The sequence below is a fragment of the Thalassophryne amazonica genome, chromosome 18 (genome assembly GCF_902500255.1).
Source record: "Thalassophryne amazonica chromosome 18, fThaAma1.1, whole genome shotgun sequence".
NCBI lineage: Eukaryota > Metazoa > Chordata > Actinopteri > Batrachoidiformes > Batrachoididae > Thalassophryne > Thalassophryne amazonica.
In genome coordinates, this window is record NC_047120.1 from 10,892,208 (window position 1) to 11,036,386 (window position 144,179).

The window sequence follows — 144,179 nt, forward strand, 5'->3', positions numbered from 1 at the left end:
GTCCAGCAGTTAAAGAACAATGTTTATCAATGTTCAATTGCAAGGAATTTAGGGATTCCATCATCTACAGTCCATAATATAATCATAAAATTCTGGAAATCTGGAGAACTTTCTACATGTAAGCGGTAAGGCTGAAAATCATCATCATGAAAATCATTGAATGCCCGTGAACTTCGATCCCTCAGGCGGCACTGCATTAAAAACCGACATTGTGTAAAGGATTCAATTTCAGTTTCAATTTATTTTCATTTATATAGCGCCAAATCACAACAGTTGCCTCAAAGCGCTTCACACAAGTAAGGTCTAACCGTACCAACCCCCAGAGCAACAGTGGTAAGGAAAAACTCCCTCTGAGGAAGAAACCTCAAGCAGACCAGACTCAAAGGGGTGACCCTCTGCTTGGGCCATGCTACAAACATAAATTACAGAACAATTCACAGAACAATTCACGGACGAATATACAAGAAATGCTATTGGCGCACAGGACAGGAGGGTCGCCAACACAAATACAGCTCCCATCTTTGGATGGAGCTGCACCTTAAACAGAGAGAAAAAACAGAATCAAGCATCAGAAAGACAAAGTACTGTATAATTTGCCAGAATTAAAGTAGACCTGCATTGAAATAAATGTGGTCAGATTTCAGAAAGAAATAGCTGATATGTATTTATAAGACCCTTGTGAATGCAGTAAAGTAAATCTGTAAGCCCAAATTTGTAATTCAGCGGAGAAATCTTCGTTTAAAAATGACAAATTTGCAGCTAAAATTTAGCCCTCTGTGAAAACAGTTTGTACAGCCGTATCATTTCCATGACGTCAGGGACAAGACGACGCGCTCCCGCCTTCAGTCCGATCCCGCATTGAAATTGATTTTATCTGTTAGTAATGTTACTTATATACGTCCTGGTTTCAACATCCAAAAGTAAGCTGCAATGAATGTGAGATACAGATCTGTGGGCGCCGTTCTTCCTCTCCCGCTCTCTGCCTCCACTGCGCTTATTACGTCTGCGGGCTCGTTAATGAGCTCGTTAACCGCCGATGCGGGCCACTCACACTGCCCGTGTCTGCTTTGCAGCCTTTGCAGCATCTTTCTGTCTACTGAATGGAGCTGCAGCACACTTGGCACAAGTCCTGAGATTACGCTCGCTGTTTTAATGCGAAGCGGCTGGTACACCTGTTGCTGCAAGGACAGACTTCTTGTGGCAAAATCCACAGCACCGCACATCTCGGCAATCGGAGCCCCAGAGCTCCATGGACGCTGAGAGAGGTTTATATATTTTTAATGACTGGGATTCTTTGCGGGTCTCGCCTCCATATCCCGCGATGGTACCGCAGGTGAAAGACAGTAGATTTTCATTGCGACACCACTCAATCAAACGGGTGCATGAAAAAGTCCCCCAAAATAATTTTCAAGCACAAATAAAAGAAATGTGTACTCACCAAATGTGCCGCAAGACAATGTGAAGTTTTAAAAAAGTAGATCCTTCCGTATAAGACAAGAAAAAGGTGCAGATGCAAACTGACGTAAATCCACAAATTACAATTGGCGCAATGCATGCTGGGAGAGGGTCTTGTCCGTGACGTCTCGGCAGCGTCCATGATGAGAGGGACAATTTGCGGAGGGCTAAATGTTAGCTGTAAATTTGTCATTTTCAAATGAAGACTTCTCCGTTGAATGACAGATCTGGGCTTGCAGATTTACTTTACTACATTCAGAAGGATCTCATGTGCAGTGGTGGGCACACTTCCGATAATCCGATAACAGATAATTATCAAAGATAATGGTTTTTTTATCGGATTATCTTTTTAGATAACTTTAAAAACCATTATCGGTCCAATTATCTTCCCATTAATCTTTGTCCGATAAACAAAATAAACAAAGCTGAACAGCGACATGCATTTTTAAAATTAGTTTAGCACTCACCTGTTAATTTTGTAACCGACGCACAGCTATAACCTTTGCAAACAGAAGAGAGCCGCTTGTATAAAATGCAGACAAAGGAGAAACAGCCCCAAAAGAAAAAAAACATTTTCTTTAACAACATGCCAATAGGCTGGCGATATCACCTAAGTCATCCAGAGGCATACATTTTTAACTTATGGTTCAAATTTTAACCAAACAAATTTTGGACAACTTATTTAAAATTACTGTCATGTCTGAAGTTTTATTAAGTGAAAATATCAGATATATGTTTTAGTTTTAAAGTAATATGCTAATTTTTAAGGTTTTGTGAGCACATCCTGTGACCCGCAATGCATTTTGGGTAGGATGAAGTAATCTCAGTACATCACGGCAGGACAAATTCATTTCAGACACTCTGTTCAGGCTCCATGGACAACAGCATTAAACTCTAGTGCAGGGGTAGGCAACCTGTTCCAGAAAGAGCCATGAGGGTGCAGGTTTTCTTTGCAGCCGCTGACTCCACCAGGTGATTTTACTGATTAATATCACTTTGAGCAGATGGAATCAGTTAATCAATGAAATCACCTGGTGGAGTCAGTGGCTGCAAAGAAAACCTGCACCCTCATGGCTCTTTCTGGAACAGGTTGCCTACCCCTGCTCTAGTGCCTAAAACTCTCTTGAATATATTCTCTGCGTTTATAGATGTTGGTTTTATTTGCGTTTGTTAAATTCCACGCATTTAAATTGTAGCAGACAGGGATTACTGTATCTGGAATTTTGTTTTCAAGGCCTCTGCTGCCATCTACTGTTCAGTAGTGTTCACTAAGCGTGTGTGAACCAGTAGATAGCAGTGTTCTATTTATTTTGACCCCGGTTATGTCAGATGATTGTCAAATCAACTTTTTGGCTTTGCAAATGGCTTTTTTTGTGTGCAATGAATGTATACATTATACAAGTTTCACTTTTTCAATGGAATTACAACCTTATTTCTTTTTCAAATTCTCCCATTTTTTGCATCCAGCCTTATTTCCTTTAGAAATTTCCTTGAGAAATAATATCAGTCTATTAGGATGTCAGGTTATGTGTTACACATATACATGTATGTGTATATATTTTCCAACTTATTCCCATTGATGAAACTTTTCATTTTCTGCCTGAAAGCTTATTAGACGAGTGTGTTCAGGGCTCCGTTTGTTTACAAAATACACACACGTTACAGACCTTGAAATCCAACAGCAGGGATTGATATTATCCAAAGATTTATGAACATACAAATTAACGTGCTTACACTTTATCATGATTTTCTCCATTGTGAGATATAAAAGTGTTATGTGGGCCGCTGAAGAGGAGGTACTGCTGGCCCACCACCACCAGAGGGCGCCCTGCTTGGAGTGCGGGCTCCAAGCACGAGAGGGCGCCGGACCCTGAAGAAGTGACAGCTGTCATTCATCCCCTGCACCAGCTGTCACTCGTTCATCATCAGCATCACCATCTTAAAAGCCGGATCGGAACTCCACCTCCTCGCCGAGAAATCGACTACCGTGAGGTAATTTTCTCTGCTGACTGTAACACAGTGTTTAGGATTCTGACCTTTTGTTGCAGCCGGTATCCTGTGGTGTTCACCCTTATCTGGAAGTGGCGTGGAGCGTGACGACGACAACCGCGCTACAGATAAGTGGTCACACTAGGAGCTGCACGAGTGTGTGATTCGGAGGTGGAGGTTCTCCTCCTAACTGTGCACAGACTGTAGACCACTGAGTGTAAGGATTTACACTCACTCATCTTTTTCTGCTTTCTGCCAGCAGTACCAGGGTCGACAGCCGAAGACAGAGGTCACCTGGGGATTCGGGACTTGGCGGCTCCGGTGTTCTTCAGACCGTTGGTGGTGGAGGCCGTGTGGGACGCGGTCTCTCTCTCGTCGGGGTCTTCTATCTTCGAGCCTGCCCACACGTCACCTGGTGTTCATTGACTTTGCAATTTCTGTACATTTAGTTGTGTATTGTCACAACAGTAAATTGTTACCTTTTGGCTTACTCATTGTCCGTTCATTTGCGCCCCCTGTTGTGGGTCCGTGCTACGACACCTTCCCAACATAAAAGTGTCTTATCGTAGCGTTCGTGTGTATGTGCATTATAACGCAGCACACGAGCGACGTTACGATATTCTTCAGAACAACATACGCAACATGCATCCAGCAGCATACACGTTGCTGTCATAGACAACTGCCTGTAAAGTTTTTTGGCAAGTTATAACTTTCTAAACAGTGTCATTTGTAATGAAATCCGCTTCATTTATGCGGCTCTTTCAGCACCATGTTTGTTTTTTCAGAGACAGCAGTAAGCTCCTCCTATATTTTGCAGGTGGAAGAAAGCAATCCTAGTAATATTTCTAATGTGGAGGCCAAAGGACAACGAAAGATCAAAAATTACCCCAAGGTTCCTCACTTTGTCAGTGTGATATATGACACACGAACCGAGGCTGAGCATTAACTGCTCAAATTGATGCCGATGTCTCACTGGACCAAGAACCATCATTTCAGTCTTATCAGAGTTTAAAAGTAGGACGTTTCTAGACATCCAACTTCTCACTGCTGCAAGGCAATCTTCTAAGGATTTTATGTGAAGGAGATTACCAGCAGTTATCGGCATGTATAACTGAGTATCATCTGCGTAGCAGTGAAAGGTAATCCCAAAATGCTGCAATATGTGCCCAAGGGGTGCTATATAAAGGGAGAAAAGCAGGGGGCCTAAGACAGACCCCTGTGGAACCCCAAATTTCATGTCACTAAGGTTAGAGGTAGTGTTACTGTACAAAACACAGAACGACTGGTCAAGTATGACGTCAGCCATGCAAGGGCACTCCCAGTAATCTCAAAATGACTTTCCAGCCTATCAAGTGAAATATGATGATCCACTGTATCAAATGCAGCACTGAGATCTAACAGCAACAGAACCGTAGTGTTGTCCAAATCCATTGTAAGCAGAAGATCATTCACTTTAGTGAGAGCCGTCTCTGTGGAATGATATTTTCTAAAAGCAGACTGCAGTGGCTCAAAGAGATTATTCTCAGTAAGATAGTCTACGAGCTGCTGTGACACCACTTTTTCCAGAATTTTAGAAAAAATGATAGACTTGATATCGGCCGATAGTTTTTCAATACACTAGGGTCAAGATTAGGTTTCTTAAGTAATGGTTTAATCACTGCAGATTTGAAACTTTTAGGAACAGATCCAGAAGTTAAAGAAAGATTAATAATTTCCAGTGTAGTCAGCCCAAGAGTGGTCCACAGGTCCTTAAACAGTTTTGTTGGTATAGGATCAAATAAACAGGTTGTGCTTTTTGTTGACATTACGAGTTTTGTCAGCATGCCTAGTGAGATACTATCAAATTCTGTAAATCTAGGTAATACCTCAGTAGTGGCGCCCACCTCAATAGCAGGGTCTAGTGGCTGGATTAAGGCATGCTGGGATATGTTTAACCTGATGTCTTCTATTTTCTCCCCAAAGTAATCCAGGAAATCTTGTGCTGTAAAAGGAGAGCGAACTACCAGTGGTTGTCCATGCATAAGTGTTGTCACCATGTCGAACAAGAACTTTGAGTTATGCTTGTTTTTGTTGATCAAATCAGAGTAGTAAGTCTGCTTTGTAGCCAATAATGCATGCTTATAGTCTAAGATAGCATCACGCCACGCAAGGTGAAATACTTCTTAGTCATGTCGAGTGTAGTTTTGAGCACTGAGTTTAAACTATCCACAAGTCTGTCTACTGACTGGGTATTTGTCAAGACATCAGGCAGTCTAGCTTCGAGTTCAGTCTTAGTTGAGGAGTTGATGCATTGCTGTAATGATATATAAGGTTGTTGTTCCACTAAACACGGCAGCGAAACTGTAAGCTTAATAAGTGAGTGATCAGACACCACTGATGTAAGAGGCATGATGTCAGTATTTGTGACAGCAATACCACGTGCGAGAACCAGATCCAGGGTATTTCCACTAATGTGCGTCGAATCCCGAATGCATTGCCGAAATCCTAATGCATCCACAATTTCCATAAATGATTTGCAGAGGGGATCAGAAGGCTTATTTATATGAATGTTAAGGTCACCAATGATCAGAATGTTATCTACACTAGTTGACAAGTTAGAGATGAACACACCAAATTCATCTATGAATTCAGAATATGGGCTGGGAGGCCTATATACAGTGACAGAGTAATACGACTGATTTTTATTCTTCTGACCTTGGCAATGTGTAATATCCTGAGCAGAGCGGAGAATCAGATGCTCAAACGAGTGATATTTGTAACCCCCAACAGCTAATAAGCTAAACCTAGATTTATAAATAAGAGCAACACCCCCGCCTTGCTTCGCATCACGAGGGACGTGACTAAATGTATATGCTGGTGGGAAGGACAGCTGTAGATTTAAGCCAGGTTTCACAAAGCCCAATCATATCTGGGTGATTCTTAGACTACGGGCACTTATGTCCTTTGATCATATTGTATGAAAAACAGAAAAAGGGGGAAATTTCACACTTTTATAGTTATCTTTGCAATGAAAGTGTTTTAAGAAATTTGTTCTAGTAGTCTATGATGACTTTTTCACCTTTTATCAGCATCATTATTTGCAAATATTGCCTTTTTGTGCTTGTCCCACACCCAGACTTTTGATCTTCAGTGATAAAAATGAATGGTAAAAAACATTTTTTTTTCTAATGTTTTAAAATATCTCTGAATAAAATATCAGTAAAATAATCAAAACATAATTGGGGTATTCAGTGTCATACAACTGTTATTTTTTTTAAACAAAATGTAGTTGTCCCACACTATTGCCGTAATTTCCACCACAACACTGTAATGTCCCTTTAAACAGTTTGTATGAAAGTTTGTTTGGGTAGTTTCTATGGAGCTAAACAATGACATCAGAGCACATGTATATAGCGCCAAATCACAACAAACAGTTGCCCCAAGGCACTTTATATTTTAAGGCAATGGTGTGGTGGAAATTACATTTACAAGGCCAATAGTGCCCGTAGTTAAAGAATCACCCATCTAAGTGATGATCAATAATTAGATCATTGATCAACAATGATCTAATTAAGGATCTTACCATGTTGGCTCAGGAGCACTTCAGAAAACCACTGTCAGTTAACACAGTTTGTTGCTACATCTACAAGTGCAAGTTAAAACCCTACCATGCAAAGCGAAAGCCATACGTCAACAACATCCAGAAATGCCGCTACCTTCTCTGGGCCTGAGCTCATTTGAAATGGACAGACACAAAGTGGAAAAGTGTGCTGTGGTCTGATGAGTCCACATTTCAAATTGTTCTTGGAAATCATGGACATTGTGTCCTCTGGACAAAAGAGGAAAAAGACCATCCAGATTGTTACCAGCACAACGTTTAAAAGCCAGCATCTGTGATGGTATGGGGCTGTGTTCGTGGCCATTGCATGGGCAACTTACACATCTGTGATGGCACCATCAATGCTGAAAGGTACATCCAGGTTTTGGAGCAACACATGCTGTCATCCAAGCAACATCTTTTTCAGGGACGTCCCTGCTTATTTCAGCAAGACAATGCCAAGCCACATTCTGCACGTGTTACAACAGCGTGGCTTCGTAGTAAAAGAGCGCGGGTACTAGACTGGCTTGCCTGCAGTCCAGACCTGTCGCCCATTTAAAATGTGTGGCGCATTATGAAGTGCAAAATACAACAACAGAGACCCCAGACTGTTGAACAACTGAAGTCGTACATCAAGCAAGAATGGGAAAGAATTCCACCTACAAAGCTTCAACAATTAGTGTCTTCAGTTCCCAAACGCTTATTGAGTGTTGTTAGAAGGAAAGATGATGTAACACAGTGGTAAACATACCACTGTCCCAGCTTTTTTTGAAACGTGTTGCAGGCATCCATTTCAAAATGAGCAAATATTTGCACAAAAAACAATAATGTTTATCAGTTTGAACATTAAATATCTTGTCTTTGTGGTGTATTCAATTGAATATAGGTTGAATAGGATTTGCAAATCATTGGATTCTGTTTTTTTTTTTACATTTTACACAATGTCCTAACTTAATTGGAATTGGGGTTGTATTTGAACATTCAGGTTTACAATGTACAGGACAAATTGTACGGTATATTCCCTCTCACACAACCTATTGCACAACCTAGAAATGACTCTCCTCAGCAAACACGTATCCAGCAAAGAACACCAGAACAAGTCAGCCTCTCATGCAAAAGGAGATGTAGGAGTCAAACACCACCCCCAACAAAGTAGGAGTCACATGTCACACCAACAAATTGGGTGTCATTCACAACACCAATGAAAAGGGAGACATTCAACCCCCCCCCCCCAAAAAAAAAAAAAAAAAAAAAACTGAGTCATTCATTACCCCAACAAGCTGGGAGCATGGAGCTGTATATGAGAACTAGAGCGCAGTCCCAATGTTGTGCACTAAACGAAAACGTCCCTTCATGGACAGCGACATGACGTCTCCTAACCGGGCAAAATATTGATGAAGTACCCAGATGTTAATGCATTTTCAATGGAGATTCACGACTGAACACACTCAGAAAAACGCTTGCAAAATACGTGTTAAAATGCCATTTTGACCTGTATATCGAGCCAGTAAAATTAAATTACATTAAATTATGTCAGGAAAGTATTAATCTTACTCTGGCACACACATTCCCAAATATTAGTGTTGAAAGTTACACAGATCTGTGCTGTTCAAGCTGCTGAGCTGAGGCCTCCTGCTGCAGCAGCTGCTGTGCTCAACACAGCGTGGCTCCTAAAACCATTACAATACATTTATATATATGTATTATATTTGTACACAATTTTCCTTTATTGACCGAATTTCATTCATGAAGTCAGTGGTGTGGGTACACATCTCTGTGTGGGTGTGACTGTGAGCTGCACAGTGCGGGTCATTATAATCTCATTATTTTAAGGTGCAAATTTAAAAAAAAATCCCCAGTCTTGTCGAACAATTTTAATCACTAACGACAAGTATTTTAACTAGACATTGGTCTAGTAGTGGAAAATATCAACTAGACATAAGTGGAAAGATAATGGTCCATGTCATCGGGCGACACAGGTACGGCAGGAGACATACAGCTGTTTATCATCCAAATATCACGAACAAAGTGACAAGAATAACCAAAACCACTAACTTATGGAAGGAAACATTGTCTCCGTTGTTCCTCCATTTGTGGCTTTGCCAACATGAGCAGCTTTCCAGCATATTCCATCAGTTTCTTGAACTTTTATATGCACACAAACCAGTAACATGCCCAGAATTAAAATGGCGATCACGCCTCCTTGTCAGCACACGGCTCAGCGCTACTGCGCTCTCTAGTTCTTATATACAGCTCCATGGCTGGGAGCTATTCACCGCCTTCACCACAAAACAAAAACATGATAATTCATACAGGACCAAAAAGAAATCAAAGATAAATGGGGAAAAAAAGACAAAAACAATCTGGCTGTTCTGAATGTGGTTGAAGATTTGTAATCACTGAAGAGGAGATCAGAAAGAAAATGAGTGAATACAGTAACTTCAAGGCACCTGGCATTGGTAAAATCCAAACTTTTTCTTTGAAAGGACTGACAGCATTGCACCACCATTATGCTGTGGCTTTCACAAAAATATTGAATGAAGAGGAGGACACATCAGACTGGCTAATGACTGGGAACACAAGCCTACTTCCAAAGACCAAGGAAATACAGCTTCCCAACAAGTACAGACCCATCTGCTGCCTAACAACAACATACAAATGGCTGACAGGAATCATAGCTGATGCCCTTTATGAATATCTGGACACTGGTGGCTACCTGGAAAATGAACAGAAAGGTTGTTTCAGAAAAAGATTAGGACCTAAAGACCAGTTACTGATAAATAAAGCTATCCTGGAGGACTACAAAAAGGAGAAACCTCAGCATGACTTGGATTGGTTACAACCCAAGTGGTTAATGCACTTGGTTTCAGTGCAGAAGGTTCCCGGTTCAAATCCCACCCCTGCCACCTTTCTCCATGTAATGTGGAGTTGCGTCAGGAAGGGCATCCGGTGTAAAACTTGTCCCAGTTCAACATGCAGATTCACCTTGGATTTGCTGTGATGACCCAAAGTGCAAAACAAGGGAGCAGCTGAAGGTACTTACTTGCCACACTCCTGGATCATGAGGTGCTTAGAACTTAATTTCAATTTATTTTCATTTACATAGCGCCAAATCACAACAGAGTTGCCTCAAGGCACTTCACACAAGTAACGTACAACCTTACTAACCCCCAGAGCATCAGTGGTAAGGAAATACTCCCTCTGAGGAAGAAACTCTACAACATTAATGAGGAAACAAGATCTTTACTGAGGAGACAAATGAATAAGTGGAACACCACTATCACCGTAAATCATACAGAGAGACAGATTATAAGTGAAGGCATACAAGTGCAGAGAGGCATATTCCAGGGAGACAGCCACTAGCTCAGGGGTATTCAACTCTAGTCCTTGAGGGCTGGTGTCCTGCAACTTTTAGATGTCTCTGCTTCAACGCACCGGAGTCAGTCAATGAGATCATTAGCAGCACTCTGGACAACGTGACTGCATACTGAGGAGGCAATTCGGCCATTTGATTTAGGTGTGTTGAACTAGGGACACATCTAAAAGTTGCATGACACCAGCCCTCAAGGACTGGAGTTGAATACCCCTGCTCCTGCCACTTTTATTCTGTCTCAGCATAGACCACTGAGCAAGATGTTGAAGGAGTATGACATTGAGTATGATTTGGGTGGAGGCAAAGGAAGGAAACATCGGGAAGTGGTGAACCATCTCCTATTTATGTATGACTTGAAGATCTTTGCCGACTCGGAGCAGGAACGCAGTCAGCTAGTGGAGGCAGTCATGACTTCTCCAAGGACATTGGTATGGAATTTGGACTGGATAAATGCTCTAAATGTCCAATTAAACGAGGTCAAAGGGAAGCAACAGTCAACATACAGTTGGTTGAAAGGAGCTACATTAAAGATTTGGCTGAGGATTCCACATACAAATATTTGGGTATTGAAGAAAACACTACAATAAAGCATAAGAAAATGAGACAGACAGAGAGAGAGTGTAATTGTTATGGCATATATTGTCGCCACGCCGATATATGCCATGTTCAAAGTCACCGGCACATATTGTCCCAATCAACGATATATGCTGACAGTCAAGGCACATATTGTCACTGGTGATCAGAGCTAGAAGTAAAACCTTATGTTTAACTGATTTTTTTTTCTCCCCATCTCTCTCTCTCTCTCTCTCTCTCTCTCTCTCTCTCTCTCTCTCTCTCTCTCTCTCTCTCTCTCTCTCTCTCTCTCTCTCTCACACACACACTCACTTGCTCTCATTGTGTCTCCCAAGAACGTAATAAAATCATTGGCATTTATTTATTTATTTATTTATTATGCTGCTTAAATTCAGCGAGTGCTGTTGACTGTTCTGAGGTCGTAGCCGAAAGCAGCAGCTTTGAGCATGGGAGGCTGCAAGGAACACCATCGCCGGAGACTGTCGCATGTCGACCACTAACCCATGCTGTGGGCAGCTGGCGCCCGAAGGTCTAAAAAGTAGGCTTCCCATGGATGCGCACCGGACCGGGTTTGGTTCTGGTGTTTTATCGCTGTGAGTGCATGAAAATTCACATTTATTTTCTTGCAAGCCTTCTCGACAGCTCCGTAACTTTTCGCAACCAGTGTGCACAGGACCGAGGAAGATGGTTTGATCCATCCTGTACTGGTGTCACATAATGCAGAGATGCTTTTGCGCAGCAGGCTTCAAAGCACCACATTGTTTCAGCGTGACTTTTAGCACTCAGGTGTTGGTGAATTACTCTAAGCGCTCGAGTGATATTGGCTCAGTAATAACAAAAATGCCGGGGCTGCTGCTGCTTCTGGTGGCGGTGACAGAACGGGCGTGTGCCGTAGACCTTGAACCCTCACACTGTGCATAAGCATGGTGACAATTTCAGATGAAATATTGGTTGCTGAGTTCTCTCGCGTCCCTCCTTTACTCACCATGGGTTTGCCAAAGTGTGCAGTTGAACAGAAAATGACTGTTGTGTGGTGATGTGAGACTTAAGTACATTTAAACAGGTCCTTTTTGCTGTGAAGTTCTATTAAGCTTGCATGATAATATATAGTTGTGTACATGCAGACGAGAATGAGTCGGCCTGCTGCCGGTGGAACAATCATACGTTGCGGCCACAATTCTTGTGCTGATCCACAGATTTACCCGTGAATCCAGCCAGCTTTTACCCACGAGGTGGGCGGATCCAATTGGAGCAAGTCTCTCTTGCTCTCTTCGATTGATTGATTTGGCAAAATATGTGATATGAAATAACAATGACAATATACATATATATACTTGCCGAGGATGGCACGAAAAAGCACAGACTAATTTCTGTCATGGTCCCCATGGCAACACAGGAAAAAAACAAAGACCAAAAAACACAAATACTTAAAAATGGCTACAAAGCCATCTATGTACACAATTAGTAAAATACAAAATTCTTATGACTTCTCTCTCACACACACACCTGTTGTGGCATATCATGACAGTATGTACCAATGCTAACATCACATATTGTCGCTGGTGCAGTGGATTGTATGTAGTGAAATACCGGACACATATTGTCCCTGGCGCAATATATGTCGCAATGGGGCCATGAATGTCGACATATATCGTGGTGACAATATATGCTGTTACAGCTGTCCCCTTAAAATGTGTTTATCTTGCAGGATTAAGATAATGTGGAGGTTAAAGTCTTTCTATAATATGATGCTGCATTAGAAAAGAGCAGCAATGGTTAGTGAGTGAAATATAATCTTGTTCAGCCAGTAGAACAATTTGCTGGTTTCTCAACTGTTTCCACCTTGGTTTAAAATTATCTGCAGTATCCATATTGGGACCAACACACACTTCTTGCCTTTTCATCTTTTAGTCTGCGGACAGTTCTTGGGCTGCACGCTATGACCGTTTATGCACAGCGGGCTACTGCAGGCAGGTATAGCCAGGTAGCGTTAATGTAAATCTATGCTACCAGCGCAGCAACGCCTCAGTAAGTGATAATACACCCTGATGTGAGGGTGCTGCCATACAAGCCACTCACTACACACCAGGAGCAATAGTAATCCATATAGATGTGATCCTAGTTGTTGGGGTGACGGGCCTTATGAAGAAAAACCTGAAACAATACCTTGAGACAATCCCTGGTCACCCAAGTGCCCACAAGGTGCAGTTATCATCAATTAAGGCAGAAGTCTCAAACTCGTTCCAGAAAGCACCCTCTCTGCCCTTTCTGGAATGATTTTGAGACCTCTGAATTAAGGGAACAGTCTCCATTTTGAAGAGAGCCCTCAGATACAATGCCAGCAATGTTTAGCATGCAACTACTCATATAGACCCCATGTCTGGGGCCCGTTGAATTCTATTAAAAAGAAATCCATCAGAATTAAAAAAAGAAACATAAAGTGTCCATCAGTGTGTCAGAAGATTTGGACTAAAAGGTGGTGTGAAGTAGTGATGTGTTTGGATGTTTATGATGTTTAACCTGTCAGCGAGGTGCTGCAGTAGTCGAGGTGTGAGATGGCGTCAGTGTCAGGAGTCCTGCTGCATACTGGGATTCTTTCTGATTCTCTGAATGTTGTAATGTCTTAATGTTCAAATGTTAATTTTGGGGAAATATGGACTTGATTGGGGTGAAAACTGACATTCACCCAAATGTTTTTTTGTTCCCTTTTTCACTTCTCAATTGATTTTGAGTGTCAGGGTTTGTTGTTGTTGTTTTTTTGTTTGTTTTTTCTTGATCTAAACACTGTTCACAATTAATCCTTGTGGAAATATGAAATTATAAATTTGAAAAGAAAATATGGACTTCTTTGGGTGAAATTCACACAAAATGTTTCTTCTTTCATTTGTGATGACTTTTGATTCAGAATAGTAATTTTTTTTGTTTTGTTTTGTTTTTAATGAATACTGTTCACAATTCTTCCTCTCAAAATTTGGAATTTTGTTGTAAACAAAAACAGATTTTTGGGGAAACAATAAAATTCACCCAAAATACTTCTTTCCCTCCAGTTTCTGATAAATTTTAATTCCATTGGTTTTGTTTGATTCATCAAAGCTCTGTTCTTCATTGCAGAATTTTGAAATTTGTATTTTGGGAAAATACCAAATTCTTCTCTACAAGAGTCAAGACAGAAGTCAGACTACCAGAGCAAGAATTTTAGCTGAGGAAGCTTCTGTGATTTGAAGCGAAACGTCCTCACGTCAAGCAACCCGGTCCAGTCGAAGATTCAAGCTTCTCTACTATGGAAACCACCTGGACAACTGAGAGCCTACACAGAAACAACTGTTGTTCCTGAAAAACATGAAATTCATCCAAAGTTCCTGAATTGCATGGTTTCTGAGAGTAAAATAATTCACCAAAACAAGATGAATTCAAAAAAATGTGCACATTGTCATTAAAACTTTGGAGGACTTATTTGTTGGGAGGTTCCATGATTTTCCTTTATAAATCATTGCTTGTTTCCTTTGTTATTCTTTTTGCTTAATGCTGACAAAGTATACTGTATTTGTTGTCTTTCTGATGCCTGATTGTTTTTCCCCCTTTGAGGTGCTCCATCCAGAGATGGGAGTGATGTCTGTTTTTGTAACCCTCCTGTCCTGCGGACCAGCAACATTACCTATACATTCGTTGTATGAATTTTTCTGTACGTTTTGTCAGTGGCATGGCCCAGGCCCTTTCAGTCTGGTCTGCTTGAGGTTTCTTCCTTGGATGTCGCCTTATCTCGCCGTTTCCTCATTAATTTAATCTAACACACGTCAGACTCCATTCAAGCTCCACTCCCTAACATTTGGTGGCGGTAATACACTGAGTTGCAAACCTCCAAAATAACTCGACAGAAGAAGATCCACCGAAGAAGAATGTTCCTGTTGTCGTCTGTGGCTAAAGCTAGTTAGCTGGAGACGCTGGAAACTCTTCTCAGATCAAACTTCACTCTGTGATCCTCGAATGTGTTTTTTGAAGAGCTCCAGAAACACAAAAGTCGACAGTAAACCGGAAGAAGAAGAAGAAAAGGCGAAGTTAGCCCGAAAAGGTGGAACAGCTGAGCTAACTTGCTAATGCCGAGATATTTGAGTTGGTAGAAACAAAAAAACATCGCAGAGCAGCAAGAAGAAACGAGTGGAATTAAAGAAGAGAATAAACTAGTCATCGTGCTGGATGCTGTTTTCAAGCCTGAAGTTCGCGGATCCAGAGCAGGTTTGTCCACTAAACTTTATCTTTGGCGCAAGGGGCCACTAAACTTTTTGGCGCAAGGCTGACACGCAAATTCGTGAAGCGTTCCATATTTTATTTTTTCCAGTTCATTTTCATCATGAATTATGTCTTATTTCATTATATTTTTTATTTAGTTTCCTTTTTGTCAAACAATTGGACTCTTTTTTACAGATTTCACATTGGATGAAAATGCATCACAGTTCGTGGCAGTCCGTACTGTAGCTCACAACACAACTGCTGGCTCACTGTTTTGTTTGCCAACTTTTATTTTCATTAAAACGACAAAAACTGACAACCAGTCATATTTTACATGACTCACTCAAACCCATCAGCTGTCATAATGCTGATTTTTGCAAAGAAAGCAGCTTCACACCATTTTACATTTTATATATATATATATATATAAAGCGTGTTGCTGTTAGGTTTGCATGTCGGAACCGGTTCTTTTCGGGTATCGTTAAGAAATGATTCGATCCATCGACATCAATAGCCTTTTTGCTTAACGATTCTTATCGGTCCTGAGTGGTCATTGTTTTTGGGGGTGGTTGTAAGGAAAATGATCATTTCTCTACATTGATTACAAACCCTGCGTTGGGTCTCTAATCAACCATTTCTGCAGCATGGCTTTGCTTTGAACCTAAATAAATAATCACTGAACTTAAGTAAAACTAATACATGTTATTTGGTAATTGTAGTAGTAGTACCCAAGTGCAGATACAGGTAGATGGTGGCCCCATCGAAAGAGTTAATAGGTTTCTTGGGGTGATAACAGATGATAAAATAAGTTGGAAATCTCACATAAAACATGAAAATTCAGTAAGGTGTATCTTATATATTCCAAGTCTAAGGTGGAACTATGCCAGTATACAAAGTAAATGTATAAATTGCTCATCCGAACGTAGTAATGTATAAAATCTACTCACTATAAAACGATAAGTATTTTTAAGCTGGAGTTAGCTTATTTTGACAGGCAGAATATACATATATTTATGTATGCTATATGCTATATATATTTATGTATACATATTTATGCTCCCTAACGTAAAATACAGAAAATGTTATACTTACTAGGCTATAAATACACTGAATACAATTAAAAAAAAAAAAAAACTTTGACGAAAAAAACAAAATGCGCAGTTGCGCGTCAGGCGAGTTACATCATCTCCCCATGTGCAGTTGCGCGAGGCACCTCATCTCGACGGGTGACGTCTTCAAGTCCGGGGTAGAGCAATGTGCGCATGCACACGCATGTGCAGTAGCGTGACACACCTCATCTCGATGGGACACCGTAGCTACACTGAGGGTTGGAATATGGTTTCCTTGAGGTTTTTGGTTGTAGCTACATCCAAAGGGCAGTTCATTCTAAAAGTATATGTGCAACTCTATGTTCAGAGGAGACTCATAGCCAAGGCAGAGGTTGAAGCAGTAGGTATTACATGTGCTGCAATTTGAAACAAATAAATATATTTATTAATTAAAAGGTAGAAATGGGTGTGGCACATTATAGAACATTCAGTACACTGAGAAGAATGTGGGACGTTTGATTGGTTGAATGTTGACTGCAATGCGTATTTCAGGTCAAAATGCATTTTCCTTTAATGCATCGCCACCTGCAGGTGAGTAAATGTAATTCGTTGTATATGAGTACGTCAACAGATCCATAAACTTTTCAGCTTGATAAGTTGTACAGTGTGACCCACGCCCCCTTTAAAATTATAACTCATATGTAAAAAGAAATAAAAAAAAAAATACAGTAAAGTTGGACTTAATTTAAACTTAATTTCTGCACAAAAGAGAAATTTCTTTCAACTTTGGTGGTATTTGATGGAATATATGGAAAGATATTAATTTTAATGATTAACTATATGATATGAAGTTTCAGCTCTGAAGGACAAACATTTGAGTTTTGGTGAAATTTTGAATAGCAGAGAAAGAGATATTTTCAAGGTCAATTTGCATAATGAGGCACACCCACTTAGGGTTCAACTCGGGCCTGGTTCCCAATCATACCAGGTGAATTTTGTGTAGTTTTGTGCCTGTTTTTTCAGATGATCTTTTTGCATTTGTGGCGCCCCCTGGTGACAAACCTTTACAAAATGTAGCATTTGTCCGGAGGCAGGATACTGAACTTAGTGTTGTCCTACGGTTGTCCTAGTAGTTTTGTCAAACATCACTTAGGATGTTTTTAAATTTATTTAATAATAATAATAATAAGCTTATATCCTTTTAATAGCAAAAACACTTCTGTTAATGTTTAAAGTTAATTATCTCATATGTAAATCAGCCTTTTTATTGAAAAATTATAATAATGCACAACTCTTTACATGCCATAATTATAGTACATTTTATAGTATATCTTTCTTTTGAAGTGGAAACACAATTTTTATTTTTATTTCATTCTTTTATTCCTGTATTCCTTTGTTTTATATCACACTTGCTTTGCCAATGTAAACGTGTGTTTCCTGTAGCAATAAAGCCCCTTTGAATTGAACTGAACTGAATTAGACTCATACTGCTGCTGGCTTTGGTTGGGGACAGAAAATGGATGGATGGATGAGAATCACACTGATTTCTGATCGTTTTGTTTGTTTTTTTTAGGTGGAGCTGTCCGTGGTGCTGACCTGCTGTTTCAGCACCAGACAGAGGTCCTGATTTACTGAGATCTCAGTATTTATTTTCAAAGCGTAAATGTGCAGTTGACTGTGGTAGAAATGAGAATTTTGCACGTGTTAATGAACACGAAAGTATTTTAATTGAGCACATAAGTAAACCTATAATTGTAAACAAAGGTTTCTGTACCAAATATTAAGGTCTGTTTTTCTATTGTATCAAATACTTATTTTATGCAGTAAAATTCTAATTAATTGTTTAAAAATTATACAATGTGATTTTCTGATTTATTTATTTATTTATTTTTAAGATTCTCTCTCTCTCAGTTGAAGTGTATAAAAATTACAGACTTCTCCATTCTTTGTAGGTGGGAAAACGTGCAAAATTGACAGTGGTTCAAATACTTATTTACCTCACTGTATCCGGCTGCACCTCCCTCAAATACTTCTCTACTACTCATATAAAATCACAACTCTTCTCTTGCCACTGGCATTAGCTTTCTTTAAGCCCACAATTAATCAGTGAACTTGAACTTATTCTTTGATCTTTGCTGGTTTTTGATGGATAAGTTGTTGAGATGTGAATTTCATGCTTTTTCTATGCGTTTTGTTAATTTTTCTGTGTCATTGGACCATGTTTCATTTTACTGGACTTACGTTTTGAAGATATCCGAGACTTCCTGTTTTTTGACAACCTGCAGTGGATTTTCTTGTATAACTTTGGCAGCTTTTGAGTGATCAAACTCATCTTTAAAACATAAGGCCTTGAGTGCCCATCAAATGTATGTGCAACTCCAAGTGCAGCGGATGAAACAGTAGGTGTTACATTTGCTGCAATTTAAAATAAAGTTATTTATTAAAACATTTTTCTTGAAATCCAAAAACAAAACTTTTTAAGAAAAAAGGGAATCGGTTTATTTTGAGGAGCTGGTGGTTATCAAACTGATACAAGAATTGGGGGGGGTGATAAAAAAAAAAAAAATCTGTGTCCGATCCCTACAATTCACAGATGAATTTATTAGAAAATATCTTTTTATCCATCCATCCATCCATCTGTTTTTTTTTTAAACCTGCTTATTCCAGTTCTCATCCACAGGCCAAGCAGGGTTTTGGTCCCACTTAAAGTACATATCTCTGGTAAATTGACTATTCTAAATACAAGAATTAAGAAAATGATGTATTGTTTTATTTATGGTGCAATTAAGTCAATGTGCAATGGAGAAATTAAGTCATAAACAGGGTCAAAAGTTAAAGTTACTCAAATTTTGATAAAAAGTGATGGAAATTACTGGTTGAGCAAAAAAAAAAAAAATAAATAAATAAATAAATGGAGTTGTTTTGACTGTGCTGAATGTTTGGTTCTAAACTAAAGGTCAAACATGGTCAGCATCCATTGGATTCTATGACATGTGACCCTGTGACATGATAACTGAGCATGACAGATGGTGCAAAATATTCATTTGTAAAACTGTTAAACAATATGCATCACCTTTTTACCAAAATTGGAGCAACTTTAACTTTAGACCCCTGTACAAACTGAAATGGAACTTTGTCACTATTTTTGCAGTTTTTACACCATAACGTTCACTCACAGATCATCCAAACTGTACCTTTTTGGAATATTTATCATCAAACAAATATTGCCCCAACATGGGTGTTTTATGTTACATGAACATAAGTGCAACATGTAGCTTCTACAACCCCAATTCCAATGAAGTTGGGACGTTGTGTGAAATGTAAATAAAAACAGAATACAATGATTCGCAAATCCTTTTCAACATATATTCAATTGAATACACCACAAAGACAAGATATTTAATGTTCAAACTGATAAACTTTATTGTTTTTGTGCAAATATTTGCTCATTTTTGAAATTGATGTCTGCAACATGTTTCAAAAAAGCTGGGACAGTGGTATGTTTACCACTGTGTTACATCACCTTTCCTTCTAACAACACTCAATAAGCGTTTTGAGCCTTTTGGGGATGTTCGTTTAATACGTAATCATGACACTCACAATTTGTGTCCTCACACTTATATAAAATCAAATTTTATGAGTGAACATATTCAAATCATGCAGTTTTAACTTAACATGCAAGAACTTAAAATCTAACTTGCTCAGTGAACACAATAAAATTATAGAAAGTATTTCCACCAAAGTATAATGTGTTAACGTAGCCAGAACTAATTCTGCTAAGTGACCTAAATGTAAATTTGTTGGGTCAACATGATGAATTTGTGTTACTGTTACTCAATTACCATGGTTCAGGCCAACTAGATTTGTAAGGGCAAATGTAACAAAAAAAAAAAAAGGAAAGAAAAGTAAGTCCCTTCCGCTTCTCCCTTGTTTGTGCTCGGGGTTGTCACAGCAAATCTGAGGTGGATCTGTATTTTGAATTGGCACAGGTTTTATGCCGAATGCCGTTTCTGACGCATACATAATTTTATTATGTTCCCTGAGCAAGTTATTTTTTGAGTGTACATTTTAATATGATTGAAAGATGCTGCTGCTTCTGGATCTTCAAGTGTCGTAGAGCTCGGGGTGGGAGTCTTCCTCCAGGCTTGCCATCATTCTATATGGCACCTGCTTCTCCGTTGTCAAAGCGTGTCACTGCAAACAGACAAAAACACACCGTCAGCACACACAAGGCTCTTCAGTGATGAAGCTGTGAATGTCTCACACATCAACACTCACTTTATCTCCCAGAATCCTGTTCACAATGGCACCGTTGGTGATGTTGTATTCCATCTCGACGGCTCTCCGCTGCTCCCGGGCAAAAAAGTGAAAGGCGTTAGGAGGCCCTTTTTTTTTGCCTGTTTCTTGGAAAGCTGGGTCTTTGCCTTTCTCTTCTTGGTCTCTCTGTTGGAATACAAAAACAAACAAAAAAAGGATACATTTTCAGGTCTTCACATGAAGTATTTTGTGATTAATGTTGGTGCCAGTGGAATTCCCCAGAAAAGTTTGAAAAACTATTTTAAAATGAAACTGTTTCCTGCATTCTGGCCTCTAAATGCCACCTGAAGATGGACGTAATTTTTAGTAATATTAGCTTTACTAATCCTTCACTTTTGTGTCCTGCAACCAGCCACAGGATCACAGACTTTACATTTTCCATATTCTGATGCAGATCTGGTGCTTTGACTGTTGAGCACAATTAGTTCACTCACGTTTAATTTAGTCTTTTCTGCTTCTTATTTTAATGAGCCCAATAAAACAATAAAGTCAATTCTTGTCTGTGGCATGTTGTTAAAATTGAACACCTCATTCCTGAATTATCTAAAACAAAAAAGAGGTGACGTGAAGAGGAGATTCCAACATAAGATGAAGTGTTGAAAAGCGATGTGTCATTGTGTTTCTCTTTAATGTGTGTGTGACTTACAACTGTCCAACAGGCTGCTGGCTCCCAGCTGAGGTTCCAGGTGTAGGTGTGGAAACATCTGCCTGGTCCATGGAGGGAAACCACATCTGTACAGGCTGCAACATACAAAAAGAGAGAATTAGCTGCAGGAGTTTTTCAGTGAAGACCTGTAGGTCATCCAGGTCCTGTGGAGAGTGAGGGAAGCTTCAACAGAACACAGACAGGGACTGGGTCATCATGTCCTTCCATGGCCTCATTTATAAACCTCTGCATACAAAAACTACATGCACGTACACAGGCAGAAATGAGCATGCACAGTCCATGAAGTTCTACAGCTTCATGGGGGGGGGCAGAGAAGGATTTTCTTAAAGAAGATGTCAGATTTCAGTTAGTTTGCCAGAAAGCACATGAGAGACTTAAGCTTAAATGTGATCTGTCTACTTGTATGAAAATTATTCTGTCAGATGATATTCCTACTGAGGGTGAGTGCTTTTATCACTGTATGCATTATAAGCTAGTCATTAGCTGTTATTGATGTCATGGAAACAAATCCAAAGAGGACCACTTTTTATTTTGAAGAACACTGAGACAAGGCTTTGGGATGAAGGACTTCTCAGAAGTTTTCTGCCAGAAAAAAAAAGTTTAATATGGATATGAGACCAGAGCACCAGATAAAAATAACAGTGCACTGTTTCTCCAATCACAGCTACAGAAGCCTTTTTGCAGCATGTTTCCTCAACCTGTTTGTGTTATCAGTTTTTTGCAGTGATGTATATACACATACACCATCATTAAGGCTACCTGTGGTTCTTCTGCAGGGGGAAGTAGAAGGGCAGAGAGGCTGTCAACTGGCTCTTCTGTCAACAACGCCTCTGCCGCTGCTGCTGCTGCTGCTGCTGCCTCTGCCTTTTCCATCTCCTCGATGGTCACCTCTACTTCATCCCACCTCATCTGGGAAAGGGTGTCCTCAAATGTCGTCAGCAGATCAGCCCCATGAAATGGCTCCATGGGGAAGCCTGTGGGTCAGCTGTCTGGAAGTTCTGCTTCATTCAATAAGCTGACTGGTTTCCTGTGACACACATCAATGAAAGTCATCAGTTCTTTACTTGGACCTCTGGGAACCATCAGGAACCCATGTCTGTGATGATCAAAATCAGACTGATCAAGGCATTTACCTGATTGATCAGAATCAGTTAAATTAAAATTGAATCATCAAGTAAGTGCACGAGCCTTTAAAGCATTTTAACACTTTGCTCTAATGAGGTTATTGACACAGAACATCAGTCTTCCTGTTTGATAAACTTGGAGCGGTAAGAGGTGCCGCTCACAGTTGACACAGTGCGAGTTCTCTTTTCCACAGCCCAGTGTTGGTAGGTGCGCCCCCTACAGTTCATAATATTGTTACACAATTCAAGCAATCTGGAGGAACTTCAGTGCATAAAGGGAGCAAACTGAAGCGGAAGCTGGGGGTGATGGCCAACCCCACCACCAGGGGGCTGTGGCCCACACTTTGGGTATCACTGCCAAAATTGTTGAATGTGCCAGCATTAAAAGCAGTTTTCCAAAATCAGTTCATTCACCTACAGGTTCAAAAAATGGTCTTGTGTAATTGCATACAATATATTATTATAAATTAAATGCAGGTTGCCTGGACAACAAGAAGGTTTTCTTTATAATTTGGACAAATTTACTGTCATTAAAAAAAAACCAAAAAAACATTTCTACTCATCAATTTCCTTCACTTTCTTTCCTCACAAACAAATCCAGATGAAGCAGGATGTGTATTTTTTTTATTTTAAAAAATTATTTGGGCACCTTTCAATTATCCAGTTATAAAAGGGACCATTCCAGATTCTTTCTTTTCTTTTAATTTTTTTGAACAATTACAGGTGAGTAGTTGACCAATAATAATTGATGAATAGAAACTAAATTGAATCCAAGTGTGTTTTTCTGTCTATAACCACTGGTATACAATTTTTAGAAGTCTGCTTCAGAAATAAAATGTGCTATTTATTATAGATTTTGGCAGGCTGAATATGACCCTGAAAATGGCTGATTGGCTGCTGTTTCCAAGATGTTTAAGTTGTTTTATTTTAACACAATTCAAGCAATTTGAAATAATTTCAGTGCAAAGACAAAGGGAGCAAACAAGCTGAACACCGGTGATCTCCAATTCCAACCCCATCAGGAGCTGCGGCCCTTTTACCTGTTGCCTAGACCAGTGATTCGTACCGCACGTGTTGCTAACGCACCGTGTAGAGACAGTCGAGTTAGTGGTGCGTGACACGTGACACATGACAGTGGTGTGCCGCAGGATTTTGTAAATATAAAAAGGGTGCCGCGGCTCAAAAAAGGTTGAAAATCACTGGCCTAGACAACATGAATGTTCTCTTTAATTCATACAAATTTACTAATGCAAAAAGTTATTTCTACTTAGATCTCAGATTTTTTTTATACATGCATAAAAAGCAATTTTCCAAACACTGCTTTCACCTACAGGTTCAAAAATGACGTGTAAATATAAATAAAATCTAGGTGCGACAAACAATCTAACCTGTTTTTGTTTACTTCCATCTGTTGCTTAGACAACACGAACGTTCTCCTTTTAATACAAATTTGCTAATGCAAAAAGTTATTTCTACTCAGATCATGTTTCTTCACTATATTTTCCTCGCAAACAGCAAATTCAGATGAAACAGGATGTGCATCTTTTATAAAATTAGCGTTATTTGCGACCTTATCCTCTTTACACTAACGGTTATGATCATAATTTGTTTTATATTTTTTAAAAATCATCTCAGTTTACCTGTTTTACTTGTAATCCCACAAACAATTGCTGAAGAAGTTGCTTCTTGTGGAAAAAACTCAGACAAAAGTTATTTTTTTGATCGGAGCTGACAGCTGCGTGAACCTCCGTCTGGTTTCACCAACTCACTTTGCGGACTGACACATTTGTATTAACGCGCGCGCTATTTAAAGGTACGTGTGACGTCATATTTGTGTCCCTGAACAATTTTAGTGAAAATGCAACTTTTGTTTTAAAATCACACACATACACACAAAAAAATCAAGTTTGAAATTAAATTAACTCGTGATTTCTGTTGTTAAATCTACTTAATTTTAAATTATTTCAGGTTTAAATCAGGGAAACCCAAATAAACACAAAGTACAGTTTGTTTTTTATACATGCATAAAAAGCAATTTTCCAAACACTGCTTTCACCTACAGGTTAAAAAATGGCATGTGTAATTACATTTAACATATTATAAATAAAATCTAGGTGTAACAATCTGTTTTTGTTTACTTCCTACATGTTGCCTAGACAACACGAACATTCTCTTTTTTAATACAAATTTACTAATGCAAAAAGTTATTTCTACTCAGATCATGGTCCTTCACTATATTTTCTCACAAACACTAAATTCAGATGAAACAGGATGTATATCTTTTATAAAATTATCGTTATTTGCGCACCTTATCCTGTTTAATTACACTAACGGTTATCCTAACGGTTATGGTCGTAATTTGTTTTATATTTATTAAAAAAAATCATCTCAGTTTACCTGTTTTACTTTTGCAATTCCACAAACAACTGCTGAAGAAGTTGCTTCTTGTGGGAAAAAACTCAGACAAAAGTTATTTTTTGATCAGAGCGGACAACTGCGTGAACCTCCGTCTGGTTTCACCAACTCACTTTGCGGACTGACACATTTGTATTAACGCGCGCGCTATTTAAAGGTACGTGTGACGTCATATTTGTGTCCCTGAACAATTTTAGTAAAATTGCAACCTTTCATGGTTTTAAAACACACACACAAATCAAGTTTGAAATTAAATTAACTCGTGATTTCTGTTTTTAAATCCACCTCATTTTAAATGATTTCAGGTCTTCAGACAGAATTTAAATCAGGGAAACCCAAATAAACACAAAATACAGTTTGATTTTTTTTTTTTTTTTTTTTTTTTTAGATGCATCAAAAGCAATTTTCCAAACACTGCTTTCATATACAGGTTCACAAAATGGTACGTGTAATTCCATGTGACATATAAATAAAATCTAGGTGTGAAAAACAATCTAACCTGTTTTTGTTTACAGCTTGCGATATTTTAAAGATGTGACGTCATATATGTCCCTTAACAGTTCTTGTAAAATTGCAACCCATTTTCTATTTTGTGTATATTGTCTGCATTTATATATATGTTCATTTTTGTATTTTGAAATGCCAAATAAAAAAAAGTCAAATTGCAAAATCAATTTTGAAATTAACTCATAACTTCTGTATTTTTAATTCACCTCATTTTAAATGATTTCAGGTCTTCAAAAATAATTTAAACCAGCAAAACCCAAATAAAAGTTATAAAAGGGACCATTCCAGATTCTTTTTTTATGACATGATGAAAAATTATATGCGTTATTTACTTTAGATGTTGGCATGTTGAATTCAAATGGTCAGAATGGCTAATTGCTGTTTTGAAGATATTCAAGGGTGATTAACTATGGGCACTATTGGCCTTGTAAATGTAATTTCCACCACACCATTGCCTTAGAATATAAAGCACCTTGGGGCAACTGTTTGTTGTGATTTGGCGCTATATACATGTGCTCTGATGTCACTGTTTATCTCCATAGAAACTACCCAAACAATCTTTCAAACTGTTTAAAGGGACATTACAGTGTTGTGGAAATTACGGCAACAGTGTGGGACAACTACATTTTGTTTAAAAAAATCACAACAGTTGTATGACACTGAATACCCCAATTATGTTTTGATTATTTTACTGATATTTTATTCAGAGATATTTTAAAACATTAGAAAAAAAACGTTTCTTTGCCATTCATTTTTATCATTGAAGATCAAAAGTCTGGGTGTGGGACAAGCACAAAATGGCAATATTTGCATATAATGATGCTGAAAAAAGGTGAAAAAGTCATCATAGACTACTAGAACAAATTTCTTAACACACTTTCATTGTAAAGATAACTATAAAAGTGTGAAATGTCCCCTTTTTTCTGTTTTTCATACAATATGATCAAAGGACATAAGTGCCCATAGTCTAAGAATCACCCTCAAGTTTTTTTAAACATCTACATAATTATGTGTCAATAGTAGTTTTCTTGATAAATCATTTGTGTTTTTATGTTTCTCTGATTGTTTATTGTAGTATTTCACCAGTGGCCCATTGCATAAAAGTAGGTATTAAGTAAGGGTATCGTGGTTATCCTGGCTTAATTTATCCGCGATCTGGTTTCACAAAAGTGGGATACGTTATGGCATAAGTCACCATGGACATTTATTCTGTGGAGCTAGCCTGCTCAAGACCAGGCTAAATTCCAGGATCTCAATCAATCAATCAATCAACTTACTGAGCTGGACTGGAACTTCTATGTAAACCACAGTGATGCAGTAATTCAAGGCAGATTTTTGTTGTAAAACAAGATTTTGTTGCATTCGTAAATTCTTGCAAAACTGTAAATTTTTGGTTTTCGTGTGCAACAATGTAATTTTATGTCCTCCTACAGATGAAAAGTAGACAAAGAATATGGGATAATTCTTGCACTAAAAAGAACCGTTTCCTATTTGTCAATCCAGCCTCCAGCCACACAGTCTTTTGTATCACCAGTTTTGTGTATACTAGCACAGTGCCCTGAGGAAGTTTGCAGAGGTGGACAAAGTCACCATTAAGTCATGAATCAGCAAGTCCCAAGTCAAATCTCAAGTCAGCTTGCAAACAATTGGTGGTCGGGTTCATAAATTTGTTTCCTAAGTCATTTCTCACCCACTACAGTACTATCCCCCCGATCCTGTACTATTCCAGTTTATTGATTAATGTGTCACGAGTGATTGTATCAAAAGCTTTTTTGAAATCAATGAATAATCCAACTGCATATTGTTTGTGATCCAGACATTTAAACTTAGTGGGGTGGGGGTAGATTGGTAAAATAAAGATATTAATTTCTGAATTCAAACAATCAGCAATAAATAATAAATAACATGTAACTGGTCTATTTTTGTTGAACATGATGTTTGGATTTGTTGCGTCAGCTCCCAGAGAAAGCCTGGGTTTCTTGAGCTCGTGTCACAGTGCAGAGCTCTGGACAGGTGAAGAAAGATCACACACAAAAACAAAACACACATTAACATTGAAAACTTTATGTGAAAAAAAAACAAACAGCAACAAAAGACTGCTGAAAACAAATCGGCAACAAATGTGATGGATCCAAATGTGATGGATCCAAACATCTCATGTCTTCAGTCACATGTTCTTCACAGTCATTTGGAAACGTTCGAGCTACAGAGATTATAATAAAGGACTTTATTTTAAAAAAAAAAGTTGAGTTAAGGTGGTGAAGATGAATAAAAGAGCCACGTTATCACTAGAGCAAATATTAGCTTAGCGTACAGGGCACTGGGTGCAAAAACGCACTATGAAACTCAATTCTAAATCCAGAGCTTCAATAAGTTCTTAAAACATGAATCCAATCAAATCTCAGAGCTGCAGCGGTTTCTCTGTGGCTCCGCCCATTTCTTCATGGCGAGCGTCAGCAGCTGCACGTTGGTGAGCCGAACCAAAGTCAGGCAGAAATGTCATCCAACACAAAATAACTCGGAACCACCCACCTCAAAAAGACACGTGAATCACTCAGGTGACTGTGACGCTCTGTAACCCGGGACTACAGTCAGACGTTCCTTCTAATTTGTAGGGACATTTTTAGAGGACAGATAATCATCGTGGCAGTCCCTCAGCGGTGAGGAAGACGCATGGATTGATCTAGAGACGCCTGTGCGTGGGTTTGTTTCATGTGGGAATGTCACTGCACGCCGACAAACGCATGATCCTCAACACATCCTTAACCCGGTCAAATGGCTGGAAAATCCCAGACGATTGCAGTCTGAGGACCTGCTGCAGCCTTCACATGCATTGGGTGATCCACTGCTGAGGACTTCTTGTTTCACCAGAACCCTGTTAACAGTTTCATGTTGGGGGTTCCTGTTGGTCCTTCATGATTAGCACAGCAGCCACGGGGCACACATGGTCCCCACTGTATTTCACCCCAACAGGCCACCCGTTACCCAGGTGCCACAACGTGATTGAGGGGACAGATTTCAACACTCACAGGACAGTTACTGACAAAAATTAAAACTTTATTTTGAACTTTGTGTGCACTTTATTATAGAACAAGCAGTAAATACTGTCTTTACAGTTTAATGGGGCTGTTCCACAAAGTATTGTTCCTTCCCGTTTCATCCCGAATAGTAAATTGGGGCACGTTTTGAAGCATCACAGTAACTTCCTGATCCATCTTTGTAAATCTTGAACAAACTTGGTATTTGCAGTAATTACGCTCAGCATAGGCACCAGATTTGAAATAGAGTTCCAATTTTTGAACAGTTTAAAAATTTCATCCCGATTCTTGAAATGGTTGTATGTGTATTGTATGTCGTAACCTCCAGGTATTCATAGTCCTAACGGCTTCAATCATGTTCAAACGTCTTTAAACAAAGTGTTCATAGTGACTACGGCTTAGAACGTGGTGGCGTGTGCTCCATCGGGGTAAAAATTGGAAGCAGAAGCAGTGTTTGTTGTGGTTTTTGATCATTTCTGGCTGAGGGCACAGCTCCTTTTTAATTTTTGGTTGGGTTGCCAGGTCTGCCAGGTTTTATCAGCCAGCCAGATAGAAGGCAAGCTGGATTCAGATGGTCATCCCTTTTTTTTTTTACACTCTTTTGGACCATGGGTGGTCATAGTAGAATGGCGCCCTGTGGAACAGCCCTGTTATATATATTACAGGCGCAGGAGCACCTTGGGTGGGCAGACATTCAATCATCTTAACACCTGTATTTAATGCCCCTTTTGACAGATATGTGTTAGAAATCATGACATATGGATCAGTCACATAGTACAGCAATGAAGTTGGCACCATACCCGCATCCATGTGACAGTGGGGGCCTCCAGCGCTATGTACAGGCAACCGGTGACGACATGGACTCCTGTCACTCCAGCTGGGATCACAGCTGGAGTGACAGATTAAGAAGAGTGTCTTGGAGCAGGGACACAGATCACCGAAGCAACCAGTCAGTCCCGCTTTACGACAACTTTCGCAACATCCACACTTTGACTGAGGCATTTTTTTCGACGGAGTTCTGTGGATCTGAGGACACTGATTTGTATATGTTATACAGATCAGTGTCCGCGGGCTTATAAAACTTGCACGATGTTGTAAAAAAAACAAACAAAAAAAAAAACGCTTTGCGATAGGCATTTTAAAAACTCAGTGACGATCACAGAGTAAAACACCAACACCCACCCCCTTCTCCCCATGATGAAATCCCTGGAATTCCTTGGATCTACTGAGTTTTCACAGTCCTGCATATATACTGGTCCATGAAACCCAAACCATACTGAACTGCAAAAAGCAGACAAAGAATAACTTCACCACATGACACCTTTAAATGTGTGTTTTGTAAAAGATGAAAACCTACATGAACAGAGTTTTGCCGAGTTACAGGATTTCTAAACTCCGGTACAGTCGAGTTCAGCCAGGCCGCTCTTCACCAGAGGCAAATGGATCAACTCGCCATCTTTGTACAGCAACACCTTCAGCTCTGGTTCCTGAGCCTGAAGGGACGACAAAAAATAAAAAAAATATATATATATATATATATATATATATATACATACACACACACACACAAATTCATTAAAAAAGTAAATAAAGTAAAGCTGCACAATAAAATACATTTAGTCTCTACAGACTCAATAAAAACCACAGAGTACTTTGACTTGACCTGGGCCTCTGTCATTATGTCTCCACAAAGAAATTTGTCCTCTGCTTTTAATCCATCCTAATTACAGTTAGACACAATCCGACCATGAGCAGCAGCGGCCAGCCACAGTTTGGCACCTGGGAACAAACTCCAGATGTAGAGATGCTGCCTCGTCAGGGGCAGAGAAAGAAGAAGACCTGAATGTGCATGTTTTATTGGAGAGAGGAAACCGGAGTGCCAAGAGAAACCCACACAGACACAGGGAGAATATGCAAACTCCACACCGAAAAGAACCGGACAGGAGGTGAACCCTAGAGAGTGCTGTGAGGCTGAGTGCTGTCCACCGAGCCACCATGATCTCCATGTTTGATGTTTGTTCAGTGATGGTTTGCTTGTTGTGACACAGGATAAAACTGGAAGCAAAGCAAAAACAAAAACAGAACAATGTGCAAATTGTCAATACTGTGAAGAAGGTAAGGTGACCCTCAGGGGCGCCTTACATTGTTCCCTTACTAACCTTACCTCGCTCAGCGGGTTAGTAAGGTTAGAACTTACAGTGCCCTTCAAAAGTACTCAACTTCATATTTCACACATTTTAATTTGTTTATGCCATTTGAAATAGAAAATATACAAAAAATATCTTCCTTAAACTTATACCAAAACGTTCTATTACTTATGCAGGCTTTTACATTTTTAATAAATTTATATCAAGTTGTAGAGATATGCTTTCAGTTTGAGTTTAAGGAAGATAATTTAAATTTGTTTTTTATGTTTTGTATTTGCAATGGCATAAACAAAATATGTGAAATACCAAGTGCTCCAATATTTTTGGAGGGCACTGTACTCATGTGAAGTACTTTGTGGCAGCTTTGTTGTGGTTTGGCACTATACAAATAAAATAAATTGAATTATTCCACCCTTACAGGTGGCCCTTATTTAAGGATGAAAGCAGCAAATGCTGTTCCTGCTGGTTGTAGTACATTGCTGTCTGAAAATCTGAGTAAAATGAGTGTTCCAGATGTTGTTAAGAAGAACTGTGTACTTTAATTAAAAGACTGACTGAAGAGGGGAAAACACATAAGGAAGGGCAGACAATGAAAACAACAGAAGAATCTCAAATGCTTTAAAATAGCAACTAAAACCAGAAAGACATGGAAGAAAATGTAAAACCGCCATTCAAATAGATCGAAGAATAGCCAGAATGGCAAAGACTTAGCCAATAATCAGCTCCAGGGTGATCAAAGAAGAACTAAAGTTACCTGTGAGTACTGTAACAATTACAAGATGCCTGTATGAAAACAATGTTATGGAAAAGAAGAACCGCAAAGTCCAATTGTTGAAAAAAGGACATACGCCGAAGAGGTTACAATTTGCAGAAGAATACACTGACCAACCTGAAGAGAAATGGTGCAAAATTTTGTGGACTGATTAAAGCAAGATTGTTGTTTTTGGGTCGAGGGGCCACAGTTTGTCAGCTGTTCCCCAAAAAATTGAATTCAAGCTACAGTCCACTGTGATGACAGTGAAGCACGCATCATGATATGGGGATGTTTCTCATTCTATGGTGTCGGGTCCTGTTTATCACATACCAGGCATCATGGTTCAGTTTCAATACATAAATATATATGAAGAGGTCATGTTGCCTTATGCTGAAGAGGAAATTCCCTTGAAATACGTGTTTCAGCAAGACAACAACCCAAACACTCCAGCAAGTGAGCAGCATTTTGGTTCCAGACGAAGAAGATTAATGTTCTGGAGTGGCCAGCCCAATCCCAGGACCTCAATCCAACAGAAAACTTGTGCGGTGGCATCAAAATGCTGTTACTGAGGCAAAACCAAGAAATGCAGGGGGAGTATAGAATGTAGTCCAATGGTCCTGAGCTGGAATACCTGTTCACAGGTGCCAGAAGTTGGTCGACTCCATGCAGCACAGACGTGAAGTAGATCTCAGAAACAGTGGTTATACAACTATTAGTTCAGTGATTCACAGGAAAGATAAATCTTTAAGTATTTTTCAGTTTATACTAAACATCGAATGAGGCCGAGTGAGAATCTGCGATATTCTTTAAATCACAGGCAGACTATTCCTCAGAAGCTGAAGGACTTTAGCCATGCTAATGCTCTCCAGAACTATTTTACTGAACAAAAAGTGTGAAAGACCTAAATGACATGGTGAGATGGTGAGGGACTTTGCTCATTAATGTCAGCAACATAGACATAGTATTTACTGTTGTAAATTACATTGATCATTTCTTCACTTTCTGTAAATTAATAAATATGATACTTTTTTATTGTTTTGATTTGAAATAGAATGTACAGTGTTCCCAATGCATTTATGTGTATGGAAATAGAAGCTATTATAAGGATTTGAGCTTTACGCACTTTTTTAAACACACTGCTATTAATTTGAACACAACTGTATATAGACCTGGACGCCCACTGGATGAGTTCTTATCTGAGGATTCCATAAGGTGAAACAGATGAGGATCTGTGACTTAACAGGGATGACATGTTGGCCCAATGCAGGCTACTTTCTCAGCCAAGGGTGGTACTCATTTACAGATGGGTGGACTAACTCCTTATCTGCTGAGCTACTATAATAACACTGAATCAAATCATACTATAACCAAGTGATCAAAATAAAAATCAGTTGTGCTATTATAATCACACATTCTATATGTTAGTCTATACATGTTTCGTACCACGACTGAGGCTGTGATTGTGCCGTGGAGCAGGTCGACTGTGTCTATTACAGCCTTCATGCTCCACCTGGGGCTGTAGGGCAGCACATCCTCCTGCGGTCTGACGGCGGGGGGTTTGAAGCCCATGAGGTGGACTCTGAGCGCCTGAACTGGAAAGCGAAGCAGCTCAGCTGGCATCTGGCGGAGCCTAACAAGAAGAAGAGCAGAAGGACAGCATCAGTGTAACATCTGCAGGTCTGTGACAGCCAAGATGATCCAATGGCTCTCAACACACACAAGGAGTGAATCCATTCACAGTCTGAAAGTATTAGAACAACGCCAGGTCTTTTGTTGCTACACACTGAAGACAGCTGGGTTCAGGGCTGCTGTGATGATGGATCACTCATTCACATGCATCACAGTCACTCGTGGTCTGGGTACCTGGCAGCTGGACTTCTCAAATGAGAGAAAAAAGAACCATTAACTAACTGGTGAGTAAATACCTGTGTGGAAATCAGTTCCCTTAATTCTGTGTTTCTTGTGAACAGAAGTTAAGGGTCTTTCACACAGAGCGCTGGATTGCTCTAAAACCCATTATTTTCAATAAAAAGCATCGAAGCGTACCACCGAGACCTGAAGGCAGAGAGCGAGAAGCACCGCGACCGGGCCCCCGCTGGGAGAAGGTGAAAAGCGGCCAGCGTGGAACCGGAGGTGAATACCAGCAAAGGGTCCGAGACAAGCTCCGGGGATTTAACCGACAGATCGGCGCAGACAACGAGGAGTGTTAAGTTATTCTTTTTCCTATTTGGTAACCTGAAACAGGACAGTGAGCAGATTTTTTTTTCTCTTTCCCTTTTTTTCCTCCCCCATCTTTAAAGTGTCTATATTGATCACGATCAACATACAGAGGAGATTAACTGATTTAATCCTGCCTATTTTTATTTAAGAACTAGGTAGTCAGTCTACAGAGTCTGAGTGACAGCCACCCACATAAATGACTTGAGGGGGCCCTGCCACCTAGTGGTCAAAACATCCCCCTACACAAGAGGTCCACGGACAGCCTCTTTGATGGAAGCCCAGTTTTTATTATTTACTGTATTTCTTTATTGTTGCAGCCGTTCTGTGCTCATTGTTCATAGAAACTTCTTTGTTTGGGTTTGGGAGCATACGTTTGAGAGGACTCTGGTACACACATGCATAACAAGGAATTTAAGGTTGTCTCTCTCAATGTAAATGGCCTGACTAGTCCTATAAAAAGGAGTAAAATAATATCTATGGTAAAGAGGGAGAAGACACAAATTATATTTTGGCAAGAGACCCACCTAACAAGCCAGGAGCATGACAAAATAAAGAAAATGGGTTTTAGACATACCTATTTATCATCGTTTAAAACAGGGCGCAAAAGGGGTGTAGCTATCCTGATACCAAATTCTGTTCATTTTGAGCCTCTGTCAGAAACCAAAGACAAAGAAGGCAGGTTCATAATGGTGAAAGGTAAGTTAGATGATAAAGAGGTGACTTTGCTAAATGTTTATGCACCTCCAGCTAGTAATAAGGTGTTCTTTAAAAAAATATTTGAACTAATTGCACTCCAGACTGGAGTTCTGATTTGTGCAGGTGACTTCAACATGGTTTTAAACCCAAAGATGGACACATCTAACAAAAAAAGGAAAACCACCAATATTGAAAAATGGTTTAAAAGAAGAGTTCTGTTGTGTGGGCCGCTGAAGAGGAGGTACTGCTGGCCCACCACCACCAGATGGCGCCCTGCTTGGAGTGCGGGCTTCAAGCACGAGAGGGTGCCGGAGCCACTGGGAGTGACAGCTGTCACTCATCATCAGCACCAGCTGTCACTCATTCATCTCATCACCATCACCATAAAGGCCGGACTGCAACTCCACCTCCTCGCCGAGAAATCAGCTACCATTCAGGTAATTCTCTGCTGAACCTTAATTCGAGTATTAGTCTGATCTCTTTTTGCAGCCGTTTTCCTGGGACGGATACCCTGTCTGCTGAGTTGGCGTTTGGTGTGGACTGCGACGGCTTCGCCTCCCACCCCACCCAGATAAGTGGTTATCTCAGGAGCTGCACGAGTGTGTGATTGGAGGTGCTCCCTCCTAACTGTATACAGACTGTGGGATTACTGAGTGTGCGAACTCACACTCATCAGGACTGTCTCTGTTCTCTGCCAGCAGTACCGGGTCTGACTGCTGAAGACAGCGGCCACCTGGGGCGCAGGGCTTGGCGGCTTCGGTGTTCTTCAGCTCCGTTGGTGGTGGAAGCTGTGTGGGATCCGGCTCTTCTCTCGCCAGGCGTCTTCTATCGTCGAGCCTGCCCACACGTCACTTTGTGTATAATTGACAGTCCACCATATTGTTATTGTCTGTACGTCGTTGTGCGATTCACAACATTAAATTGTTACTTTTTGGCTTATCCATTGTCCGTTCATTACCGCCCCCTGTTGTGGGTCCGTGTCACGACACTTTCACAACAGGATTTCTCGGCCAGCGTCATGGATCCTGAGGGGCGTCAACCATCGCTTGAACAGCCAATGGAAGAGCGAGGTGCACAGGCGCCAGCAGGAGGCATGTTGGGTGAGCTGCAGCACATCTTAACCGCCTTTACCGCTCGGTTAGACTTAGTTACCGAGCAGAGCATTGTTCTCAATCGTAGGATGGAGGCTCTCACGGCCCAGGTGGAAGCGCATGCTCAGGGCGCTGCTGCAGCACCTCCTCCTGCTGACCGTGTGCCAGAGACAGACATTCCGCTGGTCGTTCAACGAACCCCCCCACCTTCCCCTGAAGCATACATAAGCCCTCCGGAGCCGTATGGAGGCTGTGTGGAGACGTGCGCGGACTTCTTGATGCAGTGCTCGCTCGTCTTTTCACAGCATCCCGTCATGTACGCGTCAGACGCTAGCCGGGTGGCTTACGTTATACATTTGCTTCGAGGAGAGGCACACGCCTGGGCTACGGCGCTCTGGGAGCAGAATTCACGGCTCCTAATGGTTTACACTGAGTTTGTGAGGGAGTTCCGACAGGTGTTCGACCACCCTCATAGAGGCGAGACCGCTTCAAGCGTGCTGCTGTCGATACGGCAGGGGCATCGGAGTGCAGCGAAGTATGCAGTCGACTTCCGCATCGCGGCAGCGCGAGCCGGCTGGAATGCTGTTGCGCTCCGCGCCGCCTTTGTAAACGGACTGTCTCTGGTCCTTAAGGAGCACCTGGTGACGAAGGACGAGCCGCGGGATTTAGATGGGCTTATCGACCTGGTTATACGGTTGGACAACCGATTAACAGAACACCGACGGGAGCGAGACGAAGGGCGTGGTCAGGCACAAGCCGTCCCTCTTCCTCCTGGGTCCAAAAGGGAGCCGACTTCCCCACGCTCCACTGCCAGGGCTCTCCACGTGACAACAGCTCCCCCTGCTGACGTTACTATGGAAACGAGCAGGGCCAAAAAGCGATCAGATCAGATACAAAGGAGGCTGATCCGTGGAGAGTGTTTTCTCTGCAGCTCAACCGAGCACACACAGAGAGAATGCCCCAAACGGTCAAAACAGCAGCACTCGTCCTTAGAGACTGGGCTAAGGGTGGGTCACAACACCCATGCGGGGAAACCCCGAAGATCTGCACGAATCCCAGTCACGATCCTGAGCGGGGATCTAACCCTTCACGCCCCAGCACTGGTGGACACGGGGTCGGAGGGGAATCTGCTGGATAGCAGATGGGCAAAGGAGGTTGGGCTCCCTCTAGTGGCCTTACCGTCAGCATTGTCGGTGCGGGCACTAGATGGCACCCTTCTTCCACTAATCACACACCAGATACAGCCAGTGACATTGGTGGTGTCTGGGAATCACAGGGAGGAGATTGTGTTTTATGTAACACCTTCTACCTCCCGAGTGATTTGGGGTTTTCCATGGGTGTTGAAACACAATCCCCGGATTGATTGGCCGTCTGGGGTTGTGGTTCAGTGGAGCGAAACCTGCCACCGGGAGTGTTTAGGATCCTTGGTTCCACCCGGTGTGACAGCTAAGGAGGAGGTATTAGTCCCCCCCAATCTGGCGGCGGTGCCAGCCGAGTACCATGACCTTGCTGACGTCTTCAGCAAGGATCTGGCACTCACGCTGCCCCCACACCGTCCGTACGATTGTGCCATTGATTTGATACCGGGCGCTGAGTACCCGTCCAGCAGGCTGTACAACCTCTCACGTCCGGAATGTGAATCAATGGAGACCTACATCCGGGACTCGTTAGCTGCCGGGTTGATCCGGAACTCCACCTCCCCGATGGGTGCTGGTTTCGTTTTTGTAGGCAAGAAGGACGGCGGACTCCATCCATGCATTGATTACAGAGGGCTGAACGAGATCACAGTTCGCAACCGATACCCGTTACCCCTGTTGGATTCAGTGTTCACGCCCCTGCATGGAGCCCAAATATTCACGAAATTGGACCTTAGGAATGCTTATCACCTGGTTCGGATCCAGGAGGGAGACGAGTGGAAGACGGCATTTAACACCCCGTTAGGTCACTTTGAGTACCTGGTCATGCCGTTCGGCCTCACCAATGCGCCCGCGACGTTCCAAGCGTTGGTTAATGACGTCTTGCGGGACTTCCTGCATCGGTTTGTCTTCGTATATCTAGACGATATACTCATCTTTTCTCTGGATCCTGAGACCCATGTCAAGCATGTACGTCAGGTCCTATAGTGGTTGTTGGAGAACCGGCTGTTTGTGAAGGGCGAGAAGTGCGAATTCCACCGCACTTCTTTGTCCTTCCTGGGGTTCATAATCTCCTCCAACTCCGTCGCCCCTGATCCGGCCAAGGTTGCGGCGGTGAGAGAGTGGCCCCAACCAACAAACCGTAGGAAACTGCAACAGTTCCTCGGTTTTGCAAATTTCTACCGGAGGTTCATTAAGGGCTACAGTCAGGTAGTTAGCCCCCTGACAGCCCTGACCTCCACAAAAGTCCCCTTCACCTGGTCGGATTGGTGCGAAGCCGCGTTTAGGGAGTTGAAACGCCGGTTCTCGACTGCACCAGTTCTGGTGCAGCCCGATCCTAATCGCCAGTTCATAGTTGAAGTGGACGCCTCTGACTCAGGGATAGGAGCCATGCTATCCCAGAGCGGGGAGTCCGACAAGGTTCTCCATCCATGAGCCTACTTTTCCCGCAGGTTGACCCCGGCTGAAAGGAACTATGACGTCGGCAACCTGGAACTTCTTGCGGTGAAGGAGGCTCTTGAGGAGTGGAGACATCTGTTGGAGGGAGCATCGGTACCATTTACGGTTTTCACGGACCATCTGAACCTGGAGTACATTCGGACCGCCAGGCGTCTGAACCCCAGGCAAGCCCGCTGGTCGCTGTTCTTCGGGCGTTTTGACTTCCGGATCACCTACCGCCCCGGGACAAAAAACCAACGATCTGACGCCCTGTCCCGGGTGCATGAAGAGGAGGTCAAGACCGAGCTGTGAGACCCCCCTGAAACCATTATCCCCGAGTCCACTGTCGTGGCCACCCTTACCTGGGACGTGGAGAAGACCGTCCGGGAGGCCCTGACACGGAGCCCGGACCCGGGGACAGGTCCGAAGAACAAATTGTACGTCCCACCAGAGGCGAGGGCTGCGGTCCTTGACTTCTGTCATGGTTCCAAGCTCTCCTGTCATCCAGGGGTGCGAAGGACCGTGGCAGTGGTCCGGCAGCGCTTCTGGTGGGCGTCTATGGAAGCCGACGTCCGGGAGTATGTCCAGGCCTGCACCACCTGTGCCAGGGGCAAAGCCGACCACCACAAGGCCCAAGGCCTCCTCCAGCCTCTGCCCGTGCCTCATCGCCCCTGGTCTCACATCGGCCTGGACTTTGTCACGGGCCTCCCGCCGTCCCAGGGCATGACTGCCATCCTCACGATAGTGGACCGGTTCTCCAAGGCGGCCCACTTCGTGGCCCTCCCGAAGCTCCCGACGGCCCAGGAGACTGCAGACCTCCTGGTCCACCATGTCGTGCGTCTGCATGGGATTCCATCGGACATTGTCTCGGATCATGGTCCTCAGTTCTCCTCCCAGGTCTGGAGGAGTTTCTGCAGGGAACTGGGGGCCACCGTCAGTCTCTCGTCTGGGTACCACCCTCAGACGAACGGGCAGGCAGAGCGGACGAACCAGGAACTGGAGCAGGCCCTCCGCTGCGTGACCTCCGCGCACCCGACGGCCTGGAGTAATCATCTGGCCTGGATCGAGTACGCTCATAATAGCCAAGTTTTATCTGCCACCGGCCTCTCCCCGTTTGAGGTGTGTTTGGGGTACCAGCCCCCATTGTTTCCGCTAGTGGAGGGAGAGGTCGGGGTGCCCTCGGTCCAGGCCCATCTGAGGAAGTGCCGTCGGGTGTGGCGTACCGCCCTCTCTGCCCTGCTCAGACCCCGGACGAGGGCTAAGGCCCATGCAGACCGCCGGCGTTCCCCGGCCCCTGCATACCAGCCCAGGCAGGCGGTCTGGTTATCCACAAAGGACATACCTCTACAAACGGAATCCCAGAAGCTGAAGGACAGATTTATAGGACCCTTCACCATCGTGAAGGTCCTCAGTCCAGCCGCAGTGAAGCTGAAGCTGCCAGCTTCACTGCGGATACATCCAGTATTCCACGTCTCCAGACTCAAACCCTGCCACACCTCTCCCCTCTGTGCCCCTGGACCGGCGCTGCCGCCTGCCCGGATCATCGACGGGGAGCCAGCTTGGACTGTGCGCCGACTCCTGGACGTTCGTCGAAAGGGCCGGGGGTTCCAGTATTTGGTGGACTGGGAAGGATATGGACCCAAAGAACGCTCCTGGGTGAAGAGGAGCTTCATCCTGGACCCGGTCCTCCTGGCCGATTTCTGCACCCGGACAAGCCTGGTCGGGCGCCAGGAGGCACCCGTTGAGGGGGGGGTCCTGTTGTGTGGGCCGCTGAAGAGGAGGTACTGCTGGCCCACCACCACCAGATGGCGCCCTGCTTGGAGTGCGGGCTTCAAGCACGAGAGGGCGCCGGAGCCACTGGGAGTGACAGCTGTCACTCATCATCAGCACCAGCTGTCACTCATTCATCTCATCACCATCACCATAAAGACCGGACTGCAACTCCACCTCCTCGCCGAGAAATCAGCTACCATTCAGGTAATTCTCTGCTGAATCTTAATTCAAGTATTAGTCTGATCTCTTTTTGCAGCTGTTTTCCTGGGACGGATACCCTGTCTGCTGAGTTGGCGTTTGGTGTGGACTGCGACGGCTTCGCCTCCCACCCCACCCAGATAAGTGGTTATCTCAGGAGCTGTACGAGTGTGTTATTGGAGGTGCTCCCTCCTAACTGTATACAGACTGTGGGATTACTGAGTGTGCGAACTCACACTCATCAGGACTGTCTCTGTTCTCTGCCAGCAGTACCGGGTCTGACTGCTGAAGACAGCGGCCACCTGGGGCGCAGGGCTTGGCGGCTCCGGTGTTCTTCAGCTCCGTTGGTGGTGGAAGCTGTGTGGGATCCGGCTCTTCTCTCGCCAGGCGTCTTCTATCGTCGAGCCTGCCCACACGTCACTGTGTGTATAATTGACAGTCCACCATATTGTTATTGTCTGTACGTCGTTGTGCGATTCACAACATTAAATTGTTAGTTTTTGGCTTATCCATTGACCGTTCATTACCGCCCCCTGTTGTGGGTCCGTGTCACGACACTTTCACAACAAGTTCAGGACCTTGGTTTGATAGATGTCTGGAGAGATTTTCATAACCAGGTTCGACAGTATACATTTTACTCAAATCGACATAATGCCTACTCAAGGATTGATTATTTATTCATGCATAACTCTGAAAGGCACAGGTTAAAAGAATGTGAAATAAGTCAGAGGGACATATCAGATCACTCTGCTATCTACTTAAAATTGCACTTAGTGTAAATAAAACAACAACATGGAGATTAAATATTAGTATGCTAAATAACTCTGGGTTCAGGGAAAAAATTAACAATGAACTTAAAATGTACTCGGAGGATAATGACAATGGAAATGTGAACCCGGTCATACTATGGGATGCTTCAAAGGCAGTTTTGAGGGGGAAAATTATATCAGAAACTGCTTTTGTTAAAAAGATCAAAACTCAAAGACTCCTAGAACTGCAAAAAATACTTTTAGAGCTCGAACAACAGCACAGCAAAAATAAGGATCCACAATTACTTCAGCAAATGAGACCAATTAAACAAGAAATTGGTAAGTTATACTGTGACGAAGTAGAGAAAAAGTTAAGATTTACAAAACAGACATATTATGAATCAGGCTCTAAAGCCTCAAAGATACTAGCGTGGAGGCTGAGAAAACAGCAAACACAAAATACAATCTATAAAATTAAAGATCCCATTACTAAAAAGTTAAAATATAAATTAGAGGAAATACAAACAGTATTTGAGAAATATTACCAGGCTTTATACACCCAACCAACAACATTTAATGCCTGCAAGGTTGAAGAATTCCTGAACCAGCTGGACCTGCCCTCTCTTGGCAAAATGCAAAATGATAAATTAAAGAAATATCTGGCAAAGTCCCTAGAGTGAGATACAGAACTCTGCAGCTGCCGAAACATAGCGGAGGGATGGGCTTACCAAACCTTAAAGATTATTATTTAGCAGCTCAGATAAGACCTTTGATGCTTTGGTGTAATCAAGAATATGTTTCAAAATGGAAAGCCATGGAGCTGTCACTGTTAGATAGGCCTCTGCAGAGCCTACTAGGATGTCCGCTGACTGCCAAACAGTATGATATCCAGAATCAGTGGGTAAGGTGTTCTTTGGAAATTTAGTCTACAATAGTAAAACACCTCAACATTCAGAAAGAAATCAGAATCTTAACGTGGCCAATATATGACCCAGACTTTAAGCCTGCTGTAGAGGGTGGAGGTCTCACAGCACTGTGCCTCATACTCAATAATGGGGAACTTCTAGATTTTAAAACCATGTCAGACAGATATGGCTTTGCACGACAAGATTTTTACAGGTACCTCCAACTACGTCATTACTTTGAAAATAACATTAAAAGACTCTTACCAAGAAACCCATCAGGTGTAACACAAATGTTTATTAGGGCTTACAATACAAAATTGTTTAGAAAGATTATTGGAGAGTTATACAGATGCATAGTTGAATTAAGAGGCCACTCAACAGATTATGTAAAGGCAAAATGGGAAAAAGAGTTAGGGATTGTAATTACCCCTGAAAAATGGATAAACATAATTAACACACAAATCACAACTACCGCTTCACAAACATGGAGGGACTTCTCATGGAAAAATTCTATTAGATATTTCATAACTCCAAAGCAAAAGTCCAAACAGACTGGGACAGAAGCTAAATGCTGGAGGGGATGTGGCTGTTGTGAAGCCTATCACACACACATATTTTGGGAATGTCCTGTTCTTAAACCTTTCTGGGACAGTGTTCGTGGTGCTGTCAGAGAAGTCTTGTGTTATGATACTGAATTCACGTTTGTCTTTTTATTTGGGGGATATGGACTTAAGTTTACCCAAAGGTGATCGATACCTCTTAAAAATATTTATGGCAGCAAGTAAAAAGGCTGTAACAAGGCGATGGCTATGTGGGGAACCTCCGACTATTGACCAATGGGTAACAATTATCTCAAACATCCAGTGCATGGAACGCATGACTTTCAGTTTAAGACTCCAAAATGACAAATACGATGCTCTCTGGGAAAAATGGGACATGTATCTCAAAACACAAGGTGACAACCTGTTTCATTCTTGATGTATGGTTTGTAAGAATAATTATATATATTGATCTCATTACCTCTATTACTGAACTTATACGCTCTCAACCTTTGTTGCTTTTAATAGTGTTTTATACGTGTTATTGTGTTTAGCTTAGCTACTGTTTGTAATTTGCTGCCTTTTTTTTCTGAAAAAAAAAAGCTAAATAAAAATAAAATTAAAAAAAAAAAAGCATCGACGCGCAACATGCAAAAGCAGAGCTTGCACGACACTCCTTTGGGTGCACGCACCGCCACTTGACATCAAACTGACCGAGGTGAAAGTTCAACTCAATGACGGGAGAGGAAGGAGTGAAGTGACCAATTACAGCCCTTGCGGTCTCTGTCATTTGGGAGGTGCATGTCAGGCTATGGAGAGGGTTCGCAGCCAGGCAAAGGGCTGATCTGAAGCGGTTTGGTTCGCCACACCCAGGGATATGAGTGAAACTTAACACCATATTACAGTGCAGGCAACAAGCAGCATTCTGTTAATAACTGCCAGCCTTGAATTAGGCCCTGCCTTGTTTAGGTGCCTGAGCACAGTGTGGAAAAATAAATGGCCGGGCTTTTAACGGTAGTTAAGAAAATTAAAATAAAAAAATGATTTAAAGTTGAGGCTGTTTGTGTAACCAGAGCAGTAACAATTAAAAAAAAACTATTGTGTGTATTTATTTGGCAAAAATAAAAACACATAAAACAATAAAACATTCAGTCACCTTGACTGAATGACTGATTCTGCATACTGCAGCTAAAGGCTAAGCTAATGTTGCCAATGAAACGTCAGCATTCAGTGGTGCCCTAATGTCACGTTTTATTTTCAGATTACTCACACATATTTGCTGAAGTGCTGTTGTTCAAACTGGGTGTGTACACATATCCAAAAGTGAAGAATTTCAGACTGATTGTGTCTGCTCAGTCACACTGGCTGCTATCTGTCTCTCCCTGTGACCGGCTGCTGTGGGTCTATGACTGGCTGCTTTAGTTCCGCCTGGCCTCAAACCGAACAGGTACATAAGTATTCACACCCTTTGCTCAATACTTTCAAGATGCATCTTTGGCAGCAATTACAGCCTCAACTCTTCTTGAATATGATGCCACAAGCTTGGTGCACCTACCGTATTTACTCTATTAAACACCTCGGGGTTGTGCAATTTACGTGAAGGGAGGCATTTATTGACGACTGTTTACATGTGCATGCATGCTATACACGGTACACCCTTACAGTACGTATGGACATGCATACTGCATGTAAGAGAAGCAGTACAGACTCAAATGTTTTTCTGCATATAGTAGCTGCTACACAATTACATAAAATGGCTCCGTGCAAACGTTGTTACTCTGCAGCGTTCAAGCTAAATGTTGTGAAAGAAGCTGAAAAGAAGGAGAAGCACCATGCTGCTTGATTTTCCTAGTCAATAGGAAACACATCTGGGAGTAGTGTAGGAACAAAGGTAAGCTTGCAACCTTTGCAAAAACAGCAAAATGGCTACCTGGTGGGAAAAGTGCATTATCAGGACACTGAAGAGGAGCTGATAAAATGGTTCCAGAAAAGGAGAACAGCAGGTGTTCATGGGACAGGGAAGGGGCTGAAATATGAGGCACTGCAGCTGCATAAGCAAAACATGGAAACCAGAACAGAGCTGATGAGATTTCATGTCAATGAGGTAAGACTATTTCCGTTCTCTCAGGAATTCACAATTTCACTACATGCAATGTGCTGGAAAAAAATTTATAAAAAAATCAAGGGGTCCTCTACTGAAGACGAAGCCTTTAATGGAGTAAATATGGTATCTTTTGGCAGTTTGGTTCATTCCTCTTTGCAGCGTCTCTCAAGCTCCATCAGGTTGGATGGGGAGCGTCGGTGCACAGACATTTTCAGATCTCTCCAGAGATGTTCAATCAGATTCAGGTCTGTCTGGCTAGACCACTCAAAACATTCACAGAGTTGTCCTGAAGCCACTCCTATCCTATCACTCATATCTTGGCTGTGTGCTTAGGGTCATTTTCCTGCTAAAAGATGCACCAGTCTGAGGTCCACCAGGGGCACTCTGAATCACCGAATAGGTGTACTGTGCATAACAGAGTATTTTCATGTTAACCCTGCAGGGTATAAGGCTCATACTTGCTGGTGGGCAGAGTGTCATCAGATCCAAAATCAACATGTTGGACCAGGAGTGTGACCAGTTCCATGCTTGTGAATTTCATCAGCTTTGCTCGATAGTAGATCCCATCACTGTACTCTGCCAGACATGGACCACCTGAGACCCCACAGAAGAAAGCCAAGTTAGTAAGCGAGTTTCCAGCCCAACTATAAATCCAGAAGAACAGCAACTGAACATTTGAAAAAAATAAAAAATACAAACAATCCCGTACAGTTTAATATTGAACTATTCAAACTTGCTGTGTACACACATATACAGACACACAGTGTGTAGCTTTCTTTCATTGTTCTTGGCAAACTAAGGGCAAACTAAGTTCCCTGAGTGACTGTGAGAACATTCAGAAGTACACAGTGTGAAAAGAACTGTCAAAACCTCACCAAAAAAAGAAGGAATTTTACCAGGAGGGAAGTTTGTGAGTCGAGGCAGACTGCTGATGTCTCTGTTGATTCTGCTGAGAGCTTCATTTATGTCAGGGCTTTGGCAGGGTCAGGGCACTGAGCCCTTGTTTTCCTCCTTTCTGTTGCTTCTGGTCTGCTTCAGCTTTGATTTATTAATATTTGTTTTCTTTGGGATTTATTCGGTTATATTTTTCTTGTTACTTTGTTTCTTGTTATTCTGTTGCCATCATCCAGTTCCGTTCTAGTTGTGTTCTGTCAGATTATGTTTGCATTACTGATCATTAGATCATCATCTGTGTATTTTTTCATTTGTGTTGTCAGTTACATTGGGTTTTGCATCTGTATCATGTAGTCTCTGTTTTCCTTGTTTGTTCCTGTTCTTGCCCAGTTCTGTTATATGCTATTCTGTCTCACGTCTAGCCTGTTCATCATTCTCTGCTATTCCTCACTTCCAGTTAATCATGTTCACTTCTCTGCACCTGCCTCATGTCTGTCTTTCTCTTTGGTTCTGTCTGCTTTGTTTCCTTTCAGTCACGCTCTTTGCACCTGGCCCATGTCTCTCACCTTGTTTCTGTGTGTGTTGTTCATCTCACTCACACTCCCTACACCAGCCCAAGTATGTTTGCTCCTTACATCACTCTCTTGCACAGTGTTTGATCTTTGTCTACTAGCCACGCCCCCTCTCTTGAATCTTCACTGCACACCTGCACCTTATTACCTAATCAGTCTGCACATGCACATTGTTCACAGCACCTGTTATTTAAGCCCTCACAGTCTTACTGCTCACTGCCAGATTGTTGTCTTAGTACACTCTCCAGCCTTTGTTCACAGCCTTGTTTCTGTCCAGCCGTGTACCGTATTTTTGCCCTGATTTTTTGACTGCGTATTTGCCTAATCTCTGATGTCTGAGTTTGCCTGTGCCACTGGACCCTGCTTGTCTATGACTACGTTTTTGCCTGGTCCTGCTTGTACCTCTGCTCCGCAATATGACCACCTGTGTACCGAACCTCTGCCTGCAATAAACATAACGACTTCTGATACCTCAAAGCCTGATTTGGGAGTTTGTACCATGGGTCCACCCGCTCCTGGTGTCGGGCAGCGGCCGTCATGACAGTTTAAAGTTTCTCCATTTATCTCCATGTTATATGATCCCACCAACGGCCAGAGGTACAACTGCAGGACATAAACATACAGTATGTGACTGCATCTCACATAACCCACAGCAATAGTTTTTCCATCTTCTTTCTCTCCAATGTTTTTTCCAAGGTTCAAGTTCACACATTAACATAACGCACTCTGTTCTGTAACAACAGGAGCATGGGTTTGAGAGTGGCAATCATATGATTAACAGATCACATCTCAACAAAAATATCACAGCCTACAGAATTTTAAAAAGCCTCCTATCAGCTCCTCAACTTCATAATGGTTGACCACATAACACACCAGAGATCTGTACTTTCTATTTAAAATCTAAGTCATTTTATTTTGCAAATCCTTTTTTGAAGTACTTATAAACCTAATATATAAATATTACCTCATTGGGGGGACCTTGACCGGGAGCTCCTCTCCCTTTGAGGGAAGCTGTGGCTTGATGAAGGGTCCCAGGGTCGGCTCCTCGAGATTCCACAAATCCTGGAGACAAATAGCAGCACAGAAAACAATAAAAACACAGTGCTGGTGATCATTAAATAACATCTACTCAAGGCTGATGATCTTTCTTTACTTAGTGATAATTTTCCATGTTTGGACTGTGACAATGTGGAAAATTTAAATTTTGTCTGAGCTTTAAACCTGTGACCCTCATATTATGGAAAGAATGCTCTGCCACACAGTGTTATCAAATCACACTGCACAGTTAGACATAAAAGTCTTCTACATGTAAAGTGTCCTGAGCAAGAGTTCAACTTAAATTTTTCATGCACTTTAAAAAAATTTTTTTTTCCACTGTCTATTTGTACATTAATGAGCTATTACACTGTTTATGACACAAATGTATATTAGTAGTTTTTAAATTATATTAATTAGTCCCTCCAGGATTTCACTTTATTTGTGCATAGCTAAAACATCTACCTCTTGCTTTGGCAAGTACTGAATAATAAAACCATTACTGGCTCCCCCTGGAACATGTAGTACTTAATAAAACTACAAATCATCCTCATTGTGTTATGTTAATAGGCAACTTTATTTTTTATTTTCACCAATATACATGTAAATCATGTATTAATTGTCTGACATTTCACACTGATTTTTATGTTATACTTACTTTTAAAAAAAGAAAATCTCTGTCAAACATGGGTTACACGTTTGACAGAGGCCTTACTCCCAGTACCTTAGTATCGAGGTCCCATTCATCCAAGAAGCCGTCAGCAGGCATCAGAGTGTCTTTCTACAAAGAAACAGAAATTAAACAAACTCTGGTCACCCTCTCTATGACTGAGACAGTGTCAATGATATTATTTCAGTCAGGCAACTCATACTTAAGTATGATTTAATACAGTGCTACAGCACTATTTGAGTTTTGCCTCTTGACTCCAACCTGATTATCAGGGGGAAGCTAGAGTCGAGGCAGGACTGAGAACAGGCAGTGGCACTTTTTTTTCCTGAACCTTTAAGGCAGCATAGTAGACTCGTGTCCAATCAGAGTTCGACGCATGAACATGACGTCATCCTTTTCGCTTATTGACCTTTGTCAAAACATGAAAAATAGCACTATGGACAGAGATCGATGTTGAATGATGTCACCAAGGTTAAACATTACACACGTGGTTGACTTAGAATTATTAACACATGCATTTGTTTACATTTTTGGACTTAGTTCTTTTTCATGGTTGCATAAGCCCAATTTAATTGTTTGAATTTGAGATCCATTAACATGGATCAAAATAATATTCAGAAATTCCAATCAAGTAAGTGTTTTTTTTTTTCTATTTCAGCTGCATTCGCTCAACTGAAGAGTTTTTAAAATTTCAAATGAGTTTTTTTCACCCCAATCAACCCACCTTATACACCCCTCATCAAGGGTTTTACTGATTACGCAGAAATCGTTCAGCCACTGTTACGATCAAAATGGATCTATTGTGTTCGTCAACCAAATATAAGTATTATTAACAATTTGTATGTTATACCGCTCTACTCAAGGGTTTTTTACAGATTAGAGGAAATTTGTGTTTAGTTCCCAGTCTGGTTGAATAAACATTCATCAAATCGGCATCGACCCCTTGAGGAGGGGTAGTTAAGATAGAGTGATATTTGCAAAAGATTATGTCCAACATCAATGGAAAGAGGGTCAACTATTAGTATACTGTTGTCCTAGGTCAGGAAAAATTAATTAAGAATAGTTCAAGCAATCAAGGTTTATTGTTTATTGTGCTCATCCCAAAAAAATATTACATCATCAAAAAAATATTACATCAAGAATATATTACCCAAGTATATCCAACTTCAGAAAGGGCCAAAATAGTGCTATTTTTCATGTTTTGACAAAGGTGGCAATAAACAAAAAGAATGACGTCATGTTCGTGCGCTGATATTTTAATATATGCAAGACGTCATGTGTGTGTGCCGACCTCTGACTGGACAAGAGTTTATCATGCTGTCTGAAAGGTTCAGGGGGAAAAAATAATAATAATAATAATTTGCTGACAGGCCAGGAGTGAAGCTAGGAAAACAGAAGGTCCAATGTGGAGCGTGTGTTTGGGAGATGATGGGGGAGAGTGAGCCATGTCAAGTGTATCCTCATATGTAGCAGAGCAGCTGGAGGTGCCTGCCTGAGTTTGCTCACAAGCCTCTTTCCATTATGAATTACATCAAAATGTTATTGTCAACACTTCCAGTGCTGTATGGAGGAATATGGTATTGGCGCTTCACAAATTTGCTTTAGAATTATTCAGAGGACTGGTTGACCAGGTCTCCGACACACAGCATCGGATCCTCCCCAAGGCTGTGTTCTTCCTCCTCTACTCTTCTCCCTGTACATCAACAGCTGCACCTCCAGCCACCAGTCTGTAAAGCTCTTGAAGTTTGCAGACAATACAACTCTCATCGGACTCATCTCTGATGGGGACGCGTTTGCCTACAGAGGGGAGATCGATCACCTGGTGCCCTGGTGCAGACAGAACAATCTGGAGCTGAACACCCTCAAGACAGTGGAGATGGATATTGACTTTAGAAAGAACCCAGTCCCAGTGTAACAGTTTATCTTCCCCCCTGGATATCTTACCCCCCCGGGGTAAAGATATCCTAGGATATCTTACCCCTGTATATCTTGCCAAAATGAAGTTTTGCAAGATATGTTTGTCAATATGTATGGGTTTTTTGTTTGTTTGTTTGTAATCATTGCATTTTTCACCTTTAATTTGCTGTGCAGCACACAGTTTACATCGCAGACTTTTGCAAGTTCACATATAAGCAGTCCTAGTAAGGTACCATTCAGTACACAAAAGGATCAAGGTCACAGGAAGGTCAAACACTAAATTTGATGAAACATCTGTCCTGGTAGTCCATGGACCAAGCAGGTTGTCGGTACCACTGATGGTGACCAAATGACACTTAGAATCCAGCCTCAGTGGATTCTAAGTGTCGTTTGGATTGTTTGGGTTGATAGGGTTCTAATAAGGAATAGTTTGCACCATCTGTCATGCTTAGTTATCGTGTTACAGGGTAACATACGTCACCTGTCATAGTATCCAATGGACATCAACCTTGTTTGACCTTGACTTTGGAGACCAAATATTCACCACAGTCAAAACTATTCCATTTATTAATCCTTTGAGCTATCCGGGGGGGGAAGCTATACCATTACACCAGCCAACCCTATCAGTGACTCTTCAGTCGCCATTGTGGAGTCCTTCCATTACCTGGGGCTCTCCATCACCCAGGACCTAAAGCGTGAGCTGAACGTCAGCTCTCTCATCAAGAGAGCACAACAAAGGATTCACTTTCTGCAGCAGCTCAGGAAGTTCAACCTGCCAAAAACAATGATGGCTGAACTTCTACACTACCATCATTGAGTCCATCATGTCCTCCTCCATCACAGTCTGGTATGCTGCTGCCACTGCTAAGGACAGGAGCAGACTGCAGCATACCATCCATGCAGCAAAGAAGGTGATCAAAGGTCATCTGCCATCCCTACAGGACCTGTACACCTCCAGGGCCCTGAGGCGAGCAAGAAAGACAGTGGCCGATCCCTCTCATCCAGGACACAAACTTTTTGTCACCCTCCCCTCTGGCAGACGGCTGACGTCCATCAGGACTAAAACCTCAAGACACAAAAATAGCTTTGTTCCATCCACAGCTGGACTTATAAATAATTCCATAAACTCCATTTGCCCTGCCCCCTCCCCACTTCCACAAAGTACAGATTGGTCGTTCCTGCACTGAAAGGTCCTGTACATCTGCACATCAATCACATGCTTTTGCACAGTCCCATCCCACGTTAATAGCTATTTAACAGTGAATATAGTTTTGCCTATTTACAGAAGTAATTTTTCCTTTTCCGTTTTATTGTTTATGCACCAATAACAACAGATCAAATTCCTTGAATGTGACAACTTACTTGGCAATAAATTAAATTCTGATTCTTCAACACACTGCTATTATTTTGAACACAACTGTATTTGTGATTTTTTTTTAAAAATTTGTGTTGAAATTAGAAATTTTATTGACATTGTCGATGTGACAAATTTAATATTGGCCATGTTACCCACCATCAGGGCTGTGAAATGAAAATTGTGAAATCCGAGGAAAATTCACACCCCCGAGGAGCCGGGGTCTAGGGCCTTGTGGGGCCCCAGAAACCAATTTAAGACTTTAAATTAAGACTAAATTAAAACTTTGCGATGTCTGCATGCTACATTTAGCTAAGCTTCGCACAGGAGCCACACAGTATCACCGCAGCAACCAACCAGTTCCGCTTTACGACAACTGTCGTAACAGCCAGGCTTTGAGTAGCATTTATTCTCCTCGAAACTCCGCGGATCCGAGGAAACTGATTTGTATCTGTAACACACAGATCAGTGTCCGCGGACTTATAAAACTAGCATGATGTCGTAAAAAAACAACGCTTTACGATAAGCATTTTAAAAAACTCAGTAATGATCACGATTAAAAAGTACAACACTAACACCCCGCCCCCCTCCCCATGATGAAATCCGCGGAATCCCGCAGAGTTTTCACAGCCCTGCCCACCATGCATGAACACGTGGCACGCCCTGGGCAAGCCAACATGCAAATATGGTAATACAGGTTAGAGAGTAAGTTGATGAATATCTAACTTTTGAAGTGGGATTCCAAAATATTCACAAAGAAATACAAAATAAAAAAAGACATTCCTCTGTTTTAAATTTCATCAGCATCTTCTCGACAGCTAATTTATGTTCACTGCGGACTTCCTTTCATAATTAATTCAAATTTGGTTGTTTTTTTGCTATATACTCGTAGATGTTTTAATTTTGCATTTACATTTGCCAGCACCAGTATGTATTGTTTTGCATATTCACTAAGTAGCAAACTATAAGAAAACAGAAAAGTACTGCATACAACTCTGACAAAGAAATCAATACATACCTGTTTTGCTGAGGCAGTCTGGTCCATGGAGACGTGTTCTTGCTGATGCAAGATCCTACTTAGGCTCATATCATCGAGGAAAATCTCAACCTTCAGTGATCCCCTCAAGTCAGTGGGCAGCTCCTAACATACAATACTATCAAAGACACACATACACACACACACAGAAATTTACACCTTTCAAGAACGCGTTAATGCCTTCAAATTTGGCAATTTCTGTTTTTACAGTTTCTAGCTGTGATAAATGTGTAATATTTGCCATTTTTAAAAGAAAAGCATGCCTTTCAAACCCACTTATTGGTTGTGGGGCTTAGAGAGATAAATGGATTAGCCATGGAGAGAGAATGTGCACATCAACACTGAAATAGTGTCCACAGAAGTGAAATACCATTAATACAGTGTGCTGAGGTATTATTGTATTAACATCACACACACACCATTTGTCAGAGAGGTGTCATTCTCAAATTATGACTCCCACTTCAAAAACTTAGACAACACCACTGGAGTCACTTTACCTTTACCACCATGTCAACATAGCGGCCCAACAACAGCTCTTTCAGCAGGGCCATTCCATCTCCATGCCACTTGCCACCAACCTGAACAGAGATATGAGAGAAAGAAAGAGCGCGCGAGAGATTGTAAGAGAGAAAATTTGGAAGACAGGAAAATACAACAAAGATTTAGATTTTCAAATTCTACACCAAGTGATTTCTAGTGGAAAAACTTTAAGAAATAAAACAAACACACTTTTAACATTAGTCTTCTGAAGCATTGATGCAACAACAAAACTACAGTGGCTGTAAACAAGAGTCCAAACTGTGTGAGTCTTAGCCAGTGTCCCAATTCAAAGGCTACATCCTTTCAGGGGTTGCACATAGGCTCCCTCACCGGTGTGTAACAGTCACACATGTGTAGGGATGGGTACTGATAAGATTTTATCAATATCAATGCCATTATCGATTCTGCTTACTGATCCGATTCCTTATCGATTCCCTTATCGATACCTCTTGTGAACTTTGGACTAAAGGTAGGCTTTACAGGTTTTCTATGTATTTCATTGAGTCTTAAAGTAAATAAATATTAAATTGGTCACTGTATCCTTGATCTCTGGACATAAATAAAAATAAACAAAACAGTGTTTCTCTTTGAAGTTATTAATTCCGACTGGATTCTATTGTTCTAACTTGACTCGGCAGAGAGCCGCGCAGCGTTTGGAGCTGTGTGAACAGAACGGAGGACGATTCTTGTTTCTTTCTCGCAACAAGACAGGAGTCCCAGTTAGTGACTTTAATCTGCACAAAAAGGACTCATGATTTCACATATTCAGAGATGAAAGTGGTGAAAAACAAAAAGAGCTGAAACCCAAAATCACCCCCAATACCACCAGCACGAAAATGCTTGAATTCTAGAAGCTCTGAAATGCAATCTGGGACTATTCCAGACAATAAACTGCAGTGAGTGCAGCATCCATTTAGGTGAGAAAAAAACAACTTTCCTTATTCAAATTCATTCCAGTAGTATTCTGCTCTTACTAGGATGCAGCAGTTTTCTAGTTTGGCAGATAGTTCTTCACTGAAGAAATTAACACATTGAAAATATGGTTTGACCAAAACAAACTGTCATTAAACTTAAATAAGACAGGGATGAAATGGAGGTGCAAGAGTCACTAGGTGTTCACAGGAAACATTTATTTCTGTATTTCAGAGCCTTCAGCTTTCAGGCTCCTCTCCTGTGGAACCAGCTCCCAATTCAGATCAGGGAGACAGACACCCTCTCTACTTTTAAGATTAGGCTTAAAACTTTCCTTTTTGCTAAAGCTTATAGTTAGGGCTGGATCAGGTGACCCTGAACCATCCCTTAGTTATGCTGCTATAGACGTAGACTGCTGGGGGGTTCCCATGATGCACTGTTTCTTTCTCTTTTTGCTCTGTATGCACCACTCTGCATTTAATCATTAGTGATCGATCTCTGCTCCCCTCCACAGCATGTCTTTTTCCTGGTTCTCTCCCTCAGCCCCAACCAGTCCCAGCAGAAGACTGCCCCTCCCTGAGCCTGGTTCTGCTGGAGGTTTCTTCCTGTTAAAAGGGAGTTTTTCCTTCCCACTGTAGCCAAGTGCTTGCTCACAGGGGGTCGTTTTGACCGTTGGGGTTTTACATAATTATTGTATGGCCTTGCCTTACAATATAAAGCGCCTTGGGGCAACTGCTTGTTGTGATTTGGCGCTATATAAAAAAATTGATTGATTGATTGTATGTATGTATGTATGTATGTATTTATTTATTTATGTATGTTCATTGTTAGTTGGTTTTATATTTTCTGTTGTGTTTTTATTCAGGTTCTTTTTATCTCTTTCTGTAAAATTGTATATACGAGGTCTGTTAGAAAAGTATCGTACCTTTTTATTTTTTTGAAAAACTATATGGATTTGATTCATATGTTTTTACATCAGCCAAGCTTGAACCTTCGTGCGCATGCGTGAGTTTTTCCACGCCTGTCGGTAGCGTCATTCGCCTGTGGGCAGGCTTTGAGTGAGCACTGGTCCACCCCTCTCGTTGTTGTTTCATTGCGAGGAAATGGCGGAATGATTTGGGCTTTTTTTCCATCAGAATTTTTTCAGAAACTGTTAGAGACAGGCAGCTGGAAACCATTCGAAAAATTTATCTGGCTTTCGGTGAAAATTTTACGGGCTTCACAGAGAATAAGGAGTGTTACTACAGCTTTAAGGACGGCCCACAATGGCGCACAGTGCGCTGCGCTCCGAGCCGCCATCGAGAGGCAGAAACCACCACATCATTTCTAAATGGATGGCTGTGTGGAGCCGGGACCGTCGTGTGCAATTTCTCTGGTTATCACAAGAGCTGGACATCAGCCATTTTCCGGCAGATTTCACTTTTAACAAGAGATTTTGTCATGGAAAGCCGCGCTGAGGCTTCGCGCGTCACGACCGATTCGCTGATGAAGCGAGACAAAGGAACACCTCCGTTTCGGAGTGCCAGAGGACAAGTTGGGACACGTTTCTCCAGATAGGGGTTTACAGAAACGTGAAACGTTTGAAACCCAGCCTTAACCGGGGAGGGGGTCTGAGACACACTTTATTCCCTGTTTACAATGAGGTACTCAAGTCAAAGCAGTTTCAGTCTTTTGTTCATGGTAATGAGTCATTCACGTCATCAGCAGAGTCGTCAAGGGAGCCATCAGGAGAGGGACAGCTGCCCTGTCATTAGGAGGGTGCTAACTACAGCACAATAGGTGCTAATTAGAGGTATTGTTTAGTCACCAGCCTATAGAAGTCTGCCTCTCGGTAGGAGGGGTCTGGTTAGGTTTAAAACTCCAGCTTTTATGACTTCTTGATTATTCTTCTCTACAAGAGTCAAGACAGAAGTCAGACCACCAGAGCAAGAATTTTAGCTGAGGAAGCTTCTGCGATTTGAAGCGAAACGTCCTGGCGTCAAGCAACCCAGTCCAGTCGAAGATTCAAGCTTCTCTACTATGGAAACCATCTGGACAACTGAGAGCCTACACAGAAACAACACTGACTTCCACGTGTAGGGCCTCTGATTGGGCAGCATTTTCATGTTCTGCTGAATTCGCTCCCTCAGATGCTCCAACTGACAATCTAAAAACACACACACACACGTTTTTAACTAAACCTATATCAGAGCTGAGATCATTAAAACTGCTGTGTTCCAAAGCAACATTAAGGAAGATACAATGGGACACAAGTCTGTGGTCTCACCTCCAAAGGCTTGGTGACCACATCAACATATCCACTAAATGTGACACTGGTGATTTTCTAGGCATAATATCACTGTTGCACATCCTGCTCCTGATCTGCACCCAAATCACCCAGCAGCCATACAGAGCTTTCTGCCATGGAATGACACCACGCTGCAGTGAGTGAGTTAAAACACAGACGGCTCCATACAGAAGCAGAGCAGAATGTTACTGAGCAACTTTTTACCCATTTCACCCAAATTTCTCCCTCTTTATCTGCTGTCCATGAAACTTTCCTGATTGAAATCTCAAGGTCGTAATACTACTGCATAATGCAAAGTGGGGTACAGCTGTCCTTCTGAGGGTCTGAGAAACAATTTGTTTTAGAGACAATTCCAACATTTTAACTCCCATATTGTATCATTTCTATAACAGATAGTTTTTAAAATGGAATCTTGCTTTCCAAAACGGATATTTATTGCTAAGTATACAAATCAATCAATCAATCAACTTTTTTCTTATATAGCGCCAAATCACAACAAACAGTTGCCCCAAGGCGCTCCATATTGTAAGGCAAGGCCATACAATAATTATGAAAAACCCCAACGGTCAAAACGACCCCCTATGAGCAAGCACTTGGCCACAGTGGGAAGGAAAAACTCCCTTTTAACAGGAAGAAACCTCCAGCAGAACCAGGCTCAGGGAGGGGCAGTCTTCTGCTGAGACTGGTTGGGGCTGAGGGAAAAAAACAGGAAAAAGACATGCCGTGAAGGGGGGCAGAGATCGATCACTAATGATTAAATGCAGAGTGATGCATACGGAGCAAAAAGAGAAAGAAACAGTGCATCATGGGAACCCCCCCACAATCTACGTCTAAAGCAGCATAACCAAGGGATGGTCCAGGGTCACCCGATCCAGCCCTAACTATAAGCCTTAGCGAAAAGGAAAGTTTTAAGCCTAATCTTAAAAGTAGAGAGGGTATCTGTCTCCCTGATCTGAATTGGGAGCTGGTTCCACAGGAGAGGAGCCTGAAAGCTGAAGGCTCTGCCTCCCATTCTACTCTTACAAACCCTAGGAACTACAAGTAATCCCGCAGTCTGAGAGCGAAGCGCTCTAATGGGGTAATATGGTACTACGAGGTCCCTAAGATAAGATGGGACCTGATTATTCAAAACCTTATAAGTAAGAAGAAGAATTTTAAATTCTATTCTAGAATTAACAGGAAGCCAATGAAGAGAGGCCAACACGGGTGAGATATGCTCTTTCCTGCTAGTCCCCGTCAGTACTCTAGCTGCAGCATTCTGAACCAACTGAAGGCTTTTTAGGGAACTTTTAGGACAACCTGATAATAATGAATTACAATAGTCCAGCCTAGAGGAAATAAATGCATGAATTAGTTTTTCAGCATCACTCTGAGACAAGACCTTTCTGATTTTAGAGATATTGCGTAAATGCAAAAAGGCAGTCCTACATATTTGTTTAATATGCGCTTTGAATGACATATCCTGATCAAAAATGACTCCAAGATTTCTCACAGTATTACTAGAGATCAGGGAAATGCCATCCAGAGTAACGATCTGGTTAGACACCATGTTTCTAAGATTTGTGGGGCCAAGTACAATAACTTCAGTTTTATCTGAGTTTAAAAGCAGGAAATTAGAGGTCGTCCATGTCTTTATGTCTGTAAGACAATCCTGCAGTTTAGCTAATTGGTGTGTATCCTCTGGCTTCATGGATAGATAAAGCTGGGTATCATCTGCGTAACAATGAAAATTTAAGCAATACCGTCTAATAATACTGCCTAAGGGAAGCATGTATAAAGTGAATAAAATTGGTCCTAGCACAGAACCTTGTGGAACTCCATAATTAACTTTAGTCTGTGAAGAAGATTCCCCATTTACATGAACAAACTGTAATCTATTAGACAAATATGATTCAAACCACCGCAGCGCAGTGCCTTTAATACCTATGACATGCTCTAATCTCTGTAATAAAATTTTATGGTCAACAGTATCAAAAGCAGCACTGAGGTCCAACAGAACAAGCACAGAGATAAGTCCACTGTCCGAAGCCATAAGAAGATCATTTGTAACCTTCACTAATGCTGTTTCTGTACTATGATGAATTCTAAAACCTGACTGAAACTCTTCAAATAGACCATTCCTCTGCAGGTGATCAGTTAGCTGTTTTACAACTACCCTCTCAAGAATCTTTGAGAGAAAAGGAAGGTTGGAGATTGGCCTATAATTAGCTAAGATAGCTGGGTCAAGTGATGGCTTTTTAAGCAATGGTTTAATTACTGCCACCTTAAAGGCCTGTGGTACATAACCAACTAACAAAGATAGATTGATCATATTTAAGATCGAAGCATTAAATAATGGTAGGGCTTCCTTGAGCAGCCTGGCAGGAATGGGGTCTAATAAACATGTTGATGGTTTGGATGAAGTAACTAATGAAAATAACTCAGACAGAACAATCGGAGAGAAAGAGTCTAACCAAATACCGGCATCACTGAAAGCAGCCAAAGATAACGATACATCTTTGGGATGGTTATGAGTAATTTTTTCTCTAATAGTCAAAATTTTGTTAGCAAAGAAAGTCATGAAGTCATTACTAGTTAAAGTTAATGGAATACTCAGCTCAATAGAGCTCTGACTCTTTGTCAGCCTGGCTACAGTGCTGAAAAGAAACCTGGGGTTATTCTTATTTTCTTCAATTAGTGATGAGTAGAAAGATGTCCTAGCTTTACGAAGGGCTTTTTTATAGAGCAACAAACTCTTTATGTCTAAAGGAGGCTGGACAAACAGGTCAGAAAGGCCAGTTCAGTCCTGGGGTGCCCCCTGGACTCAGTGCAGGTGCTGAGTATGAGGAGGAAAGCGTTTTACCCGAAGTGTCAGAATGAGGGGCATCTTAAGTCCTTCCTTCCTGCTGCTGGTAGACTGTACAATCTGCAGTTGTTTACTTATGTACAGCAGGTGAAATAAGTATTAAACACGTCACCATTAGTATCAATAAATATATTTGTAACAGTGCTATTTGCAGAAAGTTTTCACCAGATGTTGGTAACAACCCAAGTAATTCCCACATACAAAGAAACCAAACCATAGATGTCCATAAATTATGTGTAATAACGTGTCTAGATTTGTTAATCAACAGGCGTAACTCTGGTCAAATGGGTCCAACTCAAACAATAAGATAATATGGTATTACCAACCTATAACAAGGACTTGTACCAAGAAGAAGTGGTTCAGTCAGTATAACGGCCTAATGATCATCAACAATATTTATGGCTATTCATTCTGATTTCAATTTCTTACTTCAAATTAAGTGACAGAAGAAGGTGTGGACACTGCAGAATAACTTTGTGCCAAGTGGTAAAAAGGAATAATCATCAAAATGAAAATAAGCACCTGTATGCTGTGTCCTGGTGTAAATGAGGCCATTGTTTCCAACAGCAGTAACAGTCATCTGGATATGACTGAGACAGGGCAGCTCTGGGGGTTGGTACAACTTTGTCTTGACCTAGATGCACACACACACACACACACACACACACACACACACACACACACACACACACACACACACACACACACACACACACACACACACACACACACACACACACACACACACACACACACACACACACACATGCACACACTGTTTGCATATTTTCTAACAGGGTTCAGCAAAATCTCACACACTTTTCTGCTTTCCATTTGTGTTTTCCTTAAACATCAGTGTCTGATCAAGTATTGTAGGATGGAGACATGCTGGGTGCAGAAGAATGCCAGGAGAATCACAGGTGAGTACAAAGTGTTGTATCACAATGTGGATGAGAAGAGAAGCTGCAAGTGTATTGGAGTGTGAAGCTAGGCATGGATGCAATGATTATGAATGTCATCAGTGCATATGCCCTGCAAGTGGGGTGTAACATGGAGGACAAAGAAGATTTGTGGAGTGAGCCATATGAGGTGGTAGAGCGTGTACCCAAGTACAAAAGACTGGTGACTGGAGGGATTGCACTGGACATGGTGATGGAGGAAACGGAGATGAAACGGTACAACCACAAATCAGAAAAAGTTGGGACAGTATGTAAAATTCAAATAAATAAATTCTTAAATAAATAGAAACTGCAGTGATTCTTACATTTACTTTTTCACTGCAGGCAGTATGAACCAAAAATCTTTCATGTTTTGGGTGGTCAACTTCATTTCATTTGTAAATATATACCAAATCCTGCATTTAACACCTGTGTGCAGGCGTGGTGGCCAAGTAGTTAGTGCACTTAGTTTCAGTGCGGAAGGTTCCCAGTTCAAACCCCACTCCTGTCACATTTTTTTATGTCATGTGGCGCTGTATCGGGAAGGGCATATGGCATAAAACCTGTGACAAATCAACATGCAGACCAAAGTAGGAGCTGTGTGGTCTACTTGGATCTGCTGTGGTGATCCTGAGTGAAAACAGAGCAGCTGAAGGGACTTACTTTACTGCATTTAAGGTCTGCAACACATTAAAAAAAGTCTGACTGCAAAAACATTTACCACTTTGTAATGTTGTCATTCCTTGTTACAAAACGTGTTCTGACTTTGAGAATAAGAGGCGATGAAGCCTTGAAGGTGATTTTTCCCCCCTGTTCTTCCTGTAAACGCGTCTTAATGCTGCATTAATGTTTGCAGTAAGTGGTAGATGGTAAACCTGATGCTCTGCTGTTTCAATGACATGCTGACAAAATTTCCACCATTTCTGGCTGTGAGCGCAGAAACCACATTTATCATTATAATGCGACAGCAGAAAATGTTAACGTTTTAAGCTTCCATCAGAGCCAGAGTTTACAGCTTTAATATAATGCTGTGCAAAATGCTAAAACTGTGTTGTATCTTTCAATGAAGTAAATTATTGTTAACTTCACTGCAATACTTTCCATTTACAGTCACGATTACAGAGTTGGGCAGTGATGATGATTTGTCTTGATGTTGTGAAGGGGATTTTCTTCAGCATGAAATGAGTTTGATATAATCCGTGCTAGTTGTCTTCTGTGGCTGTCCAGTTCTTTTGGTGTTGCATCGCTCACCACGGCATCCTTTGTCAATATGTGCCAAATAGTTGATGTGGCACCTCTAAAGTTTCAGTAATCTGTGTTGGAGAATTTTTTTCCTGTCCCAATTGTTGTGTGGGCCGCCAGAAGAGGAGGTACTGCTGGCCCACCACCAGAGGGCGCCCTGCCTGAAGTGCGGGCTTCAGGCACGAGAGGGCACTGCCGCCACGGACACAGCCGGGGGTGACAGCTGTCACTCATTATCTCTTGACAGCTGTCACCCATTCATGCTTCATCATCTCACTCCATAAAACCCGGACGTCATCTCCACCTCATTGCCGAGATATCGTCGAACCGTTCAGGTACTATTCTCAGCCTTAAAGTAAACTGTGTGTCAGTCTGAACTCTTTTTTGCAGCCGCTTACCTGTGGTGTTCCTTATCTGAGAGACCGGCGTTTGGTGTGATCAGCGACGGCTTCGCTTCACACCTCTACCAGATAAGTGGGTAGACAGGAGCTACACAAGTGTGTGTTAGAGGTGGAGGTGGAATTCCCACCGTTGTTGTTACTGGGTGTGCACACACCCATATCTTATTGTCTCTGCTCCCTGCCAGCAGTACCAGATCTGACCTTCGAAGACGGTGGCCACCTGGGGACTCGGGACTTGGCGGCTCCAGTATTCTCCGGGTTCGGTGGCGGAGGAAATCGTGTGGTTCCGGTTCATCTCAGGACAGACGTCTTCTATCCTCGAGCCTGCCCACACGTCACCCTTGTGATTGACTGTCTGCAAAATTTCACATTCCTCTGTGTTGTGCTCATTCACAACAGTAAAGTGTTCATATTCAACTCTTTCATTGTCCGTTCATTTACGCCCCCCGGTCCGTGTCACTATACTTTCACAACAGGATATCTCGGCCATCGTCATGGATCCCGAGGGGCGTCAGCCATCTGTTGGACAGCCAATGGAAGAGCAGGGTGCACAGGCGTCTGCAGGAGGCGTGCTCGGTGAGTTGCAGCAAATCCTCACCGCCTTTACCGCTCAGCTGGATTTGATGACCGAGCAAAACGTCATCCTTAATCGCAGGATGGAGGCTCTCACCGCACAGGTGGAAGCGCGCGATCAGAGCGCTGCTGCAACTCCTCCTCCTGCCGACCCGGTGCCGGATATTAACGTTCCACTGGTCGTTCAACGAACCCCCCCACCATCCCCTGAAGCATACATAAGTTCCCCAGAGCCGTACGGGGGTTGTGTGGAGACGTGCGCGGACTTTCTGATGCAGTGTTCGCTCGTCTTTGCACAACGACCTGTGATGTACGCGTCTGATGCCAGCAAGGTGGCTTATGTTATTAACTTGCTTCGTGGTGAGGCACGCGCTTGGGCTACAGCGCTTTGGGAGCAAAACTCAAGGCTCCTTACCTCTTATACTGGGTTTGTGAGGGAGTTCAGAACAGTGTTTGATCACCCTAACAGAGGAGAGACCGCTTCAACAGTGCTGCTGTCAATGCGACAGGGGCGCCGGAGCGCTGCCGAATATGCAGTCGACTTCCGCATCGCGGCTGCGAGGTCCGGCTGGAATAACGTTGCGCTCCGCGCCGCCTTCATAAACGGACTGTCGTCGGTCCTGAAGGAGCACCTGCTAGCTAAGGAAGAACCGCGGGATTTAGATGGGCTTATCGATCTCGTTATACCGTTAGACAATCGGTTGGAGGAACGCCGTTGGGAGCGAGACGAAGGACGTGGCCGGGCACGCGCCGTCCCTCTCCCTTCCAGGTTCGAAAAGGTTCCGCCCTCCCCACGCTCCACAGCCTCAACGCTCCATGTGGCTACAGCTCCCCCTGCTGACAAAGCTATGGACACGAGCAGGGCCACATTTAGACCACCTATCAGACAGCGGAAGCTGGCCCGCAGGGAGTGTTTTGTCTGCGGTTCAAATGAGCACATGCAGAGAGACTGCCCCAAGCGGTTAAACACCAACGCCCGCCCCTAGAAACTGGGCTAAGGGTGGGCCAAGACATTCACGTGGGACATACACATATTTCCACACGACTCCCAGTTACAATCCTAAGCGGGGATTTAACCCTTCAAGCCCCAGCACTGGTGGACACGGGGTCAGAAGGGAATCTGCTGGACAGCAGATGGGCAAGGGAGGTAGGGCTCCCTCTGGTGGCGCTCCCTTCACCATTGCAGGTGCGGGCACTAGATGGCACCCTTCTCCCTTTAATCACGCACAAGACACAACCTGTAACTCTGGTGGTGTCTGGAAATCATCGGGAGGAGATCGAGTTTTTTGTGACTCCTTCTACCTCCCGCGTGATTTTGGGCTTCCCATGGATGTTGAAACACAATCCCCGGATTGATTGGCCGTCTGGGGTGGTGGTTCAGTGGAGCGAAACCTGCCATCGGGTGTGTTTAGGATCCTCGGTTCCTCCCGGTTTACATGCTAAGGAGGAGGTCAAAGTCCCTCCCAATCTGACGGCGGTGCCGGTTGAGTACCACAATCTTACTGACATCTTCAGCAAGGATCTGGCACTCGCCCTTCCTCCGCACCATCCGTACGATTGTGCCATTGATCTGATTCCAGGCGTTGAGTTCCCGTCCAGCAGGCTGTACAACCTCTCACGACCTGAGCGCGAATCAATGGAGACCTACATCCAGGACTTATTAGCTGCCGGGCTGATCCGGCACTCCACCTCCCCGGTGGGTGCAGGTTTCTTTTTTGTGGGCAAGAAAGATGGTGGACTCCGTCCATGCATTGATTACAGGGGGCTGAACGAGATTACGGTTCGCAACCGATACCCGTTGCCGTCGTTAGATTCCGTGTTCACCCCCCTGCATGGAGCCAAAATCTTTACTAAGCTGGATCTTAGGAATGCGTATCACCTGGTTCGGATCCGGAAAGGAGACGAGTGGAAGACGACATTTAACACCCCGTTAGGTCACTTTGAGTACCTGGTCATGCCGTTGGCCTCACCAACGCCCCCGCGATGTTCCAAGCCTTGGTTAACGACGTCTTGCGGGACTTCCTGCACGGATTCGTCTTCGTATATCTGGACGATATTCTCATCTTTTCTCCGGATCCTGAGACTCATGTCCAGCATGTACGTCAGGTCCTGCAGCGGTTGTTAGGGAACCGACCTCCTGGTCCACCATGTCGTCCGTCTGTATGGGATACCTACTGACGTTGTCTCGGATCGTGGTCCCCAGTTTTCCTCTCAAGTCTGGAGGAGTTTCTGCAGGGAACTGGGGGCCACCGTGAGCCTCTCGTCCGGGTACCACCCACAGACGAACGGACAGGCAGAACGGGCCAACCAGGAGTTGAAACAGACCCTCCGCTGTGTGACATCCACGCACCCGACGGCCTGGAGCAACCACCTGGCCTGGATCAAGTATGCACATAACAGCCAGGTGTCTTCTGCCACCGGCCTCTCCCCGTTTGAGGTGTGTTTGGGGTACCAGCCCCCATTATTTCCCGTGGTTAAGGAAGAGGTTGGTGTGCCCTCGGTCCGGGCCCACCTTCGGAGGTGCCGTCGGGTGTGGCGCACCGCCCGTTCTGCCTTGTTGAAGGCCCGGAAGAGGGCCAAGACCCATGCAGACCGCCGGCGGTCCCCGGCCCCTGCATACCAGCCCAGACAGGAGGTGTGGCTATCGACGAAGGACATCCCGCTTCAGGTGGAATCACCGAAACTGATGGACAGGTTCATCGGACCCTTCAGAATCCTCAAGGTCCTCAGCCCTGCCGCAGTGAAGCTGGGAGTTGGAGCTTCACTGCGGATCCACCTGGTATTCCACATCTCCAGGATCAACCACACCACACCTCACCCCTCTGTGCTCCCGGTCCGGCGCCGCCTCCTGCCCGGATCATTGACGGGGAGCCGGCCTGGACAGTGCGCCGGCTCCTGGAAGTCCGTCGAATGGGCCGGGGGTTCCAATATCTGGTGGACTGGGAGGGGTATGGACCCGAAGAACGCTCCTGGGTGAAGAGGAGCTTCATCCTGGATCCGGCCCTCCTGGCCGATTTCTACCGTCGACACCCAGATAAACCTGGTCGGGCGCCAGGAGGCGCCCATTGAGGGGGGGGTCCTGTTGTGTGGGCCGCCAGCAGAGGAGGTACTGCTGGCCCACCACCAGAGGGCGCCCTGCCTGAAGTGCGGGCTTCAGGCACGAGAGGGCGCTGCCGCCACGGACACAGCCGGGGGTGACAGCTGTCACTCATTATCTCTTGACAGCTGTCACCCATTCATGCTTCATCATCTCACTCCATAAAACCCGGACGTCATCTCCACCTCATTGCCGAGATATCGTCAAACCGTTCAGGTACTATTCTCAGCCTTAAAGTAAACTGTGTCAGTCTGAACTGTTTTTTGCAGCCGCTTACCTGTGGTGTTCCTTATCTGAGAGACCGGCGTTTGGTGTGATCAGCGATGGCTTCGCTTCACACCTCTACCAGATAAGTGGGTAGACAGGAGCTGCACGAGTGTGTGTTAGAGGTGGAGGTGGAATTCCCACCGTTGTTGTTACTGGGTGTGCACACACCCATATCTTATTGTCTCTGCTCCCTTTGCATTTTGTATCGCATTTTGTATTTCTCTTAGCTTCATAGTGGAGTAGAGCAGAAAAGGATTTTCTTTCACCAAAACAGATCAAATCCAGGCTTGCATCTCAGGTGTACCTTCTGGCAATTTGTAGCTAAACATTCAGGTCTTCTTTTCAAGAAAATCCTCCTCTATACCACTTCATCATGAAGATGGATAATTGGTGATACAAAATGCAAGGCTTGCACTGTGCATAATTTCTCCAAATCACAGCCACATAAGCCTATAACTTCTTCTGGGTTGTCTGGGTGTCTTGGTGGCTTTCCTCACTCTTCTCCTTCTTGCACAGTCACTCAGTTTTTGAAAACTGTCTACTCCATGCAGATTTACCATAGAGTGCCAAATTGTTTGTATTTCTTTGTAATTGATGTAAATGAAATAAATGTAAATGTAAATGATGATGGTCAAGATGGCAGCACGCATAGACGCAGCGGCTCACGGCTCTCCACTCTTCGTGTTTTATTTAGTATGTTTGCATGTGTGTTGCTGGACGAAGCCTACATTCAGTCGCCAGGATCTGCTGAGTCTGGGATTCCGCTGTGGAATGACAATCTCGATCACGTCGGACTACCAACGCTTTCACGACATACCGGAGGACATAGCCAGGACTCCGGGGTCTCCATGGGTGGTCCTACCAGGCGGCAAGCCCAAGAGGAGGCGTAAACAAAGGAAGCCAAAGCGAGGCTGCAGGGCCAGCCCGCTAGCACGGCTTAAGAGACAACCACTGAAGCCGCCGCTCCGCAGCCTCTTCCTATCCAACGCCAGATCCATTGTGAATAAGATCGATGAGCTGAGATTGCAGACTGCGGCAAACAAGTGTTTCCGGGACTGTTGTGTCACAATAATAACAGACACCTGGCTGCAATCATCTGTACCAGACTCGGCTATTGAGTTAGCCAACCGCACGGCTCACCGCTATGATAGGAACAGCGACTGCGGTAAGAGCAGAGGAGGGGAACTGTGCATCTATACCAATAGCAGCTGGTGCAGAAATGCAGAGACTGTGTAGACAGCCATTGTTCCCCGGACTTGGAATATTTGACTGTGCGATGCAGACCCGTTTATCTTCCTCGCGAGTTTACCGTCGTCATAGTGACAGCCATATACATTCCACCTGATGCTAATGCTAACTTAGCCGTGGAGGAGCTACACAGAGCGGTTAGCAGCCAGCAGAGTGCTTACCCTGAAGCCGTGCACATCATAGCAGGGGACTTTAACCATGGTGAACTTAAGTCAGTACTCCCTAGATAAAATTCTTCTTCTTACTTATAAGGTTTTGAATAATCAGGTCCCATCTTATCTTAGGGACCTCGTAGTATCATATTACCCCATTAGAGCGCTTCGCTCTCAGACTGCGGGCTTACTTGTAGTTCCTAGGGTTTGTAAGAGTAGAATGGGAGGCAGAGCCTTCAGCTTTCAGGCTCCTCTCCTGTGGAACCAGCTCCCAATTCAGATCAGGGAGACAGATACCCTCTCTACTTTTAAGATTAGGCTTAAAACTTTCCTTTTCGCTAAGGCTTATAGTTAGGGCTGGATCGGGTGACCCTGGACCATCCCTTGGTTATGTTGCTTTAGACGTAGACTGTGGGGGGGTTCCCATGATGCACTGTTTCTTTCTCTTTTTGCTCCGTATGCATCACTCTGCATTTAATCATTAGTGATCGATCTCTGCCCCCCTTCTCGGCATGTCTTTTTCCTGGTTCTTTCCCTCAGCCCCAACCAGTCTCAGCAGAAGACTGCCCCTCCCTGAGCCTGGTTCTGCTGGAGGTTTCTTCCTGTTAAAAGGGAGTTTTTCCTTCCCACTGTGGCCAAGTGCTTGCTCATAGGGGGTCGTTTTGACCGTTGGGGTTTTTCATAATTATTGTATGGCCTTGCCTTACAATATGGAGCGCCTTGGGGCAACTGTTTGTTGTGATTTGGCGCTATATAAGAAAAAAGTTGATTGATTGATTGATAGATTCCATCAGCATGTTAAATGTGCAACTAGGGGTGTAAAAACGTTGGACAAAGTATATAGCAACATAAAGAAAGGCTATAGAGCAACACCATTATCACATCTGGGACTGTCAGATCACTTGTCCAGGCTGTTGATTCCTGCATACACCCCCCTCAGGAGGAGAGCTCCCCCAACCATAAGGACTATAAAAACTTGACCAGAGGGGGCATTACATCAGCTGCAGGACTGTTTCGAGGGCACAGATTGGAGCGTGTTTGAACACCAGGACCTGGAGGAGTACACCACATCTGTGCTCTCTTACATCAGTTTTTGTTTTGACAATGTCACTGTTGACAAACGTTTCTGGATATAGGCTAACCAGAAACCCTGGATGACTAAAGAGGTCAAGGTACTGCTGAGGCAATGTGATGTCGCTTTCAGGTCTGGGGGTGGGTTGCAGTACAGCACAGCCAGAGCCGACCTGAAGAGAGGCATCAGAGCGGCCAGAACAACATACAAGATGAAGGTTGAGGACCACTTCAGCAATAACAACACGCGCCAGGTATGGCAGGGACTCCATCACCTCACCCACTTTAATTCCAGCACTGTAATGGCGGAGGGTGGCGCTGCGATAGCAGAGGAGCTGAAACACTTCTTCACACGCTTTGAGGTGGAAAGACCTGAGGCAGCCGCAGATCGACCACTGAACAACAACAACAGCATCAGCCTCTCAGTGCAGGAACATGAGGTGAGGTGCACACTGAGAGCAGTGAACCCCAGGAAGGCCGCTGGACCAGATGGGGTGACCGGGAGGGTCCTCAGGGAGTGTGCAGATCAACTGGCTGGGGTCTTTACCAAGATCTTCAATGAATCATTGTCTCAGTCTGTCATCCCACCATGCCTGAAGTCGGCCACAATCGTCCCACTGCCTAAAAAGACCACCATCAGCAGTCTAAATGATTACAGACCAGTTGCTCTGACACCTGTGGTCATGAAGTGTTTTGAGAAACTGGTCCAACGCCACATCATGTCCTGTCTTCCACCTACATTCGATCAATATCAGTTTGCATACAGAGCTAACAGATCGACAGAGGACGCCATCTGCACAGCACTCCATGCCACCATCTTCCATCTGGAATAGCAGGGGCGCTATGCTTTGTTGACTTTAGCTCTGCCTTTAACACCATACTCCCGGACAGACTGATAATTAAACTCATGGACATCGGGCTCCCTAACACCATCTGCTGCTGGATCAGGGACTTCCTCTCTGACCATGTGCAGAGAGTCAGAGTCGGTAACCATCTCTCCACAGCCCTCAGCCTCAACATCGGCTCTCCACAGGGTTGTGTACTGAGTCCCCTGCTTTACACACTGTACACCTACGACTGCATTAGCACCCACCCAGACAACGTCGTTAAATTTGCGGATGATACCACCTTAGTGGGACTCATCTCGGGAGGAGACAAGACAGCGTACAGGGTGGGGGTTCAGAGAACAACTTGGTCCTCAACACCTCCAAGACAAAGGAGGTGATTGTGGACTTCAGGAGGAGAAAGAATGATCTGCAGCCCATCTGCATAAATGGAGAGTATGTGGAGAGGGTGCCCAGTTTCAAGTTCCTGGGTGTGCAGGTAGATGCAGACCCCCAATGGAGATCTAACACCTCGGCGGTTGTGAAGAAGGCTCAACAGCGGCTCCACTTCCTGAGGATCCTCAAGAGGGTCAACTTGAAGGAGGAGCTGCTGACCGTCTTTTACCGCTGCTCCATTGAGAGTGTGCTGACGTACTGCATCTCTGTGTGGTTCTCCAGCTGCACCATGGCACACAGGAAAGCACTACAGAGGGTCATTAACACCACGCAGAAGATTATTGGCCATCTCCTCCCCTCCCTACAAGATCTATACAGCACCCGCTGTCTCAGGAGAGCATGCAGCATTCTGGGAGATAACACACACCCAGGGCACGGGCTCTTTCAGCTGCTGCCCTCAGGCAGATGGGTCGGGATGCTGAGGGCAAGGACAAACAGACTGAGGGACAGTTTCTTTAACAGGGCCATCGCCCTGTTAAACAGAAATATCTGACATTGACATTATGTCACTCAATTACGGGCCAGGTGCAATTACAACCACACGTGCAATACATTTTTTTTTTCGAGTGCATTATTAGAATTTTATATAATATTAATTAATATATAGTATTAATATACAGTTTTGTTTTGTTTTTTAATGTATGTTGCACTGAGGAGAGGGCCGTGCCCCAATTTCGTTGTGCTGGTGTACACTGTATAACTGCAATGACAATAAAAACTTTAAACTTTATTTAAGTTTAAAAACTTAAACTTAAATGAAGTCCGGTACATATTCAGTGGCAGCTTTACCATCAGAGAGCCTCGTCCACAACTACCATAAAAGACTCCAAGCTGTCATTGATGTTAAAGGGGTCAGTCAATACACAGTATTAAGAACAGAGGTATGTAAACTTTGGATCAGGGTCATTTGGGTAGTTCTCTTGTCATTTTTATTTAAAAAGAGGAAACACAGTTGTTTGACAATAAATGGTTTCACCCAACCACTAACCATGAGTGGAAAAAAGATTTTGTGTTGTCATTTATATTCTCTTAAAAATAGCCAAAAAAGCAAAAATTCTGCCCAGGTATGTAAACTTTTGAGCACAGCTGTATGTACTTAAACGGAAAATTCAGTTGAAAGGCAGAGTACATGAGTGCAAATGAGGAGTGTGGCTGGATGTGCAGAGATGAAGGTCTCTACCTTCCAGCCCCGTTTAAATACTTGAGATCAGCTGTACAAAGTCATGGAAAGTGTGGCAGAAAGGTGAATAACAGATTGAGACTGAAGTCTAGCAGGGACGATTTTGACAGACAACTTCTGTCCTATTTCAACCGACAGTGCAAAAAAAGTCAATTTTAGTGATGAATGGTATTAAGGAAAAGTCTGACATTGTTCATTTATTGATAGATTTCATGTTAAAACATGTCTAGATAAAGGTCTGTCCTTGCTGGAGAATGTTTTGTGTGTCTGTAGTCTCCACTCCAGTCATCATCTATCGGTAGTTGGGGATGTGATGGTCTAGTGGTTAAAGCGTTGGGCTTGAGACCAGGGGATCCTCGGTTCAAACCCCAGCCTGACCAGAGAGTCACTAAGGGCCCTTGGGCAAGGGCTTTAATCCCCAAGTTGCTCCCGGTGTGTAGTGAGCTCCATGCATGGCAGCACCCTGACATCGGTGTGTGTGTGTGTGTGTGTGTGTGTGTGTGTGTGTGTGTGTGTGTGTGTGTGTGTGTGTGTGTGTGTGTGTGTGTGTGTGTGTGTGTGTGTGTGTGTGTGTGTGTGTGTGTGTGTGTGTGTGTGTGTGTGTGTGTGAATGGGTGAATGTGAAGCATAATTGTAAAGCGCTTTGAGCATCTGATGTGCTATATAAATGCAGTTTGCAATAAATGCAATTTACCATTTAAACACATCATTCTTATTCTGTGTTTTTCTTGAGGTAAATGTGTGTTTAAGATTGTTTTTCATGAGTGCCTCTTCATTTGTACATATTTTTATGCTGGGAATTTTTTGTCTGTAAAATACATTTTTTAAAGTGAGAAAATACTTTAATATAAGGTTGACAATGTTATGGTAGAAAGTATGGGTATTGTAAGTTAAGGTTAATCAAGTTAGCAGAAAATAATCAATAGATCAACTGGCAAATTAATCACTGAATGATTAATAGATAAAATAATTGATATATTATTTATAAAGATGATCATTACTTGACCTGCAAACACGCAACTTTATTATTTGTGTTCCTTGTGTAAATCTGAACAAACAAAACAAGGACTAAAATATATTTGACAAATTTACCATCTCAGCAGACAAAATGCTGCGAGGAGCTGGTTTTGGGTGGGTGGAAGTAGAGGAAAGAATGGACTCCGTGTCGACTGGAGAGGGTACCGGCGTGGCAGCACAGGATGGCTGTTGAGAGGAAGGATTATTGTTGACATCAGTTCTTTGCGTTTGTTCCTTGGAGGTTCTGCAGTGGTTTCCTCAGGTTTTGCATTGACAACATCTCTGCAAAACACACACTAAAATGAAGAGATGGCCACCAAGATTACATGTTCAAGTAAAAGACATCTCTCTCTCTCTCTCTCTCTCTCTCTCTATCAATCTATCTATCGCTGTGGACTTCAGCTTGACATCAAAAGTTTTGAAAAATCAGACCACCCAAGTGGTAGCCCCTTTCACAGCAGGCTAGTGTAAAGTTGCATTGTGCTGCATATCTGGCACACAGGAATGGATGCATAAGTTGCGCGCAGCGAGAGAGAGAGAGAGAGAGAGAGAGAGAAAAAAACAACCTTGCGCGCAGGGGGGAGAAGCTTGGCTCCATGTCGCATTACCTGAACACGAAGATGGATTTGTTACACTGGAAAAAGTCAGAATACATTATTTCCAGGAGTTAATAAGACTTTATTTAACGTGCCACAATCGTGAGAAAAGAATGTGAAAGCACCACGGAGCTGCAGCCGGTGGTCGTGTCTATCTGATATACCGTGGCTTCCTTTCCTTGAGGGCAAGTCCTTCACTGGCCAAGCAGTCTGCAATGCTGACTAACTGTCCCATCTTGGTGCACTGCAAAGTAACAGGTACTGGTTGCTCATAGGGACATCCAAAAACTGAAAAAGGACAAAAGCTTAATGAACTGTGTTGACACAAAGACAGAAAGGATAAGAGAAGGAATCAAGGGTAGGAAAATATAAATAAGCAACATTCAGGGGATGAGTGGAACAAAACACAGAGGAAATGAACAAAGGCAGACCTTGATGGTCATTACAGCAGAGGCTCCAATCAGGTAGTAGCAGATGAAGTCACAGGCTGTGGCCGTCCAGGTTAACAGGCCTCCTGCTGGTCTGATGGAACAAGAGAAATGGAATAAACCAATGTGAGGAAGGAGAGATATGTTAAAGATAATTATTGTGAGACTTGTCACGTTTGAGATCATCATGTCTCAGAATGTATCACAAAGTACATCTTGCCAATAATTTAACTCAGAATGTTAGACCAGATTTTAAAGTAATACTTCACTGATAACTACATATATCTGGGTCCCTCGAGGTGTCCTGTGGGGGAGCGCTGGGGGAGTATGGGGTACCGGAATTGCTGCCAACATGCAAGCTGGTCTCTATATGACCAAAGTAGTAGCTATGTGCTCATGACTTGATCTTGTTTGCTAAGGTCGACAACCTGGCCTCTGAATTTCTCAGATAGTTATTGCTTTTTTTTTCTCTGCAGCCTGCTGAATCTTCTGCTGCTCCTCTCACAGAGCAGTTGACACCTTCCTTTGACTATAGTGAGGAGGGGCTGACTTCTCCCCCCCACTGCCAGCCATCCTGATGATGATGAGATGTCAATTGCGACATCGGAGTCATTATTTTGCGGGAACCTGCCGGGTCAGATTGGATCTCAAGGATAGAGGGAGCGTTCCCCCTATCCTTCAACTACGAATTCCCACACTTTAGACAGTGACGCTCCTTAGACGTCCGAGTCTGGCCTGTTCATTGTTACACGGGCCATTCAGTTGGCCTTCTTACGGCTTGGGGTGGATGCTCCTACCATGGAGACTGCCTCTTCTAGGAAGCCAGCTTTCAGGGTCCCACCCTCATTGCCAAATACTGAAGGGCTGCAAAGGTGCTGGTCTGACCCTAAATCCTGCCACAGGATTTCAGGGTGCTGTGTGCAATTGGTGCACCTCAGTATGGCTGATGCTGCCTGGCCAGAGGCCCGTTGCCTGCGACCTCAATGTAGGGTCAAAGATGACCTCCTTACCAAGAGCTATGACACTGCAGCTCGAATTGGTTGTCTGTGAAATTCCCTGCCTTACCTTGCCCTTACACTTTCCAGGTCTCTCCAGGATAATGGAGCTGACACTGACACATGGAACCTGAGTGATGCTTCGCTCCAGGCTTTCGCCTACATGTCACGGGAGCATGGCAGACTGATGTCCACTCTGACCATAGCCCAGCACCAGGTGTGGTTGGCTCAACCTCCTCTGTCTGAGGGTTGCAGGAGATCACTACACACTCTGCCTGTTATCCCAGGTCAGATTTTCGGCCTGGCAGACCCTGGAGCATGCTGTTCAGGATGACGGGTCTCGGCAGCAATTTGCCGAATTACAGTGCACTCCCAGACACCAACCTAAGCACACAGGTGGCTTCCTCCCAGCTAATTGGACGTACTCCCTGGAATCGGGGTCTACTGCGTCAGCCCTCCCAGCAGTCTACCTTTCGGCCACCCATGGTGGCAGGAATTGGTCTTGGATTCATGGGTGATTTCCACATTGGTCAGGGGCTACAATATTCAGTTCAATCCCCCCCCCCCAAGTTCAATGATGTAAAGTCACAGTTGTTACAGACCAAGAGAGGTCTCTTGTTCTCAGACAGGAGATTCTTGAGCTCCTGAAGAAAGGAGTCATAGAGCAGGTCCACAGTTCAGATCACCTAAGGGGGTGCTATTCTACTTCTTTTGTAGTTCCAAAAAAGGATGGTGGCTTTCGCCCTATGCTTGACCTCAGGAAGTTAAATCAGTATGTGAAAGTGCTGCGTTTTCGCATCCTCCGCACAACAGAAGCTCTCCAGGCAATTTGGCTGGGGGAATGGTTTGCCCGCTTCTACAGAGTTAATGCAGCTGCTCCTCACCCTGTGGCGACAGCTGTATTATCAGCCCCCTTGAGCTGCAGCTGAGGTTTGTAAGTGCACATTTGAGGTTTGGTAAGTGCACGTGACCTTGTTGGTATGAGGTAATCCAGGTGCTAAAGCACTGCCCTCTGGCGGTCAGGAGGAATGAAACAGAAAGAGAGTTACATATGTAACTACGGTTCTATGAATTCCGGATGACTGCCAGAGTTGGTTGTCACTCGGAGTCTAGGTGAAAGATTCCAAAAGTACTGAATGCTGGATAATGTGCGCTCATATACTGTTGCTGACGTCACCCGGGTCACACCTGCTGGCGTAACATTGTTGGTATAAGACTCGACCTCTGCGCACACAGGCATGGAATAATCCAGGTGCTAAAGCACCGCTCTCTGGCGGTCATCTGGAATTTTCTTCTTCTTCAGTGTACACAACAAAACATCTGAGATTGGTGCCATTTGGTGGCGCTCTTTATGAGTTGCAAAGAAATGACTCAGTCTGTGGAAATCTGTGGAACATGTCTGGACATAAAACAAGTCCTGAGCAGGCACACCGAATCAACACCAAGGGGCACTGTTTTCTAAACTGGAGCTAAACACACAGTGCGTGAGAGAGAGAAAGAGAGAGAGAGAGAGAGAGAGAGAGAGAGAGAGAGAGAGAGAGAGAGAGAGAGAGAGAGAGAGAGAGTTTAAATTATTTTTTTATAGATAGAGAGGAGGTTTTTCTTAAAAAGAAGACCTGAAAGTTCAGCTACAATTTGCCAGAAGGAAAATAATTTTAGAAATCTTAATTTTTTTGTATTTGAAATGGCATAAACTAATTAAAACATGTTAAATATCAAGTGTTCCAATACAGTGGGGAAAATAAGTATTTGACCCCCTGTCAGTTTTGCAGGTTTTCCCACCTACAAAGAATGGAGAGGTCTGTAATTTTTATCGTAGGTACACTTCAACTGTGAGAGACAGAATCTAAAAAAAAAAAAAAAATCCAGTAAATCACATTGTCAATCAATCAATCAATTTTATTTATATAGCACCAAATCACAACAAACAGTTGCCCCAAGGCACTTTATATTGTAAGGCAAGGCCATAAAATAATTACATAAAAACCCCAACAGTCAAAACGACGCCCTGTGAGCAAGCACTTGGCGACAGTGGGAAGGAAAAACTCCCTTTTAAGAGGAAGAAACCTCCAGCAGAACCAGGCTCAGGGAGGGGCAGTCTTCTGCTGGGACTGGTTGGGGCTGAGGGAGAGAACCAGGAAAAAGCCATGCTGTGGAGGGGAGCAGAGATCAATCACTAATGATTAAATGCAGAGTGGTGCATACAGAGCAAAAGGAGAAAGAAACACTCAGTGCATCATGGGAACCCCCCAGCAGTCTACGTCTATAGCAGCATAACTAAGGGATGGTTCAGGGTCACCTGATCCAGCCCTAACTATAAGCTTTAGCAAAAAGGAAAGTTTTAAGCCTAATCTTAAAAGTAGAGAGGGTGTCTGTCTCCCTGATCTGAATTGGGAGCTGGTTCCACAGGAGAGGAGCCTGAAAGCTGAAGGCTCTGCCTCCCATTCTACTCTTACAAACCCTAGGAACTACAAGTAAGCCTGCAGTCTGAGAGCGAAGCGCTCTATTGGGGTGATATGGTACTATGAGGTCCCTAAGATAAGATGGGACCTGATTATTCAAAACCTTATAAGTAAGAAGAATTTTAAATTCTATTCTAGAATTAACAGGAAGCCAATGAAGAGAGGCCAGTATGGGTGAGATATGCTCTCTCCTTCTGGTCCCTGTTAGTACTCTAGCTGCAGCATTTTGAATTAACTGAAGGCTTTTCAGGGAACTTTTAGGACAACCTGATAATAATGAATTACAATAGTCCAGCCTAGAGGAAATAAATGCATGAATTAGTTTTTCAGTATCACTCTGAGACTTGTATGATTTTTAAATAATTAATTTGCATTTTATTGCATAAAATAAGTATTTGATCCCCTAGAAAAACAGAGCTTAAGAATTCGTACAGAAACGTTTGTCTGCCATTACAGAGGTCAGACGTTTCCTGTAGTTTTTCACCAAGGTTTCACACACTGCAACAGGGATTTTGGTCCACTCCTCCATACAGATCTTCTCCAAATCTTTCAGGTTTGGAGTTTCAGCTCCCTCCAAAGATTTTCTATTTAGTTCAGGTCTGGAGACTGGCCAGGCCACTCCAGGAGCTTGAAATGTTTCTTACGGAGCCCCTCCTTAGTCGCCCTGGCTGTGTGTTTGGGGTCATTGTCATGCTGGAAGACCCAGCCATGACCCATCTTCAATGCTCTTACTGAGGGAAGGAGGTTGTTTGCCAAAATATCGCAATACATGACCCCGTCCATCCTCCCTTCAATACGGTGCAGTCGTCCTGTCCCCTCTTCATTGGCTCCCTGTTAATTCCAGAATAGAATTTAAAATTATTCTTCTTACTTATAAGGTTTTGAATAATCAGGTCCCATCTTATCTTAGGGACCTCATAGTACCATATCACCCCAATACAGCGCTTCGCTCTCAGACTGCAGGCTTACTTGTAGTTCCTGGGGTTTGTAAGAGTAGAATGGGAGGCAGAGCCTTCAGCTTTCAGGCTCCTCTCCTGTGGAACCAGCTCCCAATTCAGATTAGGGAGACAGACACCCTCTCTACTTTTAAGATTAAGCTGATCAGGTGACCCTGAACCATCCCTTAGTTATGCTGCTATAGACTTAGACTGCTGGGGGGTTTCCCATGATGCACCCAGTGTTTCTTTTTATTCACCTCTTTTTGCTCTGTATGCACCACTCTGCTTTTAAAGTAGACCTGCATTGAAATAAATGTGGTCAGATTTCAGAAAGAAATAGCTGATATGTATTTATAAGACCCTTGTGAATGCAGTAAAGTAAATCTGTAAGTCCAAATTTGTAATTCAGCGGAGAAATCTTTGTTTAAAAATTACAAATTTGCAGCTAAAATTTAGCCCTCTGTGAAAACAGTTTGTACAGCCGTATCATTTCCATGATGTCAGGGACAAGATGACGTGCTCCCGCCTTCAGTCCGATCCCGCATTGAAATTGATTTTATCTGTTAGTAATGTTACTTATACACGTCCTGGTTTCAACATCCAAAAGTAAGCTGCAATGAATGTGAGATACAGATCTGTGTGCTCAGATCAGCAACGACATCGACAGCGGGCGCCGTTCTTCCTCTCCCGCTCTCTGCCTCCGCTGTGCTTATTAAGCCTGCGGGCTCGTTAACGAGCTCATTAACCGTGGACGCGGGCCACTCACACCGCCCGTGTCTGCTTTGCAGCCGGTGTTGTGCCAGATTCAGCGCACAACACCGGCATCACCTCTCTGTCTACTGAATGGAGCTGCAGCACACTTGGCACAAGTCCTGAGATTACGCTCGCTGTTTTAATGCGAAGTGGCCGGTACACCTGTTGCTGCAAGGACAGACTTCTTGCGGCAAAATCCACAGCACCGCGCGTCTCAGCAATCGGAGCCCCAGAACTCCATGGACGCTGAGAGAGGTTTATATATTTTTAATGACTGGGATTCTTTGCGGGTCTCGCCTCCATATCCCGCGATGGTACCGGAGGCAAAAGACAGTAGATTTTCATTGCAACACCACTCAATCAAACGGGCGTATGAAAAAGTCCCCCAAAATTATTTTTAGGCACAAATAAAAGAAATGTGTACTCACCAAACGTGCCGCAAGACAATATGAAGTTTTAAAAACAGCAGATCCTTCCGTATAAGACAAGAAAAAGGTGCAGATGCAAACTGACGTAAATCCACAAATTACAGCTGGCGCAATGCATGCTGGGAGAGGGTCTTGTCCGTGACGTCTCAGCAGCATCCATGATGAGAGGGACAATTTGCGGAGGGCTAAATGTTAGCTGTAAATTTGTCATTTTCAAATGAAGATTTCTCCGTTGAATGACAGATCTGGGCTTGCAGATTTACTTTACTACATTCAGAAGGATCTCATGTGTAAATGTAAGTCATTTTTGTTAAAAAAAATCTGACTGCATTTTTTCAATGCAGGTCTCCTTTAATCATTGGTGATTGACCTCTGCTCTCTTCCACAGCATGTCTTTTTCCTGATTCTCTCCCCTCAGCCCCAACCAGTCCCAGCAGAAGACTGCCTCTCCCTGAGCCTGGTTCTGCTGGAGGTTTCTTCCTGTTAAAAGGGAGTTTTTCCTCCCACTGTCGCCAAGTGCTTGCTCATAGGGGGTCATTTTGACCGTTGGGGTTTTTACGTAATTATTGTATGGCTTTTGCCTTACAATATAAAGTGCCTTGGGGCAACTGTCTGTTGTGATTTGGTGCTATATAAATAAAATTGATTTGATTTGATTTGAAGTGTACCTACAATAAAAATTACAGACCTCTCCATTCTTTGTAGGTGGGAAAACCTGCAAAACTGACAGGGGGTCAAATACTTATTTTCCCCACTGTACTTTTGGAGGGCAATGTAAATGGTTTTCATGAACTCCAGTTCACCCTACTTGAATGCAAACACTCAAAATTAAAGCGGAGTTAGAGATAGGCGGTATCAATGGTAAACTTTATAAAATATATGATTTTGCTCAACAGTAAAAATGTTTTTTTTATACTGGCCAAGTGCGATAACTGGTGTTGGAAATGTGTCCAGTTAGCCTCGCTCAAATGGTCAGCAGTTCTTTCCAGCCAATTCAAGCAATGAATGTACATACGGTGGACAACCTGACAATGACGACTGTGTACAGATCATTTCAATCTGTCTGGCTGTGTACTGTGCAAGAAGCACACGTATCTGGTTACTCAAACATTTTGATGCAGCTACAGTTTAAGCTAAAATTAAAATACAATGCAGGTGTTTTCTTTATTGAAAATATACCAGAGCAGTGTGGATAATTAGCAAAACTATAGCTGTGGGTGGGGCAGTGGAATTTCTGTGCTTTACAGATAATCTTGCTATGTTGTGATGGAGAAAGATCTGTTACACTGCTTGGAAGTTACTTGAAAGGTTTTGTACATTTTTCTATAACCAGATTTGGAATTTCTTAGTTGAGAATACAGATTCCTGCAACTAAGCATATGCTATGAGAATGTTACTGTTTTAGAAATGGTTATATTGACATTTCTATGCTGAAGGATATATTACAATATGCAGTGTTATATGCAACATCTACACTTCAAATTTTGCCACAAGCTGACTGTGCACAGAGTTCAGATTTAATTTCTCTTGTATTTTGTTGTTCACAGCAAAATACATGCCTGTCGAAGGACCCAGGGCCAAGTATAAGCCCACCCCCTTTTTGGAAGAAAGTTAGTTTAATGCCCAAATTAAACTGAATTACATGAAATATATTCAATGAATGAGGAAATGAGGAAAGGACAAAAATGCACAAAGTCAGGTGTTATTTGTGATATTTTTTATGTGTGATGAAATAAGATATTTTATTGAAACTGGCATTTGATGTACATGATACTGGCCAAGTTCTTGCATTGACCCCCCCCCCCCCCCCCCCCCCCCCTTCAGGCAGCCCTGAGCCCTCTGATGGGAGAACAGGGTCTCTTTATTAAAAACTCAACACACAGTATCTGAACATGAAGTCTCTTATCTTCAGTAGGATCACGGTGCCAGTGCAGTGTCGTGGTTCGTCTTTAGTCTTCTCGGGATGTCGTCTTTTAGATAACACAAACTAATTGCAAGTGATATGCTAGAAAAGGACACAACACTTTAGAATAATTCAGCCTTAAGCAAGATAAAATGCAGAGTTTTTAAGTTTATTTAAGCCTTCGACACAGAGCTTAGACAAACTGAGTCCTCTAGAGAGACTAAATATGTGACAACCGCGCTCATCTATTTATTGGAGACCCGCGGGCATCGCTCCTCCTTCGACTTTTTTATTTATTTCATTCCCAAGACATGGTTTTCTATTGGAAGCGTCCTCTAGTGAACCCTAAGCAGGTGTTAGGCCATTATTTCAATGTGACAAACGCTCCCATTAAAACGTGAAGGATTTACAACTGATTTTTTTAAAAGACCTTCAGCCACAGGTGCAGCTGGCCTGAGGCCCCCCGCACGTGGCCTCAGCCACAGGTGCAGCTGGCCCGAGGCCCCTCGCACGTGGCCTGCGGGAAAGCACCTAAAAGGCCTTGGAAAGCCCCTGACAGACTGAATGACTAATAGAGCCCTTTTTTTTGGGTTGAACACCTGCTAGTTCAACCAGAGGACATACAGTTCGGATCAGGGCACTTGATAGTTCATCATAGTTCAAATAAGGACCTAAAAATTCTTCTACAGTCCCTCCTCTGGGACTCGAAAGAGTCCTATTACATCAACTATACTCTTGGGTTGTTTACTGACAAGACATCCTCATTTGTGCATTGCAATAAAAAAGAAAAACACATCACTCGAATTACTGATAACTCTGGTGCGGATATGAATATAAGTGATACTTCACACGGCAAATATATTGAAGTGCAGGTGAACCTACATACTAAGGCAAAAGGTGATCAATTAGCTGGATTATATCAACGCAAGGTGACATTCAAACATTGAGATTTGGTGTAATTCAAGGCACTTAAAATGGCCACATAAAACAAGTTACAGCAACCTCTTAATCATGGCAAAGTAAAGGCTTTACATTGACATCAGTGCAACCAATCATCTTCTGGCATCTATTGTCTCACTCAACCAGAGGCTCCAACCCATTATACTTGGTTCTACATATTATTTTGCTAAAGCGTCACACATTTATTATTTAAATGCATCAAATAACCCCTACGTTACTGTTATGTGTCGACGCGGGTTGAGGAGCGGACCTGCGTCAGACGGAACCCAGCGCTAAAAATAACCAGAAAAGCGGTTCCAAAAACAATATATTTATTACACCCGCTGTGCATAAAAAGTGTAAAAACAAAAACAGCGTCCCTCTGGTGGAGTGACTGTTGGCACGCTCTCCAGCGCCCGCAAGGATCAAAGCCCGGCGCTCCTGGACCCACTACCACCGCCAAACACCCCCCAGGTGGACACAACAAACTGACTCTCTGTGAAGCAAAGAAGAGGTGAGGTAAGTCAGCAGTTACAATATCTTTCAAAAGACACACGCTATCAGCAACACATTCAGGTCTGTATCTTTTTTAACTTTATGCAAATGAGCAGCTTCTCATAACAGGTGGAGGATCACTTATCCGCACGCCACAGCAGTGAGAAGCAAGCTGCACAATTCTCATCACAATTCAAGTATACTGTGTAACAAAACACCAAGTTACTATCAACAATTAGTCAAACACTTAATCACCTTTGATGTGTGCTGACAGCATGTGTCCTCACCCTTCCTTGCTTCACGGGCTCGATGTGTCAAACACAGGCGCGGTCCTCAGCGTCTCACAAACGAACATCACAAGGTCGAGTTCCCGGCAGTTCTGCTTGAATCACACATGACTTAAATGCAGAACACCATCCAATTATCTGCTTCAGCTGAAAGTCTTTAAGGTTGCATGTGAGCACCCGTCACAGGTGCTACACATGATGTTGATGAGGGTGAGGACTCTTCAGCCAGCACCTTCTCCACAGACAAATCAGTTTCCATGCCACCTGAAGAGCAAAGAAAAGAAGAGACCACCAAAATATCCAGCCACACCCCCCAACACACAACAGTACCCCCCCATCAACGGGAAGCCTCCCGGCGACCGAACAGACCAGGCCCGAGAACAGCACCTCCCTCCGGGGTCCACGTCAGGAAGCAGACAGCACCACAGACAGCAGGACAGGCACCGCAGCTGGAAGGCCGGCTGGCATCAACAAAAGCCCCAAAACATTCCCCAGTACAATTCAACACAAAAAAAAACATAAAACCCACCCAAAACCTCCCCAGGGGACCGTCTCATCAAACCCCGGGAAGAAAAGAAAAACTCCCAAACGCAAAAATCCAACACAGCCCCACAAACACAATACAAACGTAAATGCATAAAAGAAAAACAACAACCCCCCCAGAATGACCTGCAGAGCCCAACCCCCCCCAGAAGGCCTTCATCGCCAGTTCCAGGAGGAACAGCCAGAACCATAATCCCACAAAGGTCCCCAGGTGTACATGGAGCAAACGGTGCCCCCCAGAGGACCGTACCATCAACCCCAGGAGGTACCCTCCCCACAACCCCGGAACCCCAGACCCGGTCACACTTGGCTAGTTGGCCCCAAGCCAATTCCCCCCCAGAGGACCGTCCCATCAACCCTGGAGGTGGAACCCGGAAGGAAACAGAACAAAATCAAAAATCAACCCCCGGAGGACTACCAAAAACAACCCCGGGGGGATATAAAATGACCGTAAACCCTGTTACCCTCCCCGGCACCCCGAAAGACCCCGGGTCCCTCCCAGAGCCCCTCGGCGGCTCAACTTTGGCGAACGGCTCAAAACATTAAGCCGGAGAAGGGAACAGGAAAAAACTAACCCAGCTCCAACCCCAAGGCGCAGCGGAGAACCGGAAATACGTCCGGTGCCCCAACTCGACCATACCCCAGCCTCTCGGGAGGGGTGGAACTACCGAAATGGCGAATGGCAACAGATCGGCCCACCCCTCCGACTGAGGTAAGTCTCCGCTGCACCACACCCCGGCAACACCAATGACGAACGGTACAAAGGCTCACCGAGGCTGGAGTGGAACCGGGCCCTAACCAAACCAAGAAAAACGCCTCTAACACCCCCCCCTAGGTGCAGAGGTCTTCTGAGAATACTCAGCGTGACCAACCTGCACCACCCCACAACCCACAAGACAAACAGTCTTGGGGCAAGTGAGGTTGGGGTTAGGGATGTAGAGAAATAAAACAAAATAAAACGACCCAACAACCCAAACAGAAAATACCTAAAAACACATAGAAATTAACAATGACGTGAGCCCAGGCGGACTTCTAACCGCCTAACAGTCACTCCAACAGACACGCCTCTGACTCCCCAAACAAATTATAACCCCTATTTAAAGAAAACAAAACATTAACCCATACTAGATTTTTTTTTTTTTTTTTTTAAATGTGTGTTATATTGCCTGTCCCAGAACACCTGGAGATACGTCACCATTATTTTTCTTGACGTTTATATGTCGGGGCAATACAGTAATCTCTGCTCGTCCGAGCTGCATGGGCTCGTCAACAGGAGGAGCCAGAGGTCCCGTCGGAGGAGCCTCAGTGGAGCGAAGAAGAGGCGGCCCAGATCTGTGTCGGGGAAAGCCCCAAGACGAAAAAACCCGCTCTGACGGGCGTCCTCTCTCGCGTCCACGCTCCTTCATCCGATCATCTAGACGAATCACCAACGATATTAGCTCATCTAAATCGTTTGGCCCGTCACGGACTGCCGGCTCGTCTTTTAATGACTCATTTAACCCATCTACAAACATTCCTCGTAAAGCTGCGGCGCTCCAACCTGACTGAGCAGAAACCAGAGAACATTGCATCACCACACAAGGCTCTGGACAACAAACAATCGGTTCGGACGCCGAATCTCTGGGTGACGGAGTTATCTGCACTAGTATCGATGATGCCGCAGCTGGAGCAGCAGGAAGCGGAGCGGCTTGCGCTGCAAGCTCCGTAACACGGGCGTCTGTCTGTTTAATTTGGTTTGCGAGATGCTGTAATTGCTCCCATATTTTCTCCAAGTGTTCTTGAACTTTTTCGGCAAAAGGAACCGCTTCTGCCGCTGGGTCCATTATGGAATGGTCGGGAACTACTGTTATGTGTCGACGCGGGTTGAGGAGCGGACCTGCGTCAGACGGAACCCAGCGCTAAAAATAACCAGAAAAGCGGTTCCAAAAACAATATATTTATTACACCCGCTGTGCATAAAAAGTGTAAAAACAAAAACAGCGTCCCTCTGGTGGAGTGACTGTTGGCACGCTCTCCAGCGCCCGCAAGGATCAAAGCCCGGCGCTCCTGGACCCACTACCACCGCCAAACACCCCCCAGGTGGACACAACAAACTGACTCTCTGTGAAGCAAAGAAGAGGTGAGGTAAGTCAGCAGTTACAATATCTTTCAAAAGACACACGCTATCAGCAACACATTCAGGTCTGTATCTTTTTTAACTTTATGCAAATGAGCAGCTTCTCATAACAGGTGGAGGATCACTTATCCGCACGCCACAGCAGTGAGAAGCAAGCTGCACAATTCTCATCACAATTCAAGTATACTGTGTAACAAAACACCAAGTTACTATCAACAATTAGTCAAACACTTAATCACCTTTGATGTGTGCTGACAGCATGTGTCCTCACCCTTCCTTGCTTCACGGGCTCGATGTGTCAAACACAGGCGCGGTCCTCAGCGTCTCACAAACGAACATCACAAGGTCGAGTTCCCGGCAGTTCTGCTTGAATCACACATGACTTAAATGCAGAACACCATCCAATTATCTGCTTCAGCTGAAAGTCTTTAAGGTTGCATGTGAGCACCCGTCACAGGTGCTACACATGATGTTGATGAGGGTGAGGACTCTTCAGCCAGCACCTTCTCCACAGACAAATCAGTTTCCATGCCACCTGAAGAGCAAAGAAAAGAAGAGACCACCAAAATATCCAGCCACACCCCCCAACACACAACACGTTACCACTATTTAGTCAACCAATCAAGAAACCATTCTAAGGTTAGCGCAGCTATGTCTAGTTAAATGATAAACACCATAAATGGTTTCCCTTCATGTCCGTCCTTAAGTCATTTGCCTTAGTCAATCATATAATGGTTTTCATTATAGGCCATTTCTCAACATTCTCCACTTTGTTTTTCTTCTTTTTCAGCTTGTTTTCTATTGCCCTTTTTGGCCAGACGCCAAATTTAGGCGATGCATGTCTCTTGAGGCATGCTATAATTTAAGAAAAAGGGGTCCCTATGGTGCATCTTTACTACTAAATCTACAAACACGCCGTGTAAGGGTCCCCTTTTTATAACTTTGCAATGTGATATCTATGTGTATGCATTTAGCTTTATCTGTGTTACGCAGATGATGGTAAGGACAGACATTTACCCGACCTTCGTTACTAACATATATCCTTCTTTGTTTTTATTTACACTCAGATTTCTGAAACCAGTCCGCAATTCAAACTCAAGAACCAAGATCATAGTCCGTGTTCAGTGCCATTACGTCAGTCCGCGCTCCTCAGCATTTACTCAGCGTCTGAAGTTTTGGGAGAAGTTGGGGAATATGGGGAGGTTGGCCTTTCAGGGGTAGTGGGGGAAGGATCAGGAATTCTGGCTTTCAGACAGTCGTGCAGTTCTCTGATGGATCTTTCCAGCTCCTTGTGCTGCTTGGCCAGGTTGTACAGGGCCCCCAGAGAATTCTTGCCCACATTCAGGGTGGTGGTGGCCAGCCCTAGCTGTTCCCTTTCCATATGCTCCATCATGCTGGCTAGCATGTCCATACTAGACTGAAGACCACACAGTTGAGTATGGAGGCCCTCCTGAGCACAAGAGATGTTGGCATTGTCACGGTGTATCCTTAACAGGTATGCAGCTGTCTGACTCAGTTGTGGCATGATTTCCTCAAATAGCCCATGGGGAATGTGATTTGTGAGGGGCAGGAGCTGCTCCAAGGTTTTTGGAACAGACTCTTGTGGAAGACGAAGCTCTCGAACCAAGATTGCCATGTCCAGTGGGGTGACCATGACCAGATTAAGGTTGTGCAGTCCAGGGGACAGGAAGTACAAGGGGGAAGGCATTTCGTGTGTGGGGGGAGTATTGTTGATGTCGCACAGGCAAGTGGTTGGGACACTCTGGGCATTTAGCAGCCTGTACAAAGCTCCCCTCTGTCCTGGTGGGTGAGTTCGACTAAGGTCCACCCCTGCTGATCCTCCTCCAGAGGTACTGGGCTGATCGGAATATCTCTCCTGCCTTGGGGGTGGAAAGCTGGGGACAGGTCCTAGCAGTGAATTGGGTCTAGGATGCACTCGGGCAGTTGCTGCATATGGCCGACCTTGGCTGCCTCCCCTGGAGGGTATCGTTGCCACTGGCACATGTGACTGTCTCCATGGCATCTGCGGAAGGGGTGTGTTCCTGAGTCCAAAGGGTCCTTCAGGTGATGGTGGAGTCCTCGGGCCGACTCTTGCTGCAGGCAGATTCTGTGAAGCCGTCATCGCCAGGTGCTGGAACGATGAAGATCCTTCTGTTGCCAACTGGTTTAGCTGCTGGATGGATGTCGGCTGTGGCGACCAATCATGGCTCGACCATCCCTCCTGTATATCCTCTTCTCCAAACAGTTCTGAGAGTCCAATCAGACTTGATAGAGGCAGATCAGGCATAGGTCCCTGATCAGGGGAGTCTGGTCTCTCAGCCATACTCCTGTGTCCTAGTAATATACATATACGTTCATTATTACAGCTCCATGTCATTCTTTCAGATATTGTCTATCCTATCCCTCATTTTTGTGGGTGCATGTGTGTGAATGTAAATGTGCGTGCATGTCAAGCACGGTCCATCCCAGTCCTCCCTATCTGGGGTATACGCCACAATATTAGAGAGCTGGGGGCTGTCGGGGAGGATAATTGGTATTTCATCCATTTCCATATATTCTGGTTCTCTGTCTGTTTCGTTTGTGCTTTCTTCCAGGGCTCGGATGGCTAACAGTGGGAGCTGTCCTACTGTGGATGAAATCAATTTATTGACCAGAAATTTTATCAAGGGAATACCACAACATATTACCAGCAAGACCGCCACCCCTGTTAGTGCCAAGACTACACCTATCTGGTATAACCAGTCTTTCCATGATATCCACCCTCTCCTTAGAGTCCCAAACAGTGAAAATAGTGGGCCAATATTCATTCCATTCCCTACAATGTATCCAGAATCGTCAGTTTCATTTCTCCCTCCTATGGAGTTACTTAACAGTTCCTGTTGCATCTCTTCAAGTGTGATTAAGAGCTCTGTCAAATTTCCGTCTTCCCCTGTACGCATGGGAATAGCTGTGCAACATTCGGTGGCTTTGATCATAATACAAACTCCTTGTTCATCAGCCATCATCATCTCGATAGCTAATCTATTTTGCATTGTCATTAGCGAGGTGGCGTGCAGTTGTTCGGTTAAGGCTCCTACTGCTGCCAATGTCCAGTTCAGGTATCTTTGCTGATTATACCACAAGTAATTAATCTACTGCACCTCCTGGAACCTAGAACGGATTTTTGGAGTAACCCCGAACAGAGCCAATGCCCATCCCCATTTATCCGCGTCTTCATCTGCTTTAACTCTGCTACTGTCTATGGCTTCTAATTGTCGGGGTATCCCTTCTGGTATCCCGTTTCTTACTGTGATGATGTAGTCTGTTTTAAACGTCATTATTCCTCTTTTCTTACGAAGTTTCTGTGGCATGGGTTGTATTGAATTTGGCATTTCAATTACTGTTATAGCTCCTGTGAGCATCACAGGAGCACAAAGGCCTTTCCAATTAGGGGACAGCGATGACAGGAGTTTCCTTCTTTGTCCGCATATCCAAAAGATGTCAGCTAAGGGTACCGTTCCCTTAGCTAAATTTGGAGTAGATACCCATGAAGCATGGGTGAGATTCAGTCCAATTACAGACCCCCCTGTGGCCGGTACTATTTGTTCACACTGTATGCCTGCTGCTGGCAGGGTGTGACAGACGGTAATGTTCCATGCTGTTTTGGCCGGTTTGTATTCTTGCTGCTTTTGCATACACTGTATGTGGTGTTTTGACTGGGTCGTCCCTACCTGCCAATCGCTTATGTATTGTGCTACTAAGCCTTTAGCTATACAGAATGGGTGTATCATTCCTTTCTCTATTTTAATCATAGGTGGAACGGTTCCTTCTGTACTTAGGGGCACTGGACAAAGTTTACTGTCGGCAGCATATTTTTCATCACCTACTGCCATTTTCATAACACATTGTGTATAGCACTCTGCTTGGTCTGAGTTATGTTGGGGGCTCCTATAACAGCTGTTGATATCAGGTAGGGGTTTAGCCTGAGGTATCACACCTTTCCGGTGACAGGCTATGCAAGGCTTTTCACTGATCTGCCTAGCCGAAAATTTCAACCATTGGTAAAATAAATTGGTCTTCAACCCTTGTGTGCGGGCTAGGTCTGTACTGGGATCCCATCTCCCTAAGTGACTGCTTGTTTCTAGGCTTCTAATTGTCCTCTTTTTCCTTGGTTTGATTTTTACCCATTTTGTGGCTTCATGTACTGTAACAGTTACGTCTTGCTTGGTTTCCCTGCATCCTCCTTTATCACAAATGACCTCTATGTTGAGTGTTCCCTCCTCTTCACATTTGATGCTAATGGCTTCGCCTAATATGTAATCCCCCAGCTTTCCCTGTATTCCTATGTTCTTGTAGGCTTTTGATTTAATGTATACCAAATTATATGTTTTTCCTGTGTTTAGAATGCCTTGTTTAGTTGCTATTGCGGCCATGGCCACGGCACAGTCCGTTGTATGTTTTGGATGTCTATTTTCTCCCATACTGACCACCAGTAGTATTGTCAATCCCTTGAATAATTCCTTAATCATTGCTCTGATGACTGTTGAGATGTGCTACTAGATGTGCTACTGAGTGAGCCGTCACTAGATGAGCTGTCACTAGGGATGTGTGGTGTATCTGTGCTTTGTCTGGGTTGTACTTCCTGTGGTTCTTCTGTCGGTAAATCTACTAAGTTGCTGTCCGAGTCTGATGTCTCCTGTGGCCTGTCTATCTGTCGGTCTGTATTTCTGTCTGTCTGTTGGCCTGCGTCTCCAGTTGTTTCTGAGTCTGCATCTGAGTCTGTCGCTGCTCTATCTGGCAGGGATCCACTACTCTCTGAAGCTGTGCGTCGTCTTTGTTCAATCAGTCTCTGTGAGCGCCTTGGCCGGTGTTCGCCTGGCTGCAGGGAGGCGTGGCCGTCCCTCGGTGCTGCTGTAGGGTCTCTGGCTTCTCTTGCTTCCCCCCTTGGCCCGGCGGCTCTGCCAAGACGAGCTTGCCGAGGCCGCAGGGGCGCTGGGCCACCAACCCTACAGCAGTGGTTTAAATGAAACCAAGTGTCCTTACCGTCTACTTTGACTGCTGTACGTGAGGCAAGAATAACTTTAAAAGGACCTTCTCGGTGGGGTCTGTCCCACTTCTTTTTGAACACTTTGACGTAAACCAGATCACCAGGCTGGATGCTCTGATTTTCGAGTGGAATCTCTGCTTCTCTGTCTTCTGTAGCACCTTTGACCTGCAAAAAGATAGTTTTGTGTATTTGGGTTAACTGTCTCAGATAATTATGCCATTCGTCTTGTAGCTGCTCCAGCGATGGTCCTTCGTAGGGTCCTCTCAGGTATGGAATAGGCATCGGCCGACCTGTAAGAGCTTCAAATGGTGTCAAATGGGTTAGTCGGTTAGTTTGTGAGCGCATTGACAATAAAGCAAGCGGCAACGCATCCAGCCAGGTTAGTTTGCCATTGCTGTCTGCTATGATTTTTGCTAGTTTGTTCTTTAAAATGCCATTAGCCCGTTCCACCGCCCCATTTGATTGGGGGTGATAAACACACCCAAAGTTCTGTTTGATACCCAATTGTTTGAATGTTTCTTGTGTAACCTTGGCTACAAAAGCCCTACCGTTGTCAGATGAGATAGTATCTGGAATGCCAAATCTTAGAAAGACATCTCGGCACAAGAATTTGGCTACCGTTTTATGGTCTTGATTTGCAGAGGCTACTGCCTCAATCCATCGGCTGAATCTGCATATCACTACCAAAACATATCTCATTCGTTTAACTCGATTTTCAGCTCCCATGTCTATGAAATCCATCATAAGATGTCTAAATGGCCCATCAAGGACCGGAATGTGGGCTAAAGGGGCTGTGAATGATTTCCGGACATTGTACTGTGCACATACCTCACACTCATTCAACAAACGGTCCACTGTAGCTGCCATATATGGTGACCACCAGACAGCTTTTAGTTTGTTCATAATTTGGACTCGCGAACAATGATCGGATCCGTGGGCCCAAATGATTGCATGTCGTAATAAATTGGTGGGTAACACAAAATGTCCATGACTACTGCGCCACAGCTTGTCCGCTGGCCCCTGACTGCGTGTCTCAATAGCGCCTCGTTTAACCCACATTCGTTTTTCTTCTCCACTGGCCCTACTTTGAGCCACTATCAGTGCGTCAAGTGAAACCAGTGGGGCACAATCTTGGATGGTTAGCAGGGGAAACATATTTTCTCCTTGTGCTCCTTTGCGAGCTGCGTCATCTGCTAGGTTGTTACCTTGAGCTATGATGTTATTATTCTTTTGATGACCTGCACATTTAATGATGGCTACCTCAGACGGTAATTGGAGAGCTTGTAACAGTTGGGAAATCGCTTCTCCATGAGTGACAGGGGTGCCATCTGCTCTCAGGAATCCCCTTTGTTTCCAAATGTTTGCATGTACATGACATACGCCATAAGCGTAGGCTGAGTCTGTGTAGATATTAACACGTTGATCTTTAGCTATCTGGCAAGCCATAGTTAAGGCTTTGATTTCTGCCAGTTGGGCTGAACAAGGCTGATCAATTCCTTGGGACTCCAGTAATTCAAAGGTCTCGCCATCCGTGTTTAATCTAACAATCCCCATACCCGCATGCAATCCCGCGGCATCCCGAAAGCATGAGCCCTCCACGAACAGGGTTAGATCTGCATCTATGGCGTGATTATACAAATGTTCTCTGGCTCTCAAAAATTTCTCTGTCTCTGCCACACAGTTATGTGGAGTACCATCTAACGGTGTGGTCAATTTGGTGGCGGGATTCACCGTGTGACAACGTTGTATTGTTATTTCTGGAGCGGACAACACAACTTCATATCCAGTGCGTCTAGCTTGTGTTAAGACAAAACGTTGACTGGTTAGCAGGGCATGTAACTGATGCGACGTGTACAACGTTACTGCATGTCCCATGATTATGGATGATGCTTTTTGAAATGCAAAGGCAGCTGCTGCTAGACCCTGATAGCATGGTGGCAATCCTGTTTCAATGTTGTCAAGCTTTGTACTATAATAGGCCAATGGTTGTTTTCCTTCATTTGTTTCCTGCATTAGTACAGCACAAGCATAACCAGCTTTTTCAGTAACATACAAATGGAAAGGTTTCCCATAATCTGGGTTACCTAACGTGGGAGCAGATTGTCTGTTTTCAGGGCCTCAAAAGCTCCCGTTGCCTCATCTGTCCAGACGAGGAGAGCTGCATTGCTTGTTTGCCCCACTGCTCTAATCATGGCACGCAAAGGTGCAGTTTTTTATAGCATAATCACAAATCCACGGCCGACTGTACCCTGCCAGCCCAAGGAATGAAAGCATCTGTCCCACTGTTTGGGGTTTGGGAGCCTTGATTATAGCCTCCACTTGGCTTGGGGCTATACATCGCGTGGTCCCACACAACTGTCTTCCCAAGTATTCTACTTGTTGTTTGCAGAACTGCAATTTGTCCTTACTTACTTTATGACCTCCATCTGCCAATGCATGCAATACAATTAATGAATCTTTTTCACACTGTTCTTGAGTCTCTGATGCAATAAGGAGATCATCCATATATTGCACCAATGTACTGGGTATGTCAAGGTGTTGTAAATTTTCAGCCAGGACTTTGTTAAAGATGGCTGGGGACAGGTTCAGTCCCTGAGGTAGCCGTGTATACGTTAGCTGTTGTCCCAGAAATGTGAATGCAAACAAATGTTGTGAGTCTGGGTGCACAGGCACACTGAAATAGGCTGAACACAGATCGATTACTGTGTACCATTTTGCTCCAGCAGGGATGCTTGATAGTATAGTATGCGGATCAGGTACTATAGGTGCATCCATTTCTATTATTGCATTGATAGGACGCAGATCATGTACCAGCCGATACTCTTTGGTATTGTTTTTAGGGATAGGGTAGATAGGAGTATTGCATGGGCTTGCAGTTTTTATTAAAACTCCAGCTGCCATTAGTCCCTTAATTACTGGTTTTATGCTTTCAATAGCCTGAGGTTTTAATGGATACTGCCTTTGGTGAGGCAGTTTTGCTCCCGGTTTTACTTTTATTTTTACTGGTAAGGCTGTTTTTACTAGTGCTACATCCGTTTTGCTTTTGGACCACACCACTGGTGGTATTTGCTCTAACAATTTCTCTTGTTGGGCCGATAACACCATCTGTCCCTCTGGTCTAGGATTGAGCTCCACTTTTTGAGCTATAGCCTCATCATTTACTTTTAAATTAATTTGTATAAACTGCTGGTCTTTTGACAGATGTACTTGTGGACTTTCCATGTTTTGCCATTCTTCAACTTCTGAGGCTGTCTTTACCATTGGACCTAGGTCATGGGATTCGTACTTTTCTGAGACTAAAAGGGTCACATGAGGCGTGGCATTCGGCACTTGATACCATTGTTGTTCAGCTGATTTTAGCTTGACAGAAGCTGCGGCCCCTTGGGGGCCTAAATAAATTTCTGTGGTGGTTATGTGAAACAGCCGTTGATTCATCAATACACCCCAGCAGCATGCATAGTCAGTTTGTTCTTGTTTGGCATCGAACATCAGGGTGACATGTAAAGGTAAACTAGGTGTATATACTGCTTCATAGTGTTGTTCTGCCCAGGGCTTCCATTTTTCCCATTCCAGTTGAAGATTTGAATTTTCTGGTTGTAACTTCAGCCAGTATACCATGGGTTGCACAGGTCGGACCTTGTTTTCCATGTCCATAAGCACCATAATGTTGGCGAGTGCTTCGTCAGGAAAGTGTATTTGCAGTCCTTGATGGGTACACACTATCTGGGTTTGTAGCTTACATAAAATGTCTCTTCCCAGCAAATTCACAGGTGTATTTTGTGAGTATAACAGGGGTGCTTCAATTGTTTTTCCTGCAATTGTTACAGGAAGTAAAAGGTATTATTTGAGTCTTCCCACAGAAGCCGATGGTCTTAATTACAGACCCAGAGAGGGGGAGATGAGTGCCCATTTTCCCTATGCAAGAGTATGTTGCCCCTGTATCCACCATGAAAGGGAAATCTCTGTTTTGTATATTAACGGTGACGGTTGGCTCTTCCTTAGGTATCATCGAAATAGCCAATGCCACCGTTTCCCCCTCTGTCTTCTCTAGGCCTCCCTATTGCCAATAGGCAGAGGGTCCAACCCAAGGTCGGGCCGGACAATTTCTCATTCAATGTCCAGGTTGTCCACAGCTCCAACACTCATTAGAGGGTTGATCCCCTATTGGGGGTGTTGGTCCCATAGGCGGTCCCGCTTGACTGTTCCTGGGAGCTGAGTTTTGGAATCTGCTTCCAAATGAAGGTTGGCGAGATCCTCTTCGCCACCCTCCTCTTTGACCTTGAAAGTTCCGTGACTCTCCTCTCCACCCATGACTGTAGGTGGGTCCATTTCCGGGTGTGCCAGTGCTATGGTAGTGATAGTGATGCTCCACTGGTGCTGAGACTTCTCCTGTAGGAGTGCTTCCTGCTGCTCCTTGGGGGCTCTGTGTGGCTGTTACCACAGGTGCCTGTATGGTGGCAGCAATGTTTGCCGTAGGGCCCGTGCTTGCCGGCTCAGAAGGAACAGGGGTCATCATTGGTGCCTGGGTCTTTGTTTTTTCTTTCTTGACTTTGGTTAGCTCTCCCAACTGCATCTGCACCAATTTTTTCGTCAGGGATTTTGCTGCATCTTCTTCTTTTTGTTTTTCTTTCTTGTAGATTTCAAGATGGTGACAAATATGCTCAGAGTATAAAGCCCAATTCATTTTCGATAGTCCCACGACTCCATCTAGGGCTTTCTGAACCTCATCTGGTAGAGCCTTTTTTACAGTTATTTTAAACAGGATTTCAGTTGCTGGAGAATGGTTCCATGCATTTCCTGTTTCCTCCGCCCATCTCTTCTGGAATCGGTGCAGGAACTTCTTTGGGCACTCTTCAGGTGTCCACTCCTCATCATCCAATTTAGAGGGATCCAAGACCTCAGGGTACTTTCTTCTCAGTCCTTCCCACATGGAGTTTCTATAGCGATTAAAGGGGACTTCATCATGTTGATTAGTGCCCATCATTTGTGTTAGTCCAACCTTTCCTGCTAATTCTTCAGTGTCATGTTTTCCCATTACATGCATTAGCAAGGCTTTTATGTCACCTAAAGACAAGGTTACCCCTGCAGTGCCTTCTTCTAAGGCAGTTATCCATCTCCCAGCTCCTTGGGTGATGTCTGGCAGCCTGTTGGCCAGCCCCACCATGTCTGTCCAGCTCCATGGGGTATACACATGATGACCATTCCTGACCATCAGTGGGCATATGAGGTCTTCGTCCTCCTCTTCTTCTGTGGGGGCTCCATACTGTCTTCCAGATCGAGTGCGACTGACTGGTTCCAGGCAGTCTATCCAGTTGGTTATATCCTGTTCTAAAGCCACTATGTCTTTGGCTACACATTGTTGTCTTTGCCTGAGTCGGGCCTCTTTTGCACTCTCAATGACGATTTCACCAGAAATTTTTCGGGTGGGTGGCTGTATAATGTGATTCCCTTGATTGGGCGTCGATTGTTGTAATATTCTTCTTTCCTCGGCGTCCCTATGTCTTTGTATTCTTTCCTTCGCTAGCCGAAGCTGCTCAGCTAGTTCTTCATTATCTCTTCTGGCCAGATCCAGTGTGTCACAGAAGCTCTTGTGCCACTCTTCGGAGCCTCTATAGCCTGTGAAGGTCCAGTCCGCTGACTTATGGTGGGAGGGGACGGTTTTCAGTGGACCTCGATGTGCAGGCGGAGCCTTCAGGTCTCTCTCTTTATCCTCGTCTGCCTCCGTGTCACTGTTATTTGTGGCCCCCCCTGCTGGTCGTGGTGAGCGACCACCTACTTTCGGACTTGGAGACCTTGTATGATCCATTTGACAGACTGAGGACCTGTCTCCTTGTGGCTCTCGAGCTTTTAGTGTCAGTGTGAATTTGCCCTCCACATCCATGCCTTGGTCCTCTTCACGAGTTCCTAATACAAATTGTCCAGCTGTCTTTCCCATATCATGACGTTTATATGGGGGTGGCTCTGCTTCCTAGCTCGGTGCACTGGCTTTAGTGTCTTTGGATCTTTCCTCTGTCATTTTTTCTCTTTTCTGCTGTAGCCTCTGTGCTTCCTGCTTGAACAAGGCCAAAACTTCTTTTTCTTCAGTGCGTTTTTTGTTGTTATTTACGTTCTTCTGCTGATCTTTAATTTCTTTTTTCTGTATTTCTACCGCAACTGCTTCACACATCACCGGATCAAATGATCCCTCCAAAGGCCATTGCCTGCCCCCATGTGACCTTTTGTGCCACTTTCTCATACATTGGTTGGCCTTAGTGCGTTTTCCTGGATATTTTCTTAGTACTAAGTCTAGCGGGGTACTTTCCCGACCTTGACCTTGAGAGTTACCCATGTAACCCTGACAAACGCTATGTGAGATGTTTCTATGGTGCTCTGGTAGTCCCTCAGGGGCTGTCCTGATCCAGACCAATAACTTGCCGGCTGTAACACCTGTTTTGTATTTTAAACCCTTAAAAGGATTAAATTTCCAACTGTTATCCCCGTCTTCTTTTTCTTTAACTAAATATGAAAATTTACCTGTTTCCCACCAAACCTTCCTTGGGACCACAGTCAGAGTCAACCTAGGAAACAGTTCTTCACCTGGATCGGTTGGTAGTGTTATTAAATGATTTAATGGTATGCTAATTTCTTTATTAGGATCAGCACAAAGCAGCTCCAGCCACGGGGTTAAACCCTGATGCCACAGACGTCTTATCAGCAGCTCCCAATTAATTAGAGGAAATTGTTCTTTCTTTTGCTTCAGATTGATTACCTTAGTAATCTGCCATAATTTCTGATTGATCTCTTGTTCGTCCTGCCAATGTTCTGCTCCTACACTGTCAAAATAGGTCCTTTCCAGCCAAAAATGTGTCCTGATTCCCTGGGTTTCGATGTCTCCGTCAGTCAAGTAATGTTCTGGGAGTATTATTTCATCATCACTTAAGTCTCCCATCAAAGACTGTCCCAAGCATTGATCAGTCTGTCAGCTTTTTCACTATAATCTAAGCTTTAACTCTTTTGATTTATAACCAATTCTATTTCTTTACTCCTCTTACAACCCTAACACTTCCTAATGTCTTTGCTCCCGACTTTCTATTTTCCTTCTAATTTTTTAACTTTCTGCTTCTCGTCTTTTTCTGCTATGTTTGTTTATTAGTTTTCTTTCTTTGAAATAATATCTACCTTCTCTGTATTTACATAGCAGTCTCTTCTCCTGTCTTTTTTCCCCACTGTCTCTGTTTCTCACTTTTTCTCTTTGCCTGTCATGCACCTCCCAAGTCCTCCTGTTGGGTCTAAACGCCTCCTCCTTCTCGTACTCTTTACATTAATCTTGTATGTCAGCCAGCCTGCAAGCCCTCACAGCTTTGCCTGCAACTCCCCGCTTACTCTCCACTCTCCCACACACCCATTTTCAAAAGCTTTATACACAAAAATTATTAAAAACAACTTTCTATATATCTCTATCTAGACTTCTGCCACCCTTTACTCCGCGGCTTTAAACAACCTTTTTATTCACTTAACACCAATGTGTTCTGTTTAAGTATGTATCTCTTCTTCACGTTAGACAGCTTCTCCGGCGCTGCCAGCAACTCATATATTATTTATTTATTTTTTCTTAACAAGCTACTCTTTGAGCGTACAATATTTAATTTACTTCTACGCCTTACCGCGCCTCGCGTGCGTATCCTGTGCTTAATAAATTATTTTTCACCAGCTCCTCTCTGAGCATACAATATTTCATTTATTTCTACGCCTTACCGCGCCTCGCGTGCGTATCCTGTGCCTTTCTGCACTTTCTTCTACTTTTTTTTTTCACTTACTGAGCTCCTCGTGAGCTTAATGTGCCTTTGCACTGAAAATATTCTCTTTTTTTTTCTTATAAAAAACTCATATTACTGTGTACTTAATTACTTATTCTTCTCCCACGCCCCACAAGCGTGTATTTGGTGCCTTACTGCACTATTTTCTGCTTCATTAATTCTCATGTATTCTGCACTAACTCTCTATTTATTTTATATTTTTTTTTATAGTTTTTCTCTTTTCTTAAAAACTGACGTCCTTTATTGAGCTCTTTTACTTACTGTCAGCTGTGCTACTTTGCACTTTTCTCTTTAAATCTCTATCACGTACGGTATTTCTACTGCGCCCCCTCAGGCGCTTATCTTGTGCTCTCTCTGCACGTATTCTCTTGTTAAACTCTTTTTTCTCACTTATTTCACTTCAGTCTCTGTTAAACTCTTTAAATAACCTTGTATTACCTTGTATCTATTTGTCAGTATACTCCCCTAAATTAACCCCTACAGAGCATGCTATCAGCCGGCACGTTAGTAACGAATTTCAACACCAATTATTCCCCAAGCATCCAGGTTAGTTCTCCATGCACTCTTTTCCGCACCAGAGTTCATGAACATTCCTGACCTTTCACTCACACAGACATTTTTTTTCCCGGGAACACACACACCTTCTGAGCATTTTATCTACAAGGCCTGATAATTTTCAATCTTATCTTTTTTTAGTTTCTTATCAATTTTCTTAGTCCAGGTTCTTTTGGGTAAGAGGCAATTAAAAATATCACCTGTCAACTTGGGCGGAAATCCCGACTCACTCCTCCAGATCGTGCAGAAGTTATAAAAGGTTTCTGCTTACCTTTTAGTCGTGATCACTGTTATTTACGGTCTGGAGGGATGAGCTGGACTGCCCCAGGCTGCCGGAATGCCCCTGGACCCTCCTGAAGCTGGCTCGCCAAGTTCTGTCGTGGTTCGTCTTTAGTCTTCTCGGGATGTCGTCTTTTAGATAACACAAACTAACTGCAAGTGATATGCTAGAAAAGGACACAACACTTTAGAATAATTCAGCCTTAAGCAAGATAAAATGCACAGAGTTTTTAAGTTTATTTAAGCCTTCGACACAGAGCTTAGACAAACTGAGTCCTCTAGAGAGACTAAATATGTGACAACCGCGCTCATCTATTTATTGGAGACCCGCGGGCATCGCTCCTCCTTCGACTTTTTTATTTATTTCATTCCCAAGACATGGTTTTCTATTGGAAGCGTCCTCTAGTGAACCCTAAGCAGGTGTTAGGCCATTATTTCAATGTGACAAACGCTCCCATTAAAACGTGAAGGATTTACAACTGATTTTTTTAAAAGACCTTCAGCCACAGGTGCAGCTGGCCTGAGGCCCCCCGCACGTGGCCTCAGCCACAGGTGCAGCTGGCCCGAGGCCCCTCGCACGTGGCCTGCGGGAAAGCACCTAAAAGGCCTTGGAAAGCCCCTGACAGACTGAATGACTAATAGAGCCCTTTTTTTTGGGTTGAACACCTGCTAGTTCAACCAGAGGACATACAGTTCGGATCAGGACACTTGATAGTTCATCATAGTTCAAATAAGGACCTAAAAATTCTTCTACAGCAGCCAAAATGTTGCTTTTTTAAACATTTATACTTGAAATGTTATTTGTTCTTAATTTTTTTCTTCTTCGGTTTTCTCAAATGTGGACATTTGAGTAATTATTTATAAAATTAATCTGACATGAAAAAATAGACATTCTTACAAAATTTATACCTGTGCCGTCTTGCTGACTGTGTCAGTGGAGCAGATCTGTCCTCTCTCCCAAACATCGTTGATGTGAGCAGCACAGTACATGTCTGCTTCCCACTCTATGTCTTGGGGCTCTGCATTTGCATACTCCTGCTTCAACAGCTCACATATCCTGCAAAGTCAGATATACAACATTCTGAGGCTATGCTCAACCTGTCACTTAAAATCAGATTTACAGCACGTCTGACTCCAATCAGATATACAACATTCTGAGGCTATGCTCAACCTGTCACTTAAAATCAGATTTACAGCACGTCTGACTCCAATCTGACTCACTGATCGACTGTCCACATTATATACAGAAGTGGTAAAATCCCATTTCAGTGTCTGTGTTGCAGTCGTAATCTGCCGTCTAATCCATATCGATAGTCACACACACAAACAGTTACACGACTGTTGTTCAGTGTCTGAACACTGCAGCTGCAGAGCTCCGACTCATGGGATATAGATCATAATCAAAGCTGCTGGATGACAGTTTGATTAGTCAACCGGGTCAAGAGTGGGAAACAAAAAGTAAACAAGATATACCCCCCCCCCCCAAAAAAAAAAAAACTGAATGTGCACTGTAAATGTCATGTCCAAAACAGCCAGAGAAAAAACAGAGCGTAATTTAAAAAAAAGATAACAATAAAAAATAAAGACGTGATGACGTGATGTGGATGTTGTGGGACTGTCTTGGCTGACACGCCTCTGCAACATCGCGTGGCGATCGGGGACAGTGCCTCTGGATTGGCAGACCGGGGTGGTGGTCCCTCTGTTTAAAAAGGGGGACCGGAGGGTGTGTTCCAACTATAGGGGGATCACACTCCTCAGCCTCCCCGGTAAGGTCTATTCCAGAGTACTGGAGAGGAGAATTCGACCGATGGTCGAACCTCAGATTCAGGAGGAGCAGAGTGGTTTTCGTCCTGGTCGCAGCACACTGGACCAGCTCTACACACTCCATCGGGTGCTCGAGGGTTCATGGGAGTTCGCCCAAGCAGTCCACAGGTGTTTTGTGGATCTGGAGAAGGCATTCGACCGTGTCCCTCGGGGCACCCTGTGGGGAGTGCTCCGGGAGTACGGGGTCCGGGGTCCTTTGCTAAGGGCTATCCGGTCCCTGTACGACCGCAGCAGGAGCTTGGTTCGCATTGCCGGTAGTAAGTCAAACCTGTTTCCAGTGCACGTTGGCCTCCGCCAGGGCTGCCCTTTGTCACCGGTTCTGTTCATTATTTTTATGGACAGAATTTCTAGGCGCAGCCAGGGTGTAGAGGGGGTCTGGTTTGGGAACCACAAAATCTCGTCTCTGCTGTTTGCGGACGATGTGGTTCTGTTGGCTTCGTCAAATCAGGACCTTCAGCGTGCACTGGGGCGGTTTGCAGCCGAGTGTGAGGCGTCCGGGATGAAAATCAGCACCTCCAAATCCGAGGCCAAATGGATGGATGGATGGATGGATGGACATGATGTGTAGCTTGTTTCATGAGAGGTTTCATTTGAACATTTTTTTTTTTTTTTTTTGGAGGTGATTCTCAAGGTAAGTTTTGTCTTTTGTCTTTGTGTGTCTGCACAATGGTTGTTTTTCTCGTTCATTTGTCATCATCACTAAAACAAATACCCAATAGAATACTCTTTTGTTTCATTTGCTTTTTAGTTTTGTGAAGATGGGACCAGTGGGAGCCAAATGTTCTGTTTGAAAAAGATGAAAACATGTTTTATCTGTCAGAATGATTATGGAAAGAAAAAGAGTGAAATTATTAAGCGATGCCTTAAGCGATGAATGAAATGTTTGAAACTAGGGGAAAGTGAACAAGTGAAATACAAAGATATGGAGTACATTGATTTTCTTGGTAGAGTTGTTTGAAATCAGGCACAATGAAGAAACCATGGTATATCAAGCTTCATGAGATCAAACAGCCGCATTATATTCTGAAATGTTTATTGGCATTTTGTATCACCAGTTATCCATCTTCATGATGAAGTGGTATAGAGGAGGATTTTCTTAAAAAGAAGACCTGAAAGTTTAGCTACAAATTGCCAGAAGGTACATCTGAGATGCAAGCCTGGATTTGATCTGTTTTGGTGAAAGAAAATCCTTCTCTGCTCTACTCCACTATGAAGCTAAGAGTAGTGATGCAAAATGCAAAGCTTGCACTGTGCACAATTTCTCCAATCACAGCCACATAAGCCCATAAGTTCTTCTAGGTTGTCTGGGTGTCTTGGTGGCTTTCCTCACTCTTGTCCTTCTTGCACAGTCACTCAGTTTTTGAGAACTGTCTACTCCATGCAGATTTACCATAAAGTGCCATACTGTTTGTATTTCTTTGTAATTGATGTAAATAAAGTCCAAGACATATTCAGTGGCAGCTTTACCATCAGAGAGCCTCGTCCACAAACTACCACAAAAGACTCCAAGCTGTCGTTGATGTTAAAGGGGCAACACACAGTATTAAGAACAGAGGTATGTAAACTTTTGATCAGGTTAATTTGGGTAGTTCTCTTGTCATTTTGATTTAAAAAGAGGAAACACAGTTGTTTGACAATAAATGGCTTCACCCAACCACTAACCATGAGTGAAAAAAGTGTTTGTGTTGTCATTCATATTCTCTTAAAAATGCCCAAAAAAAGTAAAAATTCTGCTCAGGTATGTAAACTTTAGAGCACAACTGTATGCACATCTGTAATGATACTGCTGACTGAGGAAGGTTTAATACACACAGCAACTTGGACACAGAAAGGGTATTTCTTTACCTGTAGCAACCAGATTGTTGTAATGATCAGTGTCAAACCCACAACAACAGAAGTGGGTCCACCTGTCACAGTTATCACATGATAACACCTTGCTGTTTGATCGTACCCCAATACCACAACTTGTACAGGGGAATTTTGCCATCCTGGGCACTGATGAATAGCTCCACTTTAATGATGTCCTTCTTTGATCTGTTCTTTTGTCAGGGTGGAATGGTTATACAGCATACATCATTAATGACTAGGGCTGCAACAACGAATTGATAAAATCGATAAAAATCGATTACGACAGGCGTTGGCAACACATTGCGTCATCGATGCGTTGTGTCGAGCGATTATGGCGCCAGTAGCGACCAGTGCACAGAGCAGATCAGACGCTGTTTCGTAGAACTACAGTTAGAATATGGCAGATGCAAGTAGACGAAAGAAAGTTAAGACTTTAAAAGTGTGGGAGCACTTTACGTTAAACAACGCAAAGACGTTTGTTAACTGCAACATTTGCAAGTTGGACCTCGCATGGCACGGGAGGCTCAGGCTGTCTGCGCGTCTCCCAGATCAGTAAGGTGAGGGGCAGAGAGGGAGAGAAAAAGAAAAAAAAAGAACAGTAACAGCACCGACAGTTTTTTATTAATGTTGTCAAAGGCCTACCATCAACATTAACGCCTGTCCGATTGTCCGGGACAAGTGTAAAATGTGATCGGAAAGTAATAGCTCTAAATCGTTGTCCGACCGGACAAGTGGCATTTTTTTTTTCTTGGTTTAAAACGTTCAAATCTTTCTCGCACCTCGCGAGAAAGCGTCTTCGGTTTTTCCTGCCACACTCTACGCAGCGGACAATCAGAAAACATGATAACACCGAGTTCTCCCCAGACAGTGGAACAACGACGCCGCGCCATCAGTGTTCTGACAGCCGTCACAGGCTGTTTGTGCAGAAGTGGCTGCTCTCTCCCCATCTGCAGACACTGCAGCAGGAAAAAACTCCGTCAAAGACTTCACATAAAACGAGCTCCTTCTGGATGTATAGCTCCAGAAATTAATTTATAGGCGTTATTTTACTGTTGAAAGTCTTCATGTTTCCAAAGTTTGCTCAAATACGGTGTGTGTGTGTGTGTGTGTGAGAGAGAGACAGAGAGAGAGAGAGGGAGAAAGAGAAAAAGAGAGAGAGGAGAAGGAGAGAGGGAGAGAGAGAGACAGAGAGGGGGAGAGAGGGAGAAAGAGAAAAAGAGAGAGAGGAGAAGGAGAGAGGGAGAGAGAGAGACAGAGAGGGGGAGAGAGGGAGAAAGAGAAAAAGAGAGAGAGGAGAAGGAGAGAGGGAGAGAGAGAGACAGAGAGGGGGAGAGAGGGAGAAAGAAAGAGAGAGAGAGAGAAATACGTATATGTGGGATGAGTCACGTGTATCATTGTGAAATGACCACATAGTTTACAAGTTATACAGAGAATGTTGGACATACAGGGCTGTCCGTAAAGTATAGGTCCTTTTTATTTTTTTCAAAAACTATATGGATTTCATTCATATGTTTTTACGTCAGACATGCTTGAACCCTCGTGCGCATGCGTGAGTTTTTCCACGCCTGTCGGTGACGTCATTCGCCTGTGAGCACTCCTTGTGGGAGGAGTCGTCCAGCCCCTCATCGGAATTCCTTTGTCTGAGAAGTTGCTGAGAGACTGGCGCTTTGTTTGATCAAAATTTTTTCTAAACCTGTGAGACACATCGAAGTGGACATGGTTCGAAAAATTAAGCTGGTTTTCAGTGAAAATTTTAACAGCTGATGAGAGATTTTGAGGTGATTCTGTCGCTTTAAGGACTTTTCACAGAGCGAGACGTCGCGCAACGCTCTCAGGCGGCGTCATCAGCCTGTTTCAAGCTTAAAACCTCCACATTTCAGGCTCTATTGATCCAGGACGTCGTGAGAGAACAGAGAAGTTTAAGAAGAAGTCGGTTTCAGCATTTTATCCGGATATTCCACTGTTAAAGGAGATTTTTTTAATGAAAGACGTGCGGGCGGATTGCAGCGTCGGCTCGCAGCCGCCGCGACGCTCCGTCACAGGAAAAACACCTCTGCTGGAAGCCTTAAGGACAAGTTGGAACATGTCCAGCTGATAAACAATTTCTCATATACTCACTCCACTGAAAGCCATCAAAAGCCAACTGGATTTTAACAAATGGTTATCAACACGGAGGTGTTTTTCCTGTGCCGCCGCGCCGCGTCGGCTGCGTCCCGACGCGCTTTCATTAAAAAAATCTCCTTTAACAGTGGAATATCCGGATAAAATGCTGAAACCGACTTCTTCTGAAACTTCTCTGTTCTCTCACGACGTCCTGGATCAATAGAGCCTGAAATGTGGAGGTTTTAAGCTTGAAACAGGCTGATGGCGCTGCCTGAGAGCGCTGCGCGATGTCTCGCACCGTGAAAAGTCCTTAAAGCAACAGAATCACCTCAAAATCTCTCATCAGCTGTTAAAATTTTCACTGAAAACCAGCTTAATTTTTCGAACCATGTCCACTTCGATGTGTCTCACAGGTTTAGAAAAAATTTTGATCAAACAAAGCGCCAGTCTCTTAGCAACTTCTCAGACAAAGGAATTCCGACGAGGGGCTGGACGACTCCTCCCACAAGGAGTGCTCACAGGCGAATGACGTCACCGACAGGCGTGGAAAAACTCACGCATGCGCACGAGGGTTCAAGCATGTCTGACGTAAAAACATATGAATGAAATCCATATAGTTTTTGAAAAAAATAAAAAGGACCTATACTTTACGGACAGCCCTCGTATAATGAGGCAGGCTACAGTTTTTGATTTAGGTTTTATGGTTAACTGGTTATGCTAATTGCTTATTTGCAGCAATAAAATACCTCTTTTTTCACCATATATGTATTTTATAACATTTATATGTTTCGATGTTGTTTTATGGCAACTCAGCACTTTGATAAAGCAATGCCATTTGAAATAATTATTTTTGTTCTTTATTATAAACTGTTTTATTCTTTATTATTTTATATTTCAACAGCCAAGGGACATTTGACAATTTGCTGATTTTCAAGTATTTTAAGTTTTCAAATAATGTTCTGTTGTTAAATAAAGTGATGAAGGGGGTGGTGGCCAAGTGGTTAATGCGCTTGGTTTCAGTGCAGAAGGTTCCAGGTTCAAATCCCACCCCTGCCACATTTCTCCATGTAACGTGGAGTTGCGTCAGGAAGGGCATCCGGCGTAAAACCTGTGCCAATTCAACATGCAGATCCACCTTGGATTTGCTGTGGCGACCCCGAGTGCAAACAAGGGAGCAGCCGAAGGGACTTACTGTTAAATAAAGTGATGGAAGGAGAGAAAAATTGTTTCCCTGGCACATTTTTTAAAAATTCCCTGCTAATCCGATTAATCGTGTCGAAACCCCATCAGATTAATCGATTACCCAAATAATCGTTTGTTGCAGCCCTATTAATGACTCTAAAAATCAATATTTGGGTGCAAAAGTTTGGATTTATTTGGGATCTTCTTTACTCTATACAGTGTCATGTGTCTTGTCTTCTGCACTGCCTGTATTATTTTGAAATCCCTAGTGGTTCAGGCATCTGGTAAGGATACCTCCTGGGCGCCTCCCAAGGGAGGTGTTCCAGGCACATCCATCTGGGAGGAAACCCCGGGGAAGACCCAGGACTAGGTGGAGAGGTTATATCTCCAGACTGACCTGCGAACGCCTTGGGATCCCCAGTCAGAGGTGGTCAATGTGGCCCGGGAAAGGGAAGTCTGGGGTCTCCTGCTGGAGCTGTTGCCCCCATGACCCGAACCCGGAAGAGTGGTTGAAGATGACTGAGAGTGAGTGTAGTCAGTTGTGCATGGTCATGGCTTCCTTCCTGTTGTCTCATCTGTGTAAGCATATCCCAGTCCATTTAACCTCGCTTTCCACCTGCACTCTCTGCTATTCTCACATTATGCAGAGCTTTCCCACATTCCCAGTATTCCCTTTCCTGGTGTTCGACTTTTGCCTCACGTCACTGGTTCTGAGTATTTGGCTGCCCCTGCAATCTGGTACCTTTGCTGAATGCCTTTCTGGTTATGACCCATTGCCTGCCTCCTGGACTTGAGAATTTGCCTGTGTGTAATTAGCAGCCTTATCTAGCACCACCGGTTATTACCGCTTCTGGAGAACCGAAGCATATGACTGAATTCCTAACGTACGTGCATCATTTAAACCACCTATCTGAGTTGCATCCTGTGAAGGGGTCTTGGGTTGTGCCTTGTGTTTCATGCACAGGGACACAATTAGACATACAGGCTTAACATACCCCCTCCACTAACCCTAACCCTGTTTGATTAAATGTCTCATAGCATGCTGCACCTTGGCAAGACGCCATCAACAAGCTTCTGGCATAATTCTGGTGGGGCATTTGACCACTCTTCTTGGAGGAGTTCATTTAAGTTGTTTGTCATGCTGGCACAGCCCAAGCGGTTTAGCATAGTCCACAAACGTTGCCCTGCTTTATCCAACTGGCAACAGTTTTGATGTGTGTTTGGTAAATTAAGTAATGTTTATTTGCACAACACCTTTCAAGATAAAATCACAAACTGCTTTACAGTGAAAAAAATGAAACAGAAACACAAATTAAAACAGCAGCAACATAGAACTAGTTAAAAACAAACCTGTAAGTGGGTCTTGAGCTTCTCTTTAAAAGTTTCAACAGAGCCCACAGAACATAGATGCAGTGGCAGTGCATTCCACAGTTTAGGAGCCACAACCTCAAACACACAGTCTCCTTTGGTCTTCAGCCTTGACCTACATACAACCAACAGGTTCTGGTCCGAGGATGTCACAGACCTACTTGTTATATAAGGGTGCAAGAGTTCACTGATGTAAAGTGGAATTTGACCGTGCAGAGCCCTAAAATTAATCGCCAAAATTTTAAACTGCAGTCTGAACTGAATGAGGAGCCAGTGCAAAGAGGATGGCTGCTAAGTGAGACCTCTTAGATGACCTTATAGCAGCATTCTGAACTTTTAAGTGATCCAGAGAAGACTTACTGAGGATGGTGAACAGCAAATTACAATAGTTGAGACATGATGAAATGAAAGCCTGGATGATCATTTCCACCTCAGCTTGAGACACAGTGTTTCTAAGGTGGGCAATTTTCTGTAAATGAAATAAGCAAGATTGCACAAGATGGGTAACGTGTGTCAAAACTGAGAGGTGGTCAAATGTACCATCCAGATTTCTAACTGCTGAGTGAAGAGAAGAGGACAGAGAGCCAAGGTTCTTAATCACTGAGGAAGCAAACTTGCCAGGGAACAAACAAAAACTGCAGTTTTGCTCTATTAAGTGACAGATGGTTAGCAGCCATCCAGTTTTTTTTTTCATGACATTAACAGTTTTGAAGGACAAATACCTTAGTAACATTTTGAGGAGTGAACGAGATGTACAGCTGGATATGATCTGCATAACAATATGAGACATCATCAAAAGAACTCAAGATCTGTCCAAGTGGGAGCAAACACAATAGGCTTCAGAACAGAACCTTGGGGCACCACAGGACAGAATGGCAGAAGAGTGCATATATTTCGCTGCAGCACCTGAGAAACTCCTGTTAGAGAGATGGGATGAAACCCAATCTAGGGGTGACCCAGAGATGGCCACCCATGTCCTTAGTCTCTCAATCAAAACACCACGATCAACTGTGTCAAAAGCCAGAGACAGATCCAAACATACCAGTACTGAATATTCACCTGCATCTCTACCCATTAACGTATCATTAGAAACTCAAAGAAGAGCTGCTTCAGTCAAGTGCAAGTGACGGAACCCAGATTAAAATTTGTCAAGAATATTGCGCTCCGCTAAAACCTCGTTATGCTGTTTGGCCACAACTTTTTCTCAAATTCTGGAGATAAAAGGCCATTTTGAAATCGAGCTAAAAATCTGAGGAAAAGTCAGCATTAGGCCATTTTAAAAGAGAGCCTGTTTAAAACACTGAGGGCCGCAGTCAGAAATCAATGATCTGTTGATTATGGATAAAACACACAGGCCAGTGGTGTGGATAACCTTTTTGAATAATGAAGTGGGAATGATATCAAGTGGGCAGGAGGAAGGTTTCATTCTCTCAATCAGACTGATGAGCTCTTTCAGCGATGTTTGTGTGAGACTGTCCAGTACTGATGGTCAGGTGAGACATGGGACGAGAGATGAAAGAGAGGAGTTGATGTTTGCCTTTATATAGATTTTACGGATAAAAAAGACAAAAATATAATAAAAAATAAAAATAATAAATAACAGTTACTTTAGAAAAATAAGCAGCCATCACATCTTTCACCATGATCATCCAGCAGGATCATAATCCTGTTGGAACACCCAATTGTGGCCAAATTTCAACTGTGTAACTGTTGATATGAATTCTGCATAGAAGAGTGGTCAAATATCGAGACAGAAATTCAACCTTGTTCACCACATTCTTATTTTTTAAAGTCATTTTGGTGTATGTTGTACAATCATTCCACCCTGGCAAAAGGACAGTTCAAAGACATCATTAAAAGCCCCAAAATCTGATATTCATGTCCATGATTCAGGCCAAGCACCACTGAATGGAAAGGTACAAATAAACTGAATAAATAACACAAAAAATATTTTCCATTATTCTACATTTTGGTGTTTGTGCTTGTATATCAGGAAGAAGACAACAAACTGGCAGTATAACTGACATCTGATGGACACAAGAAGTTATTTTGATTTTCCACTGCTCACCTTTTGAGTCGAGAGTCGTATTTGGTCAGTTGCACGAAGAAGCTGCTTGGCGAGTTGATGTGTGTGATTCTGACCTTCAGGTTTTTGAAGACAGCAGGAACCTGCAGCTGAGGCTGAAACTCAGATTGTTCCTCATCTCCAGAGACCATCTGGTCTGGACCATCTGATCAACTCCTTCTGTGCCATAGCTGACATAAAGCGGAGGGTCCCACATGACAGGCTCATCATTCTGACATTTTTGATCCTTGGCTGCACCTCTGCTGGAGCTGAAGAATGAATGAAGAAAGTGCACCACAATGAAGACTATCTAAAGGACACAAGTTAAATATAAGACAGCCCTCCATACTAATGGCTGTCCGAATGTCCCCCGTTACAAACTCTGCTTTGGTACACGTGTGCCCTACATTCTGATAACATTTCAAGGAATTGTACCAAGTTTCCCAAAATTCCTTCTAAAAATTAGAGCCCGACCGATATATCGGCCGGCCAATATTATCGGCCGATATAAGCCCTTTTCAAAGTACTCACTATCGGCTGAAATTTTAGAACGCCGATAATTTCTCATAAATGGAACAGTTACTGAAATAATGTTTGTGTCTGCAATGTAAAATGTCCTTGCACCATTTGGCCAGTAGATGGAGCTCTGACTCCATTCAGCTGAGAGCTGCTTGCACCCCTGCTTAAATGTGTTCATCACCGGCCCCAGTAGTTCCCCGTCACACTGCACTGATCGGCTGACAAAAGCATACAAATTTATAAGGATGTTGTTTGTAATAACTTTGCGATTTTCCAGTTTCAGTTCAACTCAGTTTGATTAACTCAGTTTATGTAGTAATGTGTCAAATGTGCTTCATTGCATCGGTCACGCTTTTTATTAAGCCCATGTTGTGTAGACCTTATTTTTAGCATGAAAAAATTTCGTTTACTGCTAAGAGGTTGAAACATTCAGCTGATCGGCTGATTTATCGGCTATCAGCAAATTAGCCGATTTATCGATTATCTGCATTTTTTCATCCAAATATTGTTATCGGCATCAACCTCAAAAAATCCATATCAGTCAGGCTCTACTAAAAATGTGAGAAGTTGATTTCAGAACACAGGCACCAACTCATGTAACTAGCAGTGTCTAGGTTTGTTAATCAAGGGCCAAAGCTCTGCCAATTTGTGTCAATGTGGTACAATATTACAATATGCTTATCAACCTATAACAAGGATTTGTACCAAGTTACATGAAATTCCTCCTACAAGTGTGAGAAGAGTTGATTTAAAATGTACAACATAATCCTCCTTCAGGCCTTGAGCCATAACGTAAAAACATGACTGGACAACACAGGTTCTATCACAGGTCTCCTATAATGTTGCCCAAATGTGACAGTCAATTTTTCCACAGTGTGAATGTGAAATGCTGCAACTCACAGCCTGTTTAAAAAGAAAACAGCCTCGCAGTGTAAGCAGGTATAGAAAATGAATGAATGATAAAACCGCCTCAGAGAGACAAGCTCCCACTGTAGCACACACACAGTAGTGTGCCTTGATAGAGACAGTGGCGACATGACAAGTCAAATCAAAAAATAAAAAAATCGGTCACATGACTCATGGTGCCATCTTGGGTTCAAAATAGCTATCGGCATGTAAATCCAGCTATTTTATTTATTTATTCACTGAAAATGTTGGGTTGTTGTGCACAAATAGACACAACAAGGGCTTCAAGATGTACAGATTCCCTTCAGATCTGAACAGAAGAAAAAAATTGGGAAAATAAAGTCAGCTGTGTGGGATAGAAGCCGACATCATCATCAAAGCTTTGAGAGATAAATTTATTGTTCAGTCCCATGTACAGTAAAACTCATCTAAAATGGCATCATATATCGTAGATATTCAAAGTCACTGGACAAAAAAAAAAAATCCTAAAGTTTTTGTATTGTTTTCCATGTAATAAACACTGTATATAACAGATTATGTACAATGGATTTTCGCTCACATCGGATAAAATGTCCCGTCCGATCGCAATGTATTTCCATTAAAAACCCAGAGCAGGTGGGACCGGAGTCATTTCCGTGATTAAAAGCCCGACCATTTATTTTTTTCACACAGACTCTATGCTGCTTTCACTGCTTCTGCAGTGCACACACCATTTACATTTTGATAATGGATCAAATACACTTGGCCAAAAAAAAAAAAAAAAAAAAAATTCAGAGGAAATTTTGACCCGGTCATTAAATGAGGTGCAGGTGCTGATTCAGGATTCCCCGTAGATGTTTGGCGCCTTCTGACCGTAACTAATCCATTACATACATAACGCTCACATTGAATAAATGTCACGTCCGATCAAAATGTATTTTCCATTAAAAACCCAGAGCAGTCTGGACGTGTTGAGGAACTAATTATTCAGCACTCTGACACTCGCCAATTTGAGGAAAGTGAGAATGGAGCCATTACTATGATTCAAAGACCAACCGTTTATTTTTGCAAAAATTTTAATAAATCAACTTCAATCAACTTTTTTTTTTATATAGCGCCAAATCACAACAAACAGTTGCCCCAAGGCGTTTTATATTGTAAGGCAAGGCCATACAACAATTATGAAAAACCCCAACGGTCAAAACGACCCCCTGTGAGCAAGCACTTGGCTACAGTGGGAAGGAAAAACTCCCTTTTAACAGGAAGAAACCTCCAGCAGAACCAGGCTCAGGGAGGGGCAGTCTTCTGCTGGGACTGGTTGGGGCTGAGGGAGAGAACCAGGAAAAAGACATGCTGTGGAGGGGGGCAGAGATCGATCACTAATGATTAAATGCAGAGTGATGCATACAGAGCAAAAAGAGAAAGAAACAGTGCATCATGGGAACCCCCCCACAGTCTACGTCTAAAGCAGCATAACCAAGGGATGGTCCAGGGTCACCTTGTCCAGCCCTAACTATAAGCCTTAGCGAAAAGGAAAGTTTTAAGCCTAATCTTAAAAGTAGAGAGGGTATCTGTCTCCCTGATCTGAATTGGGAGCTGGTTCCACAGGAAAGTTTATAAATAAATAAACTTCATCATTATAACACCCTACTGTTGTGTGGGCCGCCAGAAGAGGAGGTACTGCTGGCCCACCACCAGAGGGCGCCCTGTCTGGAGTGCGGGCTCCAGGCACCAGAGGGCGCAGCCGCCTCACAGGAGCAGCCAGGGTGACAGCTGTCACGCATCACGTGCAACAGCTGTTACCAATCATCTGATCAGCAGGGGTACATCAGCAGGACGACGTCTCCACCTCTTTGCCGAGATATCGTTCTACCTGGAAGGTAACATTCTCAGCTAACTGTGTAACAGTAACCTTTTGTGACTTTTGTGCGTTGTATAACAGACTCCTTTTCCAACGAGAGGTGGAGGTAGTTTTCCTGCCGTGCGGATTGCTGGGTGCAAACGCGCCCACATTTAATTCTTTCTTTGTTCCTCGCCAGCAGTACCAGGTCCGACACGCGGAGGCAGTGGCCACCTGGGAATTCGGGACTTGGCGGCTCCAATATTCCCGGGGTCTGGTGGCGGAGGAAATCGTGTGGTTCCGGTTCTGCTTTGGACAGACGTCTCCTATCTTCGAGGCTGCCCACACGACACCTTTTGTGATTTGGCTTTTTGTCCATTGTTGTAATCTGTTGTATTTGTTGTGCCCATTCACAACAGTAAAGTGTTGTTATTTGACTTCCTCCATTGTCCGTTCATTTGCGCCCCCTGTTGTGGGTCCGTGTACCTACACTTTCCCAACAGGATATCTCGGCCAACGTCATGGACCCCGTGGGGCGCACAGGCGTCTGCAGGAGGAATGATCGGTGAGTTGTAGCGAATCCTCACCGCTTTTACGGCTCGGCTGGATCTGATGACCGAGCAGAACGTCCTCCTTAACCGCAGGGTGGAGGATCTCGCCGCGTAGGTGGAAGCACGCCCTCAGGGCGCTGCTGCGGCTCCCCCTCCTGTCGATCCTGTGCGCAACAGTGACGTTCCACAGGTCGTTCAACGACCCCTCCCACCTTCCCCTGAAGCATACATAAGCCCTCCAGAGCCGTACGGGGGTTGTGTGGAGACATGCGCGGACTTTCTTATGCAGTGTTCGCTCGTCTTCGCACAACGTCCCGTCATGTACGCGACTGATGCTAGTAAGATAGCTTATGTAATTAATCTGCTTCGCGGCAAGGCACGCGCTTGGGCTACAGCGCTTTGGGAGCAAAATTCACGGCTCCTTCTGATATATGATGGGTTTGTGAGGGAGTTCAGAACAGTGTTCGATCACCCAAATAGAGGAGAGACCGCTTCAGCCGTGCTGCTGTCAATGAGACAGGGCCGCCGGAGCGCAGCTGTTTATGCAGTCGACTTCCGCATCGCGGCTGCGAGGTCCGGCTGGAATAACACTGCCCTCCGTGCCGCCTTCGTAAACGGACTGTCGTTGGTCCTGAAGGAGCTCCTGGTGGCCAAGGACGAACCGCGGGATTTAGACGGGCTTATTGATCTCGTTATACGATTAGACAATCGGTTAGAAGAACGCCGTCGGGAACGAGACGAAGGGCGTGGCCGGGCACGCGCCGTCCCTCTCCCTTCCGGTTCCGACCGAGTTCCGCCCTCCCCACACTCCACGGCCTCTACAGCTCCCCCTGCTGATGAAGCTATGGACATGAGCAGGGCCACATTTAGGGCACCAGATAAACAGAGGAGGCTGGCCCGCGGAGCGTGCTTTGTTTGTGGCTCAATAGAGCATCAAGTGAGGGACTGCCTCGAGCGGTTAAAACACCAATGCCCGCCCCTAGAAACTGGGTTAGGGGTGGGTCAACACATTCACGTGGGACATACCCATATTGCCACACGACTCCCAGTTACAATCCTTTATGAGGACTTAACCCTGAAGGCCCCAGCACTGGTGGACACGGGCTCTGAAGGGAATCTGTTAGACAGCAGATGGGCCAGGGAGGTAGGGCTCCCTCTGGTGGCGCTTACCTCGCCTGTGCAGGTGCGGGCACTAGATGGCTCCCTACTCCCTCTAATCACACAAGACACCACCAGTAACTCTGGTGGTGTCAGGAAATCACCGGGAGGAGGTCGAGTTTTTTGTGACTCCTGCCACCTCCCGTGTGATTCTCGGTTTCCCTTGGATGTTAAAACACAATCCCCGGATCGATTGGCCGTCCGGGGTAGTGGTTCAGTGGAGCGAAACCTGCCATCGAGTATGTTTAGGTTCCTCGGTTCCTCCCGGTTCCCAGGCTAAGGAGGAGGTCAGAGTCCCGCCCAATCTAGGGACGGTGCCGGTGGAGTACCATGACCTGGTGGATGTGTTCAGTAAGGATCTGGCGCTCACCCTTCCCCCCCACCGTCCGTACGATTGTGCCATTGATTTGGTTCCAGGCGTTGAGTTCCCGTCCAGCAGGCTGTACAACCTCTCACGGCCTGAGCGCGAATCAATGGAGACCTACATCCGGGACTCTTTAGCCGCCGTGTTGATCCGGAATTCCACCTCCCCGATGGGTGCAGGTTTCTTTTTTGTGGGTAAAAAAGACGGCGGACTTCGTCCATGCATTGATTATAGGGGGCTGAACGAAATCACGGTTCGTAATCGATACCCGTTGCCCTTGTTGGATTCAGTGTTCACGCCCCTGCATGGAGCCCGAATTTTCACTAAGCTAGATCTTAGAAATGCGTATCACCTGGTTCGGATCCGGAAGGGAGACGAGTGGAAGACGGCATTTAACACCCCCTTAGGTCACTTTGAGTACCTGGTCATGCCGTTCGGTCTCACAAACGCCCCCGCGACGTTCCAAGCATTAGTTAATGATGTCTTGCGGGATTTCCTGCACCGATTCGTCTTCGTATATCCAGACGATATACTCATCTTTTCTCCGGATCCTGAGACTCATGTCCGACATGTACGTCAGGTCCTGCAGCGGTTGTTGGAGAACCGGCTGTTTGTGAAGGGCGAGAAGTGTGAGTTTCACCGCACATCTTTGTCCTTCCTGGGGTTTATCATCTCCCCCAACTCCGTCGCTCCTGATCCGGCCAAGGTTGCGGCGGTGAGAGACTGGCCCCAACCCACTAGCCGTAGGAAGCTGCAACAGTTCCTCGGCTTTGCAAATTTCTACAGGAGGTTCATTAAGGGCTACAGTCAGGTAGTTAGCCCCCTGACAGCCCTGACCTCACCAAAAGTCCCCTTCACCTGGTCGGATCGTTGCGATGCCGCGTTCAAGGAGTTGAAACGGCGCTTCTCGTCTGCACCCGTTCTGGTGCAGCCCGATCCTAGTCGCCAGTTAGTGGTCGAAGTGGACGCCTCGGACTCAGGGATAGGAGCTGTGCTTTCCCAGAGCGGGAAGACCGATAAGGTCCTTCACCCGTGTGCCTATTTTTCCCGCAGGTTGACCCCAGCCGAACGGAACTATGACGTCGGCAATCGAGAACTCCTTGCGGTGAAAGAGGCTCTTGAAGAGTGGAGACATCTGTTGGAGGGAACGTCCGTGCCATTCACGGTTTTCACTGACCACCGGAACCTGGAGTATATCAGAACCGCCAAGCGGCTGAACCCCAGGCAAGCCCGCTGGTCACTGTTCTTCGGTCATTTTGACTTCCGGATCACCTACCGTCCCGGGACCAAGAACCAGAGATCGGATGCCTTGTCCCGGGTACATGAAGATGAAGTCAAAGTGGAGTTGTCGGATCCACCGGAACCCATCATCCCGGAGTCCACTATCGTGGCCATCCTCACCTGGGACGTAGAGAGAACCGTCCGGGAGGCCCTGGCACGAAGCCCGGACCCCAGAACTGGGCCGAAGAACAAACTATACGTCCCACCAGAAGCTAGGGCTGCAGTCCTGGACTTCTGTCACGGCTCCAAGCTCTCCTGTCATCCAGGGGTGCGAAGAACCGTGGCAGTTGTCCGGCAGCGCTTCTGGTGGGCGTCCCTAGAGGCCGACGTCCGGGATTATATCCAGGCCTGCACCACCTGCGCCAGGGGCAAGGCTGACCATCGCAGGGCATCAGGTTTACTCCAGCCGCTGCCTGTGCCTCATCGCCCCTGGTCCCACATCGGCCTGGATTTTGTCACGGGCCTCCCGCCGTCCCAGGGTAACACCACCATCCTCACGATAGTGGACCGATTCTCCAAGGCGGCCCACTTCGTGGTCCTCCCGAAGCTCCCAACAGCCCAGGAGACAGCGGACCTCCTGGTCCACCACGTCGTCCGGCTGCATGGGATTCCAACAGACATTGTCTCCAATCGCGGTCCCCAGTTCTCCTCGCAGGTCTGGAGGAGCTTCTGCCGGGAACTGGGGGCCACGGTGAGTCTCTCGTCCGGGTACCACCCTCAGACCAACGGGCAAGCAGAACGGGTAAACCAGGAGGTGGAACAGGCCTTGCGCTGCGTGACTGTCGCGCACCCGGCGGCCTGGAGTACCCATTTGGCCTGGATCGAGTATGCCCATAACAGCCAGGTGTCTTCAGCCACCGGCCTCTCCCCTTTTGAGGTATGTCTGGGGTATCAGCCCCCGTTGTTTCCGGTGGTTGAGGGAGAGGTCGGTGTGCCCTCGGTCCAGGCCCACCTACGGAAGTGCCGTCGGGTGTGGCGTGCTGCCCGTTCTGCTTTGCTAAAGGCCCGGACGAGGGCAAAAGCCCATGCAGACCGTCGGCGGACCCCGGCCCCTGCGTATCGGCCAGGGCAGGAGGTGTGGTTATCCACAAAAGACATTCCCCTCAAAGTGGACTCCCCCAAGCTACAGGACCGATACATCGGCCCATTCAAGATCCTTAAGGTCATCAGTCCAGCCGCAGTGAGGCTTCAGCTTCCGGCCTCACTGCGGATCCATCCTGTGTTTCATGTGTCCCGGGTTAAACCACATCACACCTCACCCCTCTGTACTCCGGGTCCGGCGCCGCCTCCTGCCCGGATAATCGATGGCGAGCCGGCTTGGACTGTACGCCGGCTTTTGGATGTCCGTAGGATGGGCCAGGGCTTCCAGTATTTGGTGGACTGGGAGGGGTACGGTCCCGAAGAACGCTTCTGGGTGAAGAGGAGCTTCATCCTGGACCCGGCCCTCCTGGCCGATTTCTACCGCCGCCACCCGGACAAGCCTGGTCGGGCGCCAGGAGGCGCCCGTTGACGGGGGGGGGGGTCCTGTTGTGTGGGCCGCCAGAAGAGGAGGTACTGCTGGCCCACCACCAGAGGGCGCCCTGTCTGGAGTGCGGGCTCCAGGCACCAGAGGGCGCAGCCGCCTCACAGGAGCAGCCAGGGTGACAGCTGTCACGCATCACCTGCAACAGCTGTTACCAATCATCTGATCAGCAGGGGTACATCAGCAGGATGACGTCTCCACCTCTTTGCCGAGATATCGTTCTACCTGGAAGGTAACATTCTCAGCTAACTGTGTAACAGTAACCTTTTGTGACTTTTGTGCGTTGTATAACAGACTCCTTTTCCAACGAGAGGTGGAGGTAGTTTTCCTGCCGTGCGGATTGCTGGGTGCAAACGCGCCCACATTTAATTCTTTCTTTGTTCCTCGCCAGCAGTACCAGGTCCGACACGCGGAGGCAGTGGCCACCTGGGAATTCGAGACTTGGCGGCTCCAGTATTCCCGGGGTCTGGTGGCGGAGGAAATCGTGTGGTTCCGGTTCTGCTTTGGACAGACGTCTCCTATCTTCGAGCCTGCCCACACGACACCTTTTGTGATTTGGCTTTTTGTCCATTGTTGTAATCTGTTGTATTTGTTGTGCCCATTCACAACAGTAAAGTGTTGTTATTTGACTTCCTCCATTGTCCGTTCATTTGCACCCCCTGTTGTGGGTCCGTGTACCTACACTTTCCCAACACCCTACATTCTCATTATGGGGTGTTGTGAGTACAAATTTAAAGAAAAAACAAATTCCATTCATTTTGGAATAAGGCTGTAACATAAAAAAATGTGGAAAAAGTGCAACGCTGTGAATACTTTCTGGATGCACTTTATTTGTGCAATAAACCTCACCTAAACCATTATCATATAAAGTAGGACATTCGCACTCACCAGACAAAAGCTTTTCTATGGTTTTCCATGCAATAAACACCGTACACAACAGATTTTGCATAACGGGTTTTCGCTCAGATCGGACAAAATTTCCTGTCCGATTGCAATGTTTTTCCGAAGTGGGCACCATAGCCCAGCTGTTAATTTTTTTCACCTAAACACGAGGCAGGGCACAATTCAAGTCTGGTGATTTTTAACAAAATGCTGCTTGTTGCCTGCACTGTAATATTGTTAAATTTCACACACATCCCTGGGTGTGACAAACCAAACCACTTTAGATCAGAGCCCTGTGCGTGGCTGCAAACCCTCTCCAAAGCCTGATGTGCACCTGCTGAAGGACTGAGACAGCAAGGACTGTGTTTTGTCACTTACATTTTCACTCCTCTCCAGTCATATTTTAACAGTTTTTGCAGTGTGCCGCCAATTACAGTTCGATCATGGATCAAATACGTTTGGCAGAAAAGTTCCCAAATATTATCAACATTACAGCAAGGAGTCAGAAAAAGACGCTTAAGTAAGTTGGTTAAGTAAAAGATTACTTAACCACAAAATCGTAATCATTTTCATATTTCTGGCTTCCCTCATCCCAACTAACCTGATTTTAAAACTAGAACCCCAAACAGACCACCAAACAGACATAGTAATGTTGAGCTTAGACATTACATCCCACTTTAGTTACGCAGAAAAGTTAAATTAAGTAAACTTATGGCTTGTCAGCTATACTGAGTGTAGAACTATAGTAAAACTTAGGCCCAGAGAAGTATTGATTTTAACATTTTAATTGTTAAAATTATTAATTATTATATTAACAGTAAATGAAAAAGTAGTAGCAGTATGAAAAATGTCTACAACTGCATCAAAATTACTGTGGTCATCACATTAAAATCAAGTCCCCCATGACACAAAATCCACTTATGGAAACTTTGCAAATAATCTGCAGTTCACATGCATTGGGGGGGGGGGGGGGGGGGGGGGGGGGCTGTATGGATCACAGATCAACTATCATCATTAAATCACTAAACCAAAGAAATCCACAATTTTTGTTCTTTGTTTAACTACGGAAGTTGCAGTGTTGTAAACTGCATTCAAGATGTCTGGAGTCAGGTAATCAATTAACGAAACAGATATGTTAAGAGTTTGCATTACCGAGAAGTATGTTAACAATGTAGTGGGAAGCCAAATTAACAAAACATAAATTGCTCCCACTTTTACCTTCTGACTAGCATGCTACTACTGAATGCTAGCTAAAGCTACTAAGCAAACTTTATTATTATATGGTAGAGGATTTTGCCAACTTCTGATTGGCCCATTTGCCACTTTCTGACCTGTACCACATGCCGAGTTGACCGCTGGTGGAGCCGTGTAGACGGCGTGTGCGAGACGAGCACACCTCATGTGCAGCATAGCGCTAGCTAATCGAGCGACGCCTTCTATCGATAACTACCAGATAACATGATACAACACCTACTTTGGCTGTCAGTTTGTTGACAAGATGGCAGAAGACAGGTTTGCGTCTGCTAGTGACGCTGACTTAAAATGAATTTTACACGAAAAAGATGCGAACACCCACAGAAATACACAGTCAGCAGCCAACCTGTTTTGCAAGTACGTCACTGAAAAGGGACATGCACTCAACTTTGAAACTTATGACAGACGGATGCTCGACTGAGTGCTCAGTCAATTTTACACGGAAGCTAGACAGGCGAATGGTGAACTTTATAAGAAAACAAGCCTTATGATGCTTCGTCACAGACTTAACAGGCATCTCCAGTCGATCAATGGGATGTCAGTTGGTGCAGTATGACAGTAATAATAAAGAGATAAAAGAGATTGATTTTTCAGTTTTAGTATGTCTGACAAACTCCCAATTTTCTTGTTTACCATATAATAAAGTAGTTATAGACTTTTGATTTCGGTGTACCCGTGATTATGCGGACCTGGTCAGGATCTATAAGTCTATTATTGTATATTATCTTGCATTGAATTTGACAAAGTTTGCTAGCTGTCGCTAACATTTGAATCTACCTGCCACTGTGAGCTTGGTGGGTCTCCACCACAATGGACATACAACGGCTGAGAAGACTAATTACAAAGCCTTATGAGGTTGAGTTCCTGCAAGGGAACAGGTATACTCTTTAAATCAAGGCTATTTCCATGAGCAGAACTGTCAAGATGGCAAAAAAAGATCATCTGGGGGGTGGAATTGCTGCATGTGCACTTTGTTTGACCATTTTTTAAAATGATCTAAATATATTTATTCTTATATGTATGCTGTTCATCAATAAACACACTTCAAGAATAGACAGAGACCCTGAAATTCCACCTCTGTTTGAAGCAGACGAGCTCCTCTTTGACCAGCAGCGCAGCAATGTTGGCTTGTGGTCCACTGAGGCTGCTCTCAAACATTTTGATTGGCAATGGTTTTGTCTTTGAGCCAGGTTCTGGATGGGTGATCACTGAGAAAAACATTCAGTCATACACACAAAACCTAACACTTAAAAGCAAAAGCAGACTGAGTAAAGCTACATTTTTATCATACTGTCATTTCATACATGGCCAAGATCAATAAACTGCTCGAGCCTTGGCTCAATCATCCCACCCCTAATATTTGACTTCTTAAATTTTCATCAGCAAAAAATGTTTTCCTCCCTGTTTGCATTTCCGATTAATTTTAGTTTGATGAGTGAAGAGAAGGAAGACTGTATGACAACCAGCAGAATCATGATGCTGCTTCTGTATGTTATAATTTGACAGTCAATGCATATGAGCACATAGCAAAAAGAACTCTGGGCTTTAAACCAGGTTAGGTCAGTTAGTGTGCTACCTGTTGGGAAAGGGTAGGAACACGGACCCACAACAGGGGGCGCAAATGAACGGACAATGGAGGAAGTCAAATAACACTTTACTGTTGTGAATAAGCACAACAAACACAACAGATTACAACAATAGACAAAGAAGTCAATTCACAAAATGTGTCACGTGGGCAGGCTCGAAGATAAGAGACGTCTGTCCAAAGCAGAACCGGAACCACATGATTTCCTCCGCCACCGAACCCCAGGAATACTGGTGGTGGTGGGCCAGCAGTACCTCCTCTTCAGCGGCCCACACAACAGGACCCCCCCCTCAACGGGCGCCTCCTGGCGCCCGACCAGGCTTGTCCGGGTGGCGGCGGTAGAAATCGGCCAGGAGGGCCGGGTCCAGGATGAAGCTCCTCTTCACCCAGGAGCGTTCTTTGGGTCCGTACCCCTCCCAGTCCACCAAATACTGGAAGCCCCGGCCCATCCTACGGACATCCAAGAGCCGGCTCGCCATCGATGATCCGGGCAGGAGGCGGCGCCGGACCCGGAGCACAGAGGGGTGAGGTGTGATGCGGCTTTATCCGGGACACATGGAAAACAGGATGGATCCGCAGTGAGGCCGGAAGCTGAAGCCTCACTGCGGCTGGACTGATGACCTTAAGGATTCTGAAGGGACCGATGTAACGGTCCTGTAGTTTAAGGGAGTCCACTTTCAGGGGAATATCCTTTGTGGACAACCACACCTCCTGCCCAGGCCGATACGCAGGGGCCGGGGTCCACCGACGGTCCGCATGGGCTTTTGCCCTCGTCCGGGCCTTCAGCAAAGCAGAACGGGCGGCGCGCCACACCCGACGGCACTTCCGCAGGTGGGCCTGGACCGAGGGCACACCGACCTCTCCCTCAACCACCGGAAACAACGGGGGCTGACACCCCAGACACACCTCAAAAGGGGAGAGGCCGGTGGCTGAAGACACCTGGCTGTTATGGGCATACTCAATCCAGGCCAAATGGGTACTCCAGGCCGCCGGGTGCGCGGCCGTCACGCAGCGCAGGGCCTGTTCCACCTCCTGATTGACCCGTTCTGCTTGCCCGTTGGTCTGAGGATGATACCCGGACGAGAGACTCACCGTGGCCCCCAGTTCCCAGCAGAAGCTCCTCCAGACTTGCGAGGAGAACTGGGGACCGCGGTCGGAGACGATGTCTGTTGGAATCCCATGCAGCCGGACGACGTGGTGGACCAGGAGGTCCGCTGTCTCCTGGGCAGTCGGGAGCTTCGGGTGGGCCACGAAGTGGGCCGCCTTGGAGAATCGGTCCACTATCGTGAGGATGGTGGTGTTGCCCTGGGACGGCGGGAGGCCCGTGACAAAATCCAGGCCGATGTGGGACCAGGGGCGATGAGGCACAGGCAGCGGCTGGAGCAGTCCCGATGCCCTGCGGTGGTCAGCCTTGCCCCTGGCGCAGGTGGTGCAGGCCTGGATATAATCCCGGACGTCGGCCTCCAGGGACGCCCACCAGAAGCGCTGCCGGACAACTGCCATGGTCCTACGCACCCCTGGATGACAGGAGAACTTGGAGCCGTGACAGAAGTCCAGGACTGCAGCCCTGGCCTCTGGTGGGACATAAATAATACTAGCTGCTCCTTCAGGACCAACAACAGTCCGTTTATGAAGGCGGCGCGGAGCGCAACGTTATTCCAGCCGGACCTCGCAGCCGCGATACGGAAGTTGACTGCATAAGCGGCTGCGCTCTCGCGTCCCTGTCTCATTGACAGCAGCACTGTTGAAGCGGTCTCTCCTCTGTTAGGGTGATCAAACACTGTTCTGAACTCCCCCACAAACCCAGTGTATGCTGATAGCAACCGTGAGTTCTGTTCCCAGAGCGCCGTAGCCCAGGCGCGTGCTTTACCCCGAAGCAGAGCAATCACATAAGCTATTTTACTAGCGTCTGACGCGTACATGACGGGACGTTGTGCGAAGACGAGCGAACACTGCATAAGAAAATCCGCGCACGTCTCCACACAACCTCCGTACGGCTCAGGAGGGCTTATGTATGCTTCAGGGGATGGTGGGAGGGGTTGTTGAACCACCACTGGAACGTTTATATCCTGCACAGGGTCGGCAGGAGGACGAGCTGCAGCAGCGCCCTGAGCGCTCGCCGCCATCTGTGCGGAGAGAGCCTCCACCCTGCGGTTCAGGAGGATGTTTTGCTCAGTCATTTGATCCAACCGAGCCGTAAAGGCGGTGAGAATGTGCTGCAGCTCACCAATCACGTCTCCTGCAGACGCCTGCGCTCCCTGCTCTCCCATTGGTCGTTCAACAGCCGGGTGACGCCCCTCGGAGTCCATGACGCTGGCCGAGATATCCTGTTGGGAAAGTGTAGGAACACGGACCCACAACAGGGGGCGCAAATGAACGGACAATGGAGGAAGTCAAATAACAACACTTTACTGTTGTGAATAAGCACAACAAACACAACAGATTACAACAATAGACAAAGAAGTCAATTCACAAAATGTGTCACGTGGGCAGGCTCGAAGATAAGAGACGTCTGTCCAAAGCAGAACCGGAACCACACGATTTCCTCCGCCAACGAACCCCGGGAATACTGGAGCCGCCAAGTCCCGAACTCCCAGGTGGCCACTGCCTCCGCGTGTCGGATCTGGTACTGCTGGCGAGGAACAAAAACAGTTAAATGTGGGTGCGTTTGCACCCAGCAACCCGTATGGCGGGAAAACCACCTCCACCTCTCGTCGGAAGAATGTCTGCTATTTAACGCACAAAAGTAACAAAGTGTTAATGTCAAAAAGACAACACAGTCGGCTGAGTACTGTACCTCCTAGGTAGAGCGATATCTCGGCAAAGAGGTGGAGATGTCGTCTTGCTGATATACCACTGCTGATCAGATGATTGGTGACAGCTGTCGTAGGCGAGAAGTGACAGCTGTCACCCCGGCTGCTCCTGTGAGGCGGCAGCGCCCTCTGGTGCCTGGAGCCCGCACTCCAGACAGGGCGCCCTCTGGTGGTGGTGGGCCAGCAGTACCTCCTCTTCAGCGGCCCACACAACACTACCTCCCGTTAGCAATGCATCAGCACTGGTCCTGACAACACCCCATTTTAAGAGCAACACACCCATGGGTGCAGACGATTGAAATAACATTTATTAAAGGCTCCTTGATAGTTGCACAAATTGGCTCCTCAAACTGACACGCAATCTTGTGTGCCAAAGACTAACTCTTCGTAAACTGTTGTACACCGTGTGTGAACTATGTGGCTGTGTGGCAGTGTGCAAAGAAAATTCTGAAATGTTCAAAATTTCTGGCACGCATTAATTTCATGCCACTTGCGTGAACTGGTCGTGAACATTGCGCAACCTATTCGAGAACACTGCGTGTCAATGTGTGTCATTGACACGAAGGGCATCTGAACCTAAAATTAGATTATGACGAGATGTTACATCAATAATAAACATAACTTTACAGATACATTATCTAACTCATGAGAAGGAATGAAAATGCATCTGTTTTACCAATCCATTAATACTCGTGTATATATATATATATATATATACACACGCACACACACTGATACAGTGGTATGTAAAGTTTTGGGCACCCCTGATGATTTCCATTATTTTCCTTTAGCAATCATTGGTTGTTTGAATCAGCAATTTCAGTTAAATATATCAGGTGCAGCCGATCTGCTCTGTGTCAGCCTGATCCCGTCAGATCTCAGAAGCTAAGCAGTGTGGGACCTGGTAAGTACTTGGATGGGAGACCTCTTTGGAACACCAGCGGCTGTGTGTGTTTCTCCAGGTAACACTGGAGTTGCGTCAAGAAGGGCATCCGGCATAAAACCTGTGCCAAATATCAATGCGGATCTGGTTGTATCTGCTGTGGCGACCCCGAACACAAAACATATCATATAGCAGACAAACAGTGATATTTGAGAAGTGAAATGAAGTTTATAGGATTTACAGAAACTGTGCAATAATTCTTTAAACAAAATTAGGCAGGTGCATAAATTTGGGCACCCCAACAGAAAAAATTGGAAATGGAAATGGAAATTATCAGGGCTGCCCAAACTTTTGTATACAACTGCATACACACACACACACACACACACACACACACACACACACACACACACACACATATATACATATATATATATATATATATATATATACACACACATGCACACAAATAATTACCTTTGAGACAAGATTCCAAATGCATTCACCATACGACGAGCACGAGACAAACCGCAGCTGTAGATTATTTCTCGGTGCTTTTGGGAGCGATGAGAGAATTGTTTCATCAGCCAAGTTCTGACAGCAAATGCATCATCAGCTTTGAAATGATTATTTTATATCGTGTGGTGTTAAACGGGACAAAGTGGGACACATTGGTTACGATGAATTGTGCAGGAGTGCGAGGATCAAATTCGTGCAAGTGTCAAGGTGCCTTGACTTACACAATGTGTGTGCGCGTCTAAAAATGACAACTGGCTTAGTTGGAAAAAAAAGCAGTTTGCATTGATGTAAGATCAGAGCCACATCCTTGAAGTTACAAGAAGATACACCTTCTATACATTCTTCAAATCCACCATGTAATTGTGGACAAACAAAACAAAAAAAAACGACATGTACACACGTTACCTGTAGAAACAATGATGACTAGTTTGTGGTAAGCAAGGCCAATGAATCTGTTGATACAAGCATCAGTCCAGGTCTTTTCATCCAGAGGAACCAATCCTGAAAGGCAGCAGTGAACTGCCTACAAGGCAGACATTAATAACTGACTTTAATCCTGCATTGCTAAAAACAACAACAAATCATGAGAAACATGTAAACAGCAATCACTAGAAACCATGTTTTATCCCACCAAACAAATGAAAAACCTGGGTGTAGAGGCAATTTGGAAGGGAGTGCAAAGAACTCATCCTTGATCTTCCTCAGTTCACTGCCCGACAATTTTCTTATTGCCAAAGTCAACATAAAGCACCTCCACTTTTCTGCCACCTGGATGACCTGCACACAGAAACTGGAAATCAGCCCGCGATAGACTGGTTGGGCACGCCAGCTTTAAATTATACAATTTACATTTGAGAAGGCAATGACACAAACTGGTATTTCAAGAAACCTTGGTAGTGGAGATTTCACATCCCATTAAAGTCATGTAACATCAACCAAAACTGGACGAAAATTCTCTTGCTATGTTTCTGTGTAGGCTCTCAGTTGTCCAGGTGGTTTCCATAGTAGAGAAGCTTGAATCTTTGACTGAATTGGGTTGCTTGACGCAAGGACGTTTCGCTTCAAATCGCAGAAGCTTCCTCAGCTAAAATTCTTGCTCTGGTCGTCTGACTTCTGTCTGACCCTTGTCGAGAAGAACGACAAGGGTCTCCTCGCGTCAAGCAACCCAGTCCAGTCGAAGATTCAAGCTTCTACTTCTCTTGCTATCTGAATGCCAAAACTCTTATTAGGTTGTTCTGTATTCTAAACAACATGACTGGTGCCTTTTGAAACATGCAACTTCTTTTTCTTTTTTGTGCTTTGTAAAAATGTTTATTGGTGTATATAAACTAAGATATAACGCAATGCTAAAATACCCTCGGTCATATGAGCATGTAATCAATGAAAGAGTGTGTACAAAGAATGTGACCCGTTGACCCCTTAGAATAGGTCAAGGTTAGCCACGTTTGAACTTGTCCAAGGTCTGTGTCCCAAGAATGGTCTGTATGAATTTAAAGACTCTGACAGTGATAGGAATGGACTTATTTTTTTCACAATTGTATTTATTGAAGTTTTTAGTTTTACAGTAGGCAAAAACAGTATACAGAGACAGTATACAACCCCTGCCAAAAATTATGGAATCACCGGCCTCGGAGGATGTTCATTCAGTTGTTTAATTTTGTAGAAAAAAAGCAGATCACAGACATGACACAAAACTAAAGTCATTTCAAATGGCAACTTTCTGGCTTTAAGAAACACTATAAGAAATCAGGAAAAAAATTGTGGAAGTCAGTAACGGTTACTTTTTTAGACCAAGCAGAGGGAAAAAAATATGGACTCACTCAATTCTGAGGAAAAAATTATGGAATCATGAAAAACAAAAGAAGGCTCCATCACATCACTAGTATTTTGTTGCACCACCTCTGGCTTTTATAACAGCTTGCAGTCTCTGAGGCATGGACTTAATGAGTGACAAACAGTACTCTTCATCAATCTGGCTCCAACTTTCTCTGATTGCTGTTGCCAGATCAGCTTTGCAGGTTGGAATCTTGTCATGGACCATTTTCTTCAACTTCCACCAAAGATTTTCAGTTGGATGAAGATCCGGACTATTTGCAGGCCATGACATTGACCCTATGTGTCTTTTGGCAAGGAATGTTTTCACAGTTTTTGCTGTATGGCAAGATGCATTATCATCTTGAAAAATGATTTCATCATCCCCAAACATCCTTTCAATTGATGGGATAAGAAAAGTGTCCAAAATATCAACGTAAACTTGTGCATTTATTGATGATGTAATGACAGCCATCTCCCCAGTGCCTTTACCTGACATGCAGCCCCATATCATCAATGACTGGAAATGTACATGTTCTCTTCAAATCAAATCAAATCAATTTTATTTATATAGCGCCAAATCACAACAAACAGTTGCCCCAAGGCGCTTTATATTGTAAGGCAAAGCCATACAATAATTACCGAAAAACCCCAACGGTCAAAACGCCCCCTTGTGAGCAAGCACTTGGCGACAGTGGGAAGGAAAAACTCCCTTTTAACAGGAAGAAACCTCCAGCAGAACCAGGCTCAGGGAGGGGCAGTCTTCTGCTGGGACTGGTTGGGGCTGAGGGAGAGAACCAGGAAAAAGACATGCTGTGGAAGACAGCAGAGATCAATCACTAATGATTAAATGCAGAGTGGTGCATACAGAGCAAAAAGAGAAGGAAACACTAAGTGCATCATGGGAACCCCCCAGCAGTCTAAGTCTATAGCAGCATAACTAAGGGATGGTTCAGGGTCACCTGATCCAGCCCTAACTATAAGCTTTAGCAAAAAGGAAAGTTTTAAGCCTAATCTTAAAAGTAGAGTGGGTGTCTGTCTCCCTGATCCAAATTGGGAGCTGGTTCCAGAGGAGAGGAGCCTGAAAGCTGAAGGCTCTGCCTCCCATTCTACTCTTACAAACCCTAGGAACTACAAGTAAGCCTGCAGTCTGAGAGTGAAGCGCTCTATTGGTGTGATATGGTAGTATGAGGTCCCTAAGATGGGACCTGATTATTCAAAACCTTATAAGTAAGAAGAAGAATTTTAAATTCTATTCTAGAATTAACAGGAAGCCAATGAAGAGAGGCCAATATGGGTGAGATATGCTCTCCCCTTCTAGTCCCTGTCAGTACTCTTGCTGCAGCATTTTGAATTAACTGAAGGCTTTTCAGTGAACTTTTAGGACAACCTGATAATAATGAATTACAATAGTCCAGCCTAGAGGAAATAAATGCATGAATTAATTTTTCAGCATCACTCTGAGACAAGACCTTTCTAATTTTAGAGATATTGCGCAAATGCAAAAAAGCCGTCCTACATATTTGTTTAATATGCGCATTGAATGACATATCCTGATCAAAAATGACTCCAAGATTTCTCACAGTATTACTAGAGGTCAGGGTAATGCCATCCAGAGTAAGGATCTGGTTAGACACCATGTTTCTAAGATTTGTGGAGCCAAGTACAATAACTTCGGTTTTATCTGAGTTTAAAAGCAGGAAATTAGAGGTCATCCATGTCTTTATGTCTGTAAGACAATCCTGCAGTTTAGCTAATTGGTGTGTGTCCTCTGGCTTCATGGATAGATAAAGCTGGGTATCATCTGCGTAACAATGAAAATTTAAGCAATGCTGTCTAATAATACTGCCTAAGGGAAGCATGTATAAAGTGAATAAAATTGGTCCTAGCACAGAACCTTGTGGAACTCCATAATTAACCTTAGTCTGTGAAGAAGATTCCCCATTTACATGAACAAATTGTAATCTATTAGATAAATATGAATCAAACCACCGCAGCACAGTGCCTTTAATACCTATGGCATGCTCTAATCTCTGTAATAAAATTTTGTGGTCAACAGTATTAAAAGCAGCACTGAGGTCTAACAGAACAAGCACAGAGATGAGTCCACTGTCTGAGGCCATAAGAAGATCATTTGTAACCTTCACTAATGCTGTTTCTGTACTATGATGAATTCTAAACCCTGACTGAAACTCTTCAAATAGACCATTCCTCTGCAGATGATCAGTTAGCTGTTTTACAACTACCCTTTCAAGAATTTTTGAGAGAAAAGGAAGGTTGGAGATTGGCCTATAATTAGCTAAGATAGCTGGGTCAAGTGATGGCTTTTTAAGTAATGGTTTAATTACTGCCACCTTAAAAGCCTGTGGTACATAGCCAACTAATAAAGACAGATTGATCATATTTAAGATCGAAGCATTAATTAATGGTAGGGCTTCCTTGAGCAGCCTGGTAGGAATGGGGTCTAATAGACATGTTGATGGTTTGGAGGAAGTAACTAACGAAAATAACTCAGACAGAACAATCGGAGAGAAAGAGTCTAACCAAATACGGCATCACTGAAAGCAGCCAAAGAGAACGATATGTCTTTGGGATGGTTATGAGTAATTTTTTCTCTAATAGTTAAAGTTTTATTAGCAAAGAAAGTCATGAAGTCATTACTAGTTAAAGTTAAAGGAATACTCGGCTCAATAGAGCCCTGACTCTTTGTCAGCCTGGCTACAGTGCTGAAAAGAAACCTGGGGTTGTTCTTATTTTCTTCAATTAGTGATGAGTAGTAAGATGTCCTAGCTTTACGGAGGGCTTTTTTATAGAGCAACAGACTCTTTTTCCAGGCTAAGTGAAGATCTTCTAAATTAGTGAGACGCCATTTCCTCTCCAACTTACGGGTTATCTGCTTTAAGCTGCGAGTTTGTGAGTTATACCACGGAGTTAGGCACTTCTGATTTAAGGCTCTCTTTTTCAGAGGAGCTACAGCATCCAAAGTTGTCCTCAATGAGGATATAAAACTATTGACGAGATAATCTATCTCACTCACAGAGTTTAGGTAGCTACTCTGCCCTGTGTTGGTATATGGCATTGGAGAACATAAAGAAGGAATCATATCCTTAAACCTAGTTACAGCGCTTTCTGAAAGACTTCTACTGTAATGAAATTTATTCCGCTGGGTAGTCCATCAGAGTAAATGTAAATGTTATTAAGAAATGATCAGACAGAAGGGGGTTTTCAGGGAATACTGTTAAGTCTTCAATTTCCATACCATAAGTCAGAACAAGATCTAAGGTATGATTAAAGTGGTGGGTGGACTCATTTACAATTTGAGCTAAGCCAGTCGAGTCTAACAATAGATTAAATGCAGTGTTGAGGCTATCATTCTCAGCATCTGTGTGGATGTTAAAATTGCCCACTATAATTATCTTATCTGAGCTAAGCACTAAGTCAGACAAAAGGTCTGAAAATTCACAGAGAAACTCACAGTAACGACCAGGTGGACGATAGATAACAACAAATAAAACTGGTTTTTGGGACTTCCAATTTGGATGGACAAGACTGAGAGACAAGCTTTCAAATGAATTAAAGCTCTGTCTGGGTTTTTGATTAATTAATAAGCTGGAGGGGAAGATTGCTGCTAATCTTCCGCCTCGGCCTGTGCTACGAGCGTTCTGGCAGTTAGTGTGACTCGGGGGTGTTGACTCATTTAAACTAATATATTCATCCTGCTGTAACCAGGTTTCTGTAAGGCAGAATAAATCAATATGTCGATCAATTATTATATCATTTACTAACAGGGACTTAGAAGAGAGAGATCTTGTTATATGGCTGGGGGGGCCTGGCTGCCAGTTTGTTTGTCTTTTTGTTTTCCTCCCAGGTGGCGTGCATTTGGGACTGAGTGGCTGTGTTGCTGAGGCTGTCAGGACCTCACCCTGATCACCTGCGACTCGTCAGGACTCACAGCTGAGGTGCATCTGGATGGATTGGAGCATGTTGGCATTTAAGACTGGAGTGCACAGTGTGTATTTGCCAGAGACTCGACCTTGTGACCAGACGGGTGAGATCGTCGTCTCGGGAGCCATCTCATCAGCAGCGGATGCTGAGAAACGTCCAGGTTTGATGCACAGTCTGTGAAAGAGGAGGGGGTGAGGTCTCACGCTCGTCAGCACACTTCCTGAGGTACGTTAGATTTTGTGACTAACAGTTATACAGTCAGTAAATGTGGTGTCCCTCACACCTTATTGTATTGAGCTGTTTGTTAGTCATGTATCAGCTTCCACTGCGGTGGAGTTTTGTGAACTGGATGTTCCATGCCTGCAGGTTGGAAGCTGATCAGCAATCAAGCCAGGAAGTGTTTGCTGTTTGTACACCTTTAAGTGTTCTGTGTGTAGTGTGTGGACTCACATAATGGTTCCTTCTTTCACAGACTCGGTTGTTGCGGCCACCTGGGGGGTGTCGGCGGGGTCCTTGGGTCCGAAACAGCTTCTGGCTCCGGACCGTTAGCGCTGCTGGGAGCGCACCACGCCAGACCGCACCTTTTTGTATTATCACTGTTATGTATTAAATTCAGTTAGCCTTTGTACCGTGCTCTGCTTATTTCATACTGGGTCCTTCAAACGCTGGTCGGTTCTCCGAGCTGCGTCCGACACATAACAGATCTAATGTTTAATAGACCACATTTAACTGTTTTAGTCTGTGGTGCAGTTGAAGGTGCTATATTATTTTTTCTTTTTGAATTTTTATGCTTAAATAGATTTTTGCTGGTTATTGGTGGTCTGGGAGCAGGCACCGTCTCTACGGGGATGGGGTAATGAGGGGATGGCAGGGGGAGAGAAGCTGCAGAGAGGTGTGTAAGACTACAACTCTGCTTCCTGGTCCCAACCCTGGATAGTCACGGTTTGGAGGATTTAAGAAAATTGGCCAGATTTCTAGAAATGAGAGCTGCTCCATCCAAAGTGGGATGGATGCCGTCTCTCCTAACAAGACCAGGTTTTTCCCAGAAGCTTTGCCAATTATCTATGAAGCCCACCTCATTTTTTGGACACCACTCAGACAGCCAGCAATTCAAGGAGAACATGCGGCTAAATATGTCACTCCCGGTCCGATTGGGGAGGGGCCCAGAGAAAACTACAGAGTCCGACATTGTTTTTGCAAAGTTACACACCAATTCAATGTTAATTTTAGTGACCTCCGATTGGCGTAACCGGGTATCATTACTGCCGACGTGAATTACAATCTTACCCAAATTTACGCTTAGCCTTAGCCAGCAGTTTCAAATTTCCTTCAATGTCGCCTGCTCTGGCCCCCGGAAGACAATTGACTATGGTTGCTGGTGTCGCTAACTTCACATTTCTCAAAACAGAGTCGCCAATAACCAGAGTTTGTTCCTTGGCGGGTGTGTCGCCGAGTGGGGAAAAACGGTTAGAGATGTGAACGGGTTGGCGGTGTACAGGGGGCTTTTGTTTAGGACTACGCTTCCTCCTCACAGTCACCCAGTCAACCTGCTTTCCCGGCTGCTCGGGATCTGCTGGAGGGGAACTAACGGCGGCTAGGCTACCTTGGTCCGCACCGACTACAGGGGCCTGGCTAGCTGTAGGATTTTCCACGGTGCAGAGCCGAGTCTCCAATTCGCCCAACCTGGCCTCCAAAGCTACGAATAAGCTACACTTAATACAAGTACCATTACTACTAAAGGAGGCCGAGGAATAACTAAACATTTCACACCCAGAGCAGAAAAGTGCGGGAGAGACAGGAGAAGCCGCCATGCTAAACCGGCTAAGAGCTAGTAGCTGCGCTAAGCTAGCGGATTCCTAGAAACACACAAAGTGAATAATGTGTAAATAATTTAGAGGTGATTCAGCAGATGGAGTGCTTTAGTTAAGGCACCACTGTGAAACAAATCGTTATCTAGTTAACTAGATCAATCTAACTGCGTAGATTAAACAGCTAACAGATACAGCAAAACACCGCTGTGCTCCGGAACAGGAAGTGATACAATACCGCAGTGAGAGCCAACCACCAGTCACAAAACGAATATGCAAGAAAGTACTGTCCATTACTTATTATTGATGTCTGTAGGCCTGATTGATTTCAGTGAGACCCAGAGCGCCTTCTCTGTGAGGGAGATATATTCTGTCCATGCACTGATTTCTGTACGTGACTTTGTGGAGGGTGAGCATCTTCCTGGTTTTCGTGTCCAACTTATTAAGCTCATACTGTGGCCAGTCGACGATACCAAACCTGTAGGTTACCACTGGTATTGCAAACTGGTTTATGGCTGTGATCTTGTTCTTTGGTGTCAGCTCTGTTTTGCAGATCTTTTTTAAGCGGTTTAGGTATTCTTTTGTTGTTTTCTTTCTCATATTCTTGTGCTCGATTATAGCATTTTGTTCAGTTCCCAAGTATTTTTATGTGAAGTCTTCAACCAAATCTACAATGTATCTCCCTTGATCCAAGTGTATATTTTCTGCTGCTTTTTTTTTTTTTTTTTTTTACCCCTGCTGATTGTGCATTTTGAGCATTTATCCAGTCCAAATTCCATACTAATGTCTTTGGAGAACTGTTTCCACGTGCCGACTGAGTCCATTTTTTGTGTTGGCAAAGATTTTCAAATGGTCCATGAACAGCAGATGGTTCACAAGTTTTTGTTTTTTCCTTCCTCTGTCTCTACTTAAGTCATACCCGATGTCATGCTCCTTCAGGGTTTTGCTGAACGGGTCTATGATTAAACAGAATAAAAGTGGTGAGAGTCTGTCTCCCTGAAATATCCCTCTCTGAACTCGTATGTCTGGGATTATTTGTCCCTCTGTGTGATTGAGGGTGATGGTGATGTTCCACTTGTTCATTTGTGCCCTCAGGAAAGATTGATGTTGTAGAGTTCTAAGCACCTCATGATCCAGGAGTGTGGCAGATATCTAAAGCTTTAGTACAACAATCATTTCCACATAAATTCAGCATTATTTCATCAGATCAGAGTGCCGCGGCTAAACGAGCTGCTAGCTGATGCGTTCACTGCGCATCAGACATTTCAAAGCATCACGGAATTTTGCCTCATTTCTGCTTAAAACGGCCTTGTTTCTGCCTAAAACTGACTATAGAATGATTTAAGATGTTTTACCTTTGTTATCTAATGGTTAATAATCCCATTAATCCATTTGATTGCTTTCAGTGAAGAGACTCAATCTCAGACGTGCTGCTGTGGTCAGAAATGACGCATGCGCAGAAGCCAAAAGTGGACTGATTTTTAGGGGCGGATCGTTCGGTCTGCGGCACCAGGCAGGTTGTCAGGCTAGGTCTAAGAGGGCGGCCCCACAACTCATCAGCGCCAATAGACAGCAGCGGTCAATGCGGCATCTACTCTTTATAATGTCGATAATCCCACACAACCAGCCATGATGCCTGGAGACTACAGTTTACTCTTTGATCTAGCGCGCGAAACCCGGAAGAGAGCGAGGGTGTGAAAAGGCTTATAAAACATCCATAAACGACTGAATGGTCTGAATTAATGGTTTCTGCAAGACAGAAACACAAATAAAACTGATTTTCCTTACAAATCCTAAACACATGGTACGTATTAATACTGTAATATCAGAAACACCAATAACTGCAGTACTATGTAAGTATAATAAGCATAACAGTTTACTGAACTTACTGAACATAATAAGCAGACATCGTCTAAGCCAGTGGCCAGAAAGGGCCGAGAGGGTGCAGGTTTTCCTTGCAGCCACTGGCTTCGTGATTTCACTGATGAACTCATCCCACCTGCTCAAAGTGATGTGAATCAGTGAAATTACCTGCTGAAGTCAGTGGCTGCAAGGAAAACCTGCACCCGCTCGGCCCTTTCTGGAATACTTTGGACAAGCACACCATATAGCAGCTAGTTAGCTAGCCCTTGGCTAATAATGACAAATAACTTAAAACATCCCCACTCGGCAGGAATCAGCAGTGGTTTTTGAAACAGGCCATGTGGGCCGTCACCCTTGGTGGCATTTATGGAGGGGTGGCACCGTGGGGGCGAGCACTAAAAAAAAAAAAAAAAAAAAAAAAAAAAACCCCATCTCCACTGCAAAATGGTTTTCTTGTCTCTGTGTGTAGAATTGGCAAATTGCCGCCCCTGCAGGCAGCTGCAGGTGCCCCTGCAGGCAGCTGCAGGTGCCCCTGCTTGCTGAAGCAGTGAGACTGTGAAAGAAAGGTTTTCTGAATTGTGTGACATGTTCTGCTGCACACGGAGAGGATTCAGCTTTATCCCGAGCTGGATGCACCACATTTCTCTGAGGATCACACAGCAAATGAGGCAGGCAGCCAGTTTATGAAATAAAAGGCATTTGAAAACAGACAGACAGAGTGTAAGAAACTGGTTTGAATCTGCCCACTTGCGGAAAAAAGTTTGCAAAAAGGAGAGCCTGCCTATTTGTAAAGAGAGCTTAGAACTTATGCTGTGTTCACATTACTAGCTGAAGTGACTGAATCTAACCCTTTTTTCTGTGCCTGCAAGAGTGTGTACAATAATTTTCCAGCAGCTGGCAACTCTTTTTGTTGTCATGTACACTGACAAAATAATAATGATAAATAAGCCAGTTAATTATAAGCCTAACTGTAAGTTTAATTACTGGAGAAAATTAGTCACATTTGATTTCATTGACATGGGAACATTTCAGTTTAGATTTTTGTTTGAGCCGCAGATGAAGACCAAAAATTGGGAGGAAAAAAAGGCAAACACTACATGGTCAAATTTCTGCCAAACCTAAAACTTTTGCAGATTTGTTAATGCTAAATACTTACACATTTAGCCTAATATGTACAAACATCAAGCTAAATGTTGAGACAAATATGTACCTTAATAAAAGAGCAAACTGTTCCTTCCTGAAAGACTGACAGGGCTGAGCGCAGATGAGGCACAGACAGAGGTTGGACACAAATGCAGGCTCACAACAGGATGTATGATTAAAGGATGGTTTAATTCAGACCTGGGTTCAGTAACAGGAAGGCAGTCCGCGGAGCAAGAGTACCAGACAGAGACAAGACAAAGGACGTGGTCAAAAACAAGCAGGGTCAGTACACGAGCGAACAGCGTTATCATGACTGAAGCAAAAAGCAGGATCCAGTACACAGAGCAGAATCAAAAACACGGCTTGGAAAGTGAACTGAAGCAGTTTAAATAAGAACAGGTGGTAATAGGGTAATGAGGTGCACGTGGTGGAGGAAGGGCCTGGAAGGGGGCGTGGTCAGGTGAAAACTAAGCGGCAAAAGAGATGCAGAAAGGCGGTGACAAATGGGCAAGTAAACGACAGACGAATGGGGCGTGGCCAACAGTGATGAGAAAGAGCAGATGCAGAAAGAGAGTGCAGTGATCAGAAGACTGTGATAAAAATGAACCTGGGTGTGAACACGTGACACTGAGATGAGTGCAGACACAGAGCACACAAGGACAGGATGAGACAGACAGGTGCAAGTGAGCAGTGAAGAGATTACAGACAAGACAACTAAAGATCATACAAAGAAAACATGAACACGAATCTAAACTTGAACAGGACTGAAAAGCTAACCAGAAGATGATAAACAGAATAATAGGAAATTAAACACTATGACAAAACTAAGCCGGAACAGACAGACAAAACTTTAAGAAAAACAGAAACTAAGTGATAACAAAACCTGGCATAACAGTACGACATAACAGAAATGAGAACAGCAGAAAATAGGCAAACAATAACTAAATGATAAACCATGAAAACACAGACTGATAGAACAAAACTACACCGGAACTGGAACATGACTGAAGTATACAAGTAACAAAGAAAGAAAGTGCCAAAGCAAAAATAGAACATAGAATAAACACATGATGAAAATAGCAATTAATAAAACAAGGCTGGGGCAGAAGGAGCAGAACCAAATAAAGAGGGAAAATAAGGACTGAAGCCTGGAACTGGGCGGGGCATGACAGTACCCCTCCCCCAAGCGCTCTGGGTGGGCAGCCGGGGGCCCAGGACGGTGGGCAAACAGAGGCAGGAGAGCCATAACAGGGCCCAAAAAAACAGGACACCCCAAGGATGACCGACAACAGACCCCAGAAAAACAGGCAGGGGAAAACTCGAACAGCAAAAACCCGGCAGGCGGGGCATGACAAAGACAAATTAATAAAGTGTCAAATGTAAGGCATTGTCATTCAACTTGCAGTTCATGGATATTTCGTTTTGGAGTAATATTGTAGCTTGCAGGCTTTTGATGTCAGTTGCAATTTCAGGAACACGTCTAAAATATTAATATAATAATTAAAAAATGGCAGTTTGTGCAAAATTTTGACCGTTGTTTTTTTTTTTTTAGGTGGTGGTGCTCGGACAGAGTGTCGCCTGGGGAGTAATTCAGTGTACTAGAACCGCCCTGGCGGGAATCACTATCAACCCCACGCAACATCCCCAGTAAAACAGAAAAGCCTCTGCAAATAGGTAACTCACCCTCTTCACGGAGGAATTCTACTTTAAAAGCAGCGCCAACGAGACCGAAGCTGCCCAAATGGATGCCTGACCTAAATAACATAATACAGAAACCACAAAAAATTTGCATTGATCTCAAAAACAACACAGGCGACTAGCAAAAAAGCAGAAATCTTCCAAACACTGGAAATTTTTCATCCCTGCATCTCCGTACATAAATTTGTAAATAAACAAAGTGTTACTCAACTGAACAGCTTGTTGCAATTTTTTTAAATAAAATAAGTAGTATTGTTATGTATTCATGGAAAAGCGCTATATAAATGCAGTCCGTTTACCATTTACCATTTATTTATGACAAACAGCATCATCTAGCAAAATATCAATGGTTCAAATTAAGCATCATTTAGCCTCAGAGGCCCATTACAGTTCCACCATGCTTGCACTAAATTGCGAACTTTGCCATCACAAACCCTCTCAGTAAGAGCCATCAAGATGTATACCAAAAAGTAACATTTTGTATTTTCAAGATTCAAGAGTTTTATTGTCATATGTACAGCAGAAACAGGCAGTTACACTATACAATGAAATTCTTACTTTGCTATTCCTCCATTCACCAATATAATCTTAAAAAGAAAAAGAGAGAGAGAGAAAAAGGCGAAATGTTTAAATAAAATAATATATATATATATATATATATATATATGTGTATATATATATATATATATATATATATATATATATATATATGTGTATATATATATATATATATATATATATATGTGTGTGTGTGTGTGTGTGTGTGTGTATGTATGTATGTATGTATACACATACACCCCCTTCCACTGTCTCAAAGCCACAAAAATAAATAAATATATAATCAGGCGATCAACTAAGATTTAGGAGAAAAATAACCCCTGCCTGTACGCCTGATTTTGGCTCACACACAGAAGGGGTAAACTCAGGAAAAGGAGAATAAAATATAGCGTAACCAAACATTTACAAATGAAATTTGCTCTCCGTAACTGCTTTTAACTCAGTCAAATGCTGGTAATAATGAGAAGGGGTGAGTCTTCCTTGGTGGTCCCTGAAAAAGACGTTGCTTGTCAGCATGTGTTGCTCCAAAACCTGGATGTACCTTTCAGCATTGATGGTGCCCTCACAGATGTGTAAGTTGCCCATACACATTTGTGGCATGGGATCAGGTGACCTGGATCATTTTCGAGAACAGTGAAAATCCGTTGTTTTGTTCATTCCCTTTAGTTGTTGCGTCTGTATTATTTTAATTTATGTCAGGCATTGATTTGGGCAGCCCCAATGCGCTGTTAGCTTCGGTCGCGTTAGGACCATTTATTTATTTATTATTTATTTTGACACCGACGACGCTGCTTTTAAAAATAGAATTTATTCGTGAAGAGGGTGAGCTACCTATTTGCAGAGGGTTTTCCGTTTTACCGGGAATGGGTGTTGCGTGGGGTTGATAGTGATTCCTGCCGAGTGGGGATGTTTTAAGTTATTTGGCATTATTGGCTAAGGGCTAAGCTAACTAGCCGCTATGTTATCTGCTTAGACGATGTTTACTCATTATGTTAAATATGTTCAGCCAACGACTGTTCTTTGTATTATACTTGCGTAGTACTGCAGTTATTGGTGTTTCTCTGATGTTACTGTATTAATAAGCACCGTGCGTTTAGGATTTGTAGCGAAATTCACATTGTTTTATTTGTGTTTCTGTCTTGTAGAAGCCATTAATTTGTCCATTCATCCAACTATTAATTCAGGCCATTCAGTCGTTTATGTGCAACTACTGTGCACCCCGCATGTTAAGCTGAGCCATTCAAATCAACAATTCTCTGCGTATCACATTCCCAACACTACTGAGAAAAAAAAATAGGTTGGCGGGATATAATGTAAATTTGACAACATCGTATGGTGTCCATCCACTTTTCAAAGATTTAAAGACAAGGCTAAAGGTGGCCAAACCGTATCTGTAGATGACAGGTCAAAAAAATTGAAGTAGATTGAAGTATATTTATGTAATACAGTTAAAAGTAAAGTGGTTGTGCATTACTTTGCAGGTCTGATTAGATTTTGTTACTTAATGTTGAAAAAATATGTAAGTTCTGAGAATACTGCTAGATGAGTGATTCTGAAGAAGGAAAATTGTGTGTTTGTTTGTTTGTTTTTGTTTTCTCTCTCACCAAACTGGGTGCTGCATTCACTGTAATTTATTGTCGTGAATAGCCCCACATTGCATGTCACAGCTTCCAGAATTCAAATTTTTTTTTTCTGGGGCAGGGGGCATGCCCCTGAGTAATTTTTGGTTTCAGCTTTTTTCATTTTTCCCCACTTTCATCTCTGGACATGGTGAATATAAAATCAAACTTTTTACATCTTATACAACATTTGAATTTGGAAACATTTGAAACTGTCCCATTGCTTTTCCACAAAATGGGGACAGTGTCTCATTGTCTTCATTTCCCTTCCTGATCACTGACCGTGTAAGTTCAGAGCACTTAATTTTATTTTAACACCATCTCAGTTTGATTTAAACAGTCATCTTATATGCATAAATATCATCTCTCTTTCTCGCTGGGCGGCAGTAGATGATTAATTCGGCTTGTTTTTAGTCTTTCCTCCACTTGGTTATTGACTCTTTCTTTTGTGAGTCATTCCATCTCAAATCAACAAATTTGAGGAAAATTTTGTTGCATGACCTGATTTCTTTCAGGCTTTTTTGCAGCTTTACTAATATAAGAATAGATACTTTGTAAAGTTTCAGTTTTATGAGATGGCTAATTTCAAGATTATGAAATGTTAAAAATCTTAAATTTCCTACTCAGAAATTGACATTTTAGGTAGGAAGGCCTATTTTGGAAAGTTGCAGCTCCACAATTAGTGATAATCAGGGCTTAACTCCACAAATAGTGATAATCAGGGCTTAAAAGTGTTATGTAGAAGCTTTGAAAGTATAAAGGAATGTAAAGACAGTTTTTTTTTTAATTGAATTCATTAATTTGTCAGTGATTAAATGAAGTACTAAGATATGGCGAAAATGTCCATTGTTAAAGTCTAAAGTATTTTTTCATGGTTTTCAGTAAATGATCAAGAATTAAATTGACAAAAAAAATTTCAAACAGCTTGCTTATCTCCTTGACACTTAAATCAATGTTTATTATGATGCTGATTACAAAATAGATCATATTTGAACACAAAAAAGGGGATGTGGGAAAGGTAGTGGAGGTACCAAACTTTGCATGTAGAATGGTTTACAACAAATTTAACAGTGGCTGAATAATGGATGTTCCAAGAAACCTTCATTGTCTATTTTACCTCTAAATACAAGATGTTTTTAACAGAATTTGAGGCTGTAATGTCCAAAGTGCAAAGACCTTTCTTGACACTGGCTTTATGACAATTAAAAGGGTCCAAGCAAGCTTTCTGTAGAAATTCGTATTTGTCAAAATATAAAGTTTTTCATGATGCAGGCATACTAGTGCATCTCTAGGTATTTCAGACCCACTGTGCATTTGCATAATTTCTTGTTCATTATCTGTGTAGGAAGAGAATGCCTTCAAAAAGCAGTGGTTTTGCTGTAAGTTAATTTATGGCATTCCTCCTCTGAGTAGCCAGCAGTCTTTAGGAAGCAGTCGGACAAGGAGGCCATCTCAGCAGATTATCACCCTTCTTCACGCTGTATGAAAGAAATCAGCTATATGGTCCAATACTGAATTCAGATATGTCTTGTGTCTCACACTAAGGCCCCATCACACATAGCAAGAATGTGCCGGAAGCATGCCTGATACGGCAAATATTGTCATAAGTCAATGCAGTCAGGAGGAAAAGAGGCGTCTTCAGCCTTGTCGGAGCAGAGACAGACTGCCTCGTCCACACCTGTTGGATGGCATCCAGACCGCATGTAGACAACACAGACTGCCCGATCTCCAAATGTCTTCATGGCAGACCAGTGCTGTTGTCCTCACGGGTATGTGTGCGTGATGCACGTGCGCTCCGCACACACGCTTGGGGCTGTAATTATCACTCAGCCAGTAATGTAACATTATTATACGTGCCACTGCAGGTCATACCGGTAGGCTTTGCGGTGCCAGATCTATCTCGAGGTTCCCTCATATGCGCTCAAATCATTTTGGATCCCATTTTGCTGCCATTGGAATATGTAAATTCCAGTTAGATGGTCCTCAGATAACACCACACCGTTGGATAGGTGTCCCATCTCGATGGTGCCCGGAGAATTATGAACATGTGCATCACACTCGAGGCTGCCGGCTGATTTTGACCAACTGTGTGGACTTCCACAGATGGCTGTCAGAAAGTTTTGAAACTGAAATCCGATACCTTTCGGATATGCACCGATTCATAAGTCCGACGGCACTCTGCGTGATTCCGCCATGTGCGACGGGGTATAAGGTCCTGAAAACAAAATCGAGGATTGGAATAAAGGCTACTTTTACTCATCAGCTGCTGATCTCAGTTGTATGGAACAAACTTGAAAATAATACTGCAAAACTCCAGATGTAGTAGTTTCAGTAAACAAAAAAAAAAAATTTGGAGTCAGTATCACCTATCCCACATGCACTTCTGGTGGCCTGAAGTTCAACTGTCTTTCATCCAGGGCCCATTTTAAAGGACAATATATCTGAAACAGCATTATTTATACATTTTAAAACCATAACTTGGTACAACTTTCATTAGTAAAGAAAATAAATTATCTTTTTTAAGTGTGTTCACATTTATTTGCCATCAAATATTCCTCTATAAAACCCAAAATATAATCGGAAGTGAAACAAAAGGCAAATTCAGGAATTTTTAATGTGCAGAATATTGAGTATTTCTAACTTTCAAAAAACTTTTTATAAGCAACCGGTATATGTTTTAGTAGAAAAATAAAATAGCTTTAACCCTGTAGATATGTTAATAATGCTCTTACAATACATTTAGAGCAATTAATTTCATAGGTGAGGATTAAGTTTAGGAGTAGTACAGGTTTTTGAGCAGGCCATACCTGCCTATCCTCCATAGATATTATCATTTTACTTTGCATTTCATAATGAAATTATCCATATACTGCACAAAAAATTGAGAGGAGTCTGAGAATGTGATGCAACACCCATTTGTTGAATTGGCATGGAATGACTCTATTGGTAAATCCGTAAAGTCTTTGTGGAGTTGAATATTTCTGATTGCAACTGCACAAACCTTGTTCCTGACTTCCATATGTGAAAACACCCTTAGATGTATTTATTGTTTTTACAAGAATATATTTTTATGAACACTATCAGAAATTTTCTCTTGCACACCCCCTCACAACAATCTCCACAACTTTGGAAACCAGCGTCCAGAGTTTAACGCCACAAACTTAAGAGCAGATGATCTTCATTTCCTTATCAGATTTGAAAATCACAAAGGTTGTGAAAGTCCAGTAACATTGTGTTTGAGATCAGCAACGTGAGAAAATATTAATCAAAATAGTTGTCTTATATATTTTTAATGAGTTGTAGTGTCACTGCAGATGTGTTCATAACAAATTTCACAAGTTTTGACATTTTGTTGGAGTCCTGCTAAAGTATGTATGAAACTTGAAACAAATCCTCCTGATGTACATTTCCACTTTATCAGTTTCATCAGTGCAGCATCTTACTGTCATCAGGTCAAACTCACCACTCTGCTACTTTATTTTAATGAGTTTGTAACATTTATTGGTAATTTGTTTATTTGCAGACATGCAGCCGTTGTTGGCGATAAAAGAAGAAATTCTTCCCGAACACCAAGAATGGAATCTGTGTGTTGACCAGGAGGACGTTAAAGAAGAAGAGAAGCTGTGGATAAGTCAGGAGGAAGAGCAGCTTCATCAGCTGGAGGAGGGAGATCTCACCAAGTTTGGTTTCACTGCCATCCGTGTGAAGTGCGAAAATGATGATGAAAAATCAGAGTCATCACAGCTTCATCAAAGCCGAAGTGATAAGAGCACAGAGGCTGAGCCTGTAGCCAGCAGCTCATCTGTACACAGAACACTGACAGCAGAAGCTGATGGAGAGGACGATGGAGGACCACAACCAGCCAGCAACTCAGGTCTAAACAGTCATTTACAACCAGATACCAGTGGCAGGATTTCAGACAGTTCTGGAACTGAGACTGATGACAGTTATGACTGGAAACAGAGCAGAGAACTTCAGCCACATTTTAACTGTCAAAAAAATACCAAGATTGTTTGTTCAGGCCACACTGATGGAAAAGCATCTACTCACATGAACAACTCAGAACAACAAATGGGGAGGCAAGCAAAAAGGAAACCATTTAGCTGTTCTGATCAGAGTAAAAGAGAGAAGCAGAAGGGCACTCTGAACAAACTCATTAGAATTCAGACAGGAAAAAAATCATTTAGCTGTTCTGAATGTGGTCGAAGATTTGGCTATAAGAGCACTCTGAACAGACACATGATAATTCATACAGGACAAAAAGCATTTGGCTGTTCTCAGTGTGGTAAAACATTTGGACAAAAGAGCAACCTGAGCACACACATGATAATTCATACAGGGCAAAAAGCATTTGTCTGCTCTGAGTGTGGTCAACGATTTGGACAAAAGGGCAACCTGAAAGCACACATGATAATTCATACAGGACAAAAATCATTTGGCTGTTCTAAGTGTGGTAAAAGATTTGGACGAATGGTTGACCTGAACAAACACATGGTAATTCATACAGGGCAAAAAGCATTTGTCTGTTCTGAGTGTGGTCAAAGATTTGGACGAAGGGGCAACCTCAACACACACATGATAATTCATACAGGACAAAAACCATTTGGCTGTTTTGAGTGTGGTCAAAGATTTGGACGAAAGGGCGACTTGAACACACACTTGATAATTCATACAGGACAGAAAGCATTTGGCTGTTCTGAGTGTGGTCAGAGATTTGGACGAAAGGGTGACCTGAACACACACAGGATAATTCATACCGGACAAAAACCATTTGTCTGTTCTGAGTGTGGTAAAAGATTTGGACGAAAAGACAACCTGAAAACACACATGATAATTCATACAGGGCAAAAAGCATTTGTCTGTTCTCAGTGTAGTCAAAGATTTGGACAAAAGAGCCACCTGAACACTCACATGATTATTCATACAGGACGCACAAATGCAGAATGCAGTGGGCCCAGGACCAGAGGTCTAAAGTTGCACTCTAGGCTCAAGACACAAAAACAAAATACCAAGACCTTAAAAATGATCTATGAACAACATGGACATTGAAAGCAATTGATACAGGGGTTAAAGTTCTCTATCGCTATGACTGATGCCCTTCAATTGGTCTTGGACCCTCCCTGCCTTCACTGCGCATGTGTCATTTCGGAGCTCAACAGCATCATTTCTGGGCGTCACCAGCAAGTCACTGATTATCACCTTGTTTCTGCTTAAAACTGCACTCCAGTCATCATCTATCTCAGTGACAGAGATTTGAAGCTTTTGTACAACAATCATTTCCACAAATAAATTCAGCATTATTTCATAATAAAAGACTGGGGACCAGTCACAGCGTCACAGCAGCTGCTGCAGCACGTCATTTCAGCGCGTCAGTGACTACTCACCAGTTATTGCCTTGTTTCTGCTTAAAACTGACTTTAGAATGATTTCAGATGTTTTACCTTGTCATCAGATGGTTAATAATCCCATTAATCTCGTTGATCGTTTTGGGTGTAGAGAGTCCGTCTCAGACGTGCTGCTGTGGTCTAAAATGACGCATACGCAGTGAAGGTAGGGCAGACCGATATTTTTAGGCTGGACCATTCGGTCTGCGACAGCAGTACTAGCTGTTGGATTGCCTGAGGCCTTGGATTTGCCGTGGCAACCTTCCGTGTGCAAACAAAGGAACAGCCAAAGGGGCTTAATTCTTTAGGCGAGATTATGATTTAGATCATAGATTGACAATCACAGTATGACAGACCTCAAAGGTTTAGTTGTTGATCAAACACACATTAAAATAACATAAATAATGATGAAAAATAATTCAGTGAAATAACATAAATAAAACCAGAATTCCTATATAGATCTTGTGTAGATATTTTGAAACTCCTGACAGCTCCCATAATATGAACAATAAAAAAAAATACGAGATAAAAACAATACAAAAGTTGCAGTGCAGGTTTAACTCAGCCAGTGCCAATGACTGCAGATGTTTTTTGTTTTGTTTTGTTTTGTTTTTTTTCCAGCAACATAAGTGGAAATGGTACTACAATCAGTGAATACTTTGTATTTGGAAACAATGGGCCGTGTAGAAGCAGAATGTGCAAACAACATAAAACTATAATGTAGCACTCAATCTTATCCAAATCTAGCATAAGTGTCTACCTGTCTGCCTTACGGG

The 144,179-nt window shown here is 43.8% G+C and overlaps 1 protein-coding gene and 2 long non-coding RNA genes across 3 annotated transcripts; all 3 read right to left on the reverse strand.

Annotated features, from left to right (window-relative positions):
* Window positions 1-29,676: 29,676 nt before the first annotated feature.
* LOC117531560 (RING finger protein 17-like) lies at window positions 29,677-118,994 on the reverse strand. The gene is given in 17 exon segments (XM_034194681.1): window positions 29,677-29,804; window positions 32,656-32,842; window positions 44,519-44,654; window positions 44,936-45,025; window positions 46,075-46,129; window positions 46,505-46,588; window positions 47,286-47,342; window positions 52,036-52,116; window positions 67,126-67,284; window positions 67,392-67,506; window positions 68,561-68,613; window positions 71,616-71,706; window positions 72,678-72,766; window positions 98,037-98,184; window positions 107,521-107,687; window positions 107,690-107,777; window positions 118,849-118,994. Coding segments are annotated over 17 exon segments (1,851 nt in total). The 3' UTR covers window positions 29,677-29,699.
* LOC117530386 lies at window positions 46,510-51,563 on the reverse strand. The gene is made up of 3 exons (XR_004566352.1): window positions 51,517-51,563; window positions 47,286-47,338; window positions 46,510-46,588 (listed from the first exon to the last, which is right to left on the reverse strand). It is a non-coding gene; the product is annotated as an uncharacterized LOC117530386 (long non-coding RNA).
* A 23,297-nt stretch (window positions 118,995-142,291) lies between the features above and the next one.
* LOC117530383 lies at window positions 142,292-143,414 on the reverse strand. The gene is made up of 3 exons (XR_004566349.1): window positions 143,404-143,414; window positions 142,751-143,135; window positions 142,292-142,414 (listed from the first exon to the last, which is right to left on the reverse strand). It is a non-coding gene; the product is annotated as an uncharacterized LOC117530383 (long non-coding RNA).
* Between the last annotated feature and the right edge of the window lie 765 nt (window positions 143,415-144,179).